We start from the raw sequence: 122311 nt of genomic DNA on the forward strand, positions 1-122311 counted from the left end.
ATGTATACACAGTATGTTGTACATAACATGTTCAGTGTTTAGAGAGGACACAGATGTTTACAGAGACCACTCATCCATTTTCAGAGTAAACATTAAATGCTACAAATTCAGCATGACTGGGGATTTTTGGTCATTTCTTTTATCCTTGCATTCTTTTTGCTCACACTGTTGGTTTCATCTCATTTGCCGGAATTAATTCAAATCAAGGATATTATTAGACCACACTCGAGAGGTGTGGCGAAGAAAAAAAACTGTAGAAGATATGTTCAGCGCTTACATGTTTGGTGTATAAAGGGTTGGATAACATAATAAAGTGGGGAGTTTTTTGTGTGACGTATGAAAGCCCTTTGGGAATGGGACTTAAAAAATGCTGTCTGCCAAGTCTTCTCTTTGTTCATAGCCCGACCGTTTCCCCCAGTCATGTCATTATCTTCTAACTGAGCACTGTCGGAGTCGAGACGTTCATTCTTATGCATTCCACCAGCTGACTGAAGTGAACACTTGTAGCTTAACTGGAAATGTTTGTGCATTTCCTGCTATATCATGTCAGGCTTGTGATTAGTATTTCAGTTTCATGACCCCAGGCTGGTCGTAGCCTTTCCCATCTGTTCATTACAATAACCCAATCAGGGCTCTCAGGCCTGCAACGGGTGCTGATCAATGATTCCTCCTGGCTACTGAAAGCTTTTAGGAGAATGATGTTTCAGTTCTGGGCAGGGATCCAAACAGGCACCAAGCGTCCATCTCTCAGCCTATAGTTCTCTGTCCGTAGTGGTAACTTTCTCCTCTGCTGTATAGCTTTTACTGGAAGCCTTTGCTTGTTTACCCAGTTTGTATCCTGCTGAGATGAAGGTGACTGGGTTTTATGGTTGCTCCTTTGCATATGAAATTCACTATGATCAAAAGTTTTCAAGGTAAGATATTAAAAAAACTTGTTTTGCTAAATTAAAAAAAATGTTGAGCTAGTAAATGTAAAATATTCACCTGGTGTGCCACAAATCAAGTGGGTGAAATAAAAAAGGTTGAGCAAGGGTCACATTTCTCACCAAAGATTATTCTGCAGTGATAAAATAGCATCAACCAAAACAAGCGAGAGAATGACGACACGTGTCCGTATCCGATATGCATGCACGAATGCGTGTCAAAGCCCTGATGTGTGCACGTGGGTTTGCAGGTGGATTGTTTTCATGCCAAGTCATCAGAAGCACGATAAACACGACTCTTCCCTTCTTTCATGCCAAACCAGAGACATGTCTTGTCACAGCGCCGTCCTTTCACAAAACAGTCCTGTTTTGCAATAATGCAAGTTAGCAAAGCACTGCTGATATCTACGGGAAATGCCCATCCATGTTGCCAAGACAGTAAGTGAGATGATAGAAGAGACCAACTATTAATCCAAGAGCCAGGTCTCCTCAATGCAAGTGTTACAGCTCACCCTGGTTAGTCATGTCAATCATATCTTGATGGATGATAAAACAAAAGTGCCTTGAATAGAAAGCAATCAGCAAAAACAATTGACTGTTTTATTTTATGCATATGATCAGATTTCTCTGTTCAGGACTTGAGATGACATTTCTTTGAATTCCGGCTTAGACAAAAACAGGTAAAACCAGCAGATCAGTGGAGATTACATTACATTAAGTCTGTTTTCGTATTCACCTTTTCATTTTGAAGTATAACCTATTTGAGCCAATAAGTATAGGCATTTGATATCAGTCCACCATTCCACCTGTCATGTACATGCATATTATGTTTCTTTGTAGAATAAAAGAATACAAAATGCAAAGAAAAGCGACTTTCAGACGCTCACCACATGGTGTGAACGTTTAACCCCAAGGTAAAGCGTGGTGACAGCTTGTTTTTTGTAAAAGCGAAGTGTGATGAATTCATCAACTGCTTCCACTTTACTTGTACCTGTTGCATTCAAGTGCTGTCGGAACTCTTTGCCTACTGCTGCGAATGATGGGGAATATTCTGTGGTAGCCTACTCAAGTGCTACGAGATGTTTTATCTGGAGATAAAGGCAGTTTTAACGTTTGATGATAAACAATTCTGGGATGTTACTATCATACACTATCATCTACTCTGGAGAAAGAAGGATGCTGAGCCTAATAAATATTGTACTTTGATACTTAAGCTTATTATGTATTGTGGTGTGTGTTCTTTTATTTTAACCTGCTTTTTCTCATATTTTGTAATATTACAATGGTAATCTAGCAGGAAGTAGAAAATAGCTCAATGGTTGATTTTTTTAAATGTTGAAGTTACAGGAACAATGTTTTGTTTTTTTCAAAGAAAGCAAAACACATCTGCTTTTAAATCTGGAATTGATTGCTGCGTTGATCTGATTTGTTTTGTACATACAACTACATAGAAGACAAACTCCGAGCAGCACTTGAAGGCAGCACGTCTCAATCCAGGAAGTCTCGAAACTTTTCAGCGTAGTGACAAACTTGTTCCTCGCATCACTCGCTGTGCACAGTACGCCCGCTGTTTGAACGTGAGGGAGGCTGAAGATGGTCAGAAAACGGTCCAGTTAATATCGACAGACAGTTTTTAGTTTTTTTCCTCTCAGAAGGAGGTGAATAAATGCAACAGAGGCGCAGCTAACTGTCGGTGAAGAGGTGTAGACACAGAACGGTGAGCTCCAGCATTTCTCTCTGACCAGACTGCGTTTGGCGCAAAGCCCGAGCTAAAATATCGATATGTGGGAACAGGAGGAATTCGCAAAACACTGGAAGAATGAATTCCCCGACGGAAAAGTACCTCAAATGGACTTGAACTCTGTGGAGGACATCGCGTCGGAGCTGGAGACGAGTAAGGCCAACCTGAAGAGGCTCCAGAAGGCGCTGGCGGAGGAGAAATTCAAGGTGATTTACCTGCAGACCACCATAGCCCGACAGAAGAGAAGCGACCCGCAGAGGGTTGACGGCAAAGATGAAAACTTTAACGCCGACAGGGTCGTCTTTTTCCGGAGACCGCAGCGGCGGGACGATGAGGGCGACGGGCAGAGGACCCAGGTGTCCGACTCCGGAGGCGTGAAGCTCCACGCGGCAGGTAACACGGCGGGCGTCATGAGCTCCTCCGGGCGGGAACGAGGCAGGTTCATCGGCAAGATGGGTAAGCCCGTTCCCATCCCGACCCCGCCGCCGAAACCCAGCTTTCAGAAAAGGGACCCGGCCCTGGTGGGCGTCTGTCAACTGAATGACAACGAGGTTTGCAGCGACCGAGAGTACGAGGACGCGGAGCTGAATGAGAATTTCGTCAGGAATAACTTGTTGGCACCAAAGACCGTCGGCAGGGACGGCCAGAGGACGCCCAGCGGCTACCGGGACAACCTGCGGCCTTTCCGCCACAGCAGGGACTTGGACTCCGGCGACGACGGCGGCGGCGGCGGCGGCGGCGGCGGCAGGCTGTCCACGTCCCCGTCCTTCCCGCAGATTCAACGCAGAGCTTCGCGCGGCTCCGGGTGCAGCACCCCTGACCGGAGGAGTGACGGGTACCTGAGCTCCGACCATGACGACTCCTCTTCCGCAGGTACTCGCTTTAACGCCAACACTATCACTAAACTTACTACTGGTGATACAACGAGACGTACTAAATATAAATACACTATATTAGTGCTTCGACAAATATAATAAGATGACAAGGCATATCAAGTCTTGATTTCTTGAGGCCCTGGATGAGGATCTGGCTCAAATGGAGCATATTGGATTTAAGTGTGTTAGGGGGGGCCTGATAGTAGGTAAAGATATATATTGAGTGTATAATGGCACACAAGGGAACTAAAACAGCTTTACAAATGTGAGTTTAATTAAATATGACACATTTTTATACACAAAATACTTTATCACCCAATGCATTGGATTTGACTTTCATCACCTCAGTGTGCACAGACTGACCAGCTGGTCAATATTTAAGCACAGCCACATTCACTGTCCTGCAATCTTCTCTCGCTTACAATTGATCAGCAGTGATGGGTGATTTGTTCATTTCTGGCTGGTGTTTCCTCCTGTCGTGACTAGCCAGCGCCTTCATTTGGAGCGGACATCATGAAACCAAAGACACCCTGCCTGAGTTTGGCTCAGGGCCAGAGTTAAAGTAAACTCTATGCTTTAGGTGGTGTTATGAATTTCAGACCTGACTAAATGGAGCATAACATAACATTTTTCACGTAAACCAAGACAAATGAACCACCACCGTACTGGGAAATAAGTTATTTCCTGTGTAAACCAATGCTTCAGCAACACCTTTGTTTTTTTTAAGTCATGTAGATTTGTGGTTTATCTCTGACTGGGCCTAAGGTGGTCTGTCTATGGTCTCATGGCCCTAATGGAGCTGCAGTGGTGTGGAAGATAAAGGTTTTGTCGTCACCAGAGATTATGCTTATATCCACATATTTAAGTAATCAGACAAGTGAGATGGAAAGAAACAACAAGCTTGTTTTAAAGTAGACGTAAGTATTTTTATAGATAATTCAAGAATATTTATTGATAAGAGATACTCAAGAATCAGTAATGTTAAAAACAAAGTTGTAGTCCTAGTACTATGAATATCATACTGTTTTTTCATTTGTAAGGTGACATTAAGGCGTGTTTTTGTTCTGCATCATTAACATGAGAGCTTTTAATATTCATTATGAATATCACAGCTGCAACACAAAGTCTGATAATCTGGCACAGGTTAAATGTAAAAATATTAATAAATGTATCTCAATTTAATGAATTGAGTGCGACTTTATTTGTATAAAGCTCAATGACAAGCCTTGAGTTACAATGTGGTTTAAAGGAATAGTTCGACATTTTGGGAAATGCGCTTATTTGCTTTCTAGACAAGATTTATGAAACTGCTCTTGTATCTGTATGGTGCATATCAAGTTTGTGCCTTAGCTCAGTCAGCTTAGCACAAAGACTGGAATCAGTAGGGAAATGGCTAACCTGGACAAATTCCTCTTGCTGCTTCCTTGACTCTTGTCGTGACTGTGAGGTTGCAAGGCAACCAGCGAAACTCCTGAAAGTTGCTTCCCAACGAAATGCCTTAACCCTTATAACACTTCATGTATTGTTTTTACCCTCAGATTTATTTTAAGCTTCGGACGGAACATGGCTGGCTTTTTCCCAGTTTTGCAGTCTTTTGTGCTAAGCTAAATTAGCTTTCATATAAATCTGGGCTATCCTTTTAAGGTGTCAGCTCATCGGGAATGCTCGCATCGCTGTGGAACAAAAATCAAAGCATTGCCAATGATTCGTTGGCATTTTTAGTTTTATAGGACTAAAGACTTGTCACCCTAATTATGTGAAGGCTAATCCAGGAAACAGGATTCACACAAACAATGCCGTGGCATTACTTTGAGACTTCCTCAAGAAAGTGTGGCAACATTGATGGAGATTGTCGGCATGTCATGAGTCAAGATTCAATGACTAACTTGAACATGAGGATAGATTGCGGAAGGCTCTTTGAGCAGACAAAACATTTTGTGACACATTCTTCTGCCCCAGCCTGTTCGGCCCTGGCTAATTATTTTTATTTCGTTGTGGTTCTTTTGATGGCATTTAATAATAATGAATCCTTTAATAGTCCCACAATGGGGAAATTACAATTCTCTGCATTTAACCCATCCTGGAGGAGCAGTGGGCTGCTAAGAAGCGCCCGGGGAGCAACTTGGGGTTAGGTGTCGCGCTCAAGGACACCTCGGCATGTTGACTGTAGAGGGGTTCGAACCACCAACCTTGTGGTTGCGGGACGAGCGCTCTACCTCGTGTGCCACATTTAATGATAACTAAAGGGATTTGCTGCATATTAACTGGTCTGAATTATATAAAAGGATTTTGGGAAATGTCTGGCTTTAGTATTTGAAGCAAGAAGCCCAAAATATAGAAGAATTATTAGCCGGAGCAGAGTGAGACCTTCATGTCCAGATCTTTCTCTCCATATTACTAGACTCCAGTGCAATACTGAAGCTAAAGCTCTGTCTTTAAATAGAACTGATTGAGGAAGGCACTCTCTGTTTGATTCAATGTTGAAACGACGTTAAGCAAAAGTGGGAATTAATTTACGTCACATGAGGGCTGTCATTTAAAGACTCCCCTTTTGTCGAAATGTCGTACTTTATCAAGCAGACATGAATGTGTGGGAAACAGTTCTTAAAGACAGTCGTTGGACATGAGTGTGAGAGCGCATTATGTCTCAAGAGCTGGTCTAGTAATCTCAATTCTAAAATTGGAAAGAAATGGTAAAAAGAAAGTTAACACCTGCGTCGTTTTTTTTTTATCAAGACCCACTGTTGGTTTTTTTCCATTGTAGTGAAGGAGGATATAGGGGATATATATATTAGGGGATATATTTTCCCATAAACCTGTGTGTCAGTAAGTATAAGCACTTACCATAAGTCTCTTAATCTATTGCATCTTTGTTGTCCAGCAGGATGATGATGTTTTGCTCTGACAAATGGGAAAAAGACTTCATTGTGGCTCCAAGCAATGGAGGGTGTGTAGATCTGTGGGAAGAACTAGAAACATTTTCAGGGGCGTCTGAGCTCTTGGCTGCAGGGTCAAGCTTTTTTAATAGAAATCACAGCAGTTGTCTGGCTCCTGGCCTCTCGGCATCATGGGGTGCTTGTCCTCTCTTACTCCCACACGCACTAAACGCACCAGCAGTGCGCTCATGCCAGGGGTCTTGCTCATGCCGAGGCCTTTGTGTAACGTGCATTTGCCGGGAAGAGGTCATCCATCAGGTCATGTGCGTCTGAAGCCATGAGACTGGCCCCTCTCTTTGGCGTGATTCACCTCTGATTCACTGCGCAGTGTTGCTCTAAACATGGATCGCGTTGTCACATTGTTATTTAAAGACTGTTAACATGAGCTTTGTTGAATTTGATTAATTTTTGATGCAATTTTTGTTTTGGATCAGCTCGGTCCAGTCATGCCAGCATGCAGCAGACAGCTTTTAGGATTGATGGATTCCAGTTTTCAGTTTTCAGCTATCCTAACTATTTAAAGCATTTCTATGGAAAAATAAAAAATAATTTTTTTTTTATTGAGTGCAAGCAAGCTCAAGCTAGAATAAGTGAGTAAGTGTGAAACATTGTTTATTTTTAGCCGACAGCAGCTTTGATCTGCATAGAGAATTATGTTTTTATTTCTGCACTCCTTCCAGTTAAGTGTGACGACTCACTGTTTATTGATGATACAGTTTCAGCTGGCATATTAAATGCGACAGCTCACTTGAGGTTCATCAGGTCAAGTGATTAAGAGCTGTTTGTTCTTAAGTCACTTTGCCAACAAGATGGCCCAGCTGATAGCACTATTTCCTGTTTCTCTTTACTATAACACCCTTCTCTCTCAGCTGGTAGCTCAGAAAGTAGCAGGAAAAAAAACTAAACTCTTACTGTCCACAAAGCTCCACACAGTACACTCGCATTCAACTTTCAAAGGTGCTAACAACTATTTACTATGTAAATCATAGATGTGCTCTGAATTAGCAATTCAAAGTCAAAGTATTTCAATATGAAATTCTGTATAGTGGCCTGTTATTGTAATTATTAAAAACCTTGAGGGCAATGTGTTCAGATGAGTCATTACATAAACAGTGATACTAGTAAGATATATTCTGTGGTAACAAGTACTTGGGTTCTGAACTGTAGACATATCATTTTGGAATTAAAGTCTTTGGAGTAAAGGTCCTGCCAAAAACATACAATTAGGGAACAACATGTTTGATGTAAGCACTGCAGTGTAGAGGCCGTATTTGAATAAAGTCCTGCTTGATGCAAAGTGTGAATGCATCTTTATTTGCAGGGTCAGTTAATAATCAAATCCAACATGGCAGTGTCAGCACTGAAGAGAAAAAGGATCCAGTCATGATTTTCCAGTTGCTTTTAAGTTAAATCACAGGAATTATATAATAAGATAAGGGAATTATTTCCCCCAAAATTTGACAGGATTCTACAGTGTTTTTTTGGCACGATTAACAACTTCTGTAATGTAATGACTAAAACTATCACCAGGCATATTGTATCATTCTGCTAATAGGTTTAGTTTTCATGTCTTTGTGTACTTTTGGCATAACACACTGGTTATTTTGTCTTGAGGCTGCTGCGTGGCTGCTGTTGATCACTAGACGTGCTGCTCAAAAAGGGGAAACTGGAGGACAAACCTGTTCTTGTCACTGATTGCTGAATATGACACATATTTCTCCTCTCCTATGGGCTGGCTCTTTCTTCCCTCAGATAGGCAGGGCTTGTCCAGGCTCATCCTGAATAGCATGTGCAGAGAGGGGGAACTGTGGGCCCTGTCATTGTTTCCATGATAACACTCTGTGGTGTGAAAGGGAGCGCAGACTGTTTAATAGGTTTGTGTTTTTCTCATAAACCCAGCGAAACAATGTTTTTGAGGCTTTGAGGCCTCATTGTGTATCCTTTTGTATACACTTCTGGTTTAGCTCGGCAGCTCTAAACGCAAGTTACTACAGCGTCTTACTGTGAAGTCAAGGTGTTACACTGTGGCAGACGGTCCTCTAAGAATGTAGGCAAAAAGAAAAACACCAATCAGGGTAAATCTCTCACAAAATTCATCTGAGATATTTCCCATGCAACACTGCTGCAGTGCTCCTGCAGCATGTCAGCTTCTTGTTTACCTCGTACCATAGCTCATTTAGGGAAACACAGGGCTTATAACTTTATTTATATGCTAGGCTTAGACATTTTACAGACTGCATGTTTAATTGATTGACTAATCAGAAACACACCGGCCCTTAAACTTGTACATTCATTGAAAACAGGCAGAACTATGTGGCCACATCATGGTAAAAAGACTTCCAAAGGAGGCAAAAAAGCTAGAAAAATTCAAATTTAGACTGGTATGATACCTTACGATCAGTCAATTAATTGCTGAGTCGATCAACAGAATATGAATCAGCAACTATTTTGATAATTATCGCTAAATAATGAATTTATTTTGCCCTGCCTCTCTAAAGTGATGATTTTTCTGATAAAATATTGAATATATTCAGGTCTTGAACTGCTGGTTGGGAATTACAAGAGACTTTTAAATGTCAGCTGGGGCTCTCTTATTTACTTTGTATTGACTGTTCATAGTATTAAAGGGGCTAAATTTGATATTCAGAGCATTAATATAGCAGCAAATAATATCTATCTGTCTATCTGTCTATCTGTCTGTCTGTCTGTCTGTCTGTGTGTATATATATATATATATTATATATATATATATATATATATATATATTTTTTATGGCTGCGGTTACCATTCAACCGCTTCCCTATAACCTCCTGTAGAGCAGTAATGGCAACAAAGGGACAGTTTTTCACATTCTAATACATCCTCAAAGTGAATGCAGTCAAATAATCCACGGCTTTAAATCCTCACAACTAAAGTACTATTTATGGTCTGACTTGTCTTGTCCCTGTGTTACCTCGGTGACGAGTGTGTCGTCGTAGTTTTGCATACGGGTGGGCAGACAGGATGTCTCTGCGATAGAGTAGGAGGTGTGGGTTTTGCAGCGTCATCGCTTGTTTTCTAAAACGGATGCTTGAGTTGACCCTTAGTTCTATATCGAAGGTGAGAAATGCAAGGGTAGAACTCTAATATTGCCCTGTGCTCTCATATCTATATTCATATCGAGGAACCACATATAAAAGCACATGCACATTTACAAAAATCAAGGTCTAGATCTGTTTCATGATGTTGCATATATATCTGTGACCCTGTGTGATAGCAACTGAGAGTAATATTTAATTTAAAGTAATAATATAATTGTAAATTTCCCCGCTGCGGGACTAATAAAGGATTATCTTATCTTATCTTATCTAATACACTTAGCCTGGTGACTTAAAACAGAAGTGTGCTTACTTCTAAGGGGCTTTTTTTTCATCATGGCAGGATTTCCCTCAGTGCAATCTTAGGTTCAAATAACACTGTCGATTCTGTCACCCCACATGAAACCGTGTGACGCGCGGTCCACCTGCAGTCTGCTGAGGTCAGCAGCCACGTTCATTGACTTCTGAGACTGTGACGAGCAAAGAAAGCGGTTGAGGTGGTCACATGCAAGATGGTGATTATGATAGAATGTGTTGCGGATCATTTCAAAGGGGAAATATAGTAAGCATTTGGTTTCAAACTTAAATGGCAGTGTCACGTTTGTGGTTGCACCTAATGAGGTAGAACTCAGGGAAATAAAAAAATGTAAAAAGATATTGTTTCCTCAAAGCTAGTGGCTTCATAATGGAGCTCTGTTAGCGGTACCTGATTCCCCACCAGCTCTCTGTTTAAAGGGACATTGGCACACTGCCCTTTGTACATGTGTGCGTGCTCTTTTCTAGAATCAACAAAGGTGTGGACCTCCCAGGGGTTTATGTTTTGTAGCTACGCCGGTATTCACATGAAGGGGACGTGGAGAGGCCACTAGAGGTGATGGTCATCTGGACACAAAGCTTTATCCTCAGTCCACCACCAAAGCCCAACAGTGCTGCTGTTCTGATCTCCCTCCAGGCAGGGCAGAGCTAGATCTCCCCTCGCTGGCCGTCTTCCTTCCATCCTATAAACAAAAACGAGACAAACAAACTGACCCAGCTATCTCACTCATCACGTTTCCTTCAGATTGAGGCTTGGCGCTAGGGTTTCTCTCCGGGGGGGACGCAAACTCCTGTACAGTTTGCGGTTCCTGTACAGGAAACGCAACCTCATACTTGATGTGAGAGTCCCTCAGTTCAGTTCAGATCAGATCAGGTCAAGTTGAGATGAGCAGCTGCACGATGCAGGAGCAACAGAGAGTGGTTGGTTTCCTGTCAGCTAACTGATTCATCCACCCAACGCTGGTGTTTTCTACATGAAAGTGACGTCAATTAATTTGATCCCGCTGTTGCTGGTTTGTAAATGAACAGAAATGAAAGGAAAGCACATAAGCTAGAAGGATATTAAGGAAAGAATAACAACCCAGCTTGTATGCACAAGCTCCTTTTTTAATGTTGACATTTAGACTTAAACTTCCTCTCAGTCTGAAATCAGAGAAAACACCAGGCCACCTCTGATTGGCTGACTGCTATGGCTGCCATGGAGACCCTCAGTGTGTGTGTGTGTGTGTGTGTGTGTGTGTGTGTGTGTGTGTGTGTGTGTGTGTGTGTGTGTGTGTGTGTGTGTGTGTGTGTGTGTGTGTGTGTGTGTGTGTGTGTGTGTGTGTGTGTGTGTGTGTGTGTGTGTGTGTGTGTGTGTGTGTGTGTGTGTGTTCAGTGCTAATGAGGCCACAGTTCCTTGTATTCTTCTCAGACACACTGCCAGTGGGTGTGCATGGCCACACATATCAGTTCATTACTCCCAAATGACTAATGCAGCTACTCCCACTTTGACTGGAGGGGGTCAATATGCAACCGTTTGATTATCCCCCCCACAAATTGTTTACACAATTTGTTCATTTGACTATTTTTTCATAATAAGTAATAATTATCTATTTTATATTTAACATTTTGGGTCTCTATTATGCAGGACTTAAAGCCAGTTTGGGTACTTAAAGTGCAGTTAAAAAATAAATAAAATTCTTAATTTATTTTTAAGAACTAAGCACAACTTCAAATGTGGCTCTGCGAGCCGGCAAGATCAAATTTCAATCTGATAGACTATCTAAAATCCAAATGAGGACGCTGTACTGAACTGAAATCTAAACAATGTTTTACGCATCAACCATGTAGCATCAAGCTTCTGCTTTTGTCAGTACGAGTCTAAAATCGAACTCCCCTCCTTAACCAGGACTGAGCGATGTGTAATGAATGCGATCAGTAACAGTAAACTTGTCATAGCTTGTTCCACACAAGAAAGAGGAGGAAATTATGTAAATGCTTCTTAAGAAACATTTTTCCTGCCTGTAAACATAATAAAAGTTGCCGTGTTATCTATCAGAAGAAGCATTTTTAGGTGACTCAGACTGCAGGAGGAAGTTGAGTGTTGGTCGGCCAGTGGTCAACATCTGCTGACTCAGACAAAAAACTTGATCCGACCCTCGTTCAGCTGTCTCATATGGTCTCATGGTTATAAAGAGAACGATGTTGACATTTAATAGCCACAAGTTCCCTCATGCTTAGAGAGCGTAGGGTAACAAAAAGAGCCCAAATCTCAAACTGTGTAGAATGATAAGAGTGTATTAAATGTCCAGTATACAAAGTGGTGATTGCAGTCTTGGTCTTGTATTCTGTCCTCTGAATGTCTGGCTTGTGATCCTCCTGCTGGTGTGTGAAGTTCTCATGGTGACAGTGTTGCCGTGTCAGATGGCATCCTTGGGGAATAATGTCTGGATCTTGGACTGTCCTAGAACGTCACCTTGATTAAAACGAATATTGGTTAAAATTTAAAAAACATTTTAGCTTTATTAGTTGTAAAGGAAGAGAAAAATCTGGTATCAGTGGCTGTAGCGGGACTGAAATAAGCTCCAATTATTTAATTAGACCCGAATGTAATGATTGGACTGGCTACCTGCCTGTTTACTTACCTGCCTTTGCTTTCTGCCTATGCACTCATTGCACAATAACAGAGACTTCCACGTGTTTGCCAGCTTGGCTTACATTCATTACAATAATTTTAGGGGTGGGGCTTTTAGAAGGAGGCCTAAAGAGCGGCCTTTCTGTGTAGCCGACTTGGCGACTTTCTCGCTAGATTTAGCGTCATTATACATCATCTTCTGTTGTGCTGCAATTCCAAATGAGCACATTATGTTTATTGTTTTCTCCTTACCTTACTGTTGTTTGCTTTGTAGTCATTTGTATTCTGCATTTTGTCGTCTTTGGTTGTGTTAAAAAAAATACAAATAAGGTTTGACATGATTTTTGGAGCTAATGCTGCTAGCTACCGTCACTGGAAAAGCGTTGGCACCATTGGGCTGGGTTTCTCCGGTTGGATAATTTAAAAACTCTAGCTTATTCTTTTTAGTTTCAAGCTTTAAGGAGACTTGCCGCAGACTTTTGGCTTTCACAGCCGTCACAGTAGGAGACGTTCTCACGACACGGCTTTCTTTTTTCCCCTGAGCACCAAGCTATTCTTTCTCAAGAATACAAAACATAATGTCTTGCCTGCTTTTGTCACTCCTTTGCTTCCGTGTCCTTCTCAGTAAAGCTATCTATGTTGTCGGCTACACACCGGGGAGAATAAATGAAACCCTTAACTGAAGTGTAACGGTTTTGAAACACCTTTACCGGCATTCTCAGTTCTCTGTCCCAGTGTGTGTCTTGAGGATTTCCTTTGCTGCGCTCATCACTTTCACTTCCTCTTATCGCTAGGTTGGAGTAGAAAACAAATACACAGATATGTAAATTTACCAGAATTGCATCCACTTGGAGCTCTAGTTCCGCTGCAACACAATAATATCATAATAGTTTATTATGCATTTAGACGATCAGGATGAGTAAAGCAATCTTCCTGGTTATCTGAGGCTATGTCAGAGAAAGGGAAGAGTTTCAGGTCACAGGAGCTGTGTGTGTGTGTGTGTGTGTGTGTGTGTGTGTGTGTGTGTGTGTGTGTGTGTGTGTGTGTGTGTGTGTGCCCATGTAGGAAACACGAGCCACACTGAGCCTTCAGGGTTAAAAGTATAGTTATACCTGGAGGAAGATCACTCCAGTAGAAAGTCGTCTTCCATTCATTCTGTTCAAGGACCATAACTGTGTGTTAGTTTTATTTTTTGCTCTCCAGCCGCATGCTCCATCTTTGCAAATGATCTGAGAACATTGCAACACACCTCTGTCAGGATTTACGTTTTAGGCCACACTAATTCTGCAACTCTTTTGCAAACGCATCTTTCGTTTTACTGCATGTGGTTTTGGCTCTGTATAAAGAGGATTTCATGGATCATGGTTGATTCTGGTCACAGCCTCTACAGCCTGACAGGAACCACCTGTGGGTTCGCTCTGCCACTCACTTGTGGTGAGGTGGCCGATATGTTAAAAAAAGTTATTGCATTCACTCTGTACGGGCATGAAGTAGCTGTTGCTCTTGGAGTGAAGCCATACATTTATCATCAAGCTCGTCCGGATGAACCAAGAGATCCGCTGCTTATTCATCTCAAACGCAGCTTTCGATCTCCATCATGCGATCTCCAGCAAACCTCTCATGTGTCAGCAGGCGTGTATACTGTATTCTGTCCTGATGACTCGGGTGGCTTGACAGCCACTATACCAATCCCTCTGCAGCTCCAGCATCAAGCTCACTCATCTGTGCCACATTCTATCTCTCAAATGAAGCTTTAACAAGATGATAAAAAACTGTTAATGACTTCTCAGATCTTAGGTTGCTGCTGTTTTATTGGCTTTTCATCCCTGGACACTGTATGTGTCGCAGTCACATGCTCAGCAGTGACAGTTGCACCTAAGGTGACATAATGCTAGTGAGAGCACACCCTAACTGGAGGAGATCTAATGGGATTGTGGGATGTCGGGGGAGATGGACACAGTGCCCTCATGTGGACATCTGTAACAATAAGATATTCACCATGATGTTTGTTTCCATTTTGTAGTGTTTCAGTGTTTGTTTGTTTATTTTCTTATTACATTGTTTTAGTTGCGGATTATGTGGTAATGAGTGCTCCCATTAATATAATTCTGTACAGTGGGATATAATTATTCCCCACTCTACATATATATTCATCCTCTCTTATATTTGTGAGTAGTGTTATACTGTTTTTACAAAGGATGTGTAAGGTGAGCAACAGCAGCTTCATCACTCTGTTTACTATACAGGATGCGTTCAGGCACAGTAGTGAATTGTACGTAATTTGCTTGGTAGCCTTCAAAGCACAACACACAATCTTTGATATTACACATATTGAAATGGAAGATAAATAAACTTGGTGTTTAAAATGTTTTGCAGGTCGCGTTTACACCGAGTAGAACACACAAATTCATCGATTCCTCTCTATCACACACACACTTAAGATGTTTACTTGAGCCCCTGAACTTGTGTTAACAGAAACTAAACACTAGAGTGCAGTAGGTCTTTATTCAGACATCCGTGCCTTTGCTGCACTCCCCTGTCCACCTTTATTTATGGGATTTTGTGTTCGCGTTTATTGGCAAGCACTCGACGAAATCAGCCAGATCAGAAGTCAATTTGTCGAGTGGATACACGCAAATGTAGCCTTTGTGTTCATTCAAACCCGCAAACAAACGCATGCAGCAGAGCACAGAGAGACAGACAGTTTGTTTTGTAGTCTTATCTCCTCGCTGGGTTAGTCTCAAAATGCCAGACGAGCTAACTGTGAAAGTGTGTTTGTGAAGGAGGAGAAAGTGAAGCTTTGTTGTGCTACAAACAAATACTAAGGACGAGCAAACAGCATAAATAACACATGATGCGTTTTACACTGTGTGCGTGTGCGTGTGTTTGGAGGGGCCAGTTCTCCTTATCTGGTGTCTGTCCAATCACAGCATGATTCAGATGATTTCCACATTGACCTCAATAGATCAAAGTGAATTCAGCTGGCATGGGATGAATACTCGCTCTCTCTCTCGCTCTCTCGCTCTCTCATTCATACACACACACACCATCTCTTTGTCCCTTCTTCAGTCTTTCTCTTTGACAGAAACGGGCGCAAGACTGTACATAAGGAGGCTCTATCATCTCATAAATCCGAGGCTGCTTTGATATAGAAACAGCAGACACACAGATATGTCACAGTGGTCGGACCAGACAGGTCCGTTCCACATAATTGGACGGTGAAGGAGTTCATGGGGATGGGGTGGGGTTTCGGGGCAAATGAGGTGAGAGAGGATCTCGCCTGCCAGAGCACATACTGTGATGCGCACACACACACACACAGACACACAACCGCACAAGCTCTTATGGTTTTCTTCTGTTGGCTGTATTTGTCGGATAGAATAGCTTAACGAAGACATGTAAGTTGACATGAAGTGTTAACAAATAAAGTCATGTACCAATATTCTTATTCTAATAACGCGCACACATTGGAGTAGATAAAGAAGGGATGGTGGTATCGAAGAAGTAACTGTTGGATGAATGACTCTTTCTCCGTGATAAAACCTGGACTAGATGTAGAATACAGTGTTAGATAAAAACAAAACCCACGGGGCTTATCACACCATTTCACTTCAAATAAAATAGAATATAGCTGTCAATAACAAACAATGAAAAACAAAGACGCCCCAGATGATTTCAGGCATTCCCATTAAACAAGCAGACGTTAATCACTAGTGCACTCTGGGCTTTTTAATAATGCATAGTCAGTGCTCGTCCCTGCCGGCATCTCTCCCCCTCCCGACCCCCAAAACAAAGGGACCTGTCGAAAAAACATAAAGCAAGAGAATATTGTCATCCATATCCAAGGTGTGTGTTCACACTTTAGAGATTTCCTCACACAAGGCCGAGTGCTTCTATGATGCATTGGCTTTTTGTTTTTATTTGTGTCTGTCGATATTGTGAATTACCAGGGTATCTTTAGCGCTCATAAACCAGCTACAGTCGGCACGATGAGTTCAGTACAGCCGTGCTTTCATTTTAGTCTCCTTCTTTAAATTATGGAAAAATCTTGAAATATTTTAGTCAAGTTTCAATGCCAAATATTCCAAAAATATTACGCTGGTATAAGATTCGAGAGTCAAGTGAAGAGTAAAATAATTTTCATGTTTATAGAGATTGTTTTTAGCCATGCTATTGCTATCATGGCACTATGGACCGCAATGAAAGTCGATCCATCGCTTTAGTACAACAGCTGTAGGATAGAACACCATGACATTTTGTACAGACATCCATGCCCCCCCCCCCCCCCCCCCCCCCCAGGATGAGTTGTAAAAATAGGTAAATTAACTTTTAATCAAGTGCCATCATCAGGCCAAAATTGTAATATGTTTAATACTTTGGTTTATGACAACTTACCGGCAAAAGTTATTGCATTGTTGTAGTGAACATGTTGGCATGTTGACTGCAGCATTTAGTTCAAAGCACAATGTGTTTAATTACACCATCACAGAGCCACTGACGTAAATGTAGACTCATTGTGTCGTTTATTTTCTGGAGGTACATTTTCCACCCAACACTATTTCCACCTTCACAATAATAATAATGTATTTAGAAAGAAGCATATAGTTTCATTCTTTTTTTTTTTTTGCACTTATAATCGTAAATATTAATTTGTCTTTCAACTGATGACTTAATTCCATCCTCTCCTATTGCCGAGATAAATCTTATTCAGCCTAAATTATTTGTACTTCTGTGAATTCTCTTACGCTCCAGCGCTTCTTTAGGCATTAAGCCACTCATATGGAAACTGTAGCTGTATGTGCAGCCCCACTCTGTCACTCTCATGTACCATACATACACGCACGAACTGGTAGCGCTGGAAAACATTTTGATGGGGGTGGGCAGGGGGTCGTGCAGGAGCAGGTTTTAAAATCAGAGTGTAGATCAGGCTTTTAACATTTCCAGTTAACTTTATTCTCATCTACCAGTTAGTTTTGCGATGCCAAGCAGAAGGGGGGGCAGAGTGGCACACACACGTACTGCCCCCGCTCTGTGGATGCTGCCCCTGACAGTGGGGTGGTGACTGGTAAATTAGTGCCATCAACACTAACACCAGGCCTGGGGTCGAAACGTGGGAGAGGAGTGGGAGGGGCGGGGCAGGGGTATCTGGGTAGAACAGAGAGGATGGAGGGGTGGGAGAGTGGTGGGTGGCAGTCTGATTGGCTGGTGGGCCACTAGGCTTTCTTAATTATACACACACACACACACACACACACACACACACACACACACACACACACACACACACACCACACACACACACACACACACACACACACACACACACACACACACACTGGCCTGTAGATGAACACCATCTCCCTCCCGACTATAATACAGGAAATCTTTACCTGTTGAAATTTCAAGTTAAGAGCCTGCAGCATTTTAGTTTAAATACATGCCTGTATTTTGTCTCTTATTGATTGATCGAACACAGTAATTGATCGACCTGCTGCCGTTCATGAAAGCTTTTACATTTGCTATTCCACACACAGTTTGTCTGGTTATCATACTAAAACTATACATAAACAGTGATGTTATGATTATAATAATGGCGGTGTTGGTGGTCTTTTGTTATTAAGAGCTGTAATTACCCAGACCAGGCTTTGTTTTCAACAGATTCACTTTTACTAGCAATGTTCAATCAGTGTGGGCGTCAGATGAATTTTCATATATGAAACATTTATTTTTGAGCTAATAAAATACATTGTGTTCCAATAAACCATTTCCATCCATATCTGATTACCATTCTGTTACATATTGTGAGTAGATTGTTTCATTCTGTATACACGCACTAAATCCATGTTGTTTTTATCCACTTTTCATTTAGACTACCTCAAGTAGAAGCTGTTTTTTTTATTTATTTTAGGTGTAGAGAATAAGCCTTTTAGGTAGCTTGTTAAACAGTTTTTCAGTAAAACAATGGGGCGAATGATCAGATTTCCTGTGTGAGTACGTGGTGCAGAAGACCTCTAACTCCCATTTGACTTTGTGAAGCCTAACTATGCCTTTGAGCATCACGCAGTACAGTGGGATTACATACATGGGCAAATGGAGGTATGGATTTTAGGCTTTTTTTGTTGCAATCCATATTTCTTGCTGCAATGAGAAATTATTTATTGTGTTTTTGATTTCTGTTTGTGTTACACCCACATTACCAAACTACTACTCCCAGGATTCTTTGCCAAATCTATATGAGAGGATTTATAGACCAGTGATCTGACACAATGCACCTTCTTATTCCTAAAACCATTTTTACTATGGAGACATTTAAAAATAATGATAGCCTGAAGTCTAGATCTTATCCATCCATTCAATCCACCTGCTCGGCCTTTATGCCCACACACACACACACACACACACACACACACACACACACACACACACACACACACACACACACACACACACACACACACACACACACACACACACACACACACACACACACACACACACATTGAGTGGAGGACTGTTGCTGAATGTTGACCTTTATGGAGAATGCACCGTTTCTGATGTGCTGAGCTTTGTTGTTTTCCTAGAGTTGTAGAGACAGTCAGTAATGGCCCTTCTTACTACACAGCTTGACTGCCTATTAGTATTTGATAAATGTAAGTTTGCGACGCTCCAGGAAGTGTGTGTGTGTGTGTGTGTGTGTGTGTGTGTGTGTGTGTGTGTGTGTGTGTGTGTGTGTGTGTGTGTGTGTGTGTGTGTGTGTGTGTGTGTGTGTGTGTGTGTGTGTGTGTGTGTGTGTGTGTGTGTGTGTGTGTGTGTGTGTGCATGATGCATGTGTTCTCTTTGTTTGTCTCTGCCCCCTTGAATGATGAGACATTTAGGGGGGAGGTGGGCAGTTCAAAACCAGAGAAGACAGGTACATGCACACAATGAACACACACACTGGTAGAGCTATAGGTCTGAGTGTGTGTGAGAGAGAGAGAGGGGGAGAGAGAAACACCCTTTTGTCCCAGATTAAAGACAAAGGATGTGTAAGGCTGTACAGTAGGTGAATCTATTTTTGATGAAGTGTCACTCACCAACCCTGTGTTCTTCTCTGCCTGCTTGGCTTTGTGTGTGTGTGTGTGTGTGTGTGTGTGTGTGTGTGTGTGTGTGTGTGTGTGTGTGTGTGTGTGTGTGTGTGTGTGTGTGTGTGTGTGTGTGTGTGTGTGTGTGTGTGTGTGTGTGTCTGTGTGTGTGTGTGTGTGTGTGTGCGTCAGCGTCAGCCAGTGTAATTTTCTTCCTTCATAATATCACATTTATATTCATTATAATAACCCTGACATACATTAACACATGCAGGCTTACATTAAATGCCTTGACACACCAGCACACACACATATATGAACTCTGGCCAGTTGAGCCCGGGGGGGCCTGTGAATGTATGTGCGTTTCCTCCAGCTGGCACATAAGAGATGTGTAGCCAGACAAAGAGGGGTGCTCTGGGCCCGGTGCTCTGCCTCCTGAGGGTGCGGGGGGGGATGCCTTTTGTGGCCTAATTGAAGTTTTTCTGCCTCTCAACCCTCTCGTCTTTCCTCCCCCATGCTGGTTAGAGGAGGATGACGGGGGGAGGAGGTGTGGACCCGACAGGGGTTTGAGGGGGGGCTGTTTGAGGGGGGCTGTTTGAGGGGAGGGCTTCATATCAGGCTTTGTTGCCGCTGGCACCGTGCTCATCTCTCATTCCTCTCCTCTGTAGCACATGCGTTCAAAAACAGAGCGAGTTGTTTCTGATGAACAGAAAGGGCCGCTGTGTGTTGACACTGTCAGCTGGGTCTGTGGCAGCAGGACGCAACAGGAGAGCTAATGTGCTACACAAGCTAATGCTCCCATTAAAATCTGACAGAGTGATCATTTGAAAATCAATAAAGCAGTCCATGAAATGCTTAATTGTGTAATAAGAATTGCGAGTGCTTAAGGGAACAGAAGAAGACTGGAGTAGCTTAAAACACGATGACATCCGAACAGGTCATTTTTAAGCTGAACCTCTGACTTTGTTTCTACACACAGCGGCTCATGGTTGTGTGTGTGGCAGTCCAGCGGTGGTTATCCTGAGCTGATCATGTTGTGCATTTCCCGAATAAAACCCCACATTAAACCGTCCTCAGGATTAGGTAACCAAATCTCTCCATGGACTAGTTTCTCCTTACCTATTTTCATTTAGAGCATGTTTTAGAAATTAAAAATAAACATGGCTGTTTGGTTTGCTGTGTTAGAACGGAACTGGACCAGTTAAAGCTTTAAAGTACGCTGCATTTCCACCTGGAACAATTTAAAAAAAAATGACAATAAAAGAAAGAATCTCCTGCTAATGGTCACTGCATTTGCTTTTTTTTTTCTAAATTTGGATGATTTTGAAGCAGTTGTCTTTGCCTGTTTATTTCGTTTGTCATGTATTTATTGCCTCAACATTTTTATCTCTTGAAAAAGACATGAAAACATGATTTTTTTTATTCTCAGTGAGACTTTTGTGGATAAACAAAAAGCAACAGAGATGAAAGATGGTGGCTCGAGACAAAAATGGAGAATTTAAGCTCGAGTTTCTTTTTATTTTTTTTTTTTTTTATTTTTTTTTTTTTTTATAAAGGTACCTTACAATAGGTCAAGTTAAAGCAATTGAGTTTGCACATTACAGGAAGAAACCAATGCACTGTTCACCTAAAAGAGAAGGAGACAGTGAGAGAATTTGGCATCCATTGAATAGCTTTATTTAAAGAGAGAAGAGCCGAGAGAAGAATAATTCACATTTGACGCAAGCCCCATTGGTTCACAGTCATCATTCATGGCTTCAGAGTTACTGAGAGAGAGAGAGAAAGAGAGAGAGAGGCTGAAGAGCCAATCGTGCAGAATCAAGAGAGAGAGAGAGAGGAGGGGTGGATGAGAGTGAGCGAGCAAGCCAAACAGAGAGAGAGGGAGTGCTTCTCCCTTCCCCTAGCAACGGTCCGCGGTGGTCGTCTCCAGCCTGTTGTTTAATCTCTCCCTCACACACACACACACACACCACTCACCCATACACTCCTGCTTCGGCCCGCTCGTCTGCCTGTCGGACCCCGGAGGTGTCTTCTTTTGACATTCATTCCGAATGATTCTGTTAGCTTCTCCCTGCGAGATGAAGGCTGTTTTTCGAGGATAAGGATAAGAAAAGAGGCAACGCGAAAGGCAGCAAACAGAGAAGGACTGAAGAAAAAAGAAAGGGAGCAGAGTGACTGAGACAGGCGGAGGAAAGGAGGATGGAGCCCCTCAGTGCTCGTGGCCTGCCCCGGCTCTCCTGGATCGACACCCTCTACAGCAGTACGTATCTATCCATCCGTCCGTCTATTCGCTCCTCTCCACACATCGCTTCCCGTTTATCACTGAGCTCGTCTTTACCTCTAGCCATTTTACCCAGCACCCCCTCCTTCTCCGTCTCATGGGCTGCCTGTTCGCGTTACAAACAGAGCTACGTGCACAGGGAAAAAAAACCACTTTGCATTTTCTCAGGACTTGCAATTAGCTTGCATCACTGTGGCTGTCCATAACAAGAAGGTACCCCCCCCCCCCCATCTTCATTCCCCCATAGTGGTAACAACTTGTGACTGCTGTTGTGGGGCTTGTTGCTGGCCAGTAGGCACAGAATGAGGGGGAAGCCTGGAGAGAAACCCTAGTGAGGGAGAGTGTGAGTCATGCATGCGTACTACCTGGAGGTAGAACTTTATGTTCCATCCTATTGAGGACACAGGCTGCTTGATGTTGGATTTTTAATCAAGTCTTTATTGTGGTCTTTGTGCTGTGGACACGGTCTGACATGTCATACTGTACCCAGGGTCACTTTGGCGCTGTTTTCAGATCAGGTGGTAACTGCTGTGTGGTTATGAAATAAGGTTCAGAAAAAAACAAAACAACGTTTGCTTTACCTCTTAAATAAGCCAGACTTTATTGTTTTTTTACTGTGTATATATTACTTTTCCTATAAAAAGAATATGTTAATGAGGGTGATTTACATACACCAGGATATAAACAATGTTTTTTTCATGCTTTAAGTCAAAGCCGTGACCGTGTATGCCACTTTGCAGCGTTTGCACACGTCCCATCATGTGCAGCTGTGATTCTCTGTTTGTGCTGTTGATGCTGCGTGTTTGTGTTGGCAGTTTTGGACACATGACACAGCCTTTTGGGATTAACTCTGCTGTATCACCATTGTTGCCTTGCCTTAATCTTCAGAGAGGGAGTGAATAGGAGAGGAACAGGGGGATTTTTTTTGGTGGTACAGAGACAGAAAGGAAGAAACCCAACGTACAAAAGCATGTTGTCAGAAGTGCAGCTGTGACTCTAGTTCACAAAGACGCTGAAAGCAGCCACACAGGAGTGATAATGTCATTATCACACTGTACAGCCATCGCCATGTTCATCTGGTTGTAGTAATCAACATAAGTGTATAATTTAGTACATTATTATATCTGTAACATTGTCGCTTGTCTTATCTTTTTGCTGAATGGGGTGTCAAAATGAATAATTGCAAAATAAACGTGTGATTGGGGTGTGAAAATAGATCCACACATTGTATTGTGGTGATGTGTCTGCTTAAATGAAGAAGTCAACCAGTTGGGGAAACGTTCTTATTTACTTTCTTGCAGAGAGTTGTATGAGGAGATTGATACTCACTCTCATGTCTTCGCGCTTAATATGAAACTAAAGCTGGCAATTAGCCTTTGCTTATAAAAACAGGGAGACGGCCTCTTCTGCAAAGGTTGAAAAAGAAATGTGTATATGGGGATAAAAACTCATAGAACAGTCAAACACACAGTTAATAACATTAAGTAGCATAGCCAACAGTGTTCAGCATGCAGATTAGCTGACTAGCGGTGGTGCTAGCTTGACTACCTTTACAACCTACAAGACAGGGGTCATGTGACACCTGTCTGGTAGGTTGTAGTGGTCTGGTAAGAGTCTCCTCTCTCCGACTTTATGCTAACTAAGCTAAGCTAATCACCTGCTGGCCCTCGCTTCATATTTAGCTTACAGATATGAGAGCTGTTTCTCATTATTTCACTCTCGGCAAGAAATAAATAAGCGTATTTCCCATAATGTGCAACTCTTCCTGTTCAATGCGGTTTGCTTTTTTTGTCTGTTGTAGCAATGTTTGATGAGAGTGGCCTTTTCATCAAAGACCGTTATTTGCCAGGAAATGTGAATGCATTATAGATAGCGCTCAATTATTTCAGCACTGAATTGTCAGTGCATGCACTAGTCCACTTTTCAAAAATGGATCAGGTCATGTGTAACTGTATGGTAATGATTTCCTATCACCAGGGACTGTATACTTAGTCTGTGTACTACGTTAATATTGCTATTTCAGTTCTTGCATTGCTGTGAGCAGAAACAGAATGCATCATAACTCAAATCCAATCATCTTTATTTATGTAGCACTTAAACACATTTGAAATTCAACGAGAGGCTGGATGTGTACAAGTGGAGACTATTAACATTACAACAGGCTCCATTCAGGCTTTATCTGAGCTCTTCTGAGGGAAAAGGGCACAGTAATGTTATGCACCTGTCATTTCATCATCTGTTTGCTTTCCCACCATCCTTTATTCTTTACATTGCGAGTGTGTGTGTGTATGTGTGTGTGTGTGCATTGGAAGAGTAAATTGGTACGTCAAGGGCCACTGAAGCGACCCCCCCTCCCTCCACACAGGGGAATTAAATTCACCGGCACTTTTGTGAGCTTTTTGAGGGCTACTTTAACAGTAGTACACTCCCTCGGTACCACTACTCTGACCCTGGAACAGCCCATTCACCGGTTCACCCATCAGCGCACAACAGACCCAGTCCCACCCTTCCTACTGTAGTGTAATGTAGTGGATTACCAAACATGGGGCTGTAATTGCATCCTTTCCCTCCAGCCACTGAAACTGTGTTAATAGCTCAATGTTAAGCGGTGACCACACATCCTCCACTCGCTGAGTAAAGTGGGGGAGTGGACAGCTATAAGCCACAGCTGCCCCGTTCCCCCAAGAGGCTCAAGTATTTCTGTTCAGCTCTGCTCTTAGGCCACATCCTCTAGCTTGCACTGCATCTTCTCCATCCACTGTTTTTTGTTTTTGTTTTGCACAAACGAAAGTTACGTAGGTCACAAAACACACTTGAGCATACAAACTGCAAAACTGTATTTGTTTAAAAAAAACAAAATGCTGGACAAGTGTAAGTTAAGGTGCAGAGCTGTATGCACAAACAAAATCTCTGGCCTAGACCTCTCATCAGTCATCCTCTGCCCCATTTGTCCAGTCAGCAGCATAAGTGGTAGACTCCCAGGCGGCTATTAGTGTTTTCGTGTGTATTTTTGTGTGTGTGTGTGTTTCAGTTACAAATACTTCTTCAAAACCCTCTTATTTTCCCTCTCATTCTCTGCCTTTCCTTCCTTTTTGTCTTTCCTCTTGTCTTGATCTTAGTAGTTCATTATTTTTTGATTGTCTCACACATACACACACAATTTATGAGTTTTATTATATTCTGCAATGTAAAAAAATATATATATTATAATTTTTTTTTTAACCTAGGATCTGGTTTTCAAAGCATTTCGATTTTACCATCATCCCTGTTTTCTGTCTCTAACCAGCTCAACAGTTAGTCCTGTATCATGTATCACACTGGGTGTTTTTTGTTGCTTCAGTAGTTTGTGTACATTGGAAATGGTCTTCAACAGCTTCTTTGCATATTTGTGTCCTTTGCTGATCAAAAACGTGTTCATTCAGCAGCCGTTAGATATATCATGTTGACAGTTTCGTCCAGTATTGGTCCTTTTTATGAATATCAGATATGAAAAAGATTGTTCTCCAACATGAATGCGATTAGCTCTGTGAGTATGTGATAGATCAGAGGAAGGAAGGCAGTAATAATTGAGTGGTCAGCGTTGAACATGAGAATACAGCTCTTTGTAGGAAAATAATGTTTGGGCAAAATTGGCGTCACTAAGCTTGTTAATATTCACATCGGCTGCCTAAATTAGTGCGTGTTTGGATTGCTGTACCTAACATGGATGTATTAGAAGCCCTAATTAATATGGATTAGGTCTCTCAAAAATGTTCTTTCTTAGTAAATCATTTGTTCCAGTATACATCTTATTTAAAGATGGGGAATATTGGTGCAGCACACTGGCAGCTTCAGTTGAAAACAACAGAATGTGCATTGGTCTTTTAAAACCACATGCATTTTACCTAACGTTGGTTTATCCTCAATCACTGCATCACAGGAGCGTTGTAGTTCCCCTTTATTTTCAATGACTCATGGAATCCATTAGCTATCAGCAGCATGTCATTTCTGAGCCTGAACCGCGGTGCTATTGCCACCTCAGCGGCCAGAGTGGCAGACTGACTTCCGACTCTGGCAGTCGGAGCTGTAACCTTCAGAGATTTACCCAGCCTCCTCTCTGGCTCGCTTCAGTGCCATGTGATGCTAAAGCAACATCAAAGGACAGCCAGATTATGTAAGAGTCAGAATATGGGAATTTTTGGCATGGCAGAGCCGAGTTGGCTTGCGCACAGATGCGCGTGCCCGTATGTCGAAACGATTTTCCCTAATCCGAGTCACAGTGAGGGAGGCTCAAATATATGTGCTGCTCTGAGAGAGCGTTAAAGACAACATACATCCTCTTTTCTGTACATCCTGTCAGTGTGTTGTGCAGTACTGGAGTTCAGCCCGGTAAAGCCATGCTAAAAATACCACTGTGTGAGTCATGGCGGGCTATTTGGCAATATGTAAAAAGTTAATATGTACTACTTTTCTTTGCCAGTTCAGCAGATATTAATGTGGAACAACATATTTTTGTTGAAGTAATCTTCTCTCTGTTCTGGTGCCATCCAACAAGTGCACTCTAATTATAAACTGACTCGTAGGTCTCGGAAAATCCAGATCTTGTTTGGAGTCGATTTGGGTCAAAGAAGACGTAACCAAAATGGCGAAATACTGAATTGCCAGATACCTGTCAATCAAGGCAAACATGCTTTCAAACAAATACCTCTCTATCAACTATCATCTAATTGGAAAATCCATCAGCATCATCCATGTAACAACAAAACAGAGGATTTCGAGTGTTAGAAGTTGTTTTGATGTGACAGACAGGGTTTTAGGCTCCTTGATAAAAAAGATTAAGTGGGATTTGTATTCAGAGTGAATTGCATCAAAGGAAGTGAAATAGATTTTAACTGTTTTCTGGTTCTGCCTCCACGTTTCACCACACAGTAGTGGATATTTCCCTGGCTGTCAACTGCTGCACCTGTGATGGATGGAGCCAGCTTCACTGCTGGCTAGCTGCTACTTCACTCCAGTCCCAGTTCTGTCTTTAAGTGTTTAATGGTGGTTATTTGGCTGTCGCACGGCCTGCTTCAGCAAACAAGGGCACATCAGAGTGATTCTGGACGGCTTCCATAAGGGAGTCGTAGGGGAGTTTTCATACAACGAGGGATGTCTCGTTTATCACACCCTACAACATTTATTCTGACCAAACCAATTTGCGTTTGATGGACAACTGGAGAAAACCGTACGAACCATTATCTGGACTCAAACCCTGGATCTCTTCAGTGGCTAAATTCTGAAGCATACCATTATTAATCAGTTGCAGTTAGCACCACGGCTGTTATCACATTGTGGCACAGTCTCCTATAAAATAGCCACTATGTAGGAATGAAATGTGTGCTGTGTTATTTAATCTCTGCTGTATGTCAAGTGTTGAATGATTGTCTTCACGCTGTAAAAGCTCCTCCATTATGCTGATCAATAGATGAAGCTGTTCCTTCCCTTCTCTGTACTGTAGCTATAGAAACAGACATTTAAATGTGTTATCACACTCTCACACACACACACACACACACACACACACACACACACACACACACACACACACACACACACACACACACACACACACACACACACACACACACACACACACACACACACACACATACTGAGTCAGCCCACAGCAGTTTTGTTATGTAATACCGTCATCTCTACTGCCTCTTCCATGCCATGCCTCTCTGCTTTGTGTTCGAGCATCTTGCTCCCATTGGGCCCGGCAAAGGGGTTCACACTTATGTAATCGGCTTCATGTTCGCTGTACTCCAAAAAAACAGCCAGCAAAACAGTTGCGTGATGCTGCTGAGGGAGAACCAAATGCTCCGTGCTTTGAGTATTTAACAGAGAGAGACTGAGTACACATGGCAAAGTAAACAGAGTAATGGATGCTCTTATCCAGCAAAATAAAAAAATCCCACATGTATCAACAGATCAACAGAAACCACCTCATTAAAGATAGTATTTACCACTGTACTAAAGGTATTATTTAAGGAGCATGTCTGGATTCAGAAGATGGTACACAGTATGAAAAAACACCTGTTACATATTGTGGCCACCAAAGAGAAGAGCATCCTTTATTCCAGCCTTGATGTGGAAGCTTCATACAGTTGCAAACAATTACAGCAGTTGTGCAGAAGTAGAGACTTGGCACTAAGTCATAACACTACCCTTCTCTGTGCCACGGCCGCCTGGGTTCATTCAATGACGACCTTGTGAATTATAGATGAAGCTTTTGGCTCAGCTGAGTATGTTGTTGTGGCTCTTTCACACACCGCAGTTCAGCTGGAGCGACGACCTCATGTCTCACTGGGGATGAACAATTTTCTGACCGATATTAAAGTTTTTATATGAAATGCAATTATTTTCTATAAACTAAATCTCATGCCGCATAATTGTCGTTTTATAATAATAAGGAACTGCTAGTACTGTAAATGTACTGACAACTTATTACTGATAATGCTAACATATCTGCTATTTAGCTGTACTTTAAGAGCTAATGTTAGCTCATAACTAGGGCTGTACCCAATAGTTCTAAGCATCCAAGCTTAACTTTGACATTTTCATTTTAAATAAACATGCAAATGCTTTTTTGCATGTCTATTCATTGCATTTCTGCACCATTGCAGTAAAGGATCAGGCTACAATAATATCATTAACTATTATCATATCACTGGCTATTATACTATTGTAGAATTAGATTCCAGTAGTGGCTGCGCAGGTTTGCTTCCAATTTGTGTGATCAAAATAGTTTCCATAACTAATAGATGTAATCATTTCCAAAATCTCAACCAAATTATCTGCTTATGTTGGTCGGCGTTAAGCCTTTAAAAAACAGCATTTTCATTGTGGTAAAAAAAAAAATGCTTGCTACACACAAAGGGAGACACACACCTTTATTAACAGGGCGGTCCAGCAGCAATCTAACAGCACCATAAGTTCAATTTACATAACCTCAGCAACAAAAAAAATCTTTTTTTCTTTTTTAGGGTGATTACGTCTCTCTTTGAAAACCTCAATAAAAGGCACTGCCCTACTAGTCTCTCCATATTAATTTGATAGTAGAATATCTAGGTTAATTTACGCTTACAAATCTTGTACTCTGCATAAATATGCCTCTTATATTTCTGAAGAAAAACAACCCCTCTGTGTCTGAAAATGATACGGTGCCATTAGCTTGATCCTTTACATCAACAAAAACTCTAATGTGTTGGTCTGTTTTTTTTTAAGTGCTAAAAGTCAATTCAAATATCATAGGATTCAGAAATCCTTGAGGAAACCATCTTTTAAGTGAGTAATTGTGTTTTATTTATATATTTGTTGTCTGTTTGACCCCAATTCAACCGCGGAATCAGTGTGTTGCATAGAATTGAAGGAATTATGTAAACGTTGTAAACATGATCGTGGGTGCTGTAATCTAGGTAGAATACCAAAAATCGCAACATGAGCTGGATTTGTCCTTTCAATGCCAAATGTCTTACCGTCTTCACGTGGGTGAAGCTCTGAAAATCCTTTGTTGTGCTTGATGTTAGAGGGTGTGTCATATGTCTGAGTGTGTTTGTGTTCTGTGAGTCTGTGGGGACCTTTACCATGTCCTCAGGGGCTAGAGCTGTGAGTGTGTGTGTGTGTGTATGTGTATGTGTATGTGTGTGTCTGGTATGTTACTATGGACAGCAGTCATCCTGCGGGGCTATGGTAACCACCAACCCTCTTCTTCCTCTGCCACCCATGCCCCATTCCCCTTAGCCAATCGGCGCAGACCAACACCACCGTTCCCGGCCAATGGTGCGGCTGGCGTGTTTACGTGCTCCTGGAAGGCAGGGGCCACGATTAAGCATTCAGGGTAGTCGAGCGGAAGAGAAGAGAGGAGGGGAAGGAAAAAAAAAAGTGGGGAGGAGAGGGGGGAGACAGGAAAGGGAGATCAGGCCATTATGAGTTGAGAGGGTTGATGGATGCACTCGAGCAGCGACCGGTCTCCACCAGACTCAGGTGAACAAACACACACAGGTCATATATCACCTGAGGTTTTTCTTAAATGGACTTACTGAATCCTAAATCACGGATATAAATCTTGATTCTATAAATGTTTGGTCGCATGTTCACAACTGTATAAGAAGCTGTCACACCAAGAAACCATTAACCTGCAGGTAGGCCTCTCTCTCTCTCTCTCTCTCTCTCTCTCTCTCTCTCTCTCTCTCTCTCTCTCTCTCTCTCTCTCTCCCATTACCTGTGTGTCTATATGTTCACATGCGTGTTTGTGAGGGAGTCATTAAAGATTGATGGCCCCAGTAAAGGTTGGCATTCTGGTCTCAGTAGGACATCTTTCTGATGGGATCTTAATGGTTACATTCACATTCGGCCTGGACATTATAGCGTCCCTCAGTGAGTGAAACAAGAGAAGAAATAGAAACCTCCATGCAGGTAGCAGAGTTAGTACATCTTTTAAGAGATGTTTAAGGGGAGGTGGTGGGACTTTACATAACATTGCCGGACAAAATCACAAATGCAAATTAGTTTGGAGCCTCTCAGTTCATTTTTACAGTTCAAAATGCCTCTGGACGCATTTCCTGATTTTGCTGCTTTAAAATAAAAGCTTTAAAATAGCAAAAATAATAGGTGAGGCGGAGCTTTGTTAACGTCGTTAAAACAAGTCTACTTGTGCTGCGGAGAGGAAAAGTAAGCTGCAAAAAATAACGGGAGACTTTTTGTTGTGAAGAATTTATAGGAAATTGAATGTGTTTATAAAATATTTTCGATCTCTATCCGATCAGGCGGGTCACATTTGAGGTGTCAAATGTGGACACACGTATGCGGACACAGCTGAGTTCTTATCAAATAAATCTGATTGAAAAGACGAGTGTTACTACATCCTTAGATTAACGGTTGTGATTGGCCCGTCAGAAGTTGCTGGAAATCTGACCAATGGATCTGAGAGGCGTACCAGACTCATCTGCTGGAGCAAGATTCATCTGGTTTTCCTGTTTGTTTTTTTTAGTATGGGAAAATGTTCAGGGGATGCTTGCGTATGCTTGTAACCTCCAGTATAATGGACTGGTTAGAGCTCACAGTGATGGTAAGTGGTGTAGCAGAGAGATACACGCTTTAGTCTGTAAATGTAAGGGATACTTAATTAAATGTATTTATTCATATGTGCCCATCCTCTCACTGTTGTGTTCTGTGTTATATTCTCCCTCTCTCTCTTTACAGTATAAATAGGATGCTGGTACCACTATAGCCTATGATTGGCATGGCGAGGCCACTCTTATAAATCGCTGTCCACTTTTTATTCACCACTTAACTGTGACCTTTTGTCGACGGATTAAACTCAAAATCAATGGAGGGGATAGCCACAAGGTCTCTCTCTCTCTCTCTCTCTCTCTCTGTGTGTGTGTGTGTGTGTGTGTGTCTGTGTGTGTGTGTGTGTGTGTGTGTGTGTGTGTGTGTGTGTGTGTGTGTGTCTGTGTGTGTCTCTGTGTCTGTGTGTGTGTGTGTGTGCTCAAAAATATGCTGACACGCGCATGCCAAATGGCTTTATGTCTCGGAGTGCTCTCTCAGTTTATCTGGCATCATGCAGCATTCCCTTCCTAATCTCTTTTCTGTTCTGTCACTCTTTACAATGTGTCCTTCAATAGAGAGACACCACGGAGGCCAGCATCATTATCGGTAAAGTCTGTGCGTTAGTTTGTGTTCATGCACATCTGTGTATAAACCGGATGGTTGGCGACACCCAAGACACCTTGTAGTTTTCGCTGCATGGCAGTAACAGTTGGCTAATGGGTGGTTAATGTGAGAGAGGAACAGCAAAGCATCACCGTACGACGCTGCGAGAGTCAGCGAAATCTGCAGAGAGGCTTATGAACAGCAGGTGTTTCTCTTTATAACTGCACTTCTGCCATCAACGCTCTATAGGGACAGAGGAGCTGCTGCAACATGGGATTGTTTTCAGCTCTTTTTCAGAATAGTGCACGTTTTTATCTCCACTTCTCATCTAGCCTCATAGACAGCCAAATGCCATTGTTTTAAAAGTGTGCAGTTATTCCAATTTTGTACTCTTAAAGGGTTTCATTTGACACAAATACAGTCTTTACACCAGCAGCCTCTGGTTGTAGAAGCAGTATGTGTTTGGCCCCTGAGGTTTTTTAAAGCTTGAAAGTAAAAAAAATAAGTGCACACATATCTGTCTGGGTATGGTGCAATCATGTGCAATAGTTTTCACATTGGTTGGTATGCGCATGCTGATGTTGTAGACTGTCAGATTATTTTTACTTTAACATCTTTTTAGCGATCACGACATAATTCAACAGCACCTTTTTCCACAACTGTTTGGGGCTTATGTTCCTCAATGAGCCGACAAATCTCCAAAATATCCTCCGCAGTCTGCTTAAATGAATCATAAAATGTCCCCGTTAGTAGTGAGATTCAGCAGAAAAGTTTTATGGATTCTCACTCGGAGTTTACACCCACACACTGCCAGTTAGTTCTTATCTTCGTGTCTCCTTCTGGCATAATTCGTTTCCAGATGAATTTCTTCTTCGTCACCAACTTTTCCATCCATCTCTGTCCTCACTCGACCCCCGTAGGAGAGGGTCTCAAGAGTCGCTCTCCAAATGACTGTGATGTGAAACATCGATGTTACCGCGCAGCGCACCTCTCTCTTCTTCTACATGAACCTATCGTGCATCCAACCCATTGCCTCTAATCTGCATCATATTCTTCTAATTGGGGAGCGCAATAAATAGACACTACAATCACCGCCAGGGTTGCCTCCGGGGGCCACCGACAGTAGCTTGCATTTTAATAGCTTCACTCGTCGTAGCTCTTTTTGTTTCACAGCACGGTTTTGGTAGCCTTTACATCCGCACTTGCCCACGAACCAACGCAGAGAGCACCGCTTCATGCTGAGGCGTAGATGCCCACACAGTACATCTGCTGTGCAGCACTTTGCTGTGCTAAATGTGGGCAGAGAAGAGTTCACGTAAAGGATTTATTTCCCCGTACCTGCGTACAACAAAAAGGTGCAAGATGGGAGGTGGAATATAAAATGTTGGGGATAATTAGTCAGGGTTTATGTCTTTTTTTTTGTGCGTGTGCATAAGTGTGTCTGCACTTGATTGTGACCTCTTGTGTCTGTGTGTGCAGACAAACACGACTCCCCCCACCCCCCGTGTTCCACAGTGGTTGCCTTGATCTATGGAAGCGGTGGGTTGCATCCAACCGGTCTGAGCCTTGGGGGATTTCAGTCCAGCTAATTACAATGTATAGTGGCTGGCTGCCATGGTAACGGTGGTTTAGTTTGGTTCGGAGGGGTGAACGGTGATTCATGCATGTGGCTGTGCGGGGGGGGGGGTCCTTATCTCGTGCTGCCTACAGGCATATGGAACGTGAAGATATGCAGCTGCAGTGGAGCTGTCATTCACTTCGAGGTGTAAAGGGACAATGCCGCCTTTTATCCCACTCCTCTCTGCCAGGGAAGTGCTGTGGATTGTGAGCGCACAGGTTGTGGAGCGGAGATAATGGGCGCACATCTTCATCATCTCAGTGCATACGCAGCGTAAAACATTTAAAGTCTCATCTTGCTGCCTGCGTTTCATGCTGCTAAGGTTTTTGATTTTGGATCGGCAGCTTTCCTGTTGTCTCCAATTAAAGCAAAAGACTTTAATTGGCCTTCTCTTTGTCTGTGTTTCCTTTTTCTTTCTCTGTCTGGTAACAACTGTGTTGGAGCTTATTGACCTTTTCAAAGTGTGCTGTGCTTGTTTCCTGAGCACAGTGGTTAGCTCTATCTGAGGAGCCTACACATTATCGTCTTGATCAGGCTGGATGAGGGAAAGTGGGGAACAAAGACCCCGGCTTAACTGGATGACTCACAGATTTCAGACCGCAGCTCCTCACAGCTCTTGACACGGACGTAGTTAGCAGCATTTAGCATCACTGTAATGTCAAGCAGGTAGAAACTCTAGGCAGGTCCTATTAGTTGAAACAAAAGGTGCACACACTGAAATTGAACTGCTATTCTGGATCTGAATCACTAGAAACGCTGCTGTTCTCTTTCTCTCAGGTAGTCTTATAATCTGTGGATTATATCAATACAATAGAATGAGAGTAAACTCAATAAAGACAGTATATTTCAGTATTTCAACAATGCGTGAATACCTTTGTAGGTAAATGAATAGTCTTAAGAGGTAAAATTGGATTCCCAGGAGTGATCTGAACTCATTCAATAGTCTTCAGTCACAGGTCCGTCTCCCTCGATGGTCTGTTATCTCTCAGCATGTGATGGAGGTGACATTCACACTTCTCCGTTCCACAGTGCTTGGACTCAGTTACCTTTATTTATTGTTCTCCCTACCTGCCACCTTCTGCATTTATGTGAAATTCATGTAGTTGGCAGTAGTTATTTTTAGAGCATTAAGCACTAAAAGCTCTCAGCTTGCATCCAGCGTCGCTGACATCATTAGTATACGCTGCATGTACCGCATGCCCCAGATCATCAGTTTGATCACGCAGCCTGGCCGGATCAAGGGAAGCAGGTCCTCATTAGTCACAGTTAAAACACGTTTTTCATGGACTCTTTAAAAATAGGGTTAGGGTTTGTTTAGATACTTTAGGTTGTGTTTCCTTGAAAATGTTTCTTCAAACTAGGAAGTAGCATAATTAAATGTAAGATTGTCCCAACAGCTTCACCTCCCAATAATCTCATACAGAACTCTACTCTGTGGTGGTGCAGAGAGAGCCATTCAAACTAACTTTAACAGCTGATCTTTTATTAAAATACACTCTGCGTAGCTAGTCAGATGTGGCCAATGTACAAGTGAACCTAAGTGGTTTAGAGAGTGCGTCTTCCACCCTTTGTTGAACTCAACCCTCGACCATTCCTTATATAATACTGTGTAGTAGTTTTGTGTGACACACGTCCGTTAACAAAATGCTTTTCCAACGCCACTAATAGCTTCCTCGTCAGACAAAATTCCAATTTAATGCTCAAACAGCAGGGTAGATTCAAATCTGTCATTGTGCAGCGAGACTTCCCTCCCAACACCTGGTGTGTGTGTGTGTGTGTGTGTGTGTGTGTGTGTGTGTGTGTGTGTGCGTGCGTGTGTGTTCGCTCATGTGGCTGCATGTTCATGTGACTGTATAAGGAAGGAGGCGGGCGTGTCTGCATATTGATCACTACCTAAGCCGGATTGATCCCAGTTGGAACGGCTCCTGAGGAGAAGCAGCGCGCGGTAAAGAACACAGTCGGTCGCTGCACAGCTGCTTGTCTGGATAGCAGCTGTTTGTTTGGTTTACCTTTTGGTTTGTGTACAGTTTCTGGACAGAGTTTATATGAAGAGAAAGATCTCTAAGCACCTGATGATTCTTGAGCTCTGGTTCGCAGATAAAAAAAGAATCCATTAAAAGCTAACGGAAGCAGCAATTATTTTGCAATAATATCATTTCAGAGGGTTTGTTTCTCTCCTCAGAGCTTAAGAGTAGCATAAACCGCAGTCGCACCAGCTGGCCAATTCTGTGTTTTATCATTTTAATGTAAAACAAACGCATGTATTCGCTCACCAAAGTGCCTCCTCTTCATTTTATATTTTTTTTCATTTGCATTCGGTGGAAATTAAATTGGTTTCCAGTGTTGCTATATCGCTGCTGGTTCTGTCCTCAAGAGTCTCATGTCATGTTCGCTGCCGTCGAGATACTTTATGTTGACGATGAGTGGACTACGGGGTCCCGGACTGTAAAGGTAGACCCTCATAAAGGCTTTTAATTTCCCCAGCGTCGCCCTCCTGATTGATGACCGCAGGACAGGGAGGTGTAAGAGTCTACATGTAATCTGTCAACACACACACACACACACACAAACAAACAGTGACCACACATCTGTCAAACCACTGATTTGATGTCATGCTGTCATGGCTCCACAGGGCCAGGAGGACTAGTTGCTGAACAGGAAACTACAGGAGGCAACACTCTTTGTCTTTTCCTTTTGGTTTTCCTTTTTTTTGTCTTTTATCTGGTCTCAGGAGAATTGGATCTGTTACGGTTTAGCACACTTAAATCTTTCGAGAGCGGCACTGAGAAGACGCAGAGGAATATCTTTTCAACAACCCAGAATACACACACACACACACACACACACACACACACACACACACACACACACACACACACACACACACACACACACACACACACATAAACACGCATACAGTCTATTGTGAACAGGGTAGAATAATGTACAGACTTGTTGAGACTCTCACACACACATTTTCTCTTAAATGCCTCCCCAAAGAAACCTGAGGGTGCAAAACAGAGCTTGCTCTTGAACACACATCTCTACTGTAATAATGTATGTGTGCGTGTATGTGTGTGTTCAGTCACTGCACCCTATACAGAGGCAGTTTGCAGGGCTGCTTGCTTCTTGGTGCCCATAGAGTTGGCTTGCTGCAGGGCATGATGTAATCCCTCTCCTGCTTAGATGAAAAAATGCTGAGCAAGGCAGCAAAGCTCCCTGATTGAATTCTCACACTGCAGCAGCAACTTTCTCCTTTACCCTCGCTTTATTAGTTTGCAACTTTGCACAGCCGTTCCAAGCTCCTATAGATGGACAGGGGAGGGTGCTGGGAGCATGATGGCGTACAGTAGATCCTATGGGGACAGGGTTGGCACATTCTATTATAAATCCACTGGAGTAAGTACAGGGGTCAGTGTGGGCAGGGTCACAGTAGTTGCTGAGTAAGGTGAAAACAATCTGCGTGGGTTTTCTCCTCTCACTGTCGTCGGTATTCAAAGTGACATTTTTGTTCCAAGGCAGCTTCTCTGATCGCTGGAATACTGCTACACCGAGGTTATTGATATTTTTGAAATATATATGTCAATTTTCTCACTGTGTTTCTGTGTTTGTGAATATGACCAGATATTTTGAAATTGTGTTTTTTAAGGAAATTATGAAACAAACTATTCACAAATGTAATATTTTTTCTAATTTATTTGTATATAGAGGTGTAGTACTCGCTGAAACAAGACTTTTAATCTAGTAGTCGATTGATGTGAAAATATTTATAAATACTATTTGGATAGTCAATCAATTGTAAAATCAATTATTTTCAGCTTCTCAAATGAGGAGGATTTGCTGAATTTTTCATTGTTAACTGAATCTCTTTTGGTTTTGGATTGTTAGTCGGAAAAATCAAGACATTTGAAGATGTCACCTTGCACTGTGGAGAAAATCTAACAGACATATTTCAGTGTTTAAAATTAAACACTTTTTAAATTTTTTTATTAAAATAAAAAAAAGCAAACCATTTATCAATAAAATGATAGGGACGATGACAAAATAATTCTACCATTAGAATAGTGGAAGGAATTTCAAACAAACTGCAATGACAGGCGACACAAATATTTACATTAGTATAGCACATAGTATTGTTTCACTCCATGTACACAGAACGCTTATATGCTGCTGTTGCTGCCCCCACATTTTGCATTAGAGTTGATTCAGTGAGAGAAAATGAGCTATTTTCTCATGGAGGTACAATAGCTGTGCAGAGGAAGGCTACATTTGCATTCCAACATGTCCTTGGTGTTTGAGATGTGTCCATGAGGCAGAATGGTTGGCAGTTTATTGCACATTAATTATGTTTTTGTCACAGACACTTTTGTGTGTCTATCTTGTCTACCATTAATGCATGAGGGAGGTGTGTGCGTGTGCGTGTGCATGCGTGTGTGAGAGATTGATGCCTCTGTCCATAGGCCAGTGGACATGTTGGCTGTGTGATGTATCCCTCATGCACACACACACACACACACACACAACCCCGCTCTCAAAAAGACAGATAAAAGAATCCCTTTAATGTCCCGAGCATGAAGGTGAGTAGCCTCTTTTGTTGACTCTGGTTTTGCTTCAACTGAACGCTCTGTGTTGTTAAATCAGCCCGCTGGCCATCCAACCCGGAGCATGGGGTCTCTCCGGGAGATGTCGCCTGGCAGTGGGGCCGCCACTCGGCTGCCCAGTGTGTGTGTGTGTGTGTGTAAGGCGTAGCAGCAAGGCACAGGACAGGTCACACATTTCTAGATCTCCAATTCCATCATTTTTTGAGGAGCTGTTTATATGTTATCTAAATAGTAATGCAAAAACACTTTGCGTAGCTGACACTGCACCTCAGTGAAATTTCAACTCGAAGCAGAGCCTCTTCTAATGACAGCATCCCACCCTTTTGCCATAAAGGTTTTACCCCTTTGTATTTTACTGAGGATGTATTAAATGCTGATCAGCAGAAACCAGCATGCAGGCCGTGGTCACGTGACAGAAGGGAACCACATAAAGGAAAAGCTGGCAAGTGAGTCATAATGTACATAAACCGTCTTTTTTTTTCACAACAATGCATTTCTTCTTCTGCCAGATTCACAGTCAATGTGTGCATGGTGAGCTGGAAGAGAGTAAAGCAGAGGTTTATTGCTCAGTGTGGAGGGGAGGAGAGGAGGGGGAGGGAGAATGTATTCTCTCTCTGTGTGAAGCCCTCCGCTAGTTTATGACTGTCGAGTTTGAAACGATTCCCTTGACTTCTGGCATAAATAGTGCAGTTCTTCCAGGAACACCGGCGACCTCCCGACATGACCAAACGGCTTTATTGGCGAGCAGGAAGCAACAGTGTGGCCGGTTGTCATGGCCAGCCCTTTGTCCTCGCCATGGAAACGAGGGCCGGTGATTGATAGTGACAGGTGGATTTAGAGCCGTCCGTCAGGAGAGGTTAGCAGTAAAAGTGATGTGAGCTGACGTTGGGCGAAGGTCATCGGGCAGGTGGGTGAGTGAGGGGGGTAGCATGGACGGGACTACAGATGAAACCTGTTTGTTATTCAAATATATTGAGCAGTGATTCTCAGGTGAAAATCTTGACTACACTGTTTCTTTGCTGCCAGCTTTCAATGGTTAAAATCCAATAATGAGTACTTGTGTATTGATGAAATGCACTTCCTCATGTGTTCTTTGGTCAAATGATGCTCTCTAAACAGACCTCACTGTGTGCGTCAGTATATGAAAATATAACTGCAGGTATTTGCTTGATACGGACGATCTAACTCTAAGAACATTTAGTCTGCCTCGGCTGTTTAACAGTGTTGCTATTACATGCTATGTTGTGTGAGAATTTGTGTGTGTAAGCTTCTCAGTGCAAGCCTTTCCTTATTAACTGGCCTCATTGATCTAACAACACATAGAGCCTATGGCTGATTGTGTAGACCATGTTTCTGTGATGAGAGTGAGACAGAGAGAGTGTCTGTGTTGTCTCATGGGCAGCACTAATTTCCCTAAGCATTATGTGGAGCGCAAAGCAGAGAGAGAGAGAGAACAACATCAAATATATGAGACATGATGGTGTGTTTGGTGTTCAACCCCAAAACAGGAAAAATCAACCCCAAAACATCTGTAACATTGGGGATGAATTTCTCATTTCTGGATCTGTATTGTTGTTTGTTTTATTTTAACCCTGCTCCTGTGAGTTACTGGCCATATGGAGATTATGTCACAAGTTTCATAACGTGACCTTTTCAGTATTTCAGAATAATAACACATCGGTGGGAATGTCGGGTTTTGCAGTCAATCCCTCAGAATCAATCTCTGTGTTTACACTGACATTTTACACTTTTGATGAAATCCACAGAAGTGGAGATAAAAAATTCTCCACTGCTAGTAGTCTCAATAGACCAGAATGCAATGCAGTGAGCTGACAGTCAGACAATTGGACATGCTTTAGAAGCTTTTTTAGCTAAATATTCATAACGGTTGACGGTATTTGTTTCAATTGCACAGAATGGAGCAAATCATCTTTGTGTTAAGCTGTATCACAACACAAAAAACAAAATAGTTTCATGATATTCCACAGTTGAGATTCAAGGGAAACTAATAGTATGATTTAATGTTGTCAGTTAAGATAGCTGTGTTTGTATTCAAACTAAAGTATCTTTACTGAAATGAATTTAGATACTGTACTAGTAGCTGGTAGAGACTGTTCTTAGGTCAAAGCAGCAGATGGGAAGACAAGTGTTACATCTTTCATTATGAAGTGGAAGCTTATGGTGTAAGAAAATATTAATACTCTTCAGCATTTCGATTTTATATTTTGTGAAACTGTATCAATTCTTAAAAACAATCAATTTGATAGTTGATGTTGGATGTTACAGGGACAAATGCAGATCCCACTGGTCTGAAGGCATAAGATATGCAATTTGTGATGTGGTCTGTATATAATATGATAGTTTTCAACATATCATCACAATATATTGAATCATGACTCCTGTATCCCGATATGTGACTACATATCGGGATACAGGAGTCATGATTCAGTGTCAGCACTTCAGCATAGGCAACGTGGTACATCCACAGCATACAACATTAAATCTCCATTTAAATCTAAACTTTCTTTGTTTTGCGTTGAATGGCGTGGTCTCCGTTGGCGGCCTCTCAGCTCAGATTACGATACACTAATCATCAACTATAGCTCAGCGTTTTAGCGGCACTGAAGGAACATGTTTTCACGTGCACTGGGTTCCAAGTGACAGTCAGGTCAGCCATGAAGGTCAACTTTGTGTCTGTTTGTTAGATACTGACCCTTTGTGTATATTCACTCAGTAGGACCTCTTTAAAAGGATATATCTGTGAGTTCTGTTCACCTCTGCGGCTACATCTACAGTGCAGCTCTCTACTACAGCTGACATCAAATATACAGCTACATTTTCTCAAAAGAGATGAGATCCAATAGAAGCATACATAAGTCTAGAAAGTGTTTTTTCTGCTCCTGAATGACAATGCATGTCTCTTTTTTTTTTTTTTTTTTTTTTAATTGGACATTGTACCATTTATATTTACAAATGACTATGTTGTTGAACGATGTACCTGGTTCCCCATTTGAAAACAGCACAACAGGGTTTTTGTATGTTGTAGTCATAGACTCCCAGCTGTGTTTGTCTGCAACAACATGATTTGAATTTTTTCCAAATGTAAAAACTCCACAGCCTGCTTCCTGATAAGTGACATTTGTCTGCAGGCAGTTGGCTTTTCCTTTATGTTGTTGGTCATTTCTGGACCAGAAACCCAGTTTTGGCCAGTTCCTCGTAGTACGGTACACATAGTGTACCTAAAATTCATGCATATGCACCCGCACTATTGACTTGAATGGCTACGTGACCCATAAACCAAAACAACATCTTTATTTAGCGACTTGACCATATCCAGAGGACGGAGGAATAAGTTGATGCATGCAGTGCACTTTGTGCCCAGGAGTTTGTTGCTTCCTCTTAGGCTGCGGGTGGTTTTGAATGCAGCGTTGTGACCTTAATTTGAATGAGTGATATCCAAAAGGAACACAACAATGGAAGTATTTAACTAGGAGCAGCTCCAAACCAGTTTCTGTATCAATGTTGTTGTGGTACACCTGAGCAGGCTTCAAAGCAGCTCGCGGTGTTGAGTTTGGGTCGTAGATACGGGACCAGTGGGACTTAAGTTGTAAAATAATATTTGCCTTACTGTTTTGGTGACATGGACATCTACCAGTGAAGGAGTGAAGGAGCGTTCACACACTCGCCAACGAATTCATGACTTCCTTCTTCAGGGCCACGTGTTTCATTCGTTCTCTCATCTCCAGCGATGGTGAGTCTGGTGTCCCTGTGGTTGCTTGTGTGGTTTCTCTCTCTCTCTCTCTCTGTCTGTGTGTGTGTGTGTGTGTGTGTGTGTGTGTGTGTGTGTGTGTGTGTGTGTGTGTGTGTATTCTGGGTTGTTGTGTGATATTCCTCTGTGTGTGTCTCAGTGTGTGTGTGAAAGATTTGTGTGTGTGTGGAGATCTGGACAGCCTTGCGTAGGTCCACTCCACTGTAGTGATGTTCCAGTCCGAGGCTGTATTGATTTCTCAATAGGATCTTCCTCCTCTGCAAGTAGATCCTTTTACCCGACTTTATCTCCTGTTTAATCGCGTGTCATGTTGAACTCGTCCCCGTTTAAACCCTGTTTAATGTGTGTGGTTTTTTGGGTGCTCTATTGAACAGTATTAACGCGTCAGGGCTGATGAATCTTCTCCGCAGAAAAATTCCCTCTCCGTGGACTGACAGCGCAGCATTGATTTTCCTGTTTGTCACGCGCAGGGATTGTCAGGGTGCATTACCCGACGGAGGCAGCCGACATTGGGCCTGTCAGAGTGAGTGCAGATAAACATGTGAGCGTTGTGACTGGGGGGGGGGGGTTTGAACAGCACAACACAAACACAATGCAGCAGAGTAATGGTGAGGATTTTAATGTGCATTTGCATCTTGTCTAGGAAAATCTTTTTGTTGAACCAAAGACATCTGAAGCGAAGAGAGGAAGAATATATTCCTTTTCAGAGACGTTAATGTTCAACTTATTTATAGATTATTGGGAGCAGCGTTTAAAAAGTTGTGTAGAATAACAGTGCTTTGACAGACATGGATAACAGAGCTCCCGTTCAGACAATAAAATATAATTTTATCAAACTATATAGAGACATATGGGAGGGCACACCCCTAAGGAGTCACATCTCAAGGGGTCCCAAAATGATAAACAGGATAAGAAACTACAAAAAAAACATATTTACGCATAAGGAAAACCCTTTTCTCATCTTTACTTTAACTCTAGCAAATAACTGGATGGTTTTACCTTCTCAGGCCTCTAAAAATCATTCAAATACACCAATCTTGGAAAGATGACACAGTTTTGGTTGAACAGTCGTACTTGTAGACATACGAACATGCAGAGGTGTCCATAGTGAACATATCTTTCTTTTAGGGCGACACAAACCTAGAACGTTCGGAAGCACTGCTCCACTGGCCCTGAATGCAACACTCTAAACACGCACTGAACAAGAGAAGTCAACCACACTGCTGTAGCTGACAGCAGTGTGGTTGACTTCTCTTGTCTGGACACATACACCATTAACACTCGCGCAGCTTCTCAGCCTTTGCTTGTTAAGTGTTTGCACACTTTCTAGACAGATGATGTTACTTACACTGTGTAGAAATGTAAATCTCCTGTGACCTCAACAAACAAGTGTTATAATTACAGTGACAGTAATTATGTCCTCTACAGATATTACCCGTGGTTGTGGGCTTATGTGTCTTGAAAAATTGTAATCAGATAATACACACTGATGGAGAAATTACTGATGCTGTCCTGACTGACCGCATTAACATGGAAGCATAGTGTCCACTCTCCAGTTCAACACTGTTAGCTCCGTCAGAGCGGTTGCTGTTCGTGCCGTTAGCACAGTTAGCATCTAGCCACGTGGAAGCAATCTCTCAATCATAAATTTGCTGTGAATTCCTAGAGAACCAATAAGCTAGTTGACCTGAATAATATCATCCACTCCTTCTATTTATAGCTCTCTTCCTCTTTGTTATCTGATGTCGCCAAATAAAATCTACAGTGTACTGCTCTTCAACTCCATACAGGAAACACATTTGTAACTAGAATTTTCCCTGTATCACGAGCGCCGTCTTTTATGTTCCATAAGTAATAATTGCTTGAGGAGTCATTTAGCATTTAATTGTAATGTCCCCCTTTTAGTTTGAAACTGATGCGACCAGCATACGTGGTGTTTTCTGCTAACCAGGTTACACCACATGGCTTTAATCCGAGTTTTGCTGAGTACACAACCTTTATTTCCGTCTTCTCGCTCGCCTCTGTTCTGGGACATTTTCACAATCACTCTTTTCTTTTGTCTCTGCTTCATCCTCCCTCTGTGTCTCTGTCTCGAGGCGACTGTAAGTTATCTAGAAGGACACAGCTTGTGCATGTTTGTGTGCACACTGATGGCTGTGCATGGGCCGTTTTTTCTCTGCTTTGTCTTTCAATGTTCCAACTCTGCATCCCGTGATGGACTGGCTCTCTGCTCTGTACACAGCAGCCACCGCATTTCTGAATGATTCCTGCTGCCTATTGATGTTTCTGCAAATAGAAAGGGATCATGGCCTACATCTTTGTAAAAGAGGGAACAGACCTTGGTGCTCGTCTAGACACCAGTTCTTTGTTGAGTGCACCATGTGAGACTCTCTGTGCCATCAATCCATCCTTCCAGCTCACAGTTGAGTTGACGAAACATTGACCGTGTGCTGGCAGGAAACGAGGGGATTTTGGTGCTCTGTTGAGTTTTATAACATCTTGGATAACAAGAACAGTTCTCTGTTGTTGTTGTTTTTTCTCATGCTCACATTAACTCACAAATATAACAGATTGGGACAAACTAGCCTGTCAGGATGCCAGAAGGTGTACAGAAGAGTCAGAGAGGGAACAGATGGATGAGAGCGAGAAAACAAACGCGCACACACACACACACACACACACACACAGTTGCAGATCTTTTCTCCGGAACGGTCACAGCACAGTTGGAGCTGGACAAATGTCCTTACCTCAGTGTTTTAACCCCCCTCTTAGCCTTAACGCCTGATGTTCTACTCGTGTCTTCTTGCAGCGCTTCAGCACATTGTCACTGTTTTCTGTGCACGCTTCACTAAGTCAGCTAAGACCCAAGTGCACTGTTTGAGAGCTATTTGTCCAACAGCTCCAAATAAACCATATGGTAGCTGTGACTCTCCATGGTCCACGTACATACTCGCATGCAACCAACAGACGGAGGGTATTTTTGTTTTTGATTGGCAGGTGGGCGGTCCAGCACAGTTAAGTGCATGTCAGAAGGTGACAGCCGTGTCCATCAACATTAGCTTGATGACGTGTGTTGTCTCATGGGAATCGAACCCCGCTTTTATTTTGGAATTAGTTCTTTTTTTCTGGGCTCGTTTGAGTTGTGTGGTATTCTAATACACACACACACACACACACACACACACACACACACACACACACACACACACACACACACACACACACACACACACACACACACACACACACAAACTCTTCAGCACATTCATGTCTGTACAATGGTGGGTTCACACACATTTGTACTTTTAAAGTGGTTCAGCTGAGGCTACGTGCAGTCAGAGAGGCTCACCTACACACCTCCCACATACAGCTGGCTGTATGGCTTTTTGTTAAAGCTACACAAGCTTTGGTGCATGTACTCCTATTCTACTGGATCAGATAGATCAAAGGGATTTGTATTCCGTCGGGGTAAAAAAAATTTTTGGACTATCTGTAGTGTGTAAGCATTCGCAAACACCTTTGTTTTACTTACTTACTTGCTTACTTACAGTAAAAAAAATTACGCTCCTTTTCATTATAGTATGTGTTTGGTTTTCACCATCCTTGAGACACCTCTCCTCTCTAATAAGACATCAGATTTAAAAAGCATTTTTATGTGTCACACAGGCTTTTTATATCTCCTCATGCCTTTTTCTTATCCTCCAACAGTGTTTTGTTGAAGGCAGGGCAGGAGTCGTTTCGGAGTCTGCGTTGTTCCCTTCCACTGGAGCTGTCACTGTTACTCAGGCCTGAACGCCCGCGTTGTCACTGGCCATGAATATCGACCTCAATACCGACACTAAGCCTAATATATAAAACCCAAAGACTGTGATACGTAGACACAAAATCAAACTTAAAGGAAGACAGCTACATGTGGAGTTTGCTGCTTTGTAGAATCCTCAGAACAGGGATAGATTAGATGTCTATCTTTAAAGAAGTATTTCACCGCTGGCCTTCTTCAGTGGAAAAGGCTCACATATTTTTTTGAAATTGGAGCTACATGATCAGGGAAAACGGAGAAACAGAGAAAAAGGGCTGTGGTATTCTATAGTTTGGCCCTGAAACCAGTTCAGCTGTGCTAGACTGTTTTTTGCCACATGTGTAGTGCCACAATAAGTGGTGGGTAACAGGAGAATCCATGTTTGCAAAAATAGCATTGAAGAAGTACTATTTTGTTCCCACTGAGTCGTGGTGGTCGTGAGTCACTGGAGCTCAGCGACGGCCTTCTCCTCTGTTGTGAAATGCTAATCTCCATCTCTCTGTTGCTCTGCCCTCCAGACTTCAACTACAACACAGATGGCTACGAGGGGGACGGAGCGGAGGACGGCAAGTCTCAGGACGGCTCAGAGACGCTGCCCTACATAGATGAATCGCCCACCATGTCGCCCCAGCTGTGCGCCCCCCAGGGGCACGACGGAGAGGCGGTGTCCCCAACACCTCCAGACGGCCTGCTGGCAGGGGTAAGAGCAACCACGCATTTGTATACGAGACATAAATCACAGGCTGGATGTTCCAGGTTGTGATCACACGTCAAATGACTGATTAGCTCAAGTGCAGTTCTCCTCCTGGTGAGTTTCTAAAGGAGAATATGTAAATATCCTGAAAGGCCTGAAGGTAGTTTTATAAGTATCAGCACATGAAGTTATTAGACTGAATTCCTACACTGCAGACAATTATATCACTTGTTTATACACTGGTCAGTGTTTTGATTTTGTTATTGGTATAGCTACTGTTTTTGTTATTCTTTGTTGGTGCCTGTTTCCGGAGTCCAGTATTCCACACGAGTTTCCTTTTTTGGGGGGTAAAACATTTTTATCCAAAGTCACATTATCCTTGCTTAACTTTTCAAATTAAAATTCTTAACAGACATTTCTCAAATATCAGATTCTTTTACAGAATTGTTTTTCAAAACCATCTTCATTCAATACTCACGTGCCCATTTGTACATTTGAAGAGTTCTTGTCCAGTCTGAAAAGGGAAGCTAAAACTTGCATTCTTTCTAATGGCCAGCAGAGGGCGACTCCTCTAGATGCAAAAAGTAGTCAGATTGTATAGAAGTCAATGAGAAAATAACCCTACTTCTCACTTGATTTATTACCTCAGTAAACAGTGAGAAACATGAGTTTATGGTCTCAATCTCTAGTTTCAAGTCTTCCTCAATACATCATGATGTTCATTTACGAAATAATGGTCCCATATATTATGGCATAACTTGTGGCTGCTTGTGGAAGACAGGTCGCTACCACAGCGTTGTGGTAAGTATTGTTTTGAGACATACTAAAAAAAGTGAACCCGTCTGTCAATATATGTACGACGATCATGTGACATTGTCATAAACCTAAAGCTGACTAAACGTTAAATATTATAACCTTTTAAAACAGTTTTACATTATGTTTTATATTATGACATCATGTTGGGAATATATAACAGTTAAAGCTGACATGTCATCAGCCAGTGTTTCTCCTTGTAATTAGATGTAGGAGGAGTAGCTTTCGTCCCGAAGTTAGCCTCCGGATCTAGACCCGGTTTAATTGTTAGCGATTAGCCACAATGGCTGGACGGCCTGCAGTACACTGCAGGTGGTGCATTCAGAGCAGCAGGAAACAACCACTGACCCAGATGGGGCCTGACGGCAGCAGCACCAGTCTGCCAATCTGTGTCAATGCAGAATATAGCTCACAACGCTGTAGTTCTTATTTGTTCACCAGTTGGTGTGATGTGGGCCGTTTATATTTTTAGTTTCAGTGTATTACTGTACCTCACAGTGCATAATTTAGAAATTAGAAACCGGAGGTGGCACTCTTGTTTCTGTTTATTCCCTCACAGTGGCTATCACTGCGCATGAGAAGAAGAAAAGCAAGGCCTTCTCGGTTTACTCCAGGCAAACTGCTGCTGCAGGGAATAAAAGTATATAGTTTTCTGTTGATTTTAACAGTTAAGTCCAACCACACACCAGTTATTTAGAAAAGCTGATGCAAAAAGCTATCATTAAATAGAAATATATCGGGTCATTGTCATTACACTGGTAGATAGTTGCAATAAAGCACTGATATAAAAACGCTGAAAGTTTTCAAATTGCTTTGACCTGCATATTTCAGCGTTCTGATATTTACTCATTCCCTCCTTCATGTCAGTAGGTCAGGGTTAAGCAGGGATTTTTTCATGCCTTGCAGCTTTGTGTGTGTGGGTGTGAGTGTCTGTGTGTGAATGACTGTGACTTGTGTCGTCCTGTGTGACCACTTGTGTGTGTCTCACTGTGTGTGCGGGTGTTTTAGCACCCGGGGAGGCTCAGCGGGAGGCGTGTTGACCCTGACCTGAACCGACCCTGCCACACACCCACACACACCCACACCCACACACACACACATGCACACACGCACACACACACACACACACACACACACACACACACACACACACACACACACACACACACACACACACACACACACACACACAGAGAAAAAGAGGCTAGCAGGCGTTCCCTTTACACGTCACAGCAGCTTTGACATGCAGCATGAAAAACCTTGAAAGAATTATGGCTCAGACTTTTGTTATATGATTTATACCTTCATACTTCTCCATAACACATTAAACAGAAATGTAGTTTTCCTGGTAAATGCCCTCTCTCTCTTGACACCTTTTGTAACAATTCCTCAGGATCACCTTTTCCATCCTGAATCTCACAGCTCCCTCTTTCTCTGTTTGCTCCTAAAGTCTGCGTGCTCTCTCCCATTGGCTCTTTTTTTTAAAAATCTCTTCTCCAAGCAGCTCTGTTATCACTGTATAATCTTGGTAATGTAAATACAACGTGGCCTTGATCATTGCAGTTGTTTTATGAATTATTAAGCTCATTGTTCTCTTGAATTCATAGTGAGTCACTCTGTGCTGGGGTCAGCTCCTATAAGTAAAATTGTGTCTCCATCTAGTGGACAGTTTGGGTAAGAATATTTGAGACAGGACATTTTCACATGATGAAACCATTATAAAGAGAAGGAAGGAATAGCTTGATGACTTGTTGCTAGAGGCTAGCTAGAATCAAGTATCCTTAATAATAGCCATCTTTTTTTTTTGTTAGTTTTTTTAACCTAACACGGTTTTCAGAGTTATTGCCAAGTAGGTTCCGATATACAACACATTTGCTTTGATATATTGGTGCATAACCTACACATAGGAAGAGATATTTTAATTAAATTAAAAGTATTGCGAAAGCGATGAAACATAAATATAGTATATATTTTTGTTTTTTACAAAAATATGAAAATACTATCAAATATTTACAAGAAACCTATGTATAGAATGGAAGATAAATACTATCTAAATATGGAAAAAATGCTATAAAAATATGTACAAGAAACATAGGAATAGAAAAGAAGAAAATTGCAATAAATTATGAAAATAATACCTTTAAATATGTTCAGTATATCTTAATAAAAGATGGAAGGGCTGTGCCATTTTTAATAGTGGTGGTTTGTTTTTTGCAGAAATGTGCAGAATTGTAGACTGAGGTTCCCAGTACCAAGTTAAAAAAAAGAGCATGAAATCCTTCCACCTTCAAGAAGCCATGATTATGTGCATAATGATGGGCATATTGTTGCAATGGATAATCTAGATTTGTAGTTCTGGTGGCATATTCTGTATTTATTCACCCTGTCCTTTCTATATCCACTGGACACTACACTTTAAAAGCAAATTTAGGAAAAGCATTTCGTAGTGCCAGCTGGTTTGAAACTGCAAAAGATTGTTTGTTTTTGGTGGAGGATTAGCGTCAGAGGCTGCAGCCACGTGGACTATAAAAGTCTTATTTCCACTGAAGTCGTCCATCTCCTCACCGCCTTGTTAAGACAGCCTTTTCTTTCCGCTGAGTTTGCCTTTCATCCGCTGACATGAGAGAGCCAACGCTGACACCAACATGCCAAGATTCATACATTCAGCATGAGCAGCGCGTTTGTAAATCACATGCATGAGAGTGAAATTAACTTGGAGATATTTTTAGAAGATATAGATATTTTTTTTGTATTCTGGGATGCTTCAGAACCATAGTTTCTCCACTGTTTCTTCTTGAGGTTAACCTTTTTTCCCTACTTTTAAAGGGTTCTCCTTGTTTGAATGGAGGGTCGAAGGATAGAGGATGTTGCATGAGGCAAATTGGTGATTTGGGCTATATAAATAAAATGGACTTGACTAGTTTCATGCTTTTGTTTTTTCAATTTTCTTTTTATCCTCCTTGTTTATTTATAATTTATTTCCCCATTCTCTTTTTTTAGATCTGACGTTATTTTCTTTCCTTTGTCCTCTTTCTTATATATTTCTATCTCCACCCATATTAATGACCTAGAATTTCTAGCCACAAGCATGAATTTACTCTTATTTACTTCGAAGTTCTGTGCTTGTAAAAATAAGTTTGACCTACATATATATAATATAGGCTAGGAGGTTAGCAACCTGAGGAGCTAGCCTAGATTTTGCAAGATTAGTTTTGCGGTAATGGCCATAGCAGATGAATTGTGGGACACTCTGAAGAGCTGGCCGGAGAAACTGAGAAAATCTGGAGGGAGGCTGACTTCCTGTAAAGTGGCATCTAAGGGTCAGTAGCAGGGAGAGAAGTGGTGACGACTGAACTGTATTTATTCACCGATACACTCAAACTCATAGCTGAATCATCACATCTGGATTGGGACAAGTCAATCACTCCCTTTTCTTGTATCCAGAGTTATTGATTTTGTCGTCTTGGTGCACACGAGTCGCTTTTTTTTCTTTTTCTCTCCACAGTATTTTCCATCCCATGTTCTGCTTGTGCTAAACTGCTGTTGCCCGTTGAACTATGTGACCTGTAATTAGAATCAGCCGCACCAGCAGCACATTAGCTTGTCTCAGCTCCACATCCAAGGCTCTCAGCAGATCAATAAAGACACAATGGTCGGATAGAAGGAGAGCAACTCTTAACACTGTGAGAGAGCAAACTGTTTGTCCCAAGGAAGTGCCTTTTGCCTGAAGATACGGAAGAAAGAGACCAAGAGAGTGAAGCACACTGACTCTCCGGGCGAAGCGCAGACAGAAGTGCTCTATGCAGCCATCGAGGAAGTGGTTGGATAGCTTAGCTGTGAGGGGAGGGGCAGACGTGGAGGAGGGCAGACCTCATCGACCGAGGTGGAACACTGTGTTGCACACACACACATGCACACACTCACACCAGGAAGCCCAGCAGAGGAAGGGGGTGGGGTTGTGTAGGCGGGGTCCTCTCTTTCTCTCTCTCTCTCTCTCTCTCTCAATCGGCGTCCAGACGACTTGCTCTGAGGGGAAAACACTGATGTGTCCAGGCAGGCCCTGAAGAGAGGGAACCTCGGGGGGCAGAGAGGAGAGGGAAGGAGGGAAGGAAGGAAGGAAAGAAAGAGAAATAATCATGGAGGAGGAAGAGGAGGAGGTGCTGGGATACTTGGACAGGGTGCTGGAGGAGGAGGAGGTGTTTGGATATGGAGATGGGGAGCTGGATCCCATCACTCCGATGCATAGACAGTTCAAGGTGAGACAGCGGCTGGACAGCCGGATGCAGGGGATAAACAACACACACAACACACACACACACACACACACACACACACACACACACACACACACACACACACACACACACACACACACACTTTACACACTTCTCCGGCTAACACCCTGACCGGACTTGAAAGCTTGGCTATATATAGCAAAGTGGAAAGTGCTATTGGTGTGTTTGCCGTGATGTGGCGTCACTGCTGTGTGTGTATGTGTATGTGTATGTGTATGTGTGTGTGTGTGTGTGTGTGTGAGACAGCCATTGGTGTGACAGCCATTGGTGTGACAGCGTGGCTTGATGAGGCAGCTACTCTGAAGCACATGTCTTCTCACTCTGCTGCTTTTAAAAACTGCTGGTCTTTTTTTAAATAGTAACTTCTGTCTGTTAAGAAGCCTGCATGTGTTTCGTGTGTAAGTGTGTTCTAGCGTGTTTGTGTGTGTACTCCTCCCACTAGATGAATTGACAAATGGCAGGGCTGCCTGCAGTGTGTTGTTGCCGGTCATTCTTGATATCAGTTCCTTTATCACACAGAATAAGAGCAGAGGGCACAGTAAAGTAATAAAAGAAAGCATGCAGCTATTTTTCTCTATGAAGATAGTAACTGAAAAGTGCACAAAACAGGAGCAGGTTGCCATGGAAAAATAAAATAATTTCACCGCTCATGTATTTCTCATCTTGCCCTCTCACCATACAGTAGCTCTTTGTACAGCTGAGGGGAAAATATTCCCACTGTTGGGGGGAAAAAACAGTTTTCCCCTTCCTTCCCCAGTTTTTTTTTTTTCTTCTTCTTCTTCTTCATCTAACTGTGACATGTTTGTCACTGAAGGAGTTAACCTCTACACGTCACCAACACATACTCGTTTACTTTGACGCTAAAATGCCTTTGTTTGGTCAAGAGTCAGGAAGAGTACACAGGTCTGGCCTCATGTCTCAGAAGAAGTAGCCCTGGGATGTAATTTCAACCAAAGCACTATGACATTTATTAAAACAAAGTTGTCGGGAGATGTGGACTCACATATGGTTCGTGGTGCTTAAAATAAATGATGAGCCTGCAGCAGCACTTCCATATCAGAGAAGCATCTCAAGAGTCTGGAGAGGAAATGCGACTCATCTCTAGTGCTGCTTTTGTGCTGAGTTTTAGTGAGAAGGAAACTTTTCTTTCAGTTTCTCTAAAGAAATACCAGCATTTAAACCCTGCTCAAGACATACAAACTTTCCTCCACATAATTAAAAGAGTTATCACAGAATTTGAATATGTGACTAAATATTTCCTGCTAATTCTCTGCTGTTCTCCAGTAAACTTGTTTCTAAATCAACTTCTTAATATTCCTGTAATTAAGAAAAGGATATACTGTGTACATATGCTGTACATGACTACACAGTGTACCTCCTGTCTTGAGGGATAACATCAGTGTCAGAAGGTGGATGTCAGTCATGATTGGGTTAAAACAATGAGATCATGGCAGCCTCCTTGTCTTATCAGGCAGCGGTGGTGTGCTGATATCATTGTGAGGATCTGGTCGTGTTAATAATTAATCTTCCTTTCTGCTCTCATGGCTGTTCTTTGGCCTCCCTTAAAGCACATATGACACTTCAACGTCACTTCGGCTAAGATTCTCCACTTTATTGACTTCTGTCTGTGTGCATGGACGCGTGAATGACAGCCTGAACAGCTGTACAGCTGTTGATTCACTGTTGAGCAACTGGATACGCAGTTTTATTATGGAGGAATATTTAAATGAGTGTGCATTGTGAAGCTGTCACACATTTTAATTGTTTTGGTCAGCACATGTTTGAATATGCTTCATAAATAGTGTCAGGACTCAGGACTGTGAGATTATATTAACACCACTGTGGATTTTTTGCCATTTACATTATAATGTGAATCATGTATATATGTATGTATATATCTATATCTAGATATATCTATATATATATATATATATATATATATATATATATATATATATATAGATAGATAGATAGATAGATAGATGTATATATCTATATATATCGCCATATATAGACTTGGCGATACAAAAAAAGGTGTGTCTGCCTTGTCTATTTCTCTACTTTCTGCCCAATGCATGCTGGGATTAGTAAATCTGCCTCAATCGGAATAAGCAGAAAGATGAATGATAACTGTCAAATATTTCACCTCAGTTTAACCTTTCTAGCTAACTGCTTGCAGCTACATTTCTCACCTTTATCCTTTGAAGAATTCTTACTCAGACTAATGTTTTCCTTAATAAAGGATTAAAAGTTTATGTGCTTCCTGTTTTGCACTCACTCCGGGACTTCCCTGATATTAAAGTCAAAATACAATAACTGCCTGGAAGCCCTAGGAGTAAGATTTCCCCACAGGAAGCAAGCCATTTACGTCGGGTTTTAGACTAGCTTGAATTGCTAATAAACATTTCTACACACATTGTATGTGTGTGTCTTGTTCTCATGTTTACCTGATGTGGTAATTGCAATGGCATCATGCAGGAAACAAGCTTGAGTCATTGTCCTGTGATGAAATTAATCCTGGATACAAGTAGTTTACCAAAAATTATCCTTGTTTGTATGAAATGTACAACTACATGTGTTATGGGCTATTACATTCGGCTCTGTTTTCTTCTGCAGGGAGACATAGAGAAAGGACTGGAGATGAAGAAACTGGTGCTGTCTGGTTTCTTGGCCAGCGAGGAGATCTACATTAACCAGCTGGAGGCCCTGCTACTGGTGAGACACACACACACACACACACACACACACACACACACACACACACACACACACACACACACACACACACACACACACACACTAACATACAGTGCAAATAAAGCAGCTGGAGTGAAGATAATTTCCCTTTCTGACACGGACGTATTTTTCGGGAAAAACCACATGCAGCATGCATCATGTTCCAGTGGAGCAGGCCAGTGTGAGCTGTCAGCATTATTAGTGGATAATGGTCAAACTGAAAGCAAGACAACAGTCGCTGCAGTTTCCTGCATTGCTCATTGAACATGCTTCCCCACTGCTCAGCAACTTTATTTTCATATCCTGCCGGTCTCAACCACACGATGCACTTTGACCAACATTAAGTCAGTTTGACATCAAACCGTATAGCAATGCACAGACAGTCACACAACAGTTATAGTGCAACGTCACCACACAAAAAGCTGTAGTCAGTAGTCAGTCAATCGGGTAAAAAAAATAAATAAAGATTACTGGCAGAAATCTGGTCCATCTCTCAGTTCCTTCTCTTTGAACCATCAGTGACGACACAAGTCATTATACAATTCGTCCAATAAAGAGTCTGTTCTTGTCCTCCTCCACTTCCTCACACATTGACAGAATGTTTAAAACATACAATGTGATCACACTTTATTAAAATGCGTTTCTTTTATTTTGCAGGTTTTAGTTTACGCTGCCAAATTAAAAACAGTCAGGACTTCTAAACAAAACGCACAATGTTTTGTATTGTTTTTTTGATATCCCCCTTTGTCAACACTCCATGATAGAGATTATGGATGGTGAATTTGACAAAGTCTAGGCAGACTGTTGCTGATAACAGACAGCCAGCAGTTGCTTGTGCTTGGATCTTTTGGTGTAGCGGAAAACGGCTGACTGGTGTTAAACAATTTTTTTAATTGGTCTGGTATTCAGGTAGGGTGCTGCAGATGGCAGCTGCTAAACGGTTTTTAACAGCCTTGGGCAACTCCACCTTGTCAATATACGTCCACTTTGTACATCCAACTTAGTTGTTGTAATTAGTGTCTTCCTACATTATGGAAAGGACCCTACAGAGAGATTACAAGTTTTTCTAAACCTGAACCACTCCTTATCCCTAACCACCAATGGGGGCTCTATCATTTTAACAGTAAGAAAACACTGTACGATGAGGGAACAGAGTTTGACGCAACAAAATGAAACCGTGTAAAACTCAAAACACTATCTGCTTCAATCCAACCAAACAACAAAGATATATTACACATTCTGTTAGCAATAACTTATTTCACATCATGCAATAAAAAAAAAGTTAAATTTAAGGACAAGGAACACAAATATAAGATTGATTTACCCTGTCTCACTCAAATCTAGCATAACCTCCACATTATCGAATTCAGCTAAATTTAACATAAAGCTAACCTTTCTGAACTCCACTCACACTAACTTTAACTTATGTTTCCAGTCACATGACGCACAACAGACATTTTATTTCCCTGTAGGGTCCTTTTCATAATGTTGTCAGACACTTAAAATAACAATCTGATCCCATCAGTGGCAAAAACGAGCACTCTTAGTGCACTTACATTTTTAGTGAGGAGTTGCCCCAAGCGATAACCTTACAGCCTGTTTACAGCATACCCGATCTCAAGAAATGTCTCACATAAACACAAAAAACATGGGTTTCAGGTTGAAAAATACCAAAGTTACCCTTTAATACCTGATGAGGTAACTCATGGCAAGGAAGACAGACAAGTCCATTGTATATAGTTTGTTGTCTCAGACACAAACTCCTAACAAACCCCCTCACTGTGCTTCAAAAAGACAGAGAACAAATATAATTCCTCTCACCTGCCAAATAGCCCAAATGAAAGGAGTAATGGAACTGGTTCAATGTTGTAGATGTAAAAAAGTGATACACATAACTGAGACGCTGACGGGATCAGGATGTAGACTCAAGAAGAGCACAAGTACTATGGCAGAATTTCTGTCTGGTAACATAACTTTTAGGGTGGAAATTGAAAGGTCCTTTCATTTCCTTTCCTCCTGGTTCCTCAACATCAGATGTGTAAATAAATCAGATGTTATAGATATGAAAAGGGGGCAAAAGCTTTGAGGACATTTGAATATCACTTTTTTCAGGTGCTCCTGCATTATCAATATCAATGCGATGCCACACACAAAAATAGCTGTATTAAGAATGACCATTTGTTAATATGCAGGAACACCCTTCCCCTGCATGGCCTGGGACCATAATATATCGGTTATTATCAGTACCTATTTAAATATTGACTTTCCCATTTGTTAATATAGACCAGTAAATTGTCTGTTTTAGTTTTAAATTAAAAAAGGTATAATTTCGAACAACTAAAATGTTCTATTTGTGCAGCCTCCATAACCACATGATGGAGCTTATAACCTGGAAAAATAAATGGAGATAACACTGTTGTCAGACCTGATGGGGGCTGCTCAGCTTCATGCTTTGCCTTCATACAAGCCCCTGCAACCAGCGGGAGGCTGACTCATCATCAGCCAGAGGGAATGTCTGTTTCCATGACGTGAAAGCGTTTTTGTTTTTACTGTAATTCAGGGTCCCTCCCCACGCTGTCCACTCCGAACATATCTATGATAAACTGAATTGGCATACAATCTGACTGGTCAGAAACGGCACTGCAGGGAGGACAGTCACCCAATTGCAGAGCACAGAGGCTAAGATTACAATGCTTATCCCTGGGAGACGCATGGAAAGATCACAGATAAAGATCCTTTTTTCCAGGCACTTGACCAATTAGGCCACTGACTGGCCAATTAACTGCCTCAAATTGTAGTCACAATCAAAGTCTGCTCTTAAATTAGACAGGACCGTAACCCATTTTATCAGAACTTTCTGCCATAGTGAAATGCTTTGCATAACTTATCTTAACAAATACTTTTTGAAATTGCCGGAGAAGAAACATAAAATGAGTTGACTTATGATGTGTTGCTTTCTAGGTATTCATATTGTTAGCGTAGTTAACCTTTTGGAAAGATACTCAAGGTTTGACCTCGGTTGTTTTTTCACTGGGTCTGTCTGTCTCCGATCATCCAGCCCATGCGTCCTCTGAAAGCCACGGCCACGACCTCGCAGCCCGTCCTGACCATCCAGCAGGTTGAGACCATCTTCTACAAAATCCAGGACATTTTTGAGATCCACAAGGAGTTCTACGACGCCCTCTTACCCAACATCCAGCAGTGGGACGAGAAGGTCACCGTGGGACATTTGTTCCAGAAGCTGGTGAGTCTGACGAGGGCCAGAAACTACAGCGTGTGGGTCTTTTTCTTTCTTTCCCTCTCCGATCATTTGCAGGGTACACTTATATGAGGGAAAATTGTGAGACTCTATTTTTACTCTGTGAATCACTCGTCTAAATCACACTCCATGTGAGTGTGTGGGTGTCTGTACTCTCCCGTGTCTGTGGTCTGAGTGCATTAGCAGAAAATGTTGCAGCCTCCGATCCATAACGCCGTCATGTTTGCGCTGGATTATGTTTCTTAAACAGGCGCTCTCAGTACATTGTGTGTGTGTGTGTGTGTGTGTGTGTGTTGTGTGTTGTGTGTGTGTGTCTAGAATTAGCCAGGCTCCAGGCCTCGACTAGAACTCCCTCTGTGTTACATCATTACATTGTCACATTTGCAGTGAGTGGATAATGCAATTTGAACAGGGTGTGTGTGTCTGTTGTAGATGCTCATTACATTTGATTGGCATACTGTAGACCAGCTGACGCAACATGCTGCAATAGACACTTTCAGCTGGGATGTTAAGAAGCTGTACTTTGACTAGGAAAAATGTATCCACATAGAGATTACATTTACATGGTTGTGTGCCCATTCAGTGTGTAAAGTGTAGAGGCAGTCATAAGTAAAAGTTGTTATCTTCAATGGCCAATTTGAACTATTTGGTACCGAGAGCAGTAGTGTAAATAAACCCTGACACACTGTGTCCTGTTAGTTCACTCTGACTACGTCCCACTGTGGTGGCAGAATATTGTGGTTTATTATTTTCCTGGACTGGAAACTAGGCGGACAAACAAATTCTCTATTTAGGGAAAGTGTTAGTGAACGTCTGTGAGCCTCTTCTACCTGACAGGAACAACTGGGTTCTTCACAGTAATGAACATCAGAACAATACCACAGAAAATGGAGAATAAAAATATAATTTCAGCCATTTTGTTAACTGAAAATATACAATATATATATATACCACTAATAAGGTTCACATATTTTCTTTTTTGCCATCCAGCTAAACTTTTATTACTGTGATTTTTACAGCCTTACTTTGTGATATGATTTTTAAAAGATATTAGAACAACAAACTATTATTATTAACTTATAAGTTATAAATTAATACTTTCCCTAACATCATTCCACTCCAATACATATTCAGTTTCGTTGTGGATTTGATGTTAAATTTGTAATTCATTAGTTGACTGAAAAACCTATTAGCCTATTACCTTATTACACATTCACACAGGAAACTTCGTTAGCCTGACACTGACTTATGAGAACTGTATATGCAGTTTTTGAAAACCTCCCTTTAAGTTTTATGACAATAACCAGATAAATGTGATTGACTGATGTGGGATCAGCAGTTGAGCATTTCCTCCCTTTCAGCTTGCACCATTTGTTTGGATTTTAGGAGACGTAATTTATTCTTGCTAATTAGCTGGGTGTTAATCAGATGTCCCATTATGAGAGATTACTTTTGCCAAATCATGTAACCGCTGTTGTTTTGACTAGACCACAAGAATAAGTGTCATGCCAGCTCAGACAAATACCCTCCTCAGAACCAAGACAAGAGTCTTTTAGAGAGAAAAGTGAATGTGTGAAGTTGTTAACGTTATCTAACGTTAATCTTAGCATACAGTTAGACTGCAGGTCTGATCTTATCTTCAATTGCAGTTTTTACCATATATTTCTAGAATATTCAAGGTGTCCCACAGTTTGTTATCATAAGGTTAAACGTAAAGGTAAAATTACATGCTTCTGCTCTGTTCAACCACACTTCAGTGACTCAGCTACACATTCTAACCAGACTTTGGGTTTGACAGATGCATATCACAATTCAGCTTGAATAACTGAGTACATTTCATGCCATAGTTATGAGGAACCTGATTATGAGGATGTCTCTCTTATTCTAGTATAAGACGGGGCTTTTTGCCATGTTGCCATCTTTCACTTTTTATTTTAAACATCTCACAAAGGGTTTCAGGTACATTTTGATATTTTTTGAATAACATGTCAGCAAAGGTTAATATTAGCAGCAGCACACTATGATTTGAGGATTGCGGCTTCAAATTTATTCAGTGGGTATTACAGATAACGGATAAAATAGTCTGAAGGTGAAGTTTAAAGAAAGAAACAACGGAAATGGCTTCTATTTAGCCGATTTTCTCACTTTAGCACTCTGTTAACTAGCATCTGGTTTGAGACGAGCTAAGCTAGCTAGCCACTTCATCTGTAACTACTAGCTACTGTTCTACTGTTCAGTACTTAACTCATATGTGTTTAAAACAAGACAGTTAGGTGACCAAAGAAACAAAGGTTAGCTAGCTAATTAGCTAACTTTTCCACACAAAACTGACCAGTTTAGGGGCAAATAAAAAATGTACAGTAACAACACCACAGAAATGAACCAGTCATGTTGCTGTTAGCAGTAAATGTCTAAATCACAAACGGCTAATTAGAGCTGGCTATCAAACTTTAATACTTTTTTGTAACTACTCAATTTGTTAAATGCACGAGTGTTGAGATTACCGAAAGTTAGCTTTAGAAGTCTGGTCTGATTCTTAAGCTTGTCACTTATTCTTTGTGGTGATATATTAATTGTGTTAATTTTAATAAAAAAATATATATATAGTTTTTGTTTTGAGCAGCTTTGACATGTGTTAGAAAATCTTTAAAAAATGATTGGCTAAGCTACGTCAGCTTCAATTTAGAAGCAGATAAAATGAACAGAGCTCTCATGTAGAAATGTAATCCTTTTCAGTGGTTAAATAAGTATTTCCTCAGGCCTCCCTACTCTGTGGACCCCAGGAGTCGCACCACCAAGTGACACCTATTAGTGTAGTCATCAGCTCCCATCTGCACTGCGTATATGTGAGCATGTCATGAGGCAGCTAAACATTTAGTCAGAGGGGCAGTGTGAGGGTACAGATGGCAGTGTAATTAGCTGGTCTACTCCCTACTGCTCCATGTCAGCAGCATGGAGGCCACTGGAGAAACAAAGAGGGACAGAGTTACAGAAAACAGGCAGACGGGGGAAATAGAAGCCAGCCACAGTTCCAGCTTTTCTCACCTCTTTCAGACAGGGCTCAGCTGCAGCCTGTCAATGCCAGGATTGCATTTGACCGACCAAGTTATCAAAGTCCCTTGAGGCATTCCAGGGGCTTGGATAATTTGGAAAGTGGAAGGGTTTAGTCTTGCTACGGCCTTTTGATGAATTGCCATGGAATTTTATTCATGATATATTTAGGCATTCCAAAACGAGATGAGTCCTACTGACTTACTGACCTACTGTTTGCTCTAGCGCCACATGAGGTTGATATTTTTTGGCTTTATGTCAACTTCTATTGGATGGATTTTTCATGAGATGTGGTGCAGACATTGATGATCCCCCTAAGGATGAATATTAATAATGTGAGAGATCCTGGATCCCATACCCGGTTTCATCTAACATCAATAATCAGGTCGAAAGTCTAATTTGTGACCAAATACACTATCATCCTCACTTGTACTTTGTGTTTAGTCAAAATGAACAAATGGTCGTATCATGCTAACATGCATTGTCATTGTGAGCATGTAGGCAAGCTGATGTTAGCATTTAGCTCAAAGCATCGCTGTGCGAAAGTACAGCCTCACAGAGATGCTAGCATGACTGTTAGTCTTGTTCATTCATCTCTTCAGGACACAAATGTCTGCTGTGTAGTCTTGTAACTGGATTATTGTGTGTTATTCAGGTTACATGAAATGAAGTCAAGGTAATTTTGGGTCAAGGTTATTTCACTGTTAGACTGTGATTTATTTATGACTTATGCTGTGGCCACACTGTGATGCTGGTCATCGGAGAGTGATTGTTGTGGTGAAATCTCATCGGTTTGATGGAATCGGCATCATTAGTTACATGACATGTTTGCAACTGACTGTCGTTTGCGTGTTGCAGATCAAGGGGGATAATGTATTTTGGCAACAGGGGGTACTGTGGCCATAGTAGAGAATACAGAGTGCTGCATGTACAATATTTGATTGTGAAAATAATTGTTTACTCAGATTTCAATATGCAAGACACTTTGCTGTAGTCAAGCATGTCCAGAATACAGATATAGCTTTTGCTATATAGTCATCATGCTGATGTCAGCTTACAACTTTTATGACAAGCGTTGAGTAGTTAGCTGTAATCAGTGTTTTACTGCATAGCTATTATACTATATATGTTATATATGTTATTGCTTTGTTTAAATTTGTTTTGGTTTAGGAACATAACTATACAATTCCTCTGCATCCTCTAAAATGAAAAAAATGAAAAAAATTCCAGCAAAGGTTGGGCTATGTTCTGTGTGTTGCATTCAGAGCTATAGAATCATGCATCAGGTATTGTTAGAAGGCATTTTGAAGTGCTAGAAAATGTCTATTTCCAGTCAAGACTCCAATACCCCCCCCCCCCCCCCCCTCTTTCTTTCTGTTTCATACCCTCCCTCTCTTTTTCCCTCCTCATCTTCTCCTTCCCGCCTACGCTCTCAAACACAAGCTGTTGTTTTCCCACCAGCCACTCTGACCCGTGATCTTGTTTGAAGTGTAGGCGCTGTGCTCGATGCGTTGCTCAAAGTCCTGCGTCGCAGTGACGGGCGTTTCTGGAGAGGTGAACTTATGAAATACTGTGATAACGTCAAGCTGCCAACTAACAAATCCTCTATCTTTGGAAATGTGATCCCACTCATGGTGGTTTCTCTCTTCCATCCAAGGTTTTGGTTTGACATGATAAAGTCAACAATTATGAAGAGATGATATACAGACAGTGACACTAGTTTGGCTGAGTCCTTCTCTGTGTTAGTCGTTATGTGGCTAAGTGTTTGTGTCAGGATGTGCTAAGATGACTAAATCACAAAATAACTGTTGGCTATTTGTTTTGTTTTCTGTCATATGTTCCTATGAAGTCTATTGATCTATAACACGATCTTTTAAGTGTCATATGAGGCCGGATGGTTCTTCTGACGTCTCCCCTCTTCACACTCTGAGGGAAGTGGAAGGAGAGGAAATGAAAATAGGAGGAAGGGGGGCTTTGAGGACAAAAATAGCAAGTCTTACTCATTCACTCTATTCAATTGAAACCAATCTCATTGCTTTAATAGGCTGCAGTCAGCTCTTCAGCCTAGCCATTCAAGCATGGCTGTAGCAGGATGCATATTCATGCACCGCTGGTCTGCAGCTTGTGTTACAATGCACATACAGCGCAGCAGAGAGGGGCTGTTAATGAAAGGGGCGAGGAAAGAGAAAGTGAATCTGTTTCAGTCAGGAGGACTGCACAGAGCAGGGTTATGGGAATGTGATTAGCCTTCGTGCATTGGCTTTACTGTGTGTGTGGTGGGGGGGGGATCACTTAATGTATGATGATAGAGCCAAAGAGGGACTGCAGCATAATTTTCAACCCCCCACTTCAGGTAAAAATCCTGATGGAAATGTAAATGAATTAATCTGCCAGAGCCCTGTATTAATTTTAATGTGATTGCTTGACAGTATGTATGTAAGAAGGTACAGAAATGATATTTGAAGGTGAATGAAAGTTGTACTCGGTTCACTATGTTGTGGTTACCTGACATGACAGACTTGTGTTTTGATAGTAAATGTATTAGACGGTAAACCAGTTGCTCATTGGATCTGAATTGTCCTTTTAAATCAATTAACATCAAATACAAGATAAGGTTCATGCCACTTTCATTGTTTCACACCAGCTGTTTGTCTCCTGTACCTTAACGTATCTTGTTCTCTCTGATATTCCACAGGCCAGCCAGTTGGGCGTGTACAAGGCCTTTGTGGACAACTACAAGGTAGCACTAGAGACAGCAGAGAAATGCAGCCAGGCCAACGGACAGTTCCAGAAGATATCTGAGGTAAGTTCATCCTCAAAAGATGATCAGAGACTCGAGGAGCGGTTGGAAGGATGTAAGAAATGTCTGAATAGCAAATATGCAGCGTTTATTAGATTCTGGGTTTGTATTTGTAATATGAGGTGTTGTTGTCAACATCACGGTAATCATATTCTGTTAAGTGTAGGAGAAAACAAATGTTTATGGTAGGCCAGCAGAGGGGAAGATGGGCAGCTCGTAACATCCTCTTTTCGACAGGAAGCAACAGTATTTATGGGAAATGTGGTCTTATTTTGAGGAACACTATCTTAAAACACAATTAACAGATATATTGATGGTAAAATATGCTACAGTGCGCACGTTTCAGCTTTTTAGTGTTTGTGCAGATGAACTGAGTAATTCTCAACAGATAGTTTGGATTATACTGTAAATCTACTGTACATCAACACAAGGTGGATATATTTAGTATTGAGGGCTGATGGGGGGTTGTGTGTGTGTGTGTGTGTGTGTGTGTGTGTGGGCTGTGTGTGTGTGTGTGTGTGTGTGTGTGTGTGTGTGTGTGTGTGTGTGTGTGTGTGTGTGTGCGTGGTTAATTACATTGATCATTTCTGTTTTTTTCAGAACCTCAAAGTAAAAGGTCCTAAAGACTCCAAAGATTGTACCACAACTGTCTCAATGGAGGGTAAGTATGTGTGGGTGTGTGCATTGTAGTCTATATGTGTCTATTTGTGAGTGTTCATGTTCGTCCTTCCAGCCTAGCTTGCTGCTTTAAGACTCCGGTCCTGCCTCTTCTACTTGTGTATGCAGTGGTGGGCTTTGGGAGGCAAACTGGCACATGTGTGAGCTCTCTCTCTCTCTCTCTCTCTCTCTCTCTCTCTCTCTCTCTCTCTCTCTCTCTCTCTCTCTCTCTCTCTCTCTCTCTCTCTGCCCGTCTCTGCCTGAGAAAGGAGGCAGTGAGCGGGAGGACAGAGAGAGGAGAGGAGATGAGGGACATGGAGGTGCTTCTGGTCCTCAGACTGTGTTGTAACTGCACATACGGTAAAGACTGCATGTTACCATTGCCGCCGTTTGATGCAGCCAACTTGGAGTGTCCTTTTTCCTTTTTCCTGTCTTTTTTCTTTGAGCGAGGATGTGGTCGTCATTGATTCTACGGTAGATTGGTTGTGCACCGTGTTTACTGTGAAGTTATTTTCCTGTACATTTATGTGCAGTAGCCAACGTAATGAGGTGATGAGATCTTTTGAAGCATTGGAGCTTTTTGTGTGCTCCTCTGAGAATATGCAGCTCACCGGGACTTGCACACTCCAGTTGTTCATGTCTTTTCAACATACAGGATAATATACAGGAGGACAGCAGCTGTGTGTGTGTGTGTGTGTGTGTGTGTGTGTGTGTGTGTGTGTGTGTGTGTGTGTGTGTGTGTGTGTGTGTGTGTGTGTGTGTGTGTGTGTGTGTGTGTGTGTGTGTGTGTGTGTGTGTGTGTGTGTGTGTGTGTGTGTGTGTGTGTGTGTGTGTGTGTGTCAATTTACAGCCTCATGTACCTGTGAAATGTCTGTTAATGTATTCGCCGGAAATGAGGAGCAGCTTTTTTCTTCTTCACTGCTGAGACTGCACTGTAATATACTAAATTACTTTATGATTGGTTTGCCGTTCCATTGTTTTCCATGCTAGTGTCATATTCCCTCAACAATCAGTGTTCGTCAGCACCCAGGGCAGTTGATATGATTACTCTTTTGTATCGCGCTTCCTTAATTACCTGGCCAAGTAGTCCAGGGATTTCTCCCGCTCAACTCTGAAACTAGCGCTCCTTCTTTTATCATGCTTTCCTCCCACCTGCCTTTCTTCCTTGTACTCATCCATCAATCCTTCTCGCCTTCCATGTGATTTAAGTAGACCCCAGCCTTCCCCCAGCTTTTGTGTATTTTCTTCATTGAAATACATTAATTTGTCAGACTTGTTTACAGATAGCTCACTGTTTCATCTGCCAGCCACCTCCTAATGAATGGATGCAAATAGCAACACGAGTGTTAAATCAAACATCTGACATCCTGTTTTACATGTAAATTGGGACTCTTGCTCCCCACCATGACTGCTTTCTCCCTCTTTTCTTAATCCGTATATACCCCCTCCCTATCTTGTCATTATGCCTCCCTTATTTTCCCTCTCCTATCGCTCTCGCTCTGTCCTCGTCGTACTCCGTCACGCCTCCTGTCTAACATTGGCGGCCGAATATCTTGCCAAATAAAGCTGGCAGTTCTTGCGTCCAAGCAGTGGAACCGTGCAGTGTGTTGTCGTTCAAAGACCTTGTCCAGATTATCCATCCCCTCCTCAGCAAAGATGAACTGTCTGACCGTCAGCCAAGTCTTCAAGGCGACCTTGAAGAGGGGTCCAATCAGACACACCTCGCTGCGACGGGTCATCGACTTCCAATAATCCGCCTCTCTCTGTCTGATTCTATCTGTCTTCTCATCCTCTCTCGTCCTGTCTCTCGACTGGACTTTGAACTTTGCTGTAAAAGATGTTATCGATCTTTCTGTAACCGCAATGTGACCCCGTCAAGATTAATATATCTCAACTTCTATTAGAGGAATTTGATTTGATGGACATTCCTGGTCCTCAGAGAGTTAACACTGACTTCGGTGATCCCTTAACTTTCAATCAAGCGCCATAATCAAATCAAAATTTGTCCAGTACTTTGTTTTTTGACCAAATAGCTGCAACACTCACGACATCCGCATCAGCCTCAGCTGTAATTTGTGTTTAGTGCTAATTAGCAAACGTTGACATGCTGATGTGAGCATTGCCATTGCAGGTATGTCAGCCTGCCGACATTAGCGTAGCATTTAGCTCTACTGCTAGCATGGTTGTCGACTCGTGTTTCCAAATAGAAACAAGGTGCATTAGAATTTCACACATGCAGCACAAAGCACGTCCACACTAATCAATACAGCTGATTTAATGACTTGTATAACAACTGTACTGTACTAACACCTGAAACCTGAACTGTAGCAAAGCTAACCTAGAGTCACCTAGACATTCTGAAAAGTTGCTCTACTTGAGGTGAATACAAACGTGCACTCGCACATAATTAGAGGAATTGGCAGCCGCTTGTAGTCTGGGCAGGTCATGGAGCAAATCCTCCGGGAGGTAGCCGTATTGGTTCAGTGAACATTGACGGAGGCCGCATTATTAATGACCAGAGGGTGGAGAAACTTCAAAGAGCATCAGCAAGGCCCTCTAGAAGATTCTCTTTGGTCTTATAAAGTTGCTGAGTGTATGTGTGTAGGTATATGTGAGCACATGAGAGTTTTTTAAGTTTCATATGACAAGCCCTATCAGTATATCTGAACATGCTCCCTGGAGGGGTCCTTTTCATTTCTTTTAAGTTGAAGTAGGGGGCAAGAAGAAAGGAGGGCGAGCACTTAAAAGTGAGAGTACAGAGGAAGAAGAGAGCGATATAACATATACTGCTGTACAGTTGATGGGAGCAATGTACAATGGGTTAAGCAGACAAGTGTAGCACTGTTTCTTACTCTCTTTGAGAGCAGAGCACTGTCTCTCTGGGACGACCTGCCCTGCATACAGAAGGCTTATTCTGCTCTTTCTGTTTAATAATCAGTTGCTTTAAGTCTGCACTATAATAAATGGAGATTAGCTTGATCAGTGAGCGGAACATTGTCAGCTGCTTTCCAGACTTCTATGCCCTTGCGGTATGGTTTGTTTTTATTGCACACTTCACCCTTACGTTCTTTTTTTACTCCCTGAGAGCAAGTGCAGAGCAACATTATTATACATTTTTTTGCTTTGTGACACCAGCGGCATTATTATTTTGAGACTTTGAGACATTTTTTTGCCATTTCATTACGTGACTGCCTGAATCCAGGTCTGACGGAGGGAGACCTCCCTCTCTCTCCTCTCCTCTTTAATCTATGTGTTTGCTTCTTATTCATCTCAACCTAGGGGTTCTTACATCTGCCACCTTGCCTGCCGCCCGTCTCCTTTGAGTAATTTCTTCCCATCTTTCCTTCTGTCCTATGTGTGGGAGTTTCTCATCTAAAGCTGTCATGTATGTCAGACCTCCAGCTGTTCACACCACCTCAGCAGCAGCAAAGCCGTCCACGGAGGAAACCAGCCACGTGTGGCGGTGCAGGCTTAAGCTGTGATGTAGAGATATGAACACTGGCTTTTGGTCACGTGTCTGTCTTACTGTAGTGTAGAGATAAACATGCTTCCTTTTGTGCTGTTTATGTTTGCGTCCATGAGTCCAGCGTCCATGCAGGCTGTAGTTTACCTAGTAGCAGCTTAAATATGCAGTGGAAGCAAACTGTTTCCAGACCAATAGGAGGCTGTAGCATCAACCCCAGTGGTGGACTGCATGTTAAGCAGCCTGCCTACGGACTTGTGCGTGTGAGTGTGCGTGTGCGTGTGCATGCGTGCAGTAAACAAACTGCTGCATACTCCCTACCTTTAATCCACAGGGCATCACACATACAGTCAGAACTTTCTTTTTTCTTTTTTTTTTTTAAACAATAACATGATCCTCTGTTGATCCCCACATGGAAACTGTAGTTTATCTTGCTCCCCTTCACAGGAAGGTCAAAGGTCAGGGTCAGCTGCATGTATTGCTGAAAGCCCCTCTGGCAGTGTGGATAAGGCATGCAATAATACCGTCATCGGGCCGAGACTGGCGCAAATAGCTGGATTGGTTTTCAATGGGGCCAATCTCTTTTGACTGGAAAACTTATTCATGTTTATGTTTTGACCAATTTGTTGTGCAATTTATTATTTTGCTAATAAATAACGTATGTATGTAACACAATGTATGCATTTATTTATTACATTATGTTCAACAAAGTTAAGAAAGCGATATACAAGTCAAGCCTGATGTTGCCTTACACATAAAAGAGTGAGTCTCTTCCACACAGTGAGTCATACAGCTCATTATACATACAGCATATTATTCATACCGCTTGTCCGATACCAAAGCTCAGATATCGTTATTAGGACGGTGGACCTGTGACCTCCTGTTCTTCAGTGTGTGTGTCTGTGTATGACTCTCTGTCTGCTTGTACAGGCTTGTGTGTAAGCGACACTGACTCAGAGCCCTCCTCTTCTCTCCACACAGCTCTCCTTTACAAGCCCATCGACCGTGTGACCAGAAGCACCCTGGTTCTTCATGTGAGTACACTGCTTACACTCCCACAACTATATTTTACTACAATTGTTTTTCTTGTACTTTACTTTAATTTGATTTACATGCTACATTATACTCATACTATGAAAATATTGTACTCTTTACTCAACTACATTTATTTGACAGTATTGGTTACTTTTCACATTAAGAGTTTGGATTAAAAAAAAATATATATATATATATATATATATATATATATAGCAAAGACTAAACTTGTAGTTCCCAACCTTTTGGGTTTTTGACCCCGAAAAAGCTCTTTGTGTCTGGTTGGGGCCCCATGTCATGTTTCAGATGTCTATATATTGTTTGTAGTTCCATCATAGAGGGCTTTCCCCTTTTTCACACATTTAAATAACACTTTTTATTTATATAACATTTTGGAAAAAATATTCAACATTGCACCAAGAAAGCAAATTGACTTTTGCCTTTTCTTTTTAACTTGGTTTACGTTCCCTTTAACTTTAACACACACACTCACTCACCGGCTCTTAAAACTGAATAAACAGTTTCTACTAAAAATATTTAACTGTTGTGATAGACCCTACATTCCTCACAGCAAAGCCAACCTTGAGAGTAATATTCCAACTATTATACCTTATTTTTTGTTTCGCAATACCACACAGCAACCCAAAGCTGGAAAATCCGACCCTGCTTTGTGTTGTTTATCACAGTGCTCCAGCATTAATAAGCCTCCCTCTTTGGATGAGTAATAATAAGGTGGCAACTGCCAGTCAAGCCAGCAGAGAGATGCCTGGATGTGTCTAGTTACCTTATAGGAGTTTATTGCATGACTACGTTTCCCTAAAGCTGTCAGAGCAACAACATGACCAGTGCATCCAGACCGGCCGCGTGTTTCTACAAAGGTCATGTTCCTGCCATTCTTGCAAATGAGGAGGCGTTTGTTTTGGCAGGAAGAGGAGCCTCTGTCGGCTGTCCTGCTCATCACCCTGCTAAACTGATGAAAGCAGCTTCAATGAATACGAGGAAATTAGATTTTCAGAGATTACTTTAGTATGCAATGAGAAATCTTTGTATGCACAGCACAATTATGTTTTTAATTAAGAAGGCAAAATTAAACCAGAACTTCTGCTTATGCTTGGATGGCTTGAAAATGGATTTCTAACGATATACAGGATAAGACGTTTTTACCTCATTGCACCAATTATTATTTCTGTGATTTCACAGTTTGGTAAAGTTGTAGTTATCACAGCACAAACATTGACTGTGTGTGTTTGTGTAACCTTGTGTTTGTGCACGTGTTGCAGGACTTGCTGAAACACACTCCTAAGGACCACCCGGACTTCCCGCTCCTGCAGGACGCTCTGCGGATATCTCAGAACTTCCTCTCCTCCATCAACGAGGAGATCGACCCTCGCAGGACTGCTGTCACCACGCCCAAGGGAGAGGTGTGTGAGAGATATTTGAGTGTGAGGAATACTTTATATCAGTATGGATGAGACACAAGCCTAATGTATTGATAATTGACTTTGAGGTTAGATGCTGTGTCATTTACTGCAAGGAGAGAGTGACCCTGGATGAAGGAGAAAACTCTGCATGTAGAAAGGCAGCCAGGAATAACTTATAACTTAATTTAACGATGAAGCGATTTAGCATTACAATAATCAATCAATACAAAAAACAAACAAAAACTGGCTTAATTACCCACAATGCAACTGCCAACAGTTTGTTCCGAGTTTGGGATTTGTTAGAGCGCGCTATAGAGCTCTGGTAAGCTCACTTCTTCCTAACTCCACACCTCCAGATGTTTTTCATTCTAACTCGCTATATCATAGGCAGTTTATCACACTTCAGGCAGCTCACAAATGTAGTAATAATCCCCATTGATGGAGTTCCCCTTTGAGGTCTAACAAACAACTAACAAATTAGAGCAATATGCAACTGTCAGGCCTTTAATAAACACCTACATACATTTGCAAAGTGACTGTAGAGCTGATTGGGAGACAGTGTAGGCAGTGTGCGAAAAACACGGTCGGGGGGGTCCCGTCCATCGCTGTGACGTCATTCCTCACACTCACGTTTCAAATTTGTGAATAAATGTTTATTGAATAATGAAAGCTGCTGGGCATTAGTTAGCTTTTAAAGTAATTTTGGTGACGATGAAAATAATTGTCTTGTGATTGTAGAGACCCCCCCGGCATTTTGCAATTGAGGTTTTGAGGGGGTCTCAATTGTCAATCAAGGGGTCTCGAACCCCCGCCCATCTGGTTTGTTTGGTTGGACAACAAGAGGTGACATCAGGTGTTCTTCTAGGCTCGCCAGCTGGTGAAGGATGGATTCCTGGTGGAGGTGTCGGAAAGCTCCAGGAAGCTTCGGCACGTCTTCCTCTTCACCGACCTGCTGCTCTGTGCCAAGATGAAGAAGACGGCTGTGGGGTGAGTCCACCGTACCTTTTCTTCTATATCCAGAGGAGCATAGTTGTGTTGTTTTATTTAGAACAGAGCCATTTGAATATCCAATATCTCTCTATGTTTCCATCTGTGTGTCATTCATTCTGGCTGCCACATCAGCATCAACCCCCAACCTCTACTTTTGGACTTTTTGAAGCCACAATAACAAAGGCATTTTTCCTCTGGCAGTTTCAGAGAGTGGAGGAGACTAGCAGATATACACGGTGAACAGAGTGAGGATGAAGCTGTTGTGCAAAATAAATGTGTACGCACAAAGCTGAGGGGTCGTGTGTTTCAGGAAGCACTCCGTTTGGGCTGGAGGCAAAGTGAAGAGAGGTGACAGAAACATAGCAGTGGTGTTTGTGTGTGGCTTTTAACACCATTTGACACATGACCACAGATAAAGCGCCACATCTATGGGATTGCGTGACAATCGCCCCGTCAGCGTGCGGGCAGCAGCTGTTAGCCTGATTGGATCTTACTTTGGTTGAGATTCACCGTTTGTCCGTGTCAGCCTCCCCTCACTTGGAGGAACACACAGCGTTGCCATAACTACCAGACTTGTAAATTGGACTGTAATTGTCTAGAGCGTCTCTGTGTGCCGCCTACAGGCTACACACACACACACACACACACACACACACACACACACACACACACACACACACACACACACACACACACACACACACACACACACGCGAACGCACAGTTATGGAACTCTGTCACCTTGGGTAAAGTCACTGAGGATCCTTAGTCATATTTATATTAACTCTGTTTCTTGATACATATTTAATCATTTTCTTTATCTATAAATATTGAATTGCTATTGTTACTTAAGGGCTAGTAGATTGGATATAATTTATTCATACTCTATTTAGTTTAGCTCATTTTTGTTCATGTATCTGTGTGATGCAATATCTGTAAGGCTGTGTTTAAGTGCAACTCAATCCGCTGTACGCAGAGCAGAGACTGCACGAGAAAGAAATGAATGGACATTCTGTAAAAAATAGAGATTACAAAGATGAGAGAGACACTCAGAGGGTTTGACAATGGAGGGAGGCGAGAGATCAAAAGCTCGGTAGTGGCCTTCCAAGGGTGTAAAAGGATAAAGAAATACACCTGCGTTCCTCTAATTAGTATGATCCAGAAAAAAAACACGTTTCCTTCTAACGCCATGTCGATCGGAAATGTACAATAATCTATTTTAGATTAAAGTTAAATGAAGGATTTAGTCGTCACATATGCGAGTTTTCTTTAGGTGTGGATTCTTATTAACAAGCTGCTCAGACTGGCCTTCTGATGAAATTGTCTCAGCGGTAATGAGTTGACTGTGCAGCATCCAGGAATGCTAATGAGGGTCTCATTAGCGACAATGCAGATTGATCTTCTCTCTGCCCCGGTGGAAGTGGAAGCACATTTTCATTAACCTAGCACTGCAACTACATAAACAGGCTGAATATCAGGCTAACACAGATCTAGTTAGGCCTAAGGTGAAATGAGCATACTTTTGAATATAAAAAGAAGATGACCTTGAATTGTAGTTTTCTCATTGGCCAATTATTGTCACTAAAGGATGTTTTTTTTCTTCTTTCACTTCAGCTTTTTCTATTAGAAACCTGTGAATATTTGACTTTTTTATCGTGACGATGATTGTGTGTATTCATTACAGTTATGTCTCTACACCACAGCGACAAATTTAATCATCTCGACTCTTGCTAGTAATGCTTTGTCAAAATTAATGTCTGGTCCATCTGGACAGACTTGGAGAACTTTCTATCAGTTTGCAGACTGCCTTTGTTCTGTAGATCTCACAGAACAGCTACAGCTTTTGGTCTCCTCCTCTGATTTGTTGATTTATTGTACAATTCCTTTATTTATTGTGTTTCATGTCTCCTATAATCCCTCATCTGTCCATCTGCAGTCGCCATCAGCAGTATGAGTGCAAGTGGTACATCCCTCTGGCGGACTTGACTTTCCAGACCCTGGACGACTCGGACTCGTGCCCCAGTATCCAGGTCCTCCCCGAGTACGAGATCGAGGAGATGAAGATCAAGATCTCAGTCTTAAAGAGTGAGATACAGAAGGAGAAGGTAATCCTGTTTTTTACATGTGGATTTTAATTTATTTATTATTTTCATCATCTCTTGGCGGGACCTTCCAGGGTTCCTTAAAATGAGTCATTAGCTGGGTTCCTATTGTTCTAAGAAGCACAAACACATACAAGTGACTCAGGAGGGAAGTGAAGACTAATGAGTTCTCTTTGATAGCAATCTATTTATTTATTTTTTTCCATGGAAGACTCCCACATATCAGTGATTCCTTACTGGAAGCACTGCACCTTCCTTTTAAATCAGAAGTTGTTGCCCCACACCTTTGTTTGTCTTGGACAGGGTCGAGGTAAGGTCCAATGTGCCATGTGGCGAAACTCTAGTAACCGATGCAAAAGGAGTGACATCCCAAAATTTGTATAAGATAGATCTTCAAACTGGGGAAAAATGTTTAACCAACCCTTTCTATGTTAAGGAAAATCTCCAAATCATGACAGAAGTGCTGCGTCACATTTGTGCTGGCAAATGTTTGCCACAGAATCGGCCTCTCTGTCTGTTCCTATCAGTGCGGAAACCATAAAAGTAGAATGAGAGTAAAAAAAGACATTGAACTGTTTGCCGTGGTCATTGACGAGGTTGGAAGGAAATGGCGCTCATCACTGTGCATCGACCATAAAAATAAAATGAGTTAGCCTTTTCACTTCACTTTTCAACGGCAACGGTACACATAAAACTGGATCCTCTCAGATCATCCTTCTATGTTGATATGAAAAGTAATGTCAGTTATATTTCTATGGCTGAAACATTCAGTAAGTGGCAGAATTTAAGAAAAAAAGATGCTATATAAACCTCCAACAGCTCCAAGTCCCTGACTGAGACACACTGAATGCTTCAGGAGCAGAGAGTTCCTGTTATTCCCCACTCACAGCGCTAAACTCGCCCACCGTGGGCACAGCGAGTGACCACGGCTGGTATTTAGAGTCAGAGGAGCAGTGAGAGGTTCAGCTGATTGTATCCAGGCTCTGACTCACAGCTTCCTGGCGAGGGCAGGGAGGATGTGTGTATTTGTTTTCATTTGATAGCAACTAGAAGCCCAGATCCTTGAGTTATATAAAAGGACTCTCACTGCTTGGCGCTCATTTTCAGGGGCTTACCCAAAGTCTTTTTATTGGAAAAATAGGACGAAAATAGGTCGTTAAATCAACACCATGCTGATAAGAGTAATGTCACCATAGTCATAAAATGTTTAGTTCTAATTGTAATCGTTAAATAAAATGGTGTGTCAACAAGACATACCAACACTGTAGTTTTATCTCAGAATGTGCTGTTTTGTATTCGGTGTACTACTTAGTCATTTTATTTTAAATTGTTCCTGTTGGATTACAACTTCAAGTTTCATTTCATTTCAATACGTTTTTTAACATCCAGCATCCAGCAATCCACAGTCGTGGATGCACCAAAATTCAATTCATATTACAATCCTTTTTCGGTCTCCTATTATGATTCAAGATAATGGAGGGTGGAGTAAAAGTAACGTGCATAGAGATGTTGATAAACCTCAGGAGACAAAACCAACAGTGAAGTCAAAGTGATAAAGTCAAATATCAAATTAAAATAGAAATAGCTAATTTCACAAATGATAACAAATGTTTCATTCTGTATGTTTGTGACAAAATGAAACCAAATATTCTCCATCTACAGATTGTCTTTTCTTTTTCATTTTTACCAACAGTCAAAAAAACGTCATTATGGGGGATGTTAACAGGAAGTATGTCGCTGCCATCAGTTAGTTAGCTATGGTTAACCAAAGCCCGTTTTTTTAAGGTTATATTTGTTAGCATTTTTGCATATTGGCACTATTAAAAGTATGCTGAACTATCAACTAGCAGTTCCTGTTTGCAGTGTCCCTATGAATGTACAGACAGCTATCACTGGATTACGCTGATAGTGAGGAAAACTTCTGGATTTATACGGCGCATGTTTTAATCTATGATTTCTAAGGGGCTTTGTGGATGTTTATTTGTGACAGACATTGGTAGATGGCGGTATTCACAGAAAGTGTGAGTCACTTATATCTGTATCATCATGATTGCTGATAAGATTTGAGTTTTGACAGAGTTGGACTCATTCATCTCGTGCAGTATCTTTACCTGACAACTGGACTCAACTTGAAAAGCTCTGTTTTAGAGCCGGTACGGCAATGTTTAGTATTTGACTTGATGGATGTTTCTCCCTCTCCACCCCATTTATCAGTTTCAGGACTAAAGGAGATTCTATATGTCTTTTTGCTTGTTTGTGTGTGTGTGTTTAGAAAGCACCAAAGGGTCAGAGTCGCGTGGAGCGTCTGAGAAAGAAGATGAACGAGCAGGAGTCGTGGCTGCTCCTGCACTCTCCCACCATCCCCTTCCGCATCCACAACATACACGGAAAGGTAATGTGTTCGTCCAATCCTGTCACCCTCTGCAACCATGTAGCTGTAACACTCAAGTATCACCACTAGGGGGAGACATGTCCCTTTCAAAACAGTCCTATGATTAAGGTTTCCAAAATAAAAATCATAATTTCACATCTTGGCTTTTAGTGATTTTGATATGCATTTCCACTTCTTCTATCTATAAAAAAATAAAATAAATCTGCAACAGTTTCTTTCAATAATGATTGCAGTGCAGGTTCTTGATGTGTTTAACATTTTCTGTTATTTCCAGAGCTACCAGTTCCTCATCTCCTCCGATTACGAGAGGTCAGAGTGGAGGGAAAGCATCCAGAAACTCCAAAAGAAAGGTAACACTGGCCTTGAATTTTCCTAAAAGCCCTTTATGTTATTAGAAAACACTGTGTGCCTCATCTTGAAGCAGTTTAAAACCAGTCTTTACTCACTGTACCTCAGAAAATGGAAAGTTTGACCGTAGCCTTGTGGTCGCTGTGTGTTTGTCAGACCTCCAGACGTGTGTGTTAAGTTCTGTGGAGCTCCAGGTCCTGACCAGCTCCTGTTTCAAACTCCGAACTGTCCACAACATTCCTGTCACAAGTAACAAAGACGGTAAGAAACACACGCACACAATCTCTTCTTTATTCTTGTCCTCTTAATGCCTGGATACTCTGTATGTTTCTATTGCTTTCTCCTTTTTAGCCGCAACCACAAACACACAGTCACCAAACGCTCCTTCCTCTCCTCTCTGCTTTGAGTTTAAATTCACACAAAAGGGCCTATTACAATCTCAGCACAAAAAAAGCAGCCACATAATGAGAGAGGGGGGCCTTGCAGGAGAGAATCTAGGTTACAATATGTTTCTCATCTAGCTCTTAGCAGTCAATGCCACGCAGTGTGCCGGCGGTGGCCTGCGCTCTCAGCTCCTATATGTTTGTTTTTGCTCCAGATCTCCACATTGCACCACTTTCAGAGGCTGGTGGTGACATTAAAGCCATCTGGTCGACCTACTCTGATCACCAAAAAATGGCATGAGGGTCTCTGCTTTCACATGCACGCACAATACACACGTATAGCCACAGAGCTGAAAAAGGGTTTGCAAAACACTAAAGGGCACGCTGTTTAAATCTTTCTCGCTTTGAACAGAAAAAGAGACCTGTGTTTGCTTCTTATACACTGGTATCTCTGTGCAAGTTAGCCTTGAATGAATTTAGCATTCTGGTTAAATTGCTTGGAAACAAGTCAATAGTCAGTAAAGTACTGTGACTGATTTTGTGTTAATGTTAATTACCTGCTTCCGTCTTTAATTATTCAAAATAAACTGCCAATGTTAAACAAATCACTTCCAGGTAAGGACCCGACAGTCTGTGCTTTTATATACATTTATAATGTATTAACATGTATATGCTTCTGGTTATAAGTAATAAAAACTAAAGGTTGACCAATAGTGGATTTTTAAAGTCGATGGCTTGGAACAGGAAAAAGCCAATAGCCAATACTTGGCAGATACTAAACAAGAGCTTATAGTGTTGCGAAATATATTTAAGACATTTGGGGACTTTAGGGAGAAATAAACTGAAAACGGGTCAGATATGACTTGACAGCTTGTTGTAAAATCAGCTGTTCCCGGGACTCCAAGGATTTACGTTCAGAATAATGCATTGAAGGTTTTTTCATGAAGTGGACTACTTTCTGAATAAATAATCCAAATAATAAATATCTCAAACGTAATTTAAGTCTGTCTTGTATTTATGTCTGGAGTCAGCGCTCTCCCCGTCTCAAAGTACAAGTTCAATTTTTATCACATCAGTCACATATATTTTCAGCAAAAGTTGTCTTCATTAAGTGTACGAAGCCTCCATGCAAAACGGTGATGTATGCCTCCACTTGACACATAGCGGCTGCGCAGCCATCTGCCTCTATAGGAGCCCAGTTCTGCTGATGGTGATGGTTTGTAAAACGTCCTATCAGCATCTATCGACTGAACCGATTACACCGTAGTCCTCTAGTTTAAAGCTTAAACCCTCCATTTAGTTTAATTAAACCAATGTTTCACCTGTTTTCTGACGTGTGTGTGAACTAAGGTTTATGAGGCTGTGTTAAACCAACTGTTCATTCATTCAGCTGACCCCAGTCGGTTACACACACCCATCGCATCAAGGCATTTACACTCTGACTCCACAATCAGAAGGCAAATTAAAATAATATTACAATTACAATCGTCTAACATTACAATAAAAACAGACCTTTAAGCAGGATATCTATAAGAAAGCTCTCCCCTAACCCTGGTGGAGGTTTTTACTCACACGTTAACTCGCTCTGCTGACTTGACTAAACCCTCACCTTTCTGCTACGTCACAGGTCTGTCATTTTTCTTCAGGTCGATTAAATATTTTCCTTCTTCTGGCAAGAAGGTGATGTCCCTGTGTTAAAACCGAGCTCAGGCCCCACGTCATGCCCCAAACTTTTGAAACACTCCTCATTGTAAAGCAAACATAAACACACACCTCAGTGACATGTGAGGCAGGGAGCACAGTAGGGATTTAAATGGAGACCAGCTGGTGAAGGAATGTTTCTTGGAACTATGATGATGGATGGTGTGGGAAAGACCATCAAACACTCGCACTTTTATTTGACTCTTTTATCCATATTGTTATTAATTATCACATATTACTTAATAGATTTTCAAAGTTTATTGCTCAAGTTTGATTATAATTGACAGAAACAGATCTGAATTTGCTCTAAGCAGCACATAGGCCAACTCGAAGCTGAACCTTTGAACCTTCTCCCCCTGAAACTCCCCTGTCGCTTATATACAACACACACACACACTCTCTCATTTTGACTGCCGTCCTCTCAGCCGCCTACAGTGCAGCTCTAAACAGTCCTGCCGCCCTTCCATATTGGTTTATTTACCAGGCTTCACAGGCCTCAACCAAAGCAAGGTTCCTCCTACTAACCTCCACTCGGCAGCCAGCTCAGTTGTTATGGCAGAAGACTGTGCTTGTTGATGTAAAGCCTGATACTGATCTGACGACAAACGTTCATATATGATAACAGAAATTGGTAACTTTGTGTCGGAAAGGATGAGAACCCTTATTGGAAGTTGATAATGATAAGTTTATGCACAGTTCGGACCACCCAACCTGAAATGAATGAAAAGCACACACGCCTCCCACTGAGCAATTATATGTTTATTATCCGTATTTAAAAGTTGCCAATGTGAAAAGTAAAGTAAAGTTGGTGTCGAGTAGGATTCAGCAAAATCTCTTGAGTGCACGAATCCTACGTGTTCTTAGGAGTTTTTTAGATTTGATTATTAGCCAAAAAGTACCATCCAAAATGGTCATATAAGGCTGCATGTTCTGCTGCATACATGGGCAGGTTTCATCTACAGAAATGTTACCAAAAAATATATATTATTTGTATTGGTGGACAGAAATAAAGAGGGAATGCTTTGTTATGAAGTTCTTTTAACGCCTGCAGTAGGTGATGTTACACCGTCATGGTAACAGACGATGATACAGGACATGTATTTCCTACCTGAATAGTGTTTCTATTGTGAATGATATGATACAGTAGTGTTCAGTGGCCAACTGCCTTTTTGTACACAAACTCTGGCTCTGAATGACTTTTCAGATACAGCATGACACCATATTAACACGTGGATCTCTCTGCTCTGTGTGCTTGTTTTCCAGATGAGGAGACTCCTGGCCTGTACGGCTTTCTGCATGTGATCGTCCACTCAGCCAAAGGATTCAAGGAGTCAGCCAGTAAGTCAGCCAGAAACTGCATTTTTCTTGTCTTATTTTTTTTTTTGCACCACATTTGTGCGCACACTCTGGCTCAGCATCCCCCCTCACACATAGCTGCTGTGCAGAAACGCGTCCGCCAACGAAACACATGATCCAGTCCATCACTGCAGTCTGCACATGCAGTGTCAGTCATGCCACGGCCCAACGCAGACACGGCCAGATGGATGGATGGATGGATGGAGTATCAGAGCATAGATGATAGGAGGGAGAGAAACAGAGAGTCTCAGAGGAGCAGTGAGGGCCACAGTGGAATTCCTGCGGTCGTTTTCATTTTAGCAGACATCATAAAAACACTTGAGGCACACAAAAAGGAAGAGAGAGATCATTTTGAAACTGAACTGCTGGCAAAATGAATGCCAGTTGTCTTTGATATCGCATACCTCACACACAAATGCTCCTTTGTATAACAAAGTGTGTGTGTGTGTGTGTGTGTGTGTGTGTGTGTGTGTGTGTGTGTGTGTGTGTGTGTGTGTGTGTGTGTGTGTGTGTGTGTGTGTGTGTGTGTGTGTGTGTGTGTGTGTGTGTGTGTTATCATCAGCCGACTGTGATGTTGGCAGGACCGTGCAGACGTGTCAGTAGTGGACAGCTGCTGCCGCTGCGGTACTTTTTTATGCCCCGGTGCACCAGTTCAAATATCTGGAAAAGAGACAGAGATGAAGCAATGTGATTTCCTCTGTTGCCATGACAGCCTTTAGAATATGAAAAGCTGGCCTGCTAAAATTTCTCCGGGTAATGGATTGGAAAGCTCTCTCCTCTGAAAGCCTGTTTGATCCTCGATGAAGCTGAGGGGGTTTAAAATGAAGAAAGTGTGTTTGTGTGTATGTGGATGTTTGGTAGTTCCACAGATACAGTTTGATGTCAGCGTGTCGAGTGAAGCGTATAGAGGCAGGGTGGGGCATGAAGGTACTGTGGGGTAGGGGATGTCCATCCATCTCGTTGGGGTTTTATGCAGAATTTATACATGTTAAAATCCTTGGATCACTCACACCACCCACTCACACCAGGTGAAGAAAACAAACAAACCCTCCTCTACAATCAATCCAGCAAAAGTGTCGATTGATCGACTGATGACATGACAGAGGCATTCAGATAGCATGGACATCCCATAGTATTTAATGAAATTATTATCCGATGGGTAAACAAGTGTTATTATTGTGTTCAGCCAGAGCTTTAGAATCAACCGTTTAAATCCGTTAAGAGGAAAGAAGACAATATTGTTTCGTTGAGTCAGACTTGCAATAATGAATTCAAATTTATGCTTCAACACAGCTCTACATCTCCCTCCGTTCTCTTATTCAGCTGTGCTCAAATCATTGCTCTGCTATAGAGTCACATGCTGCTGCCGCTGCACCCACAGTGCACCTGTGTTTTTAGGTTAGGAATTTGTTGTGTGGGTGCTTAAGTGTTTATATTCGTGGGAGTATACTGACTGCGGCCATGATGCTGAAACAAGCAAGTTTACCCGACGTTTTATTCACCACCACAGCTGTTCATCATTAGTTCAACATTTAATGCAAACTGTAAGGAGTTTACTGACACTTTCATCATGCAATTTATACATTTTATGAATATAAACTTTTTACTTTTAACCACTTACTACATTTTAACTGTTCTGATTATTTGTTCAATTGTTTTGTTTTATTAGTTATGTCAGCCTTGTGTCGTATGGTTGAAAATAGTGATAAATTCTTGTAAAGTCTTATCGAGATCAAACACCGTATTTTGACAAATATCTCGTCTTCGGTGTCCTTAAAACATTTCTTATTAAAAACCTGACCTCTAATTGCATTGACGGTTACAGTTATGAGACAGTTGTGTCAGCAGCTTGTTGTTTTTAGACCTTTCGGAGATAGATGGATGTTTGTAATATTTTTTAATATCACCGTAGAGTCCTGATTATGAAACCCGTCCAACGCTGGCAGCATTTTCCGCATATCCGTATTTTTTCAAACAACTCTGTCCTCATAAAGCTGATGGGAGAAATTGTCTTCAAAATAGAGATTCTGCTGCCTCTGTAATCCCCCCACAAATACCACAAATTACTAAAATTACACCATTTCCTCCAGATGTAGCGTAATGATGGGATCAAATTTGCCTTTTAATGTAGATGTTGTTGTGTAAATCAGCGTGTGTTTGATGTGGTCTCAGTTGTATCGCTGAAATCTCCTTCATTGTTTCTGCTTTTGACATTTCTCATTGTGTTTAATTTACCCTGCCATGCGTTCTGTACAAGAACTTTGAGAGAATTTGCTGCTCTTGTGCATAATAGTGTGTGTACAGTATGCACTCCCGGTTGATGCATGTGGTTATTATTATCATATCAGAATTTAAATGTGTAATGACTTGTAAAAGCGGTCAGTCAGTGGTTCATTATTTATTGTTATTATGTGTTCAGAATCACATAGGCATGTACCAGAATATCTTACTGGAGCTGTGTTATTTATGTCACAACAATCCCCCCTCCCACCACCCCACACCACCAGTGGGAAAGGGCTTGAAATTCAGCCCAGGGCGAAGTAGTCAAACTGGGTCACAGACAGAAGGAGATGGGAGTCGAGTATCTCCCAAAAACTCTGAAAAAAATCTGTGGAAAACATGTTCACTTTGTTCTAGATTTATTTTTAAGTATGAAGGGGAGTGTCAACAAGTGACATCCATATTCCTCCATATGTATTCAGAAGCTGCTGGAACCCGTGCCACGAATCCGAATTGAACTGCAACAAAAAAAAAAAAAAATCAAGAAGGCATTTAAAGTGATAACAGCTTCAGCAATCTGCAGATAGTTTTTTGAGCTTGTCCAACAGCCCCCGAAGAGATTTAAACGCAATTCACATTTGATATATGTAACTAATAATGTAATAATAGTGCAGTTGCTACAGGACAAAGAAAGTTATATAACAGAGCTTTTTTGCTCTTGAATCAGAACCAAAGTTTTCGTCACTCGCCACTGTTCCCATAAAAATGAAGGGCAAAGCACTGCTGTAAGTGTTCACATTTTCTCATGACTCTTGTGATTTTCTGCGTGTAATCAAATCCAGCCATGGCTGCACACATTCCCATTCATTGTTCGCTATGCTGTTATTCGTTTTCTCCTTCTGGATTCTATGAAAAACAATTCGATTATGCCTCTCCCCTCCTCATTTCGTTCTCCTGAACCCCTTCGAGCAAAGCACACAGGCACACAGCTCAAGGTGGCTGTGGAGACTCTGATTAGTTTAACTGATTATCACTTGTCTCCTGATTCTGTGAACCCGCAGTCTGACCCAGCGTTCAGCACAGCCTCGGGCAAAGATTAGCCTCCTGTATAAAAACACACTCGCACCACAAGGGCACCAGTCCCTACAAGTTAATTGAGATGGAAGAGGATGGTATTCATTAACCCGTGCTTTTGGGGGTCAGAGACCCCATGCTGACCAATTTACCCCCCCTCGTACTCCTGGTGGTGACCTGCCAGAAAAATAAAAAACGTATGGAGTTCCAGGCCTCTTGGAGTCCGTCCTACTTCTTGGTAGCCCTCCTGGATCTGCTGTGAGGAGACATAAATACCTCTCTGGATATGCTGGCCTTGTTTGAATTTTAGGTCCAGGGCACATAAACCCATTTCAGATGGAGAGGAAATCTACTTCCATAGAAAAAGTGGGAGCTGCTCAGGACTATGAATGCACTCTCCTCCATTTGCAGGCTAGATGAAAAACAGCAGTTTAGATCACAGCAGTGCCTCAAAGAAATGCCCTCAAACACAACCAACAGCTTTTTTTGTAGTCATAAAAAAAAGTGCCGAACTGAATTGCATCTGTGTGCTTCAGTATTGTTTTTAACCTTCAAAAATGACATTCCATCTCTACGCTGCAGCAGACTCTGACAGGTAGCTTGTGTATTTCAGTAAGGTCTGAGCAGAGGTGACGGCCTTGGAGCGGTTATGCTTCCGTATCTGGCGGAAGCATCTGATAACTGCTTCATTTTCATAAATATCCCCCAGATGGTCCCACCGAATTCCTCTCCGCCGAACTTCCCTCATACCACCGGCCCTAATCTCTTCCTCGTTGGGAGTAATGATGCCAGAGCCTTTCAGGATGCTGAGACAACAAACAAAGGAGGAATGAAACCAGATGGGATTCCATCACACTGTATAGACCCGTTAGTGGTAGTTATATGGCCTAGCTCACCCAGGGGGTTTGCTTGGTATCTATCCATAACGTTAAACAAAGCACAGGTCAGGCTGTTGTTTAAGATGTTGTCGTGTAAACATATTCCTCAGTGTTTTACATGTAAATGAGATTCAACCAGCACCCTCGCACCCCCCCTCCCTATCTCGGGACTCTCGTGGTGAAAGGTCGGGCAGTACATCCATCCATCATGCTGTCAGATGGGGGCTAACCCCAGGGACCGGGTCCAGGCTGCGGGACGTACTATTGACACTTAACAGACAGCCGGCAGCGAGGTCTGCAGGAAACCGCTACAGCAGCATTTAAAGAAACACATTAACAGACTTAATTGCTCCGTGTAAGAATTGAGTGCGAGCTGATCCCGGGGGTTGGAGGGGAGCGTCGGTACGCTGTGGTATGAGGATGTAGCGGGAGAGTGTGTACACAGGCAGGAGATTGATGTCTGTCAACATATCGACAATTTAAAGGGCTTTTTCACTCTGATGGAACGTAACCTTTTAAGTGCACATTCATTAATCTGATACCAGAATTAGACACTCGCCTAACTTCATGGTGAAAAAAACCTTCTTTAGAGGTTTTTACTTTCAAACATTTCCACTTGTGAATGACACTTTTGAAAGAGGAATTGTGTCTGTTTATATTTATATTTGGCTGAGATGGTTTTGACTGCTGCTGAACTTTTGATGGAGATGCGTATATGCTACAAAGTGAAAGCTGCAAATATCGTTGCAGCTTTTGGCAGCACACAAGTACCTTTATTCGACGGAATGTGCCGTTCTTTAGATGGTGAATATATATATGATACATGAGTATAGAGCTGAAACGATGATTCACTTTGAAAAATAATCAATTAAGGTTTTATAAGGGGTATTTGCTGACATTTTGTAGAACAATGAATTAATGAATCAATCAAAAATAATTGGTACGTTCCACAATATTTTTTGTTGCTTTACTTGAGTATTGCACAATATTAATACATGGCTAAAGTGTATATAAAACTAATTAACAGGACAATATTTTTGCTTGTAATTATGCTCACCTTTAATGAAAAGACATTATCTCCATAAGGTGACGTCATTGTCCACCAGAAGTCTTAATGGCTGTAATAACTATTTAATAGCAGCACTTTTGCTGCAAGATGATGACAATGGGATTAACAGACCTGTCCTTTGACTCCACAGTGTTACAATGTATCTGTTCCCTAGATACAGATATCATGATGTCTTATAAAATTACGCACGTGTCATGTCACAGTGATGTGGAAGCAGTCAAGAGAACTAAATGTTTATCCAGTGTTTTTCAGTGTTCTTGATGGATCTGTGTTTCCTCCTAGATCTATACTGCACCCTTGAAGTGGACTCGTATGGATACTTTGTCAGCAAGGCCAAGACCCGAGTCTACAGAGACACCGCAGAGCCCCAGTGGAACGAAGTCAGTCACCCTCCTCTTACCGTGTATTGCAGCATTTTTGTCGCTACGCTATAGCAAATATCTTAATCTCTCTTTTCTGTGCCTGTGTGGTCGAATAGGAGTTTGAGATCGAGCTGGAGGGCTCCCAGTACCTGCGGATCCTGTGCTACGAGAACTGTTACGACAAGAGCATGCTCAACAAGGACGACAACGAGATCGTGGACAAGATCATGGGCAAAGGACAAGTCCAGGTAAGAGGACAGCAGAAAACAACCAGCACTCAAATAGAGATGTCTCTGTCCTCCTGGGGGACGTTTCCCTGAATGTGACTAATTTTAATTTGCCGTCTAGCCTTGACGCACAATGAAGCGGTTTTGTCTTTGTGGCCTCTAATGACGCTGGTTGGATTAATAGTCTGAACGTGAGTTTATTTAGGGGGTTTCCCTGCCTTGTTGTGAGAAACGTTCCTATAAAAATGTCCTTTCAGTCTTGTTAAGTGGATCCTGCCTACACAGTGGAATCTGTGGTTTACTTGGTAGTAAGGCAGAACGCTGCTCTCCACTCATGCGCCGTTGTTTAAGTTGTGCATAAGCAGAGGAGTCATGTTTCCATTTTTCCAGAACTTCTTTGGAAAAATCTGTTTGGTCAAGTGTGGCTTGACTTCTGTCATTTTCCCCGCAGTTCGGCCCATTTTCCTCCTCTGCAAACTGGCAGAGCCTCGCTTGGTGAATTCAGGTCAACTGTGAGGAGTTTCAGTAGCTCTTATCATCAGTTAGTGTCCTCGTGTTTTTCTCAAGTGGTGCCAAAGCCAGAGGTGAGCTTCAAGCAGGTTATTTATGAACCTGCCTCTGATACTTCAACTCTCCAAACTTGACAGAAGTTATAAATCTGTTAAAAACTTTTCAAGATTTGTTTGTTGCTGCCTCGCGTGGAGTTACATTTGTAGTCACAGGTAAAAGCAGTATCAGTGACAAGCAGCACAGGGAATACAAATCGTCTGTCTAACATAGAGAGAAAAGTGGGGCAGACATGAATCATTCACATAGTGTTGCATTTTAAAGGAAAGGACCCGTCTCAAAAATATCTTATGAATCTTATGTTCTTTGGTGGGTATGTTGTTTCTCCTCAGACCTTTGGGGGATGAAAAAAACACCCAAAACATATTTCTTGTAGCATTTCCTGTTTGGCACCACCACTTTGCATGCTTTTCTCATTCAGTGTGATGATTTGTGTTGTCTTTGATTGCCTATGAAGAGCAAATGGGGATGAGAGTGAGCGTGCACCACACAGGCATACTTTTTTTGCTCAGCTTGCATCTAAACGTTGGATTTCTTATTTTTATGAACTTGAATGTTTCTAAAGTGAGACACCTACTGTATGGAAACAATGGACATATACAAATGACTACCAGTTCTACCAGTGTGGTAGAAAATAGTTAAACCTGGCCTTGCCTGTTTGATTGGGTTAATTGGGTCAGGGGTTGACTCCTGATGAACGATTGGCTGACCTATAAGAGGATTAAAAAAGTAATTGTGCACATGCATGTATGTGTGCACATTTTCTTCCTTGTCTGTGTGTGTAGAGTAATTGGCAGAAAAAGAACTTCATCGCTATTAAATGTTGAGTGAGTTTGCTCTGTTTTAACCCGTTCTAACTCTAATTTTTCAAGTAGAATCATATAGATGAGTCATATACTATTTGATTCCCCTTCCTCTGTTAAAGTGGCCTATCCCATTTCTCCACTTGAGGTACATCTTATATGACAGTAAAACCCACCCTTTCTGGTATGACTGCCAGTCAGAGAGACAAACGCTGCTGCTGCCGCTGCTGGGAACATCCACTTCCAGCCAAAAAAACAAAAAAATAAATACTCCACATGTTCTCTGGCTGGCTGTGGTGAGAGGAAAATAGAGATGGGGGATAGAAATAGAGGTAGAAGGCTATGTTCTATCCCAGAGTCTGAGAGGGTGGGAACGGTGGTAAGTGTGCATCATAGAGGGGGTAGAGAAAGAAGTGGACAATGTTTTATAGAGAGACTGTCTCCGCTGATTGTATCAGCTCTGTATAGGTGTAACAATTAGTTAATTGATTAATTAGTTGATCGAGGGACAAATGTGTTGACAACTATTTTGATTGTCGAATAACTGTCATTTTGAAGCAAAAATATTTATTATTATTTGGTTCCAGTTTCATAAATGTGTAAATTTGATTATTTGCTTTGGCTGTTGGCTGAACTGTTGGCTGAACATTTGTTGAGATCACCATATGTAAATGGACATTATAGCAGGCATTTTTCAGTATTTCCTGACATTTATAGACAAAACAATAATCGATACATTGAGATACTAATCAACAGATTATTAGAAAATGCTAATAATCATTAATTATTGTATCCAACTATTTGAAAGTCTATTACTCAAGAGATCAGGGCCAACTGTACCATAATAAACCATAACATTTTTAGTTTGAATTCTCAGGGTTTATTGCCACTTAACCACGATGAAGTCTGAGTGAGTATTTTATTTTATCTGACTGCACCGTGTTTCTGTTTTGAGTGATGTTTCAACACATTACACAGATGCCTAATGTCATGTATGGCAGCCAGGGAACCTAAGTATTGTACATTTTGCAAAAGCATTAGCCAGAGGGACATCAGTCCACTCCACAGTCCAGAGTGCATACCTAGAGAAACTTTCACTTGGACCCGAGCTGTTTGCTTTCCTGGTGAAGCCGAGTTTAGAAGGAGCCCTCAATGTTTTGCTTTCCTCTCTGGAGACCCTCTGATTTATTTAACAAGCTTGTGGAATACTGACAGACCGTAAAAGGGCATATTGGGCTGGAAGTTTTCTTTTCTTTTCTTTTTTCCCCTGCTATTACTTCACTTTGATACTCTGTCATTCTGTCATCAGAGGATGTTACACTTCAGGCCAGAGGTTTTATTTTGATAGTGACAATTAGACCTGTAAAATTTTTGATGCAGTGTTTTCTGTTAAACCTTATGCCTTCATGCGCAGGAGTGAGCAAATTCACACACACAGCCACAAACACAGCGTAGAGAAAGCCGACAGTAGCACACTCATGTTAGCTTGATTGAGTTGCTTGTCCACAGGGGAAAAATACCACCATTTATTTCCAGCCCTTCACCCAACAGTCATTCCCCCAGCAGATAACCTCTGATCTCTAAGGTCATGTTGCTAATCCTCCATTAAATGGCAACAACGCGGGGTTCCTCTCCCCCTGTCTCTCAAACTGACAACACAAATGGATACTGAAATGTCCCCGAGCAGGCGATTTGCAAAATTGATCAGTATCAGCTCCCAGATGTTTCCAGTTTAAGAGAAGGGCTGCCCCTGGTGTGTTTTTTTCTTTTTTTTTTCTCGACATGTCCATGATGTTTTTGCTCTGTAACCTTTGATTGTCCTCTGGCTAAACAATCTTTTTATGGACGACCAGAGTGACTTCAATTACAATCGGAGACTTTGATTATATTATTTCTGATTTCATTGCCAGTGTGATGCTTCATAAATCTCTTGCTGCCGGGATTTAGTTCAGTCTGTCTTTAAGGGAACACAAAACAGGTCGGACTTGAACTGGTTACAGGTGGAAAGTGCAGACAATCTCCTGCTCTGCCTCGTGCGCCGTGCATCTCTCCCAAGTGACCCTCATGTGTCGGCTGTAGCTTGCAATACTTGTCTTCAGAGGGCCGGTTATGTAACTGTTTAGGTTAACTGCCCTGGTGCTTTGTGTGGCAGGGACGCGTCATATCACCCAGCCTCGGCCATGCTTTCATCTGGTTATCCGGCCCTCGTGGGCCGAGTCCCAGCCTCCCCTGGGCTCACCTCTATGGGCTCTTATCACCTGTCTTATCAGGGGAAGAGTGTGTTGTCTTTCACACACCAACCAGCAATCTTAGTCGTTAAGTCTGTCGCACTGTTGAGGAAGAGAGAGAAAGAGATAATGGGGGATCCACTGTAAGTAGAAGAAAGTGGTCATCTAAGCACAGAACCTGACTGAGAATCATCATGTTTTTGAGTTTTCTTCAGTATCAATTTCTTTCTTGTCTTCTGATCTTTTGTCTTGTAGAAACCAGCACATTGCTCCTATCCATATTGTTGTGAGTCTATCACTTAAGAGATCAGGGCCAAAACCGCATGGTGCTGTACTGAAGGTCCTCCTCACAGCATATACTTACTGTGTGTTTATGTAGGAACTGCATGTTCTCTGCAGTGTCCTTTTCTTAACGTTGCTCCAATTATTCCTTATGAGTCATGTACCATCTCCAGTGATGTCCCCAGCAAAAGGGACACCACCCCAACCTCTTGACCCCCCTCTTTTCCCCTTCTCCTCCCATCATTCGTGCACCCTCCTCCGCATGACGCTGGGGTTTGTTTTTATTTTATTTTCTGGGGTGAGGTCAACCCCCCCCCATCGCAGCACTGTTACTGGGCCTCGGTACGCAGTAACCTGATAGTTTTGTACAACTTCCCGGAGATGATGTGAGCCAGAGAAGTTGGGCGATTTGTTCCCGGCAGCTCTTAGCCCCCTCACCAAAGCCGAGGAGCTGGACAGGGGGTGCACGCATTAGCCAGGAGTTACTGTAAAAGTACGGGTGCAGAGGGGTTGTAAAGTTTGAGGGCAAGCATCTAGCTGCACTCTCATTCCCACTTAAGAGTCGGAGCGCTTTCCTCCACACGAGGCATTAGAGGCAAAGTTTGACATTTACATGCTACGTGACGGGTTTATCGGTGAACGCGCCGTTGTTTGGGCTAATAGCGGGCTGGCTATCTAGATAATTAGCGGTGAAGCCTGTAGACCAGTGGCACTCAGTCGGTGGAGAAAGTGCAGGCCTCAAACTCTGATCTAATCTCTCTAAGCACTCAATCAAACATCATGCCAACATCAGGCTGTCATGAGAATGTAATAAGGCCTGGTGAGTGCATTTAGTAATCTGTACAGTATGTATAAACCGTGAAGAAAGTGCAGTTATAAGTGATAAGTTATATAAGTGCATTAGAAAAGCCGTAAAAGTATTTGTAAAGAGGCAGTTAGAAATAAAGCTATCTTGGATTCTTTATATTTGATAGTCTTAATAAAACCATAGCAGTGCAGCATAGAATTAACACTAATGGGAACTAAATTACTTTTTTGTTTTTCTTTCGCTTTTCATGGAAAATGCCCAGGTCTCCCCTCTGACCGTTTTTTTTTTCTTTGTATTTTCTGTTGAAAATGTCTTGCCTCTGGGGCACACAGGATGGTGGTATTTCATGTGGTATTTGTGTGTTCATGCTTCAGTGTGTAGGTATTAATATAAATGAGTGTCTAATAGATGGTGTCATTTATTTTCTTTCTGCGTCCCCCCTGTCATTTAGGGGTGGTGATCTGTCATGTTTCCATCCTACACACCCCCTGCGGCCACACACACACACACACACACACACACACACACACACACACACACACACACACACACACACACACACACACACACACACACACACACACACACACACCACAATACACACATAGCTGTCAATAACATTAACAGATGGGGCTCTGCTGTGTGTGTTCAGTTCCCCCTGGGGACACACCGACTCACATACACACACAAATGGGTGCTGGGTTAATACATTGTAAATGATATCAATAACTTCAGTCTGCTACATTACCTGGTGTTTATTAGCTGGTGTCTCCTTTGTGTTTGTGTATGAGTGTGTGTGTGTGTGTGTGTGTGTGTGTGTGTGTGTGTGTGTGTGTGTGTGTTGGGGTGGGGGTTGTAGCTGGATGCAGTGTGTTTTTGTTCATTACAAAAGATTGTGCAAGACCTCATTGCTCTTTTCCCTCATAAACCCACTTATTTCATGCTTTATGTTCCCTATAGTTTCACAATATATTTTTTAATGAGGCTCATCCCTCATAGCCTTATTTTATTGATGAGTTCCAATTAAGCAGACTTCCTCATCAGACGATCCTTGATCATTGGAGTTGAGAGCAGTGTTTTTGATGGATTTGTAGTCTTTTCCCTGTCATCTTACCACAAAGAGGCTCCTCCGTCACATCCCCTCACTTAGACAGCCTTTGTTCCCACTTGAAACATCCACTCCCTGCCACTTGGGATGTGCATGCCCTAAATACAGACACGCAACGCTGTAAGCTTTCTTAGATCATGCAAACACGCAGATACCCACTGTTTTTTCTCCTTTTGGGTAGAATAGGAAAAAGCCCCTGACCTGCCGAGTCTAGTTAAAGTGCGAGCGTGAAGACAAAGCATTTGATCAACATTTGTCATCCAGCTCAATGCTTTTCTTGGGTTTTTTCCTGTCAGTCTGATTTTCTCGGCTGGGAGGAAAAGGCAATAATGAGGAACTCTAATTTATTGTTATAATGCCATCTTCTTATAGAAATGAATACAGGGACAACAGCAGCAAAACCACATTGTTGGCATTTTAGACTGTCCTGGCCTTACAGTCTGATGAAGGTCGACATGTGCTTAAACATCAGTGGAATGATGTTAATCATGTAGAGCAAGTAGCCTAAATGCATTTGTATGGTGAGTAAGAGTTGGCTGCACTTTGATCTGCAGTTTTGCTTTCAGTCTGTGTTGTTAGCTTGGTTATTTCTGAAAGTGAGTGAGTGAGATCCATTCCAGTTTAATCCAGTCGAAACAAGGTTTGTAAGGTATGTTGTTGATTTCTACGAGAATAAAATAGCATTGACCGTGACCAAAACATATCATCATATACTGTACGTTAATCATACAGTATACATTTTACACAAAGAACAGATGAGGCGGATGAGAATCCAGCAGGCAAGTATTAAGTCATAAAGTCATTAAAGTCATTAAATTGAATCTTGAGGAAGCCATGAATGTTTCAACCAATTTTCATGACAATCCATCCAATAGTGAGCAGACAGAGTCTTTCATGGAAAGCCAAACAAACCTCGTGGTGAAGTGGTGAAGTCAGGGTATCACAAAAGTCCGTCATCCACTGGAAACCATGACTGTGCAAGAAGACCAATCCATTGTTGAGATATTTCAGTCTGGACCAACGTGGTAGACCGACCGACTGACCCACATTACCATCCACAGAGCCACACTGCTAACATGGCTAAAAAAACATAATGGTTTCAGCTTTGACAGTAAAATTCTGATTCTGAATGTAACCAGTTATGAGAAAAAGGATGCCACAACTGGTTTAAATCTCTGACGCTGCTGGACTCTGTACAAGTCGGAGGCGTTTGACAGACTTTTGATTCAGCCAAGTATAAAGAGTGAACTGTGAACCGTGTAGGAAGAGCAAAGCAAGTGGAAATGTAAAGGCTAAATGATCTCAGTTAAACCTCCTCCATATCTCTATGTCTCTTTTTCCCTCACCACTCCATATATCCCTCCATCTCTCTGTTGTTGTTCTTTTCAAGCAGAGAATACAAATGCACTTCTCCCCAGTGGACCTCAGAGATGACAAAGGCAAGCCTGCTTTGTAATTGCTCCTCATTATAACATTACATAATGTTTCAGGGAAGTGTAAAAGATTGACAACAGATGTAGGATTTCCTACCACGAAAAACATCCATGTGCAGCACACGTTGAGAGCGGCGTTTAGCAAGGCGGAGAATCGGAACCATAGCCCCAGATGGTGGCCAATTATGTGATGCTGGGAGTTAAAGGGAGAACAAAGGAGCTCATCACAGCGAGAGAAATGAAATGCTCTCCAGAGAGACACCGTGAATTTCTCCACGCATTCACTACTGCCCTTTTGTCTCGTGGAAGAGCCAAGGTTCAGAAATAATTGGAAACAGTCTAAAGAAAGGAGGGGTCAGATAATACAAAGAATGTCATATTTGAACACAAGGGCCGTCCATGTCCACGCTCAGATAAAACCGTGAGAGGTGATGAGAGACTCTCGTTCCAGCAGTAAGAGCTCGAGTTTTCCATTCTCTCGGCTGTTAAAAAAAATTCCCAGTGTCTCTCTTATTGTTTCAGCTGCTCAGTAGCTGTGAAACCTTGAAGAGAATAATGCAGAGGCTCTGCAGTTTGAGACAGGAGCACAGAGAGGAGCGATCATTATTAATGACAAGTAGGCCTTTTGTTAACGCCCCGAAACCTCTAGCTGTCTTTGTAACCCTGCTGTGTTTAAAACAATCTGCTCTTATCCAGTTTTCATAGCAGGGGACTGCTGCTAGCAGACCAACAAATGGCGACAAAATATATATTCTTTTTCATTTGATTAAAACCCTGTGGTCTCTCTGTAACAACAGTTATTCTTTTCTTCATATCCTGGGACATGCCAAATGTAATTCAGTTGGGTTTTTTTCCCTCGGTGCGGTGCAGTCATCTTTTTCTTCTAATTCCCATATAAACGTCACATTCACACATTCCCTGGCTGCTCTCAAGCGGTGGATTTATAGACAGCAGATGACATTGGGGGAAAGAGATTCACCTCATCCCTCTCATCACGGTCCCAGTCTGACTCTCTGAGGGGCAAAGCTCATTTCATGCTCAGCTCTGCCTGCCGGCACACTGAGAGGCTCAACCCATGGATTGATTCGGGTCTGTGAAATCCCTGGGTGGTCAATGGATGAGTGTCCTCTTTGTGGAAGTCTTCCTGGAGACGCGTCCTTTGTTTGTGCTCTGTCCTCATTGGTTTTCTTTATAATATGACACTTATAGAACACATCTTATAAAGCAGTATCGGATCATTTAAATTGCAATATAATTTATACTTGGCCTCCCAACTAAAAAAGACAGCATCAGTCATTTTACCATTTGCCCCACCTTACATTTGCTAACGTCTAAGTCCTTAAACCCTTCACCGGCCGTAGTAATTGTGACTCTTGTCCGTCAGGAGCAAAGGAAGAATTCTGATGAAGCTACAAAGAGTTCTTAATGGAGGTTGTCGGGTGGATGGTTTGGCTAAGAAAATGTCTGACTTTCAATTTCCTGTCAATGTTGTTTTCTTTATTCCAAGACCGTGGTTGTTCTCTTATTGTAACCGAGTGGTGATTATTATAACCATGACAACAAAGGTCCCCTAACCTTAACAAAGTAATTTAATTTAAACCATAAAGACAATGTCTCCTATCTTTCCCTAACCATATTGTGTTAGTGCCTAAAACCAAACATTAACCAAAACAGTGTCAGACCCTATCCTTTTCTTAGAGGTTGGAGAACAGACAAACAGTCGTAGTTTGACATTTGTCTTGTTCGCTTTATTTCAAAGACCCACATGAGAAGACCAATACCACTCTCCTATCTCTGTATCAAATGTAAAGCTCTAGCCAATAAGTGGTTAACTTAGCTTAGCATAAAGTATGGAAACGGGCGGAAACGGCTAGCCTGGCTCTGTCCAATGGTTACTAAATATGCCTACCAGCAAATCTAAAGCTCGCTAATTAACACATTATAGCTTGTTTGTTTTATTCGCACAAAACTGTAAGTGTAAAATGTTTTTTACAGTGGGTAATGTGACTACTATGAGACTGGAATCCACTTTTCTCTTCTAAATCTCTGCAGGAGATGAACACACTGTCCTCCTTCGTCCTTGGTGGACTGGTTGGACAGCTCTACAGAGACCCCACCCCCCACCCCCTCAGTGTCTCTCTGCCTTCTTGTTCTTTCCTTATCAAATTTCACATCCCTGAAAGAACCAAGTCTCTGACCACCTGATGCAACTCTGTCTTCTTTAATCCCCCAAAATCCCAGTGAGACCAGAATACTTTCTCCCTCTCTGCATCCCTTTTCCTCTTGTTGTCGTTGGCAGCCTTCTGGCCCATATTAAAGTAAATGGGCCTCAGCAACACGCTGTGTCCCAGCATGGAGAGCCCATTCTGGCTTTAAAGTGGCCAGTCGGGGGACGGGAGCGGTTCCTACAGCAGTAAGATGTGATGGATATCCATCTGCAGCTGACGTTGGCTCCGGGCTGCTTTTGTTTTGAACCCCAGGGAAGCTGGTGATCGGGGTTTGACAGTTATGAAGCTGTAACGTTTACTCAAATGCCACTTTGTTAAAGATCTCCCCTCGGCGGGTTTGTTTAGACGTGATGATTGTGCAGGAACTTTGATGCTTTCCACATGGCCCACTGGGGTCTGAGATTGAGCAAGTAGTTGCCCAGTGGTTCTGCACCTCATTATGCAGGACGGATGATGTGCTTTGGGGCCAGATTGAGGTTTGGTCTCTTCGAGGAATTGGAGATATGGTGGGGAAGGACAGTGGTCAGTACCAGGAAAAGATGGAATTACAATTATGGGCAGTGTGTTTTCTTGTTTTATTCTGAATTGTGGCTTTAATCCAAAGTGTGTAAACACAAAATGAGCATGCTTGAGCTTTGGAGAAATTGGACTGTCAGGGTCAGCTACGTTTTCTTCTTGCCAGTATTTTGAATGATATTGTGGTAGGATTTGCGATATAAGAGAGAATGATCATTTTAACATCTTTATTCTCAATTTCATTGAAAAACATATTTAGGTGATTATGGTGTGATTTTTGCTGAAATGACATCTCATCCTAGCACAACAATATTACATTTTAAATGTTATTTTGACACACATTTGGCCTCCTTCAATTTGAAAATGAATTTAAATTAATCGTGCAGCCCTAGTCAGCTATCACATAGTGACTGGAAAGCTTGTATGAATTCTGTGTCTTGGTCCAACACTTTACAAGAACAAACAGGTTATTGTGTTGGATGGTGATCTCCCCGTTCACCACACTTCTCCACTGCATCCTGACTACTGTGTCGCGTTTCACTCTAAACGTTTTCCCAGAAGCTTCTCACAGAATTTTGCAGTATAGTATGTCAGAGGGATTACTGACATCCTGGTTCTCCCGTTCTTTGCAGAACAGCCATGTTCCAAAGACAACATTTTGTATCAGCAGAAGTGGTTCACATCTAATGATCTTCAGAAAAAAAGGCAGGTGACCGCAGAAAAACAACAAATGGTTTGACCATCATGGTCACAAAAGCTTTTGAGTCACGTTTGCATTTTTATTGTTCGTTGAAATTCATTTTGAAAATTCCAATAATTTTTGAAAGATGAGCCTCAACCCTGCTGTCTGCCAACAGCTCCGAGTGTGCATGTGTGTCCGTGCACTCATTCCTAGGGTGCTCCTGGTCCTCGAGCCCCACAGTCTTTGTTGAAGTACCTATAGATCTGTGTTTGTGTCAAGGGGTAGAATGTCGAGCGGTCTTAGGATCAGCACAAAAGGCAGTGGTGCAGCAAAAAATACTTTTATTTACATTTTCAGATTGTATACAGAGAGCACGGCTTAGCTTCTGCCTTCTAGCTTCCTCTCCCCCTCGGGACTGACACGGCTCCCTTATATGGGCCGACCCGAGATTGGTGCATACCAATCCCTCAAATATCAGCAGGGGTGTTTACATATCAAATCAACAAAATATGCTCCAAAACTGGTCAAAACAAACGTATCTTAAATGAATTAAACTACAACACCTTAATTAATATTCGTGCGTCTATACCCGCCACTACTTACAAATTATATAATCCAATAAAGACAATTGATTTGGCGGAGACGCAACGGCGTCACTCGCACGCGCCCCGCACCATATAGCTGTCCCCAGTCGGGCGCGCGCTTCCTAGAAGCCGCAGGGATCGCACAGCTGACCACGGCGGTGAGCAGTTCTACTTTTTACCACTCCATACACAAACCCGCCCCACGATCGCATCATACACCAAACCCCAAACAATATGCAGACACTATGCAGAAACTTGATTACGGGTTAATCTTGCACGTCAGCTAAATGCCCGGTGCGGCCTCAATCGTGAGGACGCGCCAATAGCCGCGTCATCACAGTTTGTATGCCTCAGTAAGCCGTCATATCTGTCTTTCCATGCACTGCCTATCCCCTAAATCCCCAGAAAGTGCTCCTACTCCTACAAATATGTGAAAGAAAAGTGTTAATCATTTCTTATGAGGCTTTTTGTTGAAGATAAGAGTTTATTAAGCTGTTTGGTTCGTGTTTAGGTCGTGTTTCCTCCACACCATATGCAGATGAAACAGTAGCTGGCTCTTCATCAGTAGCTTGAGGTACTGCAGCTGTTATTCTCGGGTTCCTGCATTCATTTTTTTTTTGCATGTTGGAGTGTTGCAGAGGCATCTGCTCCGCTCCTGTAGAGATCTCACCGTGTTTACGGGTGAGTCAAGAGAGAAAGCCCCCAGCCATAAACACACACACACACACACACTGAATATGCCCGTTAGACAGAGAGGAAAAATGAGTGGACAACTGCTGGCTGAGGGAAATATCATTTTTAACAGTATCCTTCCCAGGCCTTTAGGAAGGGTTTAAAAGGAATGCGAGGTCCCCCAAATAGTGCTTTTCGCCTGTTATTTCCTAATTTAGACTGTGGTCCTTAACCCTAATGTAAGCATGACCTTATGTGCAGTGGGATATGAGGTCCAAATTATCTAAACATAACGGTAGAGTGGATCAAACGCAAATAAAGAGCAACATCCAGTAAGTGCATGACAGCTGAGAGGTGAGATTTAAAGGATGTTTGCTCAATGTTTTTTTCCTGCTAAAATCTAATTAATTGTGAATGACTACATTACATTACATTACATTACAGTCATTTAGCAGACGCTTTTATCCAAAGCGACTTACAATCAGTAGTATATTACACATCATTCACCCATTCACACGCTGATGACAGGCTACCATGCAAGGTGCCACCATCAGACTCTAACTAACATTCATGCAACATCCAGTCCACACCGATGGCAAGCCTTCGGGGGCAACTTGGGGTTAAGTGTCTTGCCCAAGGACACATCGACTGCCGAAGCCGGGTATCGAACCACCGACCCTCTGATTGGAGAACTACCTTGCTCTCCACTACACCACAGCCGCCCCACTACTTGTTATATACTCATCTTAACTAGTTAAAAAATACTTTACATATAAATACTATATGGATTTTTTGCCATTTTATCTTTTCTCATGAGGTGTCTGACTCACTAGTTTCAGGTCAGTGCTCAAACATGCTCAGCAAGACCTTTCCATATTCTGTCCACTCCACTTATCAGAGTGGTACCATGCCTCTCCATGTTTAATGTAAATGTAGTCAGTAGTGTAACGCTGAGATGACTTCAGACTGATCCATAAGGATGTTTAGCTCCATGTGCAGAATGTGCGCTCTGTACAATCCCATCCACCATCAGTGGATCAAGTTTTCATAACTTGGGCATGCAGCAGGCTTTGGGCTGTTGTGCAGTCTATGACTTCCCATAACATTATGCTGTTCGTATGGCAGGACCGTGAGCAGTGCCAGGCGTTTGATCCTGCTTTATGACTTCCTGTCCCAGGGTGAGGGAGGGAGGCTGCCCATTTCCTGTTCGGACTGTGCAGACGGCATGAACTCCGGGCTGGTGTACTAATCCCACAGGCCCTTATCTAATTTGTTTTTATTTTTATCAGTAAACTTCGGAAACCCCTCCCGCTCTCCAAGGTCCAAAACTGAGGCTTTATTAGGTTTTGTGGTATTAGTGTTTTTTTACAGTTTGTTATCGTCGCTGATAATGCAGTTCTTTTTTGTCGCTTCTTTACAAATGTGCAGCCGACAGTGTTTAACTTTCACTAATGTAACTAAACATCCCTCACTTGGCAGATATACATACGCTGTAATGAGTTACGATGATGTAAACATTTAGCGATAATGGGTACGAAGTGGATTCTGTTATTGTTTAACCCTTTCGTAGCCGTGATAACAAAGCTCTTTATATCGGCCTCTTCAATTCTGACCTGGTACCTCAGCATTGGCCCCCTTTCACCACCACAGATGAAGCCACTGATGATGTAATTGTTTTCAACTGGAGGAAATGTTTCTAAAGTCCCACAAGACTCCCTGCGAGAATGTTTTGAACTTGTCAGCTGTGTAAAAGATGAGGTCATCGCCTGCGCGGTTAGCTCGTCGTGTTTACGGCTTCGCCAAATCCAGTCCCGGTGCTGCAGAGCAGACTGACACCTCGGGTGACTTGTCCGGGATTAAAGCATCAAAACTTGATCTTCTGCCTTTTTCACACATAAATTAATTTTAAACCTCTATGGAGAGGAACAGTGATCAAAATGTTTCTTCTGATGTCCGCAATTAATGCACCCTTCATAAGTTTGCTTATGTTATTAAGCAAAACTTAAATATGGCGCAATTTGAAAATAGCCACCCTAAAATACTCACCGCTGAAATGTACCAGGTTCAGTAACCTTGCAGAAAACAAAGAACGCTTCAGCTCTGAATGTTTCTCAGATGACTAGTGCTCTCTGTGCATTTCTTCGCTTCAAGCTGCATGTTGCATAACCAGCTTGTCGTGCTGAATTCATCTGAGCAATGTTTTCTTTTTTTCAAACGTCCCTGAGAGAATCATAAAATGTGTTGATCCGGCGGGGGTGTTGTACCTGTTCCCTGTGCTGGTCCTGCTTTCAAAGAGCTGAGTGGGTGTTGACGAGGGAGGGCACCTCAGAGGTCTGTTTCACAGAGTCACAAACTGTCTGAATTATGTAATGAGTATTGTATAATAGCCGGGAGAGCGATGTGTACTGTATGCGTGTGCTACGGGAGCTGCGGAGGAGTTGTTTGGGTTGATTGCGTCTCTCCCTACTTGTATCTTTTCCTCTCCCTCCAGTACAACCAGCCAGCCTGAAGGAGGGCAGGTCAGCTCTGGTTAGATACAAGTCACCCTGCTCCAGCCTCACTAACACAACCATGGTCATCGATCGTTAGAGAAAAACACTCTAGTTTTCGTCCGTAAGGTGTCTTTCTTTATCTGTGAGCCGGAAGCAGAAAGATAGAGGATTACAGTAGAATAATGAAAAGAAGAGACTGAGAGACCGAGAGTAGTGAGATACATCAGAGAGAAAGTGTTTAGCCTCTAGCTTTCTCCTTAAGCCTGAGGCGGTTTACTGTGCTGCCCCGCTTACACTGTTAACACAGAGACTGGTCATCATAACAAGCCAATCATCAGGAGCTGAGGCAGGTAGACTCTCCATTGATTAACTGATTGATTTTCCACTTCCAAGTTGATGGCTTCTTCACCTGCTAATGAGGTCTGACCCTGTACTGATTTTTATTTTATTTTTTACTCATAAAATAAAGAGGAAGGTTGGGTGGATGCTGCTGTGAATTAGTTAACAGAACAGCTGACGCAGTGTTGATGGAAAAGAAAATGTCAGCTTTCTTTGATGATTTCATGTCCCTCATTAAGGCGTGTTCTCAATTCTCTGCCCACTGTTGACACAACACACCACCTCGGTCACATTCTAGGCTGATAATCATTTTAAGAAATGGTCGGCTATGCAATTAAAAAAATATATAATTTCGAAACTGCTCTGCTTGAAAGGAATAGTTTGATATTTTAGGGAATTTTCTTGCTTAGAGTTTAATGGATGCCACTTTCATTTCCTGTGCGCTGAATATAAAGCTACAGCAAGTTAGCTTAGCTTCACTTAGCTTAGCTTAGCATCAAAGGAGGGGTGGAAGTAGCTCAGTCAGTGGGGACTTTGCTTGGGAACTGGAGGTCTCTGATTCAAGTTTTATATTATATATATATATATATATATATATACTGACTGGACTGACCGTAAGCAGGGTCGATCCAGAGACAGGGTCCAAAGGTAACAAAACCCCCCTACTAGCCACTTCTGTAGTGGATTTTGTGGGACTATTTGAAGAATAGCATCATAACCATCATAAGCATGGATTTTGTTTAATCTCAGAACACTCAGATGGCAGTTTAAATTGGGTTCACTTGTGTGAAACACTGTCTCATGTGCCTCCTTCCCTGACATTTAGACAGTTTTCCTCAGGCCTTTTTTCTGTAACCTCCAGTTGCGTAACATTTTCTCATCTCACCTCATCTCATCCTTCTCCTCACTCTTGTAGTCTTCAAGGTGACTGCGTCCAGTCAGCCGTGGGTTTACACTTTTAAGAGTGAATTATTCAAGCAGGTCAGCAACAGCGTCGTCCTGTGAGGCCGCACTCTCTTCATCTCTGGAACTGGGTCACACTGCTCAGATGTAACACAGCCCAGTCAAGCAGAGGGCACAACACAGACACCACCACCTCAGCTTAATGGGATCACATGTAAAAAATGTGCTAAAGGGCAGGATGGTTGTATAAGGGAATCGCACCCAACTCCTTTCTGCATCACAAATCGTTGCTGAGACAAAGAGAAGAAGGTGTCACCCTGAGACTTATGTCTTACCTTTGCCCTATTTACACTACTAAATCTGAAAATTCCTGGCAGACGAATTAACAAATAGCCAGTGCTCTATACAAAAAAACCTGGACGCAGCAATGATGACTAAACCTGCTGTGGAAAGATTTCTTATCACAATCTCCACTCATCCTCGCAGCTAAGGAGAAATGTAGAAATGTAGATTTCTGGATGTTATGGTAACTTAAAAAAAAAAAAACACCAAAAGTTATAAAGCACCACCACTTTTTTTAAAGAAATGCAAATGTGCCTTGTGCAGCTTTATTTTGAGCCATGGGTGTTTATTTAAAGCAAACTCACATTTCAGCTGCCCTTAGATTGTATGCTATAATGTTTGCCAGGGATGGGTGGATCACTTTTAATTAAAGAAAGTTCACTCTGTTGTTCAGCCGTAATTACCTCCACTAAGGAGGATCCGGTGAACAAATACACATTGAGCCAAGGAGCGACACATTTTAATCTTGTTGGTACACATGAAGAGCATCTACAGCGTGGATCCACGCTGTGGCAACACCTCCGAGTAAACAATAATCAAATTGTAATGAGGGATTATGACAATAGAAATAAGAATAAATCAAGATTGGGCCGATAAACATGACAATTAACGATAACGACCAATTAGGAGGCAGAAAAAGGAGGGTGTCACAGTGTGAAGAACTGCATGTTTGCAGACTGTGACCTCATGTTTGAATGGAGGTTAGTGGTGCAGAACCTGCAGCATTACTGTTTCACCATTTGCTCTTGCATCACTCTGCTCCTCCACCTCTCTTTGTGCTTTGTTACCTCTTGTCAGGTTCTCTCTCTCTTCACCTGCGTATAAATTTACTGATCAGACCCCAAAATATACTTTAGAGAAGCTATAGTTATGAAAAGATTTTGTGGCTACACTTATCTAACTCCAAGTAAATTTGAAGGCTTTCAGTAGCTGTGGTCTATTCATATCTTTTCATACCCTGAATGCTTCGTTTTTCCACACACATTTTCTCATCACAACCACACCCAACAACGCACCACAGACTGCAGCTCCTTGCTAATGAAACCCACCCTTTGCCTTCCTCATCCTCGCTCTCCATCACCACTTTTGTTCCAAAGTGCTTAATAAGTGATGGAGCGGTTAATCTGAGGAGGATGCCCCCCGACGGCTCAGATGAAAGAGAAGCAGGAATAATCTGTAGAGCACCCTAAGGCTGTGATTTCCCACCCTGCCACCCCCCCCTCCTCTGCACTCCCATTTTAGCACACCAACTGTACCCTGAAGGACCCTCCCTCGAAAGCCCCCCCTCACACACACACACACACACCTCTTTTTTTTTTTTTTTTTTTTTTTTAAACCCTATTTTCTCTTCCACTTGCCTAAGCTCCAGTGAAGGCAGCAGGATAGATCAAAGAGGTGCAGTGGGTCATCCAGTAAACGTACTTATATAGACCATTCGATTTAAATCAGATTGAATTATCCGCTACCAACACAGCTCGTGGCTTTCAATGTCAGCCAGCCTGTCATGTCAGCCAATCACAGGCCTCAGAGGTAAAAACACAGCACTTTGTCATTTTTGTTGAGTAAGTCAAATAAGCCTGAAGCCACTTCCTCTTTGATTTCATCTTTTTTTCTTTGAGACAGCAATAACGTTGCAATATGAATGTGCACATACGATTTCAGAGATTTTGTGGCATGAGCTGGGGTTGCTGTTCAAAACCCACATGAACAGAAGGTTTTCTGTTAATCCTATTTATGCATTTAGGTTGTAAAGAAACGTACAACAATCCCCTGTGTGTTCAGTAAAAATACAAATCAGCCATTAACAGTAAAAGTATTTTAGTGGCGACCATAGCAGCCTTGATAAAAATGCTAAATGTGCCTCCTTAAATGCAGAAAAAACGATTCAAGTTGGAGCCTGGAGCTACCAAAACTTTTCAAATCCACACCGATACACTCTGAAATGCTCTGTGGAGCCAGCTCTGTATTAAAGAAATAGTTCCACATTTTAAGAAATACACTAATTCAGAGTGGGATAATATCTTTACCACTCTCATGTCAACCAAGAGCCAATTAGCTTAGCTTAGCATGAAGACTAGAGCAGGGGGAAACGGCTAGCCTGTTCTGTCCAAAGCTCATATAAAACTCATCATTTAACACGTTTAATCCGTCCACAAAATGTAAATGTGAAAAAGACAAGTTGCACCAAATGTAAAAAGTATTTATTTAGCAATCTACTGTACGAGCCATCCATCCATACAGATCAGCCAGGACAGGACAGAACATGAAAACACAGAAAGACCCCCGCTGGGAGCTGGAGCTGAGCCCGAGACCTTCTCGCTGTGAGGAGAGCCACTGCACAGCTTCCTATTGGAAAATCTGGAGTCGTAGTTCACAAGATCTCATTAATGTCAAATATTAACACTGGAATTTCTGGCTTAGTTGCTTCCGACAAAATAAAAATATCTTTGTGGACTGCTTAGTGTCACTCACAAGCTGTGCTTCATGCAAAAGGGAGAGAACAGGTCAACTACAAAACATTGACAGGCAGATGTTTTCAGCGGCTGTACAATGTTCCCAGGATGTCCACCGTACACATGACAACCACGCCAAAACACCAGAATGACTGCAGTGTCGGCACCATCCCATGTACATTAGCCCGGCTTGGTTTCAGAGCTGCTCCATATTCATGTTGGAGCTGTTACACCGAGCATGAATTCATCCCCGGCTCCTGATGGTCTCTGTGATTGGCAGGGCCGAGCCTAAGCCTGCAGGAGTCGAGGCCGGAGAATCGCAGAATCAACATAATCACGATGCCATGTCAGGGAGCGGCCGCAGTCCCACATGGAGTTTGGCGTTGAAAACCAGGACCACGTTCAACAATCCCCCCCCCTTGTCTGGTCGTATGGAGTGGCTTTAAGAGGGGCCGTGCCACCCAGCACATCTATAATTAAGAGCCGGGACTGGTCCTGATGTCAGAGCGTAGGCACTCAGGGCTCAACCATCTGCTATCTCAACGTTTTACTGTTGGTTTTTATCTCAAGTTAAAATCAACTACTACATTTTTTATGTAGTCTTTTATTCTCACCAATAACCCAGTAGGGATTAAATTCCTCAAAACATTTCATAATTGCCCTCTAAAAGACAAGGTGTGGTTGTCTTTGGGGCACAAATTTCCAGCAGTAAAAGCTGTTTTTTTTAAAATAGAGGAAAAATAAAGGAAGAATTGTGTTGTTGGTATGACTCACAGTGTCAAAGATCATAAAAGAAAGAGTATCACACCGAGCGAATCAAACATCAGACAAGCTAACGGTTTCATTGTCAGGTGATCTCTGAAGCCCCACTAAAACCACCAACATCTCGAGGATTACCACTTTCACTAATTACCCATTTTTTATTTTATTTTCTTTCATGTCGTCTCCAATTCCCTCAAGAACTCTTAACTCTCATCTCCCTGTTGGACTCCCTCCTCCTCTCCTACTTGCATCTTTCCTTTCCTTCTTTTTTTTTTATCATTCCCACATCTCCCGAGCTCCAGGCCCCACACAGTTCACCCTCTCATATGGTTAATTTATCTCTACAGCACATTTGTATCTGCCAAAGAGCCTTTTAGGAAAATAAGGGCCCATTGTTCATCTCCTCTTGCTTGGAGGAAAACGCATCCAACCAACCAAACCCTCCAACAAGATATGGACAAATATTATCCAGCCACATTGCTATCCGCTTGTTATTTTTGCAGTAAATTTGGGATTTGGGGAACTGTATGCAGCCTGTGCAGAACTGCTGGGTCTGTCTTAATGTGTGTGGAGTTACTGTGAGGCCACAGTATTCTGGGTTAACACGTCTGCACGTACAGTATGTGAGCATGTTTTTTATGCAGTAAATAGTGCATGAGCTAACACTAGACACAGCGGAGCACGGGGACGTATGAATGTACGCTTCTTGCGGCTGGAGGGAGAGCGTGCGAGTTCACCCCATGATTTTTCCTGATGTGATGTGTACTGAAGTGATGGACTCCTGTTGACCCAATAGTATAGATGCTGCTGCTGCTGCTACTCTAAAGAGTGACTGTGCTCTGCGTGTGACTGTAAATGGAGCATCCTGTGATATAAATATACAGAAATAAAAGGAATAGAAGAGTATGCATGAAGAAACAATGGAGCGTAAAGAGGGATTGATGTTGACCGTTTGTTTCATTCTTACTTGACAGTTAAAAGGAAAGCAAACAGCCAAAACAAACATGTGTGCGTGCGCAGAGCAACGTTCAAAGGGAAGATGTGTTGCATTATGTGAAATGTAGGATTCATACTAGGAAGTAAAAGGCCTCTGCTGCCTCAGTTTAGAAAATTCTTTATGTATTTTTGGTTCTAAATTGCTGGAGTTTCCTTCAACACAATGGAGCTTTCACATCTCTCAACTCTGGAGCTCCCAATGTTAGCCACCTGATGATTATGATTTTTTCTTTTTTTATTATTGCTTACGTTAGTCTCTTTGATGCATGCTGTGGTGGCAGAACAAAACGTCTTAAACGCATATTAAACCATACCAAATATACGGTGAAAATACACCCATCTATTTCTGTGTTCCCTTTCTCTCTCATCTTACCCAAAAATATATTTCGTCCCCCCATGGGTTTTCTTTTTTTCCCCTCCCATTTCCAAAACATGTTTTTTCCCAGACATTCTTTCCAGGTTGTGACGCATGGAGAGTGTACGTCTTATAGTTACAAACACTGGGAGATTAAAATACTCTGTGGCGAGGGTTGGCTGAGGTCTCTAACCCTCCTCCTCGACCTCCTCCCCCATTGGTCACAAAGTCAGACATACAGGCTCACCCCTTTCTATCTGTTCTCTAATTTTATCCCAACCCCAGAGCAGAGCACTAACCCACCACGCCATCATACTGTCTAGTGCTGTCTGAGGCCCCTTGTGATGACACCATTACTGTTTGGTTTGTTCAGAGCCTACAAAGACTCAAAAGTAGCCACTGAATATATTTTCTTACACCTTTTCTGCTGGGAATATAGGAGAAAATCGTTAAATGTTCATCTAGATTATCAATAACCAATAACCTGTCATGTTAGTATTGACAAAGGTTTCCTCGGTCATTGATTAAATCAATGGACACAGTGAACCGAAAAGGGAATGTTGCAGAAAACCAGTTTATTGCCGAGCACATGTTTTTTAATCTCGCTTGGCGTCCTCGTAAACACAGCTGTTTACCACCAGTTCAGCAGATTAAGGAGATAGTGTAACAGTCCTGGCTCCTCGCTTCTTATCTGAATCCCGCCGTGAGTCACTGTACACTCAGCATCAGTCTACCTACCAGCAGACACCCACTCTGAATCACAGCCTCCATTCAGCCCGCTTTGAAACGCAGCCTCGTGTCTGTAACCTTTCCCCGGCAGAACATTTCTCCCCCCTCTAATTCAAATGGGACGGGACACGGCAGATGGAGACTGAGTTTGACAGGCATACACAGCCGCCGCCCCATATCGATCCATTATACAGAGGAAATAAGACTTTTAAGAGCAGCCAGCCCCGACCGTCCTGTTGAATAAAGATGGTGATGCGCTCTGAGCTGGCATGTGTAAATCAGAGAACTGTAAGAGCGTGGTGGAGAGAAATCAGTAACAAGCACTCTGACAGAGAGGGGGATGAGGAGGGGGGGGGCAAAGAGGAGGAAAGAATGTGGGGGTCTTGTCATCTTCTGAGGGGAAATGACAGCGTAGAAGCTTTTAAAGCCTCCAAGACCTCTACTGTGTTAATATCTTCAACTGATTTAGACGTGTGACTAATATTTAGTCAGTTTAAAGTTTCACGCCTCCTTTACGTCTTTCTCCTCATCACATTCCTCGCTTTGCTCACTTGTGTGCTGACCAGCTCTAGGAAAGGTTGACAAGGGGGTCAGAGCACTGAACTAAACACAGTACAGCATTTAGGCCTCCCTCTCTCCCTCTTTTTCTCCCCTCTCCTCTGCTTTCATTTCTCATTGAATGTTTATTGCTCCCCCCCCTCTTTGGAGGTGTGTCCATCAACATCTGGAGGAGCAGGGGCCGCTCAGTGACAACAGAAGCTCATTCACTCCCCCGATATCTCTCTCTCTCGCTCTCTCTCTTGCTGTCTCTTGCTCTCTCTCTCTCTGCCTCGCTCTAGTGCTCCGTATCTGTGTTTGCCGTTGTGGAAGTCAGATTTGCACAGCGAGGAGATGTTGGCAGCTGACTGTGGAATGAGCTCACAGAGGAATTATTCTCAGGCTTATCAAGGAGACCATGGCAGCATCTTGTTCTCCTCTCTTTCATCACTCTTTCCTTGTTTGAAGTGAATATCTTTGAAGTGAGTATCAACTAAGGGAGCCTTTTTTTTTTTTTGACGGTGAATTCCCAAAGCGGTTCTCCAGCACCTGGTCCGGTTGATCAGTGAGAGGCTTCACAGGGATCCATCCTCTCCTCTCGTTGTTGTTGTTGTCAGCGGCGTTCTACCCCCTCCACCTGCGCTTCGGTGGACATTTAAAAGGCTTTTGGGATGACGGAGATCCTAGTGTCGGATGTAAACTTGAACTCGGTGTGCGAGCGTCTGGAGCAGCACTGCTGCGTGGACCAGAACCAGCACAATCTGTCCAGCCAGCCGCAGACCCCCGTGCTCAAGAGGCACACCAACACCGGGGCCAAGCTATGGGGCCGCGTCCGGAGCAAGCTGCTCAGACAAAAGGTCTCTCGCTGACATTTGCACACACACACACACACACACACACACACACACACACACACACACACACACACACACACACACACACACACACACACACGTCGCATACACACACAAGCAGTGTTTCCTCTGTTCTCATTTGTTCTCCTCTCTTTATCACTGTGCCACCTCCATCTGTTTACTCTGCCTCTCCTTTATGCTCAGTGTTTCCTTCTCCACGTGCGTGCGCTCTCTCAACGGGTGTCTTTCTTTCAGTGCAGAGTTGACTATTGTTCTTATCTGATGGCTCTATTGACTGCAGCAGAGGCTGTGATGTAGTGCTGGATTAAAGGGGGCTAAACGCCAGCCACAGTAAACACGAACGTGATATATATATTTTTGAATAAGCTTTAATTTCTGCTTTCTTACCTCCTTAAATTACGTTATTCTTCAATATCTCACATCTATTTGACGATACTGACTGTAATGCGTAGTGTAAATATTTGTTACTAAGCCTTATGTCCTCTGGTGGTTAATGTACGACAAGCAAGTGTTTCCTTTTGTAATTATATTGATAAATAGCACAGACACTAGTAAAGGCTTATTACCTGCCTGGATGCTGGACTGAACAATGAAATTACCAAGAGGTGAAAATCATTAAAAACCACTGCTTTGACAGATGAGACAATCACGATTCCCGACCTGTTGTCATTATATATTTCACCCTTTATACTCCCAACAAGCTCTGTTATTCCTCTTTTAAAGCCACTGATGATGAGTACATGGTATTCCGACTAAATTGTGACGCTCATGAGTTGTTTCAGTATCCGTTTAGCTCCCCCTGCTGGTTAGTCTAAGTACCGTCCTCCTTTGGTTGAGCTCATCTGATGCACCTTTGGCATTTCAAGCACATTAGCTGCTGGTTAGTCTAAGTACCGTCCTCCTTTGGTTGAGCTCATCTGATGCACCTTTGGCATTTCAAGCACATTAGCTGCGACTAATCAACTGTCACATTATCCCAAATAACCGGCAAAACAGGCATCTAGCATATTGGCATCAGATTGTATTTTAACAATACGCATCGCATGGGTGAAGTTCAATTAAACTTTGAGATATTTAAAGTAGGTAGCCAATTATCGGCAGTTTCTCCGCAGTGTTTTCTTAATGAATACTATTGGTATGTCATTATGTTTGTATGAAGTTTTAAGCATAATCCTGTTTTTATCATTCAGGAGGTGGGTGGTTAAAATAATGCAAACAAATGGGGGTTGCAATTCTAAGACTGAGGTTCATTCAGAAAGGGCAACTGTTGTCATTTGGCTAAAGCGTTCAGGTTGGGCTGAATGAGCCTTGTGTTGAGGGATCTGTTACCCAAAGACGGGTGCACACACACACAGACGCAGGTCTGGTGTGGCATGGTTTAAATGCAGGTTCTGGATTGTGACTCATGCGTAGGAGCAGGAAAAGGGGCTCTTTTTTTTTCTCCAGATGCTTTTTGTATATGGAAGATAGAGAGGAAGCACATGAGCCTGTTCTTGTTCTATGCATAGCTCTGCACAAGCAGCTGAAACTCTGACTGTTATTTTTTTCACTCATGTTTGCACATGTTTATTCAGCAGTCCTCCTCATCTTCATCATGAGTGCATCACCAGCATTTTAAGCTGTAATTTGTGTGCATAATAAAACGGTTCAGGACAAAGAATCCAAATCGAGAGTGGGCTTGACCTTTGCTTCAGTGCTTTCCATTATTCAAAGGGATCTCTGGTCACTGGTTATACTGGGCGGGATGAAACAGGGATTACATTCTAAATCCAGACTTTACTGCATCGACCCGCGGGTCCTGTATTGATCTTTTCTTCTCCCCTCTGTACACACGTCTCCACGTCTTGAGGTTTCCACGCTTTACTGCTACCAGATTTGTCAACTTGGCAGTAAGGTGCATGTGATCCTGACCCCCCCAGCTCTTAGCCTGCATAGTTCACCAAACTGCTCTGTGTAGTCCCATTCATCATTCATTTTCAATGAGCCCTTGAATGGCAGGTTGTATGAGTAAACTTGTGTTTCAGTTTTTCTTCGCTCTCTCTCCTTTTGATCCTATCGTCTCCTCCACAACTCTCCCTTTCTTCTCACCCCTGACCTTCATTTCTGCCTCCGCATGGTGGTGAACTCTGTTTGATGGAGGTTGAGAGGCGGTAACGTTAGATCATCATCTGATACAGTAACATGTCATGCTGCCTGCGGGTCTCTTAAACAAGCTGAAAATGTTCAAATCTGAGGGTTTATATTCAAACAGGAAAGGTGCACATACTCATTATGAAGAAGAGCGACATTCTGTGTTTTTGAATAATTATTGGAGGGGGCAGGGAAAGCAGACTTCAGGGCCTTATTGCCTTTTTCTGTTTGTTCGGCTTCTGTGGCATTCGTCGTGTTGAGAGGAATGTGGATGTGAGAGGATGCGTGAGGGGAGTACACCGGGGAATCGTCCTCACTCCTTCAGCCTAGAGCGCCACCTAATTAAGGCACGGTGCGATGAGGTGGGAGGCTGGCTGGGAACACTAATTAGACTAGAAGCAGACATAATGTATCGTTTGTGTCCCAGCAAAAGAACAAACGATGATTAAGCCGTTGCTTGGTTGTACACTGTTGTTTTTTTTGTGTGTGTGTTTCACATCGTGTTCTTTCGGCTTATGACCTGTTTGCCGGAGCAGGTTAGGTTTTATTTTCTTTATTGAGTTACAGCCAGCTTAGTGGGGAGAACAATGGAGCTGCCTCGCCGGCTTATCCATGGAAGAGAATCAGATCATCCCTCTCGCCCCCGCTGCATTTTAGCCCACATACAAACATTACGCTCTTCCATTTTATTATGTTGATTAGTGCAGATGAGATATTCTGTGTTTCATCCCTCCTGCGTGCATAAAATGCCAGCCAGTCCTCCTAATGGCCTTTTTTTATAGGCCACATAAATCTCCGTCTGTCCCCACCGGAGGGCAAAGCCCTTTATTGGCCCCAATCCATCCTCCGTGCCCAGGACCTGCGATTGGTTAATGAGCTCCGGGAGGAGAGCGGCAGGTCAGTAAAGCAGACTCGGGTTGAGACCCACAATGACCTCCTCTTGGATGAGTCCAGCGTTATCGCCTCTGGCCGTACGCAGGGTGGCTTTAATCTCTGCAGGGTGATAACAAGGCATTAATCATCTAATTAGGTGGTGAGAGTTGGGAAATGTTGGCTTCTGATACGGTAATGCAATGAATTTAATACATTTATCTGAAATAGTCAAAGACAATCATTTCAGGAATTGTTTTTGCTGGTTTGTTTTTTATAGATGTTGGTTTTCAGCAGTTTTCTTTTGGCTAAAACCAGGAAGAAGTTTTTAGCTCATGGGAGCTCTCCAACTATTTAATCAAATCTCTCTACCAGAAAGTTGGTGAATGTTACATCAGAACCAAAAGTGAGATGTCTATGATCATCTCATTGGCCCCTGCTTCAAGACCGACACATCCTACTCCACCGAGTACACATACCAAGAGATGATCTAATGGCTTACAAATGGTACATGCTGTTATTGGTAAAGATCCCAAATAACCTGAATATTGAGGTAATGAGCCAGGCTACGACAAGTGGAAAAACCTTTCTGTAGATCTGTTGGAAACTAACATAAGGGGTTCATCAGAGTACAAAAAATGAGACTTAGATGTCAGTCTCTTGATAGCATATGTGAGTTTTGTCACTGCTGCACTAGATTAAATCAGGTATTTGGTGGTTAGACTGAAGGACAATGGAACAAAGCAGTGTTTGCATCTGTGACTTCACCATGTGGGTTTTATATAAAAGCTGAAGGCCTTGAATTAGTAGTTAGTATTAATCAGGGAAGCTAAACATCACACAAAACTATAACTACATGGAGAATAAATCCTATTGGAGTGTGTTAAGCAGGAAAAACAAACCATAAAAGCACTGCTGAATGAATGAAGCACTTGTTTTAACATAAATTCCTATTCATATTTCGCTCTTTCTTTGTCCGTAAGTGTAGGATAACTCATGATTCAGCGTGCAGGCTGCAGGCAGGGTCGTGTTGCATAAGAGTAGCACGCGTCTGTGTGTTGCTGTTTACAAGCCCTACGAGACAATCACACACTGCCCCGCAGAGATGCAAGGCTACTCCGCAAATCACAACCCACTGCCGGCCGAAAAGCCGAGCTGATTGGCTCAAACAAGGACAACTAGGGCAACATGGCAACCGAGCCAGAGACCTCGCACGGCCGTGGTGACATCACCAGCTGCTGAGTAAAGAGGCCTCGCCGTCGCTGATGCACATGTAAAACATTATGAGAATGTAGTTCATTTGTCTAAAAATAGTCATGCTGCTTGTATTCTATGAAGCAGATACACTGCGGCGCGATGTGTTAGCATTGGGAGGGATTAAGGCTCAATCACTGCACAAACACTTCCTGTAATCCTGATAAAAAACCAAGGAGCCGTGCAGTTAGAGCGCCGTTCTAATTAGAGGACTAATAAAAAGCTTTCTGGAGCTGAATTAATATTTAATCAGCCAGAGAGCAGCAATGGAAAACTGCAAAGAAACACAAAGGGGAAAAAAATGTAATCAGAAATTCATTAATTAAGCATATCGAAAGATCAAGTTGTGTTTTGAATGTTATCGCCAGCATGCATTAACTCTCCAGCACAGCTACAACGGGCTAATTAAGTGTGTAGGGATTTTATTATTAAAGGCTTTAGACATAGTCACTGAATGTTTGGCACAATTATTTTTTCAGTTTCTTTCTTAGATTCTTCTTAGATTGGATTTACACGCTAATATGAAATGTATATTCTAGCAGATCAACTATTTTTATTAAAAACGCATGTGTGCATCCTTCACATGCTTGTCAGTAAAGAATGCTTTGATGTCCAGTGTTCTGATGGATGGGTCCCTGAGGGGCCCTCAGCGGTATGATGGGCCAAACATTTTCAAATAAGGGACCTCATGCATGTTTCTTGCATGACCACTTGGCAATGCATGTGCTCTTCTTCTGACAAATCAAGACCCTGGGTATTATTCTCCTGCTGTTTGTTGTTGGTTTTGTGTGAACGGCATTGTTCTTTGTTCTATGCATGGATTTAATGGTCAATAAAAAAAGCCAAACTGGTCACTAATAACCATATTTCTGACCAGTTTATTACTTTTATCAGAATACATTTTTTGGGAACTAAAGTCTTATCTCTTTTTCACACCTCCAGTTCTGATAATAAAATCTTCAGAGACGCTCTTAAACGATTTTTTTCATCCAAAAGGCCGTATCACCAGATACCACTCTATGAATCTTTATATAGAGAACTGAAGCCACTTCCTGTTCCCCTGTTCACCATGTGGCAGTTGATCAGCAGGACTTATCTTTTCTTCTTTGTTCTGTCCCTGTAGATCAGTCGGGGCAGAGTACAGACTGCATGTATATACCGGCTAACGGTATCTGGTGTCTGCTTCTTCCTTTGAAGCTAAGACTCATGCTCATGATATATTCTCCAATTTTCTACAGAATTGGGCCTAAAGGTGGGCAGTGTCTCATGTCAGCCACATGCCTCCTGTTGCATTCGGATGTTCAAACTCACCAAAGACCTATGTATGTGTGTGTGTGTGTGTGTGTGTGTGTGTGTGTGTGTGTGTGTGTGTGTGTGTGTGTGTGTGTGTGTGTGTGTGTGTGTGAGTGTACAGGAGTCAGGTTTAGAAGGCCCTACACCAGGGGTGTCAAACTCAAATACACAGTGGGCCGAAATAAAGAAATTGATACAAGTCAAGGGCCAGAGGGTTCAACGTTTATTGAAAACTTATTGAAAGAACCTTAGTGCACATATTGAACCTGGAACTAACAAGGCCTATAGAGTATTGCCTATAAAACAACATTAATTATGAAATAAAAATGATAAATAATACATAAATAAATAAAATAAATAAAATCAGTTTCATTAATTGCTTATGGCTCTATCTGCAGTTTTTCCAGAGTAATTTCAAGTGAAAACATTTTCTACAGGCAAACAACAGCCAAAAATAATTTACTTCAAAGAAAAATCAAATGTCCTGTAGTAGCAAGAGAAAAAAAAATGCAAAAATGAAACTACATCAAAAACTGAAATAGTGTCTTCTTATGTTGTATTCTTTCATTACAGCCACACTGTCTCCGCACAGAAGACACACAGCTTTGGCCTTTACATCCGCGAACATATACTGAGCCTCCCGCCTGTCTTGAAAGCTCCTGTTTTCAAATTCCACCTTTCGTTTAGCCATTTTTTGGGGAGAGGGATAGTTGAAAGTTGACACAAGTGGTATGTAATACAGACTGTGAGGCCCGCGATTGACGTGCCGACACACGGACAGTGCATTGTGGGATTTGTAGTATTTTGGTGGTGCGTGCGATATACCGGCGGGCCAGCTCTAATAGTAAATTTTATCATGCGGGCCAAAGATAATTCATTCACGGGCCGGATGTGGCCCGCGGGCCTTGAGTTTGACACATGTGCCCTACACAGTGTTGAGAGTAAGGATAAGGGCAGCACGGTAATCAGCTGAGCCCCAGACCTGCTACACACTCAGTGACATTCAGTGTGAGCTGCTCACAGAACAATGTGTTCCAATATAACAGAGCGACACACCAGTTGAGTTTCTCCTCCAAACACACACACTCACATATTTATTGCATTATTTATACAGAATAGTGCTCAGGGCTGCAGTCCGTTCTGTCCTCCTAGTCATTGATAGTTTCACAGTCCTAAAGAGAGCTTTGCCACTGGAGTGATGAGATCCTATTCTGAGCCACAATAGCCTGAGGGTGTCTCTAAAAAAATAAGACACTGGAATGCACACACATTATATTTAGTAGATGATGATGTGTTTGAAATCCCCTTCGAGTCATTTCACTTTTTATCTCTTTGTAGTGAGATGAACTAAAGTGGACTTAAGCTGTCCTGGTTTGCATTCTGTGGATCCTTTAAAGGGTCTAAAAAGGTCTTACAGTATACATTCAATAGGATAACCTTGGTAGTGTAGTATATAAGTAGTATAATATTATTAAGTGGGAATTTATTTCCTGTTGAAGTTATGGCCAATTTGTCGCTGCATTAAAAAGGTTTACACTTGAATTTTGATTTTGAAGATTTTTCACCAAGTTGCTGGTGTACGATTTCATGTTTTTATATGTAACATTTTGTTTTAAAAAGTTAGGAAAGCAATGTTTAAGTCGAGCCTGATGTTACCTTGCACATAACAGAGTGATCCTAGTCTCTTTCACACAGTGAGACATTCAATTTATTAATTGAACACTGTAATCAGTACTCGGCATCGGCTAATGCCTAAAGCCAGGATATTGGTATTTGGACTGTAAAAGTTTGGATTGGTGCATCTGCAAAAACTCCTTTTCATTCTGTTTTATAATTTCCTATTACCTCCATACTGTCCACCTTCAGTCAGATTCAGTCCCTGCTCTGTTACCTGCTGCCCTCTTCCTGCTGTCACTCAGGATAAAACTTCAAATTCAATTGCCGCATTTGTTTAAACAAGCCGACTCGACACATTCCACTATAAGTCACTATTCATTTGCAAGAAAGTCATCTCTCTTCATGCGACCCTTCTCCTGACATTTCGTTTCCTAATTCTGAGTGTAATATTTAGCATAAACTAAGGCAGTGTGAGTTCTGTGGAAGGCATCTTTAGTCAAACTGTGTGCAGTCATCCCTTTAAACCAACTCGTTTCCCAGGAAATTAAAATGTATTTATTTATTTTTTATAAAAAAGAGCCCAGTTGAGGATTTAGTTTCCAGAGGGGTCAATGAGTGTAACAACTGCCTGTAAAGGCCCTCTTTGTTTTACAACCCTATTGCAGTACATTCAGTCACAGGGGGGCGTCAGCAGTGGGTCCTGGATCTTTGCCCAGTTCTCTTCTTGGCAGTAGCTGTTTTAAGACCCGGTTGCAGTGATTACCTGTCCCTCGCTTCAAACCCAAACCCTGCTGGGAGAACAGGCTTTAACGATAATAGGAATGCGTGAAACCGATGCCAAATGGCCTTTTTACGAGGTAATGAAGTACTCTCACTGAGAACTTTTAATGGTTGCAGCCTAATGCTGACAATAAGAGAAGTGTGCTGCCCTCGTGCTCATCCAACAATCATTATTTTCCTATAAATCAGTCACATCGGTATACGCTGGGTTGTAATCGCATAGCTGTGTTTAGTGCTAACAGCCTATAAAAAAGGCATTAGCCGTTGTGGCCCAACACAGCGGGCAAACGCACTCCAGGAGACTTAAACCAACAACGTCATGTCTCAGATGCTCAGATGGCATCATGGGACGTGTGATCCAGACTTTGAGAATGTGTTGCGGTGAAGTGGGCCGAGTGTCTGAGACGATCCGGAGCCCTTGCTGGAACCCCAGGAGGCTGCAGAGGATATATGTGGGAAACTTTAGTGGCATCTTTCTTTCCCTCAGTGACTGTGTTGTTGTAAAGCAGCAGTATCTGGGGACAGGCCACAAAGACGGCCTGACTTTGATATGGTTGTAAAAGTAGAGCAGCTAAAAGGTGAACTCTGGTCAGAGTGGATATTAATCACAGTTTCAATGTGCTTCGCCTCGCCTTTGTCAGTTGCAGCTTTGCATATCTTGTTCCAATATTGGCACAGTCACTTCTGGTTCTAGACATTCCCTGTTTAAGGGTTTCTACATGCATGATTTAAGATTGTGTTTATCTTTTTTGTTTGTTGGGTTGGTGGAATAGGCAACTGTAGCCGGTTTCTTTAGTGTAGTTGTTATCACGTTAGCCAAATGCACGGAAGGCCCTTAGTTTAAAACTGGGCAGAAACAACACTATCTTTTCTGGCTTCCTTTTTTTGTTTAAGTAGAAAACAAATCCCCATGATTTATGTAGAGAAAGTGTTTTGGTGGCTTAATCCCCAACTTCCTCGGAAAACCAGAGAAAAACTGTTCCCTTTGTGGTGAATGTGCAGGTGGTGCCTTTGTATTGTTGTTCTCATAATGCAGAAATGTCACTTGTCCATGGTGACAATTGTCATCTGAAATTTTTTTCCTCTTTATGGAAAATCCCTGCGTGAATGAGGTCATGTGCCCTTATTTGGTCAAAATCCTATCACCTAATGTCTTTCTGTCTCTGTTGTGTCTTTCAGCTGGATCCTCAGACAGTGCAGTCCAAGAACTGGCACATGGACGTCATCGAAATGAACGGGGTAAGACACAAGCAACTCAACTCTAGCTTACACTATGACATGTATGTAAAAATTATCATAAAATGTGTTGTGTTTGACAAAGGCAATGCTAGTTTTTACTCATTGGTTGGTATCTTGGCAACACTGGATCCTCCTACATCCTTGTAGGAAGTCAAAGTGAGATTTAGGATACTCAAGTACATCAATTTGTGTAAAAACAGCTTTTTGAAAGAAGTTATATAAATCTGTTTAGCTGATGTGTTTACCATAAAATCCAAATGTTTAGTTTGAAGACATTCGGATATAAAAATGTTAAAGTCAATACCTCTAAATCTCATGCAAACAAAGGCAAAAAAAAGGCTTCTGGCTTCTCAGAGCGATGCAGTTTACTACAGCTGTGTTGTTTGTTCATCTTCAGATCAAAGTGGAATTCTCCATGAAGTTTACGAGTCGGGACCTCAGCTTGAAGAGAACGCCGTCCAAAAAACAGAGTGGGGTGTTTGGAGTCAAAATCAACGTGGTGACAAAGTGAGTATGTTTTTGCAATTGAGTCCAAAATGTTCATACACAATCATTGTTGTATATTTCGCTAGCAAACAAAATTCCTCCAAGTTGAATACGGACAACAAAAATGCGCGAATATGGTGAATATGTAAACTTTCCCTCACATCATGAGAAAGTTAACATGGATGTAACTTCTGATCTCCTCCACAGGCGCGAGCGCTCCAAGGTGCCTTACATCGTCCGTCAGTGCATTGAGGAAGTGGAGAAGAGGGGGATCGACGAAGTGGGAATCTACAGGATCTCAGGGGTGGCCACTGATATCCAGGCCCTTAAAGCAGCATTCGACACCAGTAAGACCCCATTCACTGCCTCATCCCACCATCATGACTGGAGAACTAATAATGTTGTTTTAACCAGCACTATGTCGTGGCAACAGATTACATAATTCCAAAAACCCAATCAGTGAATGATGGTGTTTTCCCTCTATGCTGATACCTTGGTGACCTACATCTAATGATTTGTCCTGTCAAATTGTATAATACCATGTCAGTCATAAAGCATTTACCTGCTTTGTTCCTACATACTTGAAGAGTAGAGTCTTCTGTAGAGAAGAGATTTGTGGGAACTGACTGTAAGGGCAGGCCAGGACAGATGAGGACCAGCAGCTGTTGTATAAGTTTTCTGTTGCATAACAGTTTTCTCAGCATTCACTGCTGCTCGATACAACCGAGCAGAGTGCAGTATCACCTTTCATTTTTGTGTTGCCTGGATGTGGGGTTATTGCAAGATTACATCACTCCAGGAGATGTCTGCTGTGTTATTGTTCACCTGTAATAATGTTTTGTGTTTTCGCCTCCTAATCTTTGTTTGCGTCTGACCCGTAGATACCAAAGACATCCTGGTGATGCTGAGCGACATGGACATCAATGCCATCGCAGGCACACTGAAGCTGTACTTCAGGGAGCTGCCGGAGCCTCTGCTCACCGACCGCCTCTACCCCGCCTTCATGGAGGGCATAGGTGAGACTTTAATGCCCCCGGAAGTGTGTTTGTCATCAGTGGGGAGTTCAGTTGGCCCAGCTGGAAGAGATAAAGGGGCTGAAGTGTAAGAGCTGTCTTGCTGTAATCTGACATATTTTCTCCCCTCTCCCTCGCAGCACTCTCAGACCCGGCAGCCAAGGAGAACTGCATGATGCACCTCCTGCGCACTCTGCCCGACCCTAACCTCATGACCTTCCTCCCTCTGCTGGATCACCTCAAACGGTACACACACACACACACACACACACACACACACACACACACACACACACACACACACACACACACACACACACACACACACACACACATACACACACACACACATTAACCCTCAGACAAACACAGAGACTCTTACTAGTCACAGTTAGGCCACACGTCTGTAGAAATGTAACCAAATCTATTGCTATAATCAGGAAAGTTTACTTAATTTGTGAACGTGTCTCCACACTCTTTATTATTCTTTTATCTATTCCTGTTTAACCCACTCAAATGCTTCCACCTAATATCTACTTTTATAAACAAACTAAATCATAGAGGGGAATCTTTCCGACCATTTTCAGACTAATTCACACTTAGTCAACCAGATCGTCCTCTTGTCCACATTCTCCCAAACATCTCACAGGAAGAGAGGGCTGTTTCAGTCAGATAGAGGGAATATGAAATTTTGGTTTGATTTGGTTGAAGTGAAGTTTTTTTCACTTTGTCTTAACGTATAGTACATTTTTAACACTGTGGATATGTTTTATATTATTTGACTTGAGGTAATCAATGGCCCTTTTGGCCAATCATTTCATTTAAATCTTCAGCTCAACACCGTCTTTTACATCTTCACATTACCAGCACAACCACAGTCCTCCGCTTATTGTCCACTGTGCAGCTTCTGTCTACATTTGGAATGAGCCCTTTGACAACACGGAACCCCTGGCTGTCTTTTCCGTGTATTAACCCCGTCCTGATGGTTTCGTTTGTCTGTGTGTGTTTCTTCAGGGTGGCTGAGAAGGAGCCCATCAACAAGATGTCCCTCCATAACCTGGCCACCGTGTTTGGCCCCACTCTGCTCAGGCCCTCAGAGTCAGAGATCACGAAGGGACAGCACATCACCTCCGCCTCTGACATCTGGTCACATGACGTGATGGCGCAGGTACCTTCACACAATCTTTTTAGACAGTGGGCTGGTGTGTGCATGCAGTTGTCTTCGGTCGCCGCACATGTTTTTTCTGGATGATTTTTACTCCCACGGTCGCTAAGTGACCCCTGTCACTGCACTCTACTCTCCCAGCTGTATTTAGGCTGCAGGCCATCCCTCCTGATCTCTAGAGATCAGTTTCCTGTGCGCAAATGTCTTTCCATGACAGAATAAACAACATCCAGAGTAAATCATGATAAATGGGGCTTGATGCACATGCAGGAGGCCCCGTCTGTCCATTACAGTAAAGCCAAGTGTTTGTACTGGGGCTTCTTTAAATTCTAAATGTTTATTGCAAAAGTATACTAAATGTCAAACACCAAAGAAAAATGCTTCCGCCGCCAAATCCTGAATATAATCTAATAATGATGATTGATTCTCCCTTGTGTTATTAAAAGAACCAATCAAGCAATAATACTTGGTTGGTTTAAAAAAAAAAAAAAAAAAAAAAGAAGTCCACTGACTCACATAATACACCTCCTCGGAGCAGAAATATACATATTGTAAATTAAATTACTCTCTAGCAACTGTTTGTCAGAGTAGCAGTAAAAAAACAAACAGTTAATCAAATGAAACTTTCCAGACATATGAGCGTCTGATGAGACCGATTTAATGTGGGAACGTTAGACTGATTCACATGTGTTAATAAAGCCAATACACCAGTCTTAAAAACCAAAATATTGTGAGACACTGAGTTAAACATAAACTGCAACGAACAAAGGTAAGATACAGTTTCAGAGAGATCATAGAGCAAAGTAAAACTTCCTACTTAAGTGCTGAATTAGGCGGAAGAGCAACATCAAAGCAGCCAAACCTACTTAAATATGAACTATAAGTTAAATACTTCTCCGCAGTTTAACACAAAATACATCACAAGAGTCTAAAATTCACCAAAAGGTAAATATATAAATTATCAGTCAGACTTGTAGATATCCCACAGTGTCAGACTTTGAAACCCCTGCATTAAGACACCTTGATAATATGTGCTAATTTTGAATGAAATGAAGGGACTTTCTAATCAAACAAACTTGTTTTCTCTCTTCACAGGTCCAGGTGCTGCTGTATTACCTGCAGCATCCTCCCATCTCCTTTGCTGAACTGAAGCGCAACACGCTCTACTTTTCCACTGACGTTTAAGCCCCACCCACCTCTCCCTCAGGGCGCCATCCGGAGAGGAGAGAGCGCGAGAGACTCCGTACAAACTTCGGTCCTCGCCACTCGGTCCTCCTGCCTCACCTCTCCTTCCAGCAGGCAGCTCATCTTGACTGTACAGCCCCCTCCCCCCCCCCCCACACACACACACATACACACACACATCCCTCCTGTCTGCACCCCCATCTCACCCCCCCAGTCCTAAAAAGAGATGGAGCAGAGCCCGAGGGAGGTGGTGGACGAGTTTTCCTGGTCGTCTTCTAGTCTCATGTCACGTCCTGTTTGTAATGTGAGGAGAGCAGAGCCGCCCAGCGCCTCGCACCGTCAAGATGACAAGGCATTCTGGGACCACGTGGGGGGAAAGATCGAAGGCCCACGGGGGCCACGGTCCTGCCCGGTGTCACAGGCTCAAACCCGTGTGCGCTTGTTGATCTCAGAAACCAGTCGACTCAGCCTCCAGTTTATTTTTCCTGATCAGAGGCATTCCAGAGAAATGGCATTTATATGTTTAATAATTCTGTTCAACAGCTGTTTCGTTTCCTTTAATTCTGTCCTTCTGGCTTTGTGCATGTGGGGGAGGAGGCCGGGGGGAGTGAGCGACGATGTGGTTCTCCTTGAGTGAGTGAGTGAGTGAGTGAGTGTTTAAGGGACTATGAGAACTTGTGAGGTTTAGAAGAGGCTGGGATGCCATCCTGATAAATGGCTGATGACGTGTCTCTCAGTACTGACAAACAAGAGAGAACTGCCCTCCCCAGTGAGTCTTGGCCAAATAAGCCCTATTTATTTTAAATATATATGATATGTGTGCCTGTACAGTTCTGTGCAACTAGAGAAATGCTCTAAGGAGTCTGTTTTTTGAAGTTTATTCAGGTAGTGATGTTATTTTTAGGCTGATTTTCTCATTCACCATGTCCATGGTTGGTAAGCTGTACTGAAAAAAATAAAGAACAGGAAGTTAATTGCCAGTTAATTTCAGCTCACTTTGTAGAGGAGAAAGGGCACTCTGTGACATGACGGTCGTTAGGGGAGAAAAAAACACAAGGAATGGAACATTTAGCTTTTCTTTTCTCGTTGTTTCATTGCAAGCCCGTTCCAAGTGTCTCTGCTATCAAGTCTGAGACATATCTTAAAATACTGTAAGCACTGCTAGATGAGTACTATTTAATATTTTTAATATAAGATTAAAATGAAATAAAAAATGTTGTATTTTACTTCCTTGGAGAAGCATTTCAATATACTGTAATATTGAGACTAAATGTCAATGTGAACTTTTTCCCTTTTTTTTTTTTTGGTAAAATAAAAGTTACCAAAACACTCACTCTTTGTCTGTCTGTTTCATTAATACTGTCTCTTTTGATGAAATTAATCAATAACATAGCTAATAATAATAAAAACATTTACTACAACATAACATTTTCATATCAATGTATTGTGAGATGATGCTGATTAAATAACTTTATGTAGCAAATTTCAAAACAAAGTTATAAAGTGGTTTACAATACAAACATCATGAAACTAACAAGAAACTAAAACTTAAGATATGAAATTGTTTAAATAGTGGAGGTATATGACTATTAAAAACCAAACCGCAACTATCCATTACTTCAATTTATAAAACATGCAATAATTCTCCACTGTATGGTATTGTGCATCTATAATTTATTATTTTCAGTCTTAAGCGACAGCACTTATATGCCAGAATTGCAACTTCCTTCTATTTGTGTTTTTTATTCTGCATATGATCCACCTAAATCATTCACTCCATCTAAAACAAAACGACTGAAGCTTCATCCTTAAAGATTAACCACATTTGGATATTTAAAGTTTCAGATCTTTGTATGTTGCTCCCCCTGTTGATCAATTCAACACATTGTCAAAGGCAAACTGTAACCTGTAACCTGTAAACGTGTTCTACATCAGTGCAGTAAACATCCCGGATATGTTGAATTATAATTA

The 122311-nt window shown here is 42.1% G+C and overlaps 1 protein-coding gene across 3 annotated transcripts; it reads left to right on the top strand.

Annotated features, from left to right (window-relative positions):
- The first annotated feature begins 2400 nt into the window (after positions 1-2400).
- abr (ABR activator of RhoGEF and GTPase) lies at positions 2401-121451 on the top strand. Of its 3 annotated transcripts, XM_054625310.1 has the most exons (23): positions 2401-3537; positions 45807-45988; positions 53707-53805; positions 56885-57070; positions 62832-62939; positions 63537-63597; positions 68038-68090; positions 69372-69512; positions 70378-70499; positions 72439-72607; positions 74877-74996; positions 75271-75346; positions 75501-75605; positions 78692-78766; positions 84308-84405; positions 84504-84635; positions 116432-116491; positions 116889-116998; positions 117185-117324; positions 117859-117993; positions 118131-118236; positions 119005-119158; positions 120251-121451. In XM_054625310.1, the coding sequence occupies exons 1-23, from the start codon at positions 2706-2708 to the stop codon at positions 120338-120340; spliced, it is 3354 nt and encodes a 1117-aa protein (XP_054481285.1). In that variant the 5' UTR covers positions 2401-2705; the 3' UTR covers positions 120341-121451. The 3 variants fall into 3 exon arrangements, with proteins under 3 accessions (XP_054481285.1, XP_054481286.1, XP_054481287.1); XM_054625311.1 differs by lacking the exons at positions 2401-3537; positions 45807-45988 and adding an exon at positions 50856-51051; XM_054625312.1 differs by lacking the exons at positions 2401-3537; positions 45807-45988; positions 53707-53805; ... (11 more) ...; positions 84308-84405; positions 84504-84635 and adding an exon at positions 106703-107290.
- Positions 121452-122311: the final 860 nt, after the last annotated feature.

The sequence above is a fragment of the Anoplopoma fimbria genome, chromosome 24, assembly GCF_027596085.1.
Source record: "Anoplopoma fimbria isolate UVic2021 breed Golden Eagle Sablefish chromosome 24, Afim_UVic_2022, whole genome shotgun sequence".
NCBI classification, from domain to species: domain Eukaryota; kingdom Metazoa; phylum Chordata; class Actinopteri; order Perciformes; family Anoplopomatidae; genus Anoplopoma; species Anoplopoma fimbria.

Coding starts and splice junctions, on each gene's coding strand:
- abr (XM_054625310.1), top strand. CDS start 2,706: ATGTGGGAACAGGAGGAATTCGCAAAACACTGGAAGAATGAATTCCCC. Junction 57,071..62,831: donor GACATTTGTTCCAGAAGCTG/GTGAGTCTGACG, acceptor GATATTCCACAG/GCCAGCCAGTTGGGCGTGTA. Junction 117,994..118,130: donor CGCCTTCATGGAGGGCATAG/GTGAGACTTTAA, acceptor TCTCCCTCGCAG/CACTCTCAGACCCGGCAGCC.